This window comes from Lithobates pipiens, unplaced genomic scaffold (assembly GCF_037356315.1).
Source record: "Lithobates pipiens isolate NorthernLeopardFrog02 unplaced genomic scaffold, aLitPip1_a1.2 Scaffold_6, whole genome shotgun sequence".
In the NCBI taxonomy this organism is placed as follows: Eukaryota; Metazoa; Chordata; class Amphibia; order Anura; family Ranidae; genus Lithobates; species Lithobates pipiens.
In genome coordinates, this window is record NW_027507881.1 from 5,346 (window position 1) to 149,524 (window position 144,179).

The window sequence follows — 144,179 nt, forward strand, 5'->3', positions numbered from 1 at the left end:
CCTTTTCCTCTAAACTCTTTGAAAGCCTGGTTGACAACCAACTGAGTGACCACTTCATTAAAAATAACTTTCTTGATCCCCTTCCATCTGGATTGCGCCCTCAACACTCCACAGAAACTGCTGTTTTAAAACTCAGAAATGACCTACTAACTGCAAAAACCAACGGACACTATTCTGTACTCCTACTTCTGGACCTTTCAGCTGCCTTTGACATGGTTAACCACCCCTTCCCCCTCAAAAAACCTTACTCCCTTGGTCTCCGTGATTGTGCTCTTCAGTGGCTCTCATACTATCTATCCCAAGGAACCTTCAGTGTCACTTACAATTCTACTTCCTCCACTCCTCTTCCCTTCTCTGTTGGAGTCCCCCAAGGTTCTGTTCTTGTACCTCTTTTATTTTCAATCTACACCTCTTCCCTGGGTCAGCTGATAGCCTCTCACGGCTTTCAATATAATTTCTATGCTAATGACACACAAATCTATCTCTCCATCCCTCAACTCACTCCATCAGTCTCCTCACACATCACCAACTTACTAACAGACATATCTGTATGGATGTCACAACACTTCCTCCAACTCAACTTGTCCAAAACCGAACTTATAATATTTCCTCCCCCACGCGCCTCTTCCCCTGACTTCTCTGTCAAGAGCAATGGCACAACCATCCACCCATCCCCACATGTCAGGGTGCTAGGTGTTATCCTGGACTCTGAACTGTCCTTTCGGCCCCATATCCAATCACTTTCCAAAGCTTGCCGCCTCAACCTCCGAAACATCTCTAAACTACGTCCCTTTCTAACCAACGCAACCACAAAGCTCCTGATTCACTCCCTGGTCATATCTCACCTTAACTACTGCAACTCCCTCCTCATTGGCTCACCTTTAAATAGCCTATCCCCCCCTTCAGTCCATCATGAATGCTGCTGCCAGACTCATCCACCTTACAAACCGCTCACTGTCTGCTACCCCTCTCTGGCAATCCCTCCACTGGCTGCCACTTGCCCAACAAATTAAATTCAAAATACTAACAAGTTACAAAGCATCCACAACTCTGCCCCCAGCTAAATCACTAGCCTAGTCTCAAAATACCAACCTATTTGCCCTCTTTGTTCCTCCCAAGACCTCCTGCTCTCTAGCTCCCTCATCACCTCCTCCCATATCCACCTCCAGGACTTCTCCCGAGCCTCGCTTATCCTCTGGAATTCGCTTCCCCAATCTGTCAGGATGTCTCAATATTGATCCATTTTTAGGCAATCCCTGAAAACCTTCCTCTTCAGAGAAGCCGATCCTGCCTCCATCTCACAACTGCACTATTTTCTCCATTAGCTCATCCCCCACAGATATTACCCTTTTGTATAACTTGACCCTCCCTCCTAGATTGTAAGCTCTAACGAGCAGGGCTCTCTGATCCCCCCCTTTTACACTGACTGGCTGCACATTACACTAAACACCTGCCTAATCTCTATTCATTCACTATATATATGGCCGCCGTGTAAGCATCAGCCTTATATAGTGTGGGGTGTGGACTTGAGCCCCTGAGCCATGATTGGCCAAAGGCACCCTGCCTTTGGTAAATTATGGCTCTCACAGCACATCACGCTGTGATCGGCCAAAGCATACAGGTTGGGTGCATGCTTTGGCCAATCAGCAACGGTCAATGCACTGCGACTTCGCAGTGAATTATGGGGTGTTCCGTGGCGGCCAAACTTCCCGCGAGCGCCCTATAGGTTTTTTCTTTTGCTCTATGAACAAACACGCAGTGCTCAAGTCCAACTTACGTTACCTTACGTCTCGAACGTCGGGACCATCCCTACTTGCCACACAGCGCAGGAGAGTGAAAATTTTGATATACTCTGACACTGCTAATTGGCGACAGGTACACTGACTGGCGACAATAATACTGCTGATGGATGCAGGTACACTGATGTGTGACAGTAACAGTGCTGATGGGCGATGTGACAGGTGCTCTTTACTGTGGGTGTTTGTGCAGTACACAGTATACCGCTCAGAAAAGGCGGTAACAGCGAGTTACCGATCTTTGTTTACATTTGTGATCAGCTGTGATTGGACACAGCCGAACACGTGGTTCGGTTGAGTGGCTGTCATTGACTTTTTACCCCAATCGGTGATGCGCTGTGTCCTAGGGACACAACCCACCACGGATCGGCATGGGAAAATGTCACATGACATACTCTCAGAACAAAAATTGGTCCTGCCCAACCATCACTTTACAATGTGGCAGGCGGGAACTGGTTAATCACCGCTGGGTTGTTTATTTTTTGCTATATAAACAAAAACATGCAGGCAATTTTGAAATGAAAACATGTTTTTTTCTTTCTGTTATGCAAATGTGCAAATTACTAATCTTTTTTCGTAAACTTAGGTCAAAACGTGTTCCGCTACATTTCATTGGTAATAATAATAACCCAAATCGGTGTATGTTGTTTAGTCTATGTGAAAGTCCACAAACTCGGGGATATACAGTGTATACTCGAAAATCAATCAATTCTGATATACTGCCAGGACAGTACAAATACCCCCAAATGACCTTTTTTGGAAAGAAGACAGTCCAAGGTGTTTAGTAGGAGGCATGGTGAGTTTTTTGAAGTTGTAATTTTTTGTCCTTTTTTTTTTAAATTGAGAAATTAAATAACATTTTGTTTTCATTTTTTTTACATACTGTCACCAGAGCAGTACAATGACATCATAGGACTGGCATGGCAGTGATCAGGGATACTGACTAGTGACAGTTTGTTAAATAAATAAATATATGTTGTTGTTTTTTTATTACATTTTTCTTAAAATATCTTTTGTTAATTTTTTTTTTTTTTACATTCTTTCATCAGACAAAATAAAAAAAAAAGCAAATGCGCAATCGCCCTAGTGTAAGAATGTTTAATGACTGAATGATTAAAACCGATGCACTCCCATTTAGTTGGATGGTACAGGCACCTAAATGCTTTACTTTCCACCTCCGTGAAGTGGTCACATTTGGCAGTTTGAGGGAGGGGGGATGCCCAAACTAGATGGTAACAAATGGCTGCTAGAACACAGTCTCAGACCCACAAACTGCCAAAAAAGCATGCAAAGAGCGTGCGGGACCTATTGTGTATGTGCCCGCCCGAGACCTTGGCCGGCGTCTTACAGAGACACACAAACGAAACTGTCTGCAATGCAGGAATAGAATGTGTGTGTGGTTACTCTGATGATGCATTTTGGAGATGTGGCCTCGTTTTTCAAGTCCCAAGTGTCCCAGTGAGCATGCCTGTGCACATGTGCGAGGCAATGCATGTTTATGCTGCTGATCCTGCCCTTGCCACGAAATCAACAAAACTACTATGGGTTGTCTTAAAGTGGTTAATAGACTCAAAGTTTTTACTCACCATTAAATTCTTAAAACCTGTGAAATTTCCTCAAATGGATGGTTCTTTTCCCAAATTGATCTTTTCTTTTTTTAATAATAATTTTAGGAATGGAAGAACATAGTTCTTATCTAGCTAGGTCTGATGGTATTAATCATTATTATCTAACTATTACTCCAACATGTTTCCTTGGTTTTCTTTTCCACTTCTTTTTTTAGGGTTTTATACCCATGGGATGGGGTTATTATTTCCCATTCCTTGATAAATAATTAAACTAGTTAATCTTTGTTTTGATCAGTGCATCACGCGATCTGGTTTAGGAGGATTTGTTCCCATCCCTTCTGGGAGCAGCAACGCGGGGTCGGTGGAGACCTCTGCGCCACGCGTCAAGTCACTCCATCTTCACCGTCGCTGTTTGTCCACCTGGCAACTGATCGAAGGGATGATTTGGTATGAATATTGGATGGCTTGTCTGTCCGATTGTTGATGCCTCCCTCCCCTAGTGTATTCCTGAGTGACGTTGGTGGGCATGTGGCAGCTATGTCCTTATAGGCCCCATTCACGAGAGACTGACTCACCTTGGTGGCTCTATTTACTTTCTATGGTTCACTTTTGTATCACTTTTTGGATTGGAAGTTTTATTGTTTCAGGTCATTTGTAGAATTTTCTTTCACTTTCAATTGGTACTTTGGTATTAGGTCTTTATCTAACCTTTCTCATGATTCTATTTTCCAGTTCTCACTATTTTTGTAACCTATCTGCACCTGCTTGGACTTCACTGACACTTCCGATTATAATAATACTATTATCTGTCCTGCCCTTTACTGATTACAGGACACTTTGCACACTATATAAATTATATTACCCTCACCTTGTTTGGTTTCAGCACTCTTGGTTATCCATGATTATTTTTCACTTCTTGGAAATCTACTCCTCTTGTATGTTGTCCTTCCCTGGCATCGGGCCGCTCCGTGCCACCTCAGCTCGCGGTGGCAATGCCCTTAGGGGGGTCTCAGATCCGCAGTGCGACACTCTCGTTATATAGTTACGTCTGTAAGTACTTTAAACTGTGGGGGTTTTTATGGGTTTAATCTTTATTCTTACTTTCAATTACCAACCTCTTTTCTTGGCTGAGTCAGACCACACAGATGATATTTCTACTATCATATATTACACGTTCCAAGTCACGTGCATACTCCTGAAGATTGGATCTATCCATGAAACACGTATATATATATATTAGTAAATGCATTGATTCCATTATGGATCATGATTACTATTATGTAACAGATTATTGATATTATTATCACTATTAAATTATTTTTGTATAGCTATGTGCTTCATTTATAGTCCCACCATCCCTTTCCCCATTCTATATGCAGATGGCCTTTTATAGAAACATAGGTTCCACTTTTGCCGCCAAACAGCGCTGACCTGTCGAGGCATGGACTCCACTAGACCTCTGGAGGTATGTTGGGGTATCTGGCACCAAACCATCAGTAGCAGATTATTAATTAGGTCCTGTAAGCTGTAAGGTGGAGCCTCCATGGACAGACTTCCCATAATCCATACTGGTGCCATCTCTACCACAGGTAAGTGATGCACACGCAACCGGCCATCCACATGATGTAAAAGAAAATGTGATTCCTCAGACCGGGCCACCTTTTTCCATTGCTCCATGGCCCAGTTATGATGCTCACGTGCCCTTTGCAGGTGCTTTTGGCTGTGGACACGTTTGGCCTGGGCACCCTAACCGGTCTGTGGCTATGCAGCCCCACACACAGCAAAGTGTGATGTACTGTGAGCCTTGGTCGTCCATGACCCTATTGCTTGTTCACCGGTTTTCCTTCCATGGACTACTTTTGGTAGATCCTGACCACTGCAGACTGGGAAAATTTTACAAGAGCTGCAGTTTTGGAGTTGCACTGACCCGGTTGGCTAACCATTACTATTTGGCCCACGTTAAAGTCACTCAAAAGCTCCTTTCATTGCCTTCATTGCCTCTCTCTTCTTGTCCTACCAACTTTATATGTGGGGTATAAATATAGGCTTCCTAACTGGTTATTGTCTGAACCTAGCTGTCACGATCACTCGGACGTTTCGGCCATACACAGGAGACTTACCCGTAGAAACCTGTCGTGGAGAGCCCGTCGTTTCCCTTTGACGCGCGCTAAAGCTAACGAACGCACTCGCGTCAACACGAACGAGCGCGCACACGCTCGTGGGTCACGAACGGGAGCACCTCTACTCGCGGGGGCGCGCTGACCCGTCGTACGTCCGTTTGGCGCCCTAAGGTCTTCTTAAGTCACTGGCTCCCTTCCATCTGTGCTGTCCAGTCTACAGCGTGTCCGTGACCTTGCTTTCTGTACCAGTACCTGTTACCTTGATGCTTGATACCCGGCTTGTTCTTTGACCTTGATCCGTTGCTGCCTGCCTACGACCTCTGCTTGTCTGACCACGTCTCTGCCTCATCCTCTTGTACCTTGCTGATCGATTCCTGCTGACCCGGCCTGTACCCGACTCCGCTGTTCCTGTTTACCTGTTGGGGTTCCAGTATTTCCTGACGCCCACCTACCAGCCAGTCTCTGCACTTGTGCCTGCCTGCTACAGTCAAGTACCATCAGCCCTACCAACTTGCTGTCGGTGCCCAGCTGCCTACCCGGACCAGTCCTACCTGCCAGGCACTTGTGCCCCCTGAACTTTTGAATACCTGTCTCCATCTCCAGGGGTTCATTAGCCAGGGGATACAAGGGGCCGCTCCCTGCATTCCAGGCTCAACTACTAGGTACGTGACAGTACTGGACAGCCATGTCCGAGCCTGCGCAGGGAGCCTCCCCCATGGACGAGCTCTGCCACCACCTGGCCGGTCTTACCCAGGCAGTTAAGAGCCTACAGGAAGGCTACGGTAGACTGGAGGAACAAGTCCAGGCGCTATCCGCCTCTGCACCAGTCGCTCCTGGGGCCCATGCCCCGCCGTCAGTCGTGATGTTGCCACCCGAACCCAGGGTCCCAACTCCGGAACGATTCGCGGGAGACCGGAACAAGTTCAGGGCTTTCCGCAACTCCTGCGAACTCTATTTCGCCCTACAACCCAGGACCTTCTCCCTTGAGGCGACGAAAGTGGGATTCGTCATATCTCTGCTAACCAATGAACCCCAGTCCTGGGCACACCGTCTGTTGGAACGGAAGGACCCAACGTTAGACTCCATGGACACCTTCTTCCAGGCAATGTCCAGGCTCTATGAGGATCCCCAACTCGCCGCAACCGCAGAAGCAGCCCTACATGCCCTGCAACAAGGTCGCAGACCTGTGGAAGACTACGTCTCAGAGTTCCGACGATGGAGTGCAGACACAGACTAGAACAACGCGGCCCTGCGGTATCAGTTCCGCATGGGCCTCTCCGAGGCTCTGAAGGATGAGTTGGCACGTGTGGGTGTCCCTGAGACGCTGGAAGCCCTGATCGACACCTCTGTCCAGATTGACAGGCGTTTGAGGGAGCGCCGCCAAGAACGATCCTCCACAACTTCTCGTCCGATCTGGATGTTACCACGGGTGCCTAGTCACCCAACTCCTCCTGCTCCAGTCGCATCCACATTGGACACCCCGGAGCCCATGCAGCTGGGGCTACTCCACCCATCTCTGACTCCAGAAGAACGTCAGCGTCGCCGGGTCAACAACCTCTGTCTGTACTGCGGAGAACCAGGGCACTTTGTTCGCTCTTGCCCCGCTAAGATGCGTAAGTGCCTCCTTGTTCCACCTGTTCCCTCACCTGTGTTGTCTGATAACATCTCTCATCTAGCTGTTCCTGTTCTCTTACAGCTTCCAGGAAGGACTGTCTCAACCCACGCAGTTATTGACTCCGGGGCATGCAGTGGCTTTGTAGATTCGTCCTTCGCCCGAAAGAACAGGATTCCCCTTAGACCGAGAGAGAAGGGGCTCTCGGTATACCTGGCTGACGGATCTACCTTGGGTTCAGGACCAGTAACCCAGGAGACCAGTCCTCTACCCGCTGTCATTGCCGGGACTCACCAAGAACTCCTTTGCCTAGACGTCATCCAGTCACCTCTGTTCCCCATCATTCTGGGCATGCCTTGGTTGAAGGCACACAACCCACGCATTGATTGGGCCACCGGAATAATTGAATTTCCCTCGGACTACTGCCACCAGCATTGTTGCCCGACCCCCAACGGGGACTCCTCGGTCCTTCTCTGTCTGGATTCGGATGATGAAACCCGACAAGCTGTACCTAAGGAATACCATGCTTTTCTGGACGTCTTCAGTAAGAAGGGGGCAGAGACTCTCCCTCCTCATAGGCCATATGATTGCCCTATTGAACTGCTCCCGGGGGCAGAAATCCCCTTCGGAAGGATCTTCCCCCTATCCGAATCCGAACTAAGTACCCTGAAGTCCTATTTGGACGATAACCTTGAAAAAGGATTTATCCGACCCTCTACCTCCCCAGCCGGCGCTGGGATTTTCTTCGTGGAAAAGAAGGACCACTCCCTGCGCCCATGTGTGGATTATCGGGCTTTAAACAAGATCACCATTAAAAATCGCTACCCCCTGCCATTAGTACCTGAACTTTTCCAGAGACTGGGTTCCGCTAAGTTGTTCACAAAGCTGGATCTTCGGGGTGCCTACAACCTCGTCCGTATCAGAAAGGGCGATGAATGGAAAACAGCCTTTCGTACCCGCTTCGGACACTACGAATACTTAGTGATGCCATTCGGGTTGTGTAATGCCCCAGCCACGTTCCAGCATTTTGTTAATGACATTTTTAGAGATTATCTTGATTTGTTTGTGACTATTTACTTGGATGACATCCTAATTTTTTCCTCCACTCTAGCCACCCACAGAGAGCACGTTAAGAAGGTTCTGACCCGCCTCCGCCTTCACGGCTTGTACGCCAAGCCCGAGAAATGTGTTTTCGAAAAGGAGAGTATCCAGTTCCTCGGCCTGGTTATCTCGGTTAGAGGGGTAGAGATGGATCCCCAGAAGATCTCTGCAATCCAGGACTGGCCTGCCCCCTCCGATAGGAAGGGAGTTCAGCGATTTGTGGGCTTCGCTAACTTTTATCGTAAGTTCATAAAGGGATTCTCCTCTATTATCGCCCCCATTACCGGGCTGACCAAGCAGGGCCAAAGGTTCCGTTGGACCCCTGAAGCACAAGAGGCCTTCAAAACCCTGAAGGATTTGTTCGTCTCAGCCTCAATCCTGAAACACCCCGATCCCGCTCTACTGTATACCCTTGAAGTTGACGCTTCGGAAGTAGCAGTCGGAGCTATACTTTCCCAGAGGCAGGGACCCAAGTCCTTACTCCACCCGGTCGCTTTCTTCTCTCGCAAGTTATCAGAGGCCGAAAGAAATTACGACGTCGGTGATCGCGAGCTATTAGCAATCAAGTCTGCACTCGAGGAGTGGCGCTACCTGCTGGAGGGGGCTATCCATCCAATCCTGGTCTATACGGACCACAAAAACCTGGAATATTTAAAGTCAGCTAAGAGATTGAAGCCTCGTCAGGCCAGGTGGGCACTCTTTTTCTCAAGATTTGTATTCCACATTACTTATCGTCCCGGATCCAAGAATACGAAGCCAGACGCTTTATCCCGCATGTTTAGTCAGCCGGAAAACTCGCCACCTATCGACACCATCCTCTCTGCTGTAAACTTTCTTCTGCTCCAAGGAGATGTGGTGTCTCAAGTCAAGCAAGCCTCCATAGGCGCTTCACCTCCTCCCGGTGCCTCGTTGTCCTCCAATGATGACCTTATGTGGCATGGGAACAGGATCTTCGTCCCCCAGGCAGTTCGGACCCTGGTTCTGGCCTCCTGTCATGACCACCCTCTGGCTGGCCACTTTGGGGTATTCAAGACCCTGGAATTACTCAGGCGTACCTTCTGGTGGCCACGGATGAAGGACGACTGCAAGAAGTACGTACAGGCTTGCGCCATCTGTATTCGGAGTAAGGGCGACAAGTCAAGAGCCTGGGGCCTACTAAGACCGCTACCTGTTCCTGATAGACCATGGAGGATGATCTCCATGGATTTTATCGTCGAACTTCCCCCTTCGGAGAACCATACAACGATCTTTGTCGTAGTCGATAGACTCACTAAGATGGCTCACTTCTTGCCCATGAAGGGCACCCCCTCAGCCGCAGAGACAGCTAACGCCTTTGTGAAAGAAATAGTGAGACTTCACGGCATCCCCGCCAACATCACGTCTGATAGGGGGGTGCAGTTCACCTCAAGATTTTGGAGGGCGCTCTGTAGAACTCTGAAGATCGACCTTTGCATGTCCTCAGCCTACCACCCGCAGACCAACGGCCAGACCGAGAGGACGAATCAGACATTGGAGCAGTACCTTCGCTGTTTTTCGTCCTTCTCGCAAGACGACTGGGTCTCCCTGTTACCAATGGCCGAGTTCGCCTACAATAACACAATCCATTCAGCCACCAAGCAATCCCCCTTTTATGCGAACTTCGGGTTCCATCCGTTGTTTTTGTCTGGCAGCCTTCCCGAGTGTTCGGTACCAGAGGTTCAGAAGAGACTTAACTTCTTTGAAGAAAATAACAAGCTCTTACGAGAAACCCTGCCCAGGTCACAAGAGCATAACAAGGAAGTCTTCGACAGAAGGAGAAGAGGGGAGCTGGATCTTAAGGTCGGGGATCGGGTCTGGTTGTCCACCTTAAATCTTAGACTGTCCTGTCCCTCCAAGAAGTTGGGCCCGAAATTCCTGGGTCCCTTCCCGATCAAGAGGAAATTAAATGATGTGGCATTTGAACTAGAACTTCCTGAATCCTTCCGAATTCATCCAGTATTCCACGTATCGCTTCTAAAACCTGCAGTCGCGGACCCCTTCACTGACAGGACCTCCTGTCCCCCGGAACCTGTGTTGGTCAATGGGGAGATTGAGTTTGAAATCGAGGCCATTCTGGACTGTAGGAAGAGAAAGAACCAGGTCCAATTCTTAGTCAAGTGGAAAGGGTACGGACCCGAAGAGAACTCCTGGGAGCCAGAGGCTAACATTCATGCCAAGAGACTCATCCGTGCTTTCAAGAACTCCCACCCAAACAAGTTGGCTCAGTTGGGCATCCGGGGGCTGCCCCTTGGGGGGGGGCAATGTCACGATCACTCGGACGTTTCGGCCATACACAGGAGACTTACCCGTAGAAACCTGTCGTGGAGAGCCCGTCGTTTCCCTTTGACGCGCGCTAAAGCTAACGAACGCACTCGCGTCAACACGAACGAGCGCGCACACGCTCGTGGGTCACGAACGGGAGCACGTCTACTCGCGGGGGCGCGCTGACCCGTCGTACGTCCGTTTGGCGCCCTAAGGTCTTCTTAAGTCACTGGCTCCCTTCCATCCGTGCTGTCCAGTCTACAGCGTGTCCGTGACCTTGCTTTCTGTACCAGTACCTGTTACCTTGATCCTTGATACCCGGCTTGTTCTTTGACCTTGATCCGTTGCTGCCTGCCTACGACCTCTGCTTGTCTGACCACGTCTCTGCCTCATCCTCTTGTACCTTGCTGATCGATTCCTGCTGACCCGGCCTGTACCCGACTCCGCTGTTCCTGTTTACCTGTTGGGGTTCCAGTATTTCCTGACGCCCACCTACCAGCCAGTCTCCGCACTTGTGCCTGCCTGCTACAGTCAAGTACCATCAGCCCTACCAACTTGCTGTCGGTGCCCAGCTGCCTACCCGGACCAGTCCTACCTGCCAGGCACTTGTGCCCCCTGAACTTTTGAATACCTGTCTCCATCTCCAGGGGTTCATTAGCCAGGGGATACGAGGGGCCGCTCCCTGCATTCCAGGCTCAACTACTAGGTACGTGACACTAGCCCATTAATGCCTCTATTCAACCAATCCAGAAATACTTGGGGATTGTCAATTCTCTTTCACTGATGGAGCCTCACATTCTTCCTGACCTCAGGCAAGTCATTTTATTCATCCTCGTACAGGTTTCTCTATTCCAGCGTTCCCTGCTCCTTGCCAGCCAGACTTCTGTACACATCATCAACTGATCGTCTTCTGCCAAAAACGTTATTCTACTGCTTCTACTATTCATAGCTCTCTCTCTCTCTCTCTCGTTATCTCTCTCTCTCTCTCTCTCTCGTTATCTCTCTCTCTCTCTCTCTCTCGTTATCGCTCTCTCTCTTGCTGTCTCCCTCTCGTTATCGCTCTCTCTCTCTAGTTATCGCTCTCTCTCTCTCGTTATCGCTCTCTCTCTCTCGTTATCGCGCTCTCTCTCGTTATCGTGCTCTCTCTCTCTGGTTATCACTCTCTCTCTCTCTCGTTATCGTGCTCATTATCTCTTTCTCTCCCGTTATCTCTCTCTCTCGTTATCTCTCTCTCTCTCGTTATCGCTCGCTCTCTCGTTATCGCTCTCTCTCGTTATCACTCGCTCCCTCTCGTTATCGCGCTCTCTCTCTCGCTCTCGTTATCGCACTCTCTCTCCTTATCGCTCTCTCTCTCTCTCTCATTATCGCGCTCTCTCTCTCTCGTTATCTCTCTCTCTCTCTCGTTATCGCTCTCTCTCTCGCTCTCGCCCTCTCTCTCTCGTTATCGCTCTCTCTCTCGTTATCATGCTCTCTTTCTCATGTTATCGCGCTCTCTCTCTCTCTCGTTATCGCTCTCTCTCGCTCTCTCGTTATCACGCTCTCTCTCTCGTTATCGCTCTCTCTCTCGTTATCACTCTTAGAACAACCCATACAAAAGATGACAACTGATACCATAGGCAGACAAGAAGATAAGACAATTGATACCATCGCTCTGGAAAACATATGAGACATCCTCCCTAACAAGCTGGGTTCACTTGGTAAATGATATTATGAGAATGGAGGAGCATTTAGCTTCTGACAAAGATACCTGTGACCAATTTTTCACCCAATGGACGCGTAGATTCTTTACTCTTCTTCAGATGCTCTGAAAAGTAGGCTTTAAACGTACCTACGCATTTTGCCTGACCTTACAGTTGAGTATAGGTTTCCTTAGCCATATGACATCCCCATTAGTACTAGTTCTCACCATACTGTACCTATTGAGACCTAATTATGGAATTTCAAGACCAGGATGTCTATACTTTAGTGACTCTATTCTATTAGTTTTTTTTTTTTTCCAATTCTCTACTTCAGAGGCAACACTTGATTTCTCTAACAAACTAATCCCCAAGTTTTGTAATATCTTCTGTGTTTACTGCATTACTATGTCCTTGCCACTTATACTGCAATGGCCCTGGAATAGAAACCTTGTACTATGCCTCATAAACCTTGTATTATATATTATAAACTTTGTACTATGTCTCAAAAATTTAAAATTATGTCTTAATACCTGTCAATAAAAATATACTCAACACTAAATTTAAATCATTGTATTTTTGTGAAACATTTTTTTTTTAGTTTTGTGGGATGTGGTCAAACTGTAATCTCATAAGTAACCATTTTGTTTAATGTTAAACCTCTCAATATCCTGCAGATTGGACCTTGAAGAGTACAAAAGCATCTTGGTGATGATCTTAGTTGTCAATAAAATTAACAAAGAGACCAATCTTCTGCCCAATATTACCCTGGGCTATCATATATTTAATACTTGTAGTGATCCAAAGAATACTTTGGGATATGTCATAAAGATATTGTCTGGAGAAAAACAAGCTCCTAACTATTATTGTAAGGGACATGGAGAAGTGACTGGTTTTATTGGGGAGAGTTCTTACAATTCAAATCATGCGCTGGCCCAGTTACTTAGTCTGTATCGGTATACACAGGTAAGTGATCACTGCAATATATTATGTATGTAGTATGGTGTGTTCAATAGACACAGTACAGTCTAGGTTTAAATTTTGTATCCCTACTTTTCCAGAATGAATACAGATTAGAATTAACAGAACTATGAATAATTCAGGTGCACAAAACATTGATACTTGGGGAAATTATTCAGTGACCATGTGATAGCAAAAAGTAGCATAAATTATACAAATAAAGAGTCTGACAACACCAATAAGTTTAAATGATCATAACTGGCCACAGTGTTTAAGAGTAACCCAGGTTTAATAATTAATCAACCAAACTTAAATATCTGCGTATTTAAAATTTCATATGCCTCAAATTAACAAATGCATCAAAACGAATAACGCTGTCCATCCAGACTAGACTGGATGGCAACCCCACCAGCCTAGGCCAAGAGTGAAGCGACTGGCCGAGGCCCCCAAAAAAAACACAGTGGCTTGCTCAACCATGCTCTGTAATGGGGACGGCCGAACTGTTCGCCCGGCGGTCGGTTCGCGGCGAATTTTGCGTGTTCGCAACTCGCCAAACCGGCGGACTATTGCCACTGTTCGCCCGGCGGGCATGTGTTTACAGTGTGAAAGAACTTTGACCCATGATGACACATCCATCATGGGGTGCAGGACAGCCAATGAGACATTTCAGCACATAGATAATTGGACATACCCCCTATCTTATAAATAGACCTGATCTGGCGGCCATTTTTCATTCTGTCTTATGTCAGTGTAGGGACAGGATGCTGTGTGCAGCAGGGAGAGACTGTAGTGACACAAATCACTAGCTATTAGGTCCACACAAGTCCTTTTAAGGAAAGGTATAGGTGTAGTACAGTATATAGGGTTCAGTGCACTGCTGTGCTGGTGATTGCAGCTGTCTTTTGTCAGTGTAGGGACAGGATGCTGTGTGGAGCAGGAACAGTCAGTTCACTAGCTAGCTATTACTACTAGGTCCACAAAGGTCCTTTTAAGGACTGGTATAGGTGTACAGTATATAAGGTGCTGGTGCACTGCTGCTGACTGCTGCCCTATTCTGCAGCAGTCTTTTATCAGTGTAGGGACTGTCTGCAAATCACTAGCTACTAGGTCCACAAAGGTCCTTTTAAGGACTGGTATAGGTGTACTATTTGGTGTGCAGTATATAGGGGTGTAATACACATATAAAATACTTACACATATAGAAAGCATAGTATAGGTCATTTCCACTGTGCAGCATTGTGACTGCTGAGTGGTTCTGCAGCGATACTACAAAGAGTAACAAACGCAATAAAAAAAAAAGTATTATAACTGGTGTGATAGTCCAGTGGCCCCCAAAAACAACAGATTGAAGCGGGGTGTTATATACCTTCTTCCACATACATACTGCACTTCTCTAGAGACTTTTGTCACAGGGTCATTTAAAAAATGAAAGGCAGAGGAAGAGGCAGGCCCTTCCGCAGGGATGGTAGGGGTAGGGCAGGAGCAACAGGCTTGAGCCAAAGTGGCAAATTGCAGAAGATGCGTGCGATTACGTCAAAGGACGCACCAGACTTGGTTGAGTCGCTCACTCAGCCTTACTCTTCTGCACCCTCCTCATCCTCTCGATCTGCGCCGTCTTCTTCACTCTCTGCTATGTGCACCCCAAAGACACTACCACCAACACCACCACCACCATATACCTTCCCCTTGAGTCACAGGAATTATTTTCCGATCCATATCAAGACATTTCCGATGTGCAGCCACTTTTGGCATTGGATCAGGAAGAAGAGGTAGCAACAACTGCCACTCAGCAGTCTGACGAGAGTACCCAGATCAGCCCAAGGAGGAGGTTGGTCCCCGCTGTTGCTGCCTACTCCGAGATCTCTAATTATAGCGGTGGGGAAGGTGACGATGTGGACACTCAGAGGAGTGATGAACCCCTGGACTACTGGGTGAGCAGGCTTGACCTCTGGCCAGAGCTTGCCCAATTTGCAATGGAACTGTTGGCTTGCCCCTCGTCCAGTGTCCTGTCCGAAAGGACGATCAGCACAGCAGGGAGATCGTGACCGATAAGCGAACTCGCCTAGCTCACGACAGTGTTGTCTACCTCACATTTATAAAAATCAATGAGGCATGGATCTCGGAGGAATTCAACACATGTGACCAGTAGACCATGTATATCTCTATAAACAATTTATTTAATTGCGTACACAGACCTTTTTTCTACATTTGGCTCACTTCCTTGTACAAAAAAAGCACACCGTACTATATACCCGTACCCTCCTGTTTGAAGAGGTTGATCGGTGTCATATTTTTGGGGCCCAGCAGCGAGTTGCTGGTATCAGTGCTGCTGTCAGTGCTCTCTATCTCGGTACTGGTGTCAGTATATAGTGGTGTAATACAAGTGTAAAATACTTGCACATATAGAAAGCATAGTATAGTGCGTTTCCACTGTGCAGCATTGTGACTGCTGAGCGGTTCTGCAAGGATACTACAAAGAGTGACAAACGCAATAAAAAAAAAAAAGTATTATAACTGGTGTAATAGACCAGTGGCCTCCAAAAACGACAGATTGAAGCGGGGTGTTATATACCTTCTTCCACATACATACTGCACTTCTCTAGAGACTTTTGTCACAGGGTAATTTAAAAAATGACAGGCAGAGGAAGAGGCAGGCCTTTCCGCAGGGGTGGTAGGGGTAAGGCAGGAGCAACAGGCTTGAGACAAAGTGGCAAATTGCAGAAGGTGCATGTGATTATGTGAAAGGACGCACCAGACTTGATTGAGTGGCTCACTCAGCCTTACTCTTCTGCACCCTCCTCATCCTTTCAATCTGCACCCTCTTCTTCACTCTCTGCTATGTGCACCCCCTGAGACACTACCACCAACACCACCACCAACATATACCTTCCGCTTGAGTCACAGGAATTATTTTCCGATCCATATCAAGACATTTCCGACGTGCAGCCACTCTTGGCATTGGATCAGGAAGAGGAGGTAGCAACAATTGCCAATCAGCAGTCTGACGACAGTACCCAGATCAGCCCAAGGAGAAGGTTGGTCCCCGCTGTTGCTGCCTACTCCAAGATTTCTAATTATAGCGGTGGGGAAGGTGACATCGATGATGATGTGTCTAGTGATGTCACGTGGATGTCCACAAGAGAGGAAGAGGAGGGGAGTTCAGAGGGAAATATGGACCAGCAGATAGGGAGGAGAAACAGGAAGAACTTACATTTCACAGGAGGGACAAAGCAGACTGCTAATGTATCAGGAGCGAGGCATCAACCATGTATGGTCACATCTGGTGCTCCCAGGACGCCGACACATGGCTCCGCAGTGTGGAATTTTTTTAACATGCTGACAATAGTGTTGCCATCTGCAATCTTTGCAGTCAACGCATAAGTCGCGGTAAGCCCAACACTCACATAGGAATGACTGCCTTAAGAAGGCACATGAGCTGCCATCACCAAGCCCAGTGGGAGCAACGTAACCCACAAAGCCACATTCCAGGCTCTCACCGTCCAGCCTCGTCTTATACTTCTCCTTCTCCTCTCTACTCACAATTGTCCTCCACTCCACCTTCCATCATGCCATCCTCATATTTTTCTGGAAAAAGGCAGGCTTCCGTTGGCCAAATGTTTGAGCATAAAAAAATTATGACGCCGGACAATCCTCTTTCCCAACGGTTCACAGCTGGCTTGTCAGAACTGATAGCCCGCCAACTACTGCCATATAAACTGGTGGATTTGGAGGCCTTTCGAAAATTTGTGGCCATTGGAACACCACAATGGAAGGTCCAAGGAAAGAAGTATTTCTCACAGAAGGGCATCCCAGAGCAATATGGCCATGTTCAGCGGCAAGTTAATGTATCTCTGGCACATAGTGTCGGTGCCAAGATACATCTGACCACAGACACGTGATCTAGCAAACACGGGCAGGGAAGGTATATCACTTTTGCTGCCCACTGGGTGAACCTTCTGACGGCCGTCAAGCATGTAACCCGTGGCACCCGTGTAGATTTGGTTTTACCACCACGGATTGCATGCAGACCTGGCTCTTCTTCTCCTCCTCCTACTCCATCCTCCTCCCTCTCCTCCTCGGCTGACTCCTCCTTTTCCACTGCTAGCGTCTCTTCTGCTGCTTCGTCCAAGCTCCCCAGAACCTATTCGACATGCCAGGTGAGATGTTGCCATGCCGTGCTGCGTCTGTTGTGCCTGGAAACCAAGAGCCACACTGGCCCTGCACTCCTTTCAGCTTTGCGTTCATAGGCAGATCAATGGCTAACACCGCTCAATTTGACAGTTGGTAAAGTGGTGTGTGACAATGGTGCCAATCTGCTTAGCGTATTGAAACAGGGCAAAATTATGCACGCGCCATGCATGGCACACGTCTTAAATTTGGTCGTGCAGCGATTCTTTGTCAAATACCCTGGGGTCCAGGACATCTTGCTGCAGGCAAGGAAAATCTCGGCCCATTTCAGAAGATCTTACACGGCCATGGCTCGCCTTGCTGACATTCAGCGGCGACACAATCTGCCGGTCAGACGTCTTATTTGCGATTTCCCGACGTGATGGAACTCAACCTTCTATATGCTTGATAGGCTGCTCCAGCAGAAACGTGCAGTTAACGACTACCTGTACGAACTCTGCGGCAGAACAGGTTCTGGGGAGTTTTTTTTCACCGCGCCAGTGACTGCTCATGCGCGACTCATGCAAACTTCTGTGGCCATTTGATGAGATCACCAAACTGGTCAGTCGCAGCCATGGTGCCATCAGTGACATGGTACCTTATGCCTTCTTTATGGAGCGTGCATTGCATCGTGTCATTGATCAAGCCGTGCAGGAGCAGGAAGATGTGGAAGTCACAATGCTGGATGAATTCCCAGGGGGGGCTACTCTATCTGAGACAAGTCAACAACAGGAATCTGAAGGAGGATGGTGCCGGGGCGGATGAGGAGGACCAAGAAGAGCATGCTTTAAACCTTTCTGGGATCCCTGTTGTTGTGCGTGGATGGGGAGAGGAGAACGAGGACGACATTGTGACGGAACCGATCCCACACTCCGATTGAGTGCTTCCATTAGTATACTGCTTCCTAAGTCTGAATATATATATCAGATATTCCAACCGCTCACAAGCACAAAACAAGACGAGACTTGCTTAGTGCTAACATGGACTGATTTATTAGAACCAAAATGCCACGTATTTATAATACAGTAGAAGACTAAAACCTAACCTAATTAGCATGAGCTAATTATCTAAATCAACTCAGACTAGACTGAGGGATAAGACTTTTCGGCTCCTAGCTCACTAACAATTCAATTGCAGGTTAATTAGCACAAACAACAAAACAACAATAGGTGTTTTACCCTTTAGAATCTGTGTCAAGCCAGACTAGACTCATTTGCATTACAGACAGGTGTCTGGAGTTGATGACATTAGCATCTAACAGTTTGTGTCCCAACAGTGTGATTAAGTATTGCTAATATGGCAAATACATATCCAGAGTCTGTGTGTTTTGGGAGGGACATGGATCTGAATCCAAGTAACACCACCTCAGGGGTCCCCAGGCATACAGCTCAAAAATAGCACCGTTCCCCCAAATGTGAGGGCCCATAATCACAAGGCAAGAGGCTCGCATTCAGTCCCCTCCAAGAGCCTCGGTTCCAGCTAGGTCTGTCACAGACATTATCCTGGATGATGAGCAGGAGCCACTGCTTCCAGTTTAGTGCAAATGGAGGCCTTCATGTTCCAGTGTATTAACAGGGACCCCCATATAAAAAGCATAAGGGTCAAGGACCAGTACTGGGTGGCAACGTACTTAGACCCCCGGTACAAACACAAAATGGCAGAAATGTTACCACCGTCACAGAGGGCTGTCTGAATGGAGCACTTCCAGGGCTTGCTTCGAGAAATGCTGCATTCTGCTTTTGCGTGCGCTGGCAGAGGAGGAATTCCCACTCCCAGAGAAAGAGTTGCGGGTACCAATCCAACAGCGCCTGCAAGAAGAGGCCAGTTTGAAGATGTGTTGGTGACTTCTGATACAAGGTCATTCTTTCAGCCGACCCATCGACAGGTCTCATCCGGATCCAGCATCAGGGAACACCTAGACCAACAGGTGTCCGACTACATCGGGTTAACGGCCGATGTGGACGCTCTGAGGAGTGATGAACTCCTGGACTACTGGGTGGGCAGGCTTGACCTCTGGCCAGAGCTTGCCCAATTTACAATCAAACTGTTGGCTTGCCCCTCGTCCAGTGTCCTGTCCGAAAGGACGTTCAGTGCAGCAGGGGGGATCGTGACCGATAAGCACACTCGCCTAGCTCACGACAGTGACTACCTCACATTTATAAAAATGAATGAGGCATGGATCTCGGAGAAATTCAACACATGTGACCAGTAGACCATGTATATCTCTATAAATGATTTATTTAATCGAGCACACAGACCTTTTTTCCACATTTGGCTCACATCCTTGTACAAAAAAGCACACCGTACTATATGCCCATACCCTCCTGTATTAAGAGGTTGAGCGGTATCATATTTTTGGGGCCCAGCAGCGAGTTGCTGGTATCAGTGCTGCTGTCAGTGCTCGCTCTCTATCTCGGTGCTGGTGTGGTGTCAGTGCTCTCGATCTCGGTGCTGGTGTGGTCTCAGTGCTCTCTATCTCGGTGCTGGTGTCAGTGCTCTCTATCTCGGTGCTGGTGTCAGCGCTCTCTATCTCGGTGCTGGTTAGTTTTGGGCTTACCGTTACCTCCTGTTTTCCTTGCTGTACATCTAGGGGTTCCCGTGGTAGATGGCCCAGTAACTTAGAGACTGACAGCAAATCCACTTGAATGGATTTTATTTGCAAAAACGTAGACAATGAAACAGTCTCTTGAATTGGGATCAGAGGGTTTGAAAGGAAGTTCAGGTACTCTTAGTGTCAAAGTCAAATTGTCGAACTTGCTTACTTTGACTGCATCCAGAGAATAGCCATTCGCAACTGGATGATCACTCAGGTTGGACAGTCCCTCTCTCACAAGGCCTAGCAGCCAACAAGGTGCTCACTCAGGAACAAGTCTCTGCCACAGATGTTGTAGAATGTACAAGATAATGTCTCTGCCACAGACGTTGTTGTAGAACACATAGAGAAACTAAGCTTGAAACACTTGTAGGATACCTGAATCTTTCAGCCAGCTTGGCGATATCCACAAGACCGGATTCTCTCAGTTACCTCAGCCTTCCAGGCTCTCACTAAGAAACCAACCCGTACGTGGCCTTCTTTTGAAGAGTCCTCCCCTGGAATGCTTGAAGTTGCTGGGTCTCTCCCGAACTGGAGACCGCACCCAACCACCTCAGAATCCTTCTCTTAGTTTATTTGCCTTGGGCTAGCCAGCCCCGAGACATTAAAGTCGGGTGGATCCCTACCCCAGGCCATAACCTTCCTGGGGGCTGGTCAGGAGGACCAGGACCATGAAGTCAGTACATCATTCTGGACTGGAACCCCGAACCACCTGACGTCCGCATCTTAAATACTCTCTCTCAGAAAGCACAGTGAGAGCGTCACTCCCACTGGGAGGGCTCCGAGAGAGAGTAACTTAAGCACCTAACCAGACCATAGTTCCATGCCTGCCAGAAGAGACAGTGCCCCCTGTGGTCAGGCTGAACATCTCACAGTCCAGTCAAATTGATGCTGAAGTCTAATTTAGACAATTGTACCCAAACCAAACTGCAGTTCAGGCAAAACTTGAACTATGTAAAAATGCATAGCGCATGCTTTTCTGGAGCTGCCGCTACACATGTTCAGTAAATAAGATTGTAAAAAGAAAGAAACAAATAACAAAGGCTGTATATGAATTGATAACAGTAACCTTCAGGTTATACATCGAACAAAAGATACACCACTTTGACGAAGCTTGGAGATTTTCTTCCCATGTTTTGGATGCAACAGAATTCTTCCAATTAGCAGTAACTAGTCTCAAATCAAGCCCCAGAGGTAAGCTAGGGATAGGGATCCAATCAGGTCTGCTTCTGGTGCCAGCTCCCGGAATCTGGAAAACTGCAAACGAGACAATGAGAAATATATGTTTTCCTTTCAACCATATATTGAACCTCATGCAATGTAAAACTAAGAAACGGAGCAATTTAAGAACAAACTCTGATTTTGAAGTTAAACAATTTATGGCAAACTATACGCCTTTATTGTCAGTATGGATAATTACTCTGCAAGTCATAAAAATCTTACTCCAGAACACAATTGATACCACCACTGGGAATAATTACAAAAGAGCCAAGTTGCATGTGACGGCAGTAGTTTTCCAAGATGGATGCCATTCAGATGCACCCCAATGGCCAGCTAAATATGCACCAAAACCTATTGCACCTGAGGCATCTGTGAATAGCGCAAGATCATAATCATTAACAAAGTCTTTTTGCCACACTGTAGAACTGTATCCTATTAAAAATCCATTCCACGGCTTACAGATCCTTCCACAGCCTCAGTAGCCTCAAAGAGGAATAACAGGAATATGACTCCTGGCCAACTGTTTGTTAGCTACCGGGCAAATACCTATGACCATTTGAAAATTTTAGGTGGGCATATGTACCATAGGACTGCATTATGTTTTAAATCAAGCTGCCATAAATACCATGTATGACCTATGTATGTATGTATATGGTTTTTTTTTTTTGACCCTGGTTTTGTATGTATATTGTTTTTGTAATTGTCTTTTTTTTTTTCAGTTTTTTCTTGTTGTTGTGTTTCTGAAGAATCAATAAAAACGTATATCTAAAAATAAAAAAAAAATAAAAAATCCTTCCCACACCTTCAGGTCCTCCTTGATAGTTGCGGAGATAGAGATATGAGCGTAAAGCCGTGTACACACGAGCGGAATGCCCTACAGAAAAAGTCAGACGGGAGCTTCTCACTGTATATTCCGATTGTGTGTATGCCCCATTTAACTTTTTACGTTGAAAATTCTGACGGACCTAGAAATAGAACATGTTCTAAATATTTCCTGACGGACCTAGAAATAGAACATGTTCTAAATATTTCCTACGGAACCAATTCCTATCCGGAAAACCGCTCGTCTGTATGCTGTTACGACGGACCAAAAACGACGCATGCTCTGAAGCAATTACGAGATGGAAGTGTGGTAAAACTAGCGTTTGTAATGGAGCTAGCACATTCTTCACGCTGCTAATGCTGTGATCTTTTAATGCAGCGCATTCTCTTCTTCTTTATAATGCTAGAAGAATGAATTTGTTTTGCTGCTCATATTCACACAGAGTTTTCACAAATGTATTTCTTGATTAATTCTGCTGATCTCATGAATAATCCTTTAATTTTTAAATTGTATTTTTTTTATTGAAAGTATAAAGATAACAATATTACAGTATCATACACTTAAGTGTGCATAGAAACAATAATAATAGCATATATAACAAATCAAAAACGGGGGGGAGGGGAGGAATTTGAGGAAAGGGGAAGAAAAGGGGAAGAAAAAGGGAAGGGTGGGAGGGATAAGGGAGGGATACTCCAGCATAACTAGTATGCCATCAAAATAACAGTCATTTACGGTACAGATCACAGATCACAATAACCATATGTTTATATACCAGGAGGCAGGGGGTATGGAAATTTCTCTCCTGTAGGAGGTCATGGAACTGATAGGTCAGTTAATTTAAGCATTGAACTCTTCTTAAGGGGGTAGGAACCAGTATTAAGCATCAGTATTAAGTTTAGAGCAACTCCACAGGTCCCAAATCTTAGCCCTTGTACACACGGTCGGATATTCCGTCGGAATGTTTCCTATCGGACCGTGTTGTCGGATATTCCGACTGTGCGTGGTCTGCATCGGACTGTTTCCGTCGGAATATCCGACGGACCAACTTTTCCAACTTGCCGGTAAAATTTTCCGACAAAATGCTCCTATCGGACATACTCTGATCATGTGTAGCCTACTCCGACGGACAAAGTGCCACACATGCTCAGATCAAATTCCTAGACCAAAGCTATTGGCTACTAGCCTGAACATAGTCCCTTCATAACGAAATAACGTCATCACGTTACGTACAATCGGATTTTCCGACAACTTAGTCCGACCGTGTGTATGCAACATCACTTCCGGACCTCTTCCGGAATTAATCCGTCGGAATTACTCTGACGGATTTGTGTGTACAAGGGCTTAGAGAACTGAGGCATAGTGTCATGGACTATTGCCGTAGGCCGCTCCATACGGCCAATGTATTCTAGGTTTTGCAAAACTTGGGAGAGAGCGGGTGGAGTTCGTGAGAGCCACCATATAGGGATGGCTCTTTTAGCTGCTATTATAAAGCTATAAAGGTGGCGAGTTTCTGAGCATGTTTAGAGAGCGCAGGAATCAGTAGCCCTAATAAAACATACAGAAGATCTAATGGAAGGGAAATCTCAAACAAGTCCTGGATAAAGGACTGTATTGTAAGCCAGAATGGGCGAATCAATGGGCAGTCCCAGAAAATGTGGAAATGGGACCCTGTGTCTCCCTGGCATCTCCAACACACCTTAGGGGTCTTGGGGTCATAATTTTGGGCATTTTATACCAAAAGGCCGTTTCTTTCTGTTCCACGCAGCGTGACGACTTAGAGACAGCTGTCCATATTTTCTTCCACTGCGGGAGTAGTATGGGGTGTTTTAGCACTTGAGTCCACTTCTGCATGTAGTAATGGGAAGAGTCAGTAATGGGCACTGAGTCGTGGAGTATTCTATATATGTCAGAGATTAAATGGGCCTGGTATGGGCCTTGAGCACATAAAAGTTCAAATGGGGTTGGCTTGTCAAGACTTAGGGTGGGGGATTTAGAGGCAAAATAATGTCTGATTTGCAAATAGGAGTGGAAGAGCTTTTTGGGAATCTGGTGCTGTTTCTGTAACTCTGAGAACGATAGAATTTTGCTGGTAAGGTGGTTTACTATGTTGTGGAGTTGAAATATACCAGCCTGGGACCAAGGAAGCATTCTATCGTATGCCAGGCTGTCCGGGATATCTGGGTTAAACAGTATGTTTATCAAAGGAGGGCATTGGGAGGCAAGAGAGAATAACCTCAAGCACTTCCTCCAGATATCCAAGGAGAACAGCATCGGGGCTAGACATATGCTGTGAAGTGGACCCATGGAGGTTTTAAGGTCTGACCAAAGCATGGCACAAATGTGTTCAGGTCTAGTGATGCTCATCTCAATTTCTGCCCATACAGTAGGGGCTTTCCTGGGCGACCAGGTGATAATTGGTTTGAGGTGTGTAGCGTAATAATATTTAATCAGATCTGGAGCTCCCAGACCTCCACGCCATCTCGGAGCCAACATCACCGGACCTGCAACCCTATGGGCTCGATAGTGCCATATAAAATTAAGAAAAGTCCTCTGAACAGCCTTTGGTTGGGACATAGGGATGGGGATCGGGAGAGTGTCAAAAAGGAAAAGGAGTCTAGGTATTACCGACATCTTCAGGACATTGATACGGCCCAGAAGCGAGAGGAGAAGCTAATCCTATTGCTTCAAAAGTCTATCGATGTCGCGAAAGAGTGGGGGATAATTAGCCATCTTTTAATTTTTAAAAGCCAAATTTCCATAATAATGTTTAGAATTTTTTTATAGTCTTTTATTTTATTTATTTTATTTCATCAAGATCTCCTCCTTTTTTTGGGGGGATTATTGAGAAAAAAAATTCTAGTGATCTCCCATATATTTTTATTTTTTGTGTGTCAAGTTACCACAATAACATTATTATCTTGTATTTTTTATTAACCTCAAGGAGGTTGGTGTCCCTTGTTAATTTGACATTGTCTTTTAGAAATGTACCTGCCTACTCACAAACTGTCCTTTTTTGTAAAAAAACACATATAGGCAAGTATTTTCAGAAAATAAAATCTCCATTTTTATTCTGGCTGATAACAAAATAAGAAGGAAGGCAACGCTGGAGAAACTTTTGGAATTTGCAAACCCTTTTGGCCCCCAGGGCACACATCAAGTCTGTGGAAAATTAAAATTGGTAGCTTGAGGAGTCCATATAATTTGGAGCACAAAGAAGAAAGAAAAATACCGGCGCACAAATGTATTTTGCGTATAGGTGTGCTGCAGTCAAAAAAAAAAACCCTTAGTTTGGGTTAAGATTATACAATAAAATATGGACTGCGCTAACTACCAAGTTTATTTCAATAATTATGGTGGGTATACTTCCTTGCCACTGTGTTCCAACACAATATATATATATATATATATATATATATATATATATATATATATATATATATATATATACACAAAAATATAAAATATAAAATATAATAATAATACCACCAGTGCTAGATCATAACTTACCAAAAAATATTTGCCAAAAAAAAGAAAAAATATATGAAAAATCAATTGATTACTTCTAGTGTCCTTATACTCTAAGTGAAAATTCACAAGCTAACAAACCCAATATTGGTGACAATTCATGAATAAAAAAGTGAATATAAAAAAAAAAAAATATATATATATATATATATATATATATATATATATATAATAACAAAATTGTGTGAAATTATAAAATTAAAAAATTAAATAGAGTTCCTTCATTACAGTCCAAAATAAATGAAGATTTTTTTTTCCTGTGAGCAATCAACAACTCCTGTTTGCTCCTATGTGATTCCTGCATCAACAGCAAAATCCACCCTTTGTGACACCACCACCTTGCTAAATGGCCACTCACCAGATACGGGTAAATGCTTGCCTTTGGTTCATTGAACGGATAACCACTCCTTACAATCGATCACTCTCCACGTAATAAACCACTGGATATTCAAGCTCAAAGAAAACATGTAGAACCATCATGATATAGTATTTCTCAACTAATTTATTAAAAAATAAAATAAAAACAGATTGCACTCACATATTGTGGTGTCAATGAGCCGACACAAAGCTTATCCAGCCATGTATGCAGGGTTCACTTAGACCAACATGTGTTTCCTTATGGATTTTCTCTGTATTACATGTGCTCCAAGCCTCAGTCCCTCACTACCGGCATCCACGCTGTGCAAAGTCCCAGCAGCCTCTACGCATTTTGCGATTTCACTTGCGTCATCAGGAAGCTGCTGAGTCCCTGCCCCCCATTATATTTATACCCCTGCCATACCTAGTATGTGTACAGTGCGTCCTTTCTTCAATTTCGTGCCACCGGAAGTAACGGAACCTCCATCTTGCTTCCGTAAGTCGCAGATCCACAATTTTTACTCCTGGCATAGTGTGAGCGAGGATGGGCGAGCTCATATATGTGGCTGTTCTCATAAGCTCCCCCCTCAACCCCTTCTGAAGGGCCTCACCAATACGGTAATTTCCTCACAGAGGAGGCGTTGGCCCTCCTCCAATTTCAGCAATCTTGTGGCTAGATAGCAGCCATAGGCCTCTTCAGCATGGGGGGGGGGGGGGGGCTTCTGAGGACATCACTTGCTTTCCTAATGAGGCCCAGTGCTGCCTCCTCCATCATTGCCCCCTTCCTGGCTGAGCTCATCCTGTGTATAAAAAAGGGACATAGTTTTAGTTTTTCTTCATCAATCGCACACAATTTTCAGCTTATGACTTGCAAATTGAATGTTAATAAATAGAAAAGACTATCATTCTGACCCCAGCATTTTTCATTCTTGTCACAAACATTTTTGGCCACTACTGTCTATTGATATGTAAATCTCTTTGTCTTAAATCATTAATTTTTTATCAATTATAACATCTAGTTAACATCATTAATATTAGGACAATAAATATGTCTAAAAATAATCTACCTTGGCTCCAGCTGGGCACATCCACTTCTTCTTCTAGGATGAAAGGCCCAGGTTGTTCCTCATCAGCCTCTGCTGGGGTTGAGGGAAGGCTACAGGGAAGGGTGGAATGTGATTCCTTGGCTTCAGTCTAGTCATCCAGAAACCACAGTTTGTTGAAGTACCCCAGCCTGAGGACATACACTTGCGCTGCTGATGCTCCTGATCGGAGTGATGTCTAGATCTTATTATGCTCCGTCTTATACATGTTCCTCAAGATCCCAATTTTATTTTCCAAAATGTCATGCTTGCATCAGGGACCCGAGTCTTCACAAGTTCCAGAAGTTTCTCCAGCGTTGACCTCCTAGCTTGTTTATTATAATATATAATATAATATAACACTTCACTTCTGGCCTCTCTGGACTCACTGGCCCCCCTCTCTACACACAGAATCAAGCCCCGACCCCTTCAACCTTGGCAAACAGATGCCACTAGAAGTCTGAAAAAACTTAGTCGTGCTCATGAGCGCCTGTGGCGCAAGACCAAGTCTCAGAGAGATTTCAACCAATATAAATCTGCCCTCCAAAATTACAATTCTAGCCTCCTCTCTGCCAAGCAGAACTATTTTATCACTCTCATCAGCAACCTATCATCCCGTCCCCGTCAACTCTTCTCTACTTTCAACTCTCTACTTCGTCCTCCACCGCCTCCACCCGCCAACTCACTCACTGCCCAGGAGATTGCTAACCACTTCAAACAGAAGATTGATACAATTCGGGTGGAGATTTCTACTGTTCTGATACCCTCCACGCTTTACACATCATGCCCACAGGCACAATCATTACTTCCCTCTTTCAACCCCACCACTATAGACGAAGTTGCTAAACTACTTGGTAATGTCCACCTTACCACCTGCCCTCTGGATCCTGTTCCCTCACAAATGCTGCGTTCACCCTCTGACTCTATGCTACACTCTCTAACTCACATCTTCAATCTCTCCCTCTCTTCTGGCATCTTCCCCTACTCTCTAAAACATGCACTTGTCAAACCCATACTTAAAAAACCCTCACTGGACCCATCCAATCCAAACAACCTACGCCCCATCTCCTTGCTCCCCTTTTTATCCAAACTACTCGAACGTCTGGTTTACAACCGACTGAGTGACCACCTTGCTGATAATAGCCTTCTTGATCCCCTTCAGTCTGGATTTCGTCCTCAACACTCCACAGAAACTGCTCTCCTAAAACTAACAAACGATCTACTAACGGCCAAAACCAAACGACATTATTCTGTACTCCTCCTCCTGGACCTCTCTGCTGCCTTTGATACGGTTGACCACCCCCTCCTTCTCAAAAAACTCCACACCTTTGGTCTCCGTGACCGTACTCTACGATGGTTCTCTTCCTACTTATCCAACCGCACCTTTAGCGTTTCTTACAACTCTACTTCCTCCTCCCCTCTTCCTTTCTCTGTTGGGGTCCCCCAAGGTTCTGTACTTGGACCACTCCTATTTTCAATCTATACCTCCTCCCTGGGTCAACTGATAGCCTCCCACGGCTTCCAATACCACCTATGCTGACGACACCCAAATCTATTTCTCTACCCCTCAGCTCACTCCCTCTGTCTCCTCACGTATCACTAATTTACTATCAGATATATCAGTCTGGATGTCACACCACTTCCTCAAAATCAATCTATCCAAAACCGAACTTATAATTTTTCCTCCCCCATATGCCCCTTCCCCTAATCTCACTGTCAAAATTGATGCCACAACCATAAGCCCATCCCCTCATGCCAAGGTTCTAGGTGTAGTCCTGGACTCTGAACTCTCCTTCAAGCAACACATCCAATCACTGTCCAAATCCTGCCGCCTCAACCTCCGCAACATCGCCAAAATACGCCCCTTTCTAACCAATGAGACAACAAAGCTCTTAATTCACTCGCTTGTCATCTCTCGCCTTGACTACTGCAACTCCCTTCTCATTGGCTTACCTCTACATAGTCTATCACCTCTTCAATCCATTATGAATGCCGCTGCCAGACTCATCCACCTTACCAATCGCTCGGTGTCTGCTACTCCTCTCTGTCAATCCCTCCACTGGCTTCCGCTCAACCAAAGAATTAAATTCAAAATACTAACAATTACATACAAAGCCATCCACAACTCTGCCCCCAGCTACATCACTAGCTTAGTCTCTAAATACCAACCTTCTCGTCCTCTTCGTTCCTCTCAAGACCTCCTGCTCTCTAGCTCCCTCATCACCTCCTCCCATACTCGCCTCCAGGACTTTTCCAAAGCCTCCCCAATCCTATGGAAGGCCTTACCCCAATCTGTCCGCTTATCTCCTACTTTATTAGCTTTTAGACGATCCCTGAAAACACTTCTCTTCAGAGAAGCCTACCCCACCCACACCTAATTGTATTTTCATTTTCTCCATCAGCTCATCCCCCACAGTTATTACCTTTTTGTTTCAACTTGACCCTCCCTTCTAGATTGTAAGCTCTAACGAGCAGGGCCCTCTGATCCCTCCTGTATTGATTTGTATTGTAAGTGTACTGTTTGCCCTCATATTGTAAAGCGCTGCGCAAACTGTTGGCGCTATATAAATCCTGAATAATAATAATAATAATAATTATAATATAAGCTGTGTTTCACCTCCCACAACATGATGACGTTATTTCATTACGACGGGACTACATTCAGGCTAGTAGCCAATAGATTTGGTCTAGGAATTTGATCTGAGCATGCGTGGCACTTTGTCCGATCGTAATTCTCTACACACAATCGGACAAAGCCCAATCGGATTATGTTGTCGGAAAGTTTTATAGCCCAGCTCTAAAACTTTGTCCGTCGGATATTCCGATGGAAACAGTCCGATGGAGCCCACGCACAATCGGATTATCCGACAACACGTCCGATCGGACATTTTCCGCTGGAATGTCCGGCCGTGTGTACAAGGGCTAAGACAATACACAAGACCAAAACTTCAGCCTAAACTCTCATAATCTTATCCTAATATAGGCCTCAATCTTGAATCAGTATAGTCCAATGATGTCCCAAATTAAAATGTTACCTTCATTAGAACGTTCGCCCTCCTTCCTCCTCACACAGAGCGTACGTACAACACACTCGCGTTAACTCTATATATACTGTGCATGCATGAAACTCCACCCGCATCCCCCTGCCCCTGATGTTCTTTCTAGAATATTCCCCATCCCTTCTCTTTGGTGCGCAGTAGGAGTGGCATGGCGGAGACATAGCAGGTGTGTGGTGTCAGAACGAGGAGGAGGAAAGCCCGGAGGCGGAAATGTCCCGATACCCGGAGGCAAAGATTTAAGGCTTCAAATAATGGCCTTTCTTGAGATGGTAGACATCTTGAGGAGGAATGACTATGATGACAAGAATGGACCATACACCAACCTGAATGTTAGAAATTTTGGGGTACGACGATCAAAGGAGCAAATAAGGAAATGCTGATCAGACCTGAAACTGAGGGAGCAGGGTCAGCATAGAAGGATCAAGAAAGTGGTTCTAAAAAGTAAGTAGTTGTCATGTGTTCTGATCATTATTATTACTTGCATGCTGCACCATGTTATTTTTCGTTACTGTTGTACAGTTTAAAATGTCGACTTTCATGTTCATGGGCACATTAATCGGTCGTAGGGCGGCACAGTGGTGTAGTGGTTAGCACTCTTACCTAGCAGTAAAAAGGGTCACTGGTTTGAATCCCAACCACGATATTACCTGCCTGGAGTTTGCATGTTCTCCCTGTGCCTGCGTGGGTTTCCTCCGGGTACTCCGGTTTCCTCCCACACTCCAAAGACATGCAGATAGGTTAATTGTGTAGGTTAATTTGGAATGCCCGCTCCATCTGTAACAAGCTAACATCTGTACATGACCTCTTCATCTCTCATGGCTTCAACATACTCGCCATAACTGAAACCTGGCTTCAAAATTTGGACTCAGCTTCTCCTGCTGCCCTCTCCCATGGTGGTCTCCATTGGACTCACTCCCCCAGACCCAATGGACAGAAAGGAGGTGGAGTTGGATTGCTCCTATCCCCACAATACACCTTCCAAGTCCTTCCCATCCCGCCCTCTCTTTCCCTCTCTTCTTTCGAGATGCACTGTATTCGCCTGTTTTCTCCTATTTCTCTGAGAATTGCAGCAATTTATCGGCCTCCTGGACCGGTGTCACGCTTTCTTGATGACTTTGCTGCCTGGCTACCCTTCTTTCTCTCCTCTGAAATACCCACCATCATTCTTGGTGACTTTAACATTCCTATCAACGTTAACAACCCAACTACAGCTAAACTTCTTGACTTAACCTCATCTTTTGACCTAACCCAATGGACACATACTTCCACTCACTCTAATGGTAATACACTTGACCTTGTATTCTCTCATCTCTGCAACCCCAGCAATCTCACAAACACCCCATTTCTTCTCTCTGATCACAACCTCATTAGTTTCACTGTATCTTTGTCTCCAACCACCCATCCTTCCAAACAGCAAACTATCACTTGTAGAAACCTTCGCCACCTTAAGCCTTCTCTTCTCTATTCTGCTACTGACCACCTATATGATATAATCTCTCCCCTGTCCTGTCCTGACCTTGCCATCTCTGTCTACAACAGTTCACTCTCTTCATCACTAGATGCACTTGCTCCTCTAACCACACGCAGAATCAGGCCCCGACCACTACAACCCTGGCAAACTGACAACACTAGAAATCTCAAGAGACGTTACCGTGCTCTTGAACGGCTGTGGCGTAAAACCAAATGCCTCCAAGACTTCGCCATATATAAATCTGCCCTTCTAAAATACAATTCCTGCCTCCATGCTGCCAAACAAGCCTACTTTGTATCTCTTATTAATACTTTGTCATCCAATCCTCGTCGGCTCTTCTCAACTTTTAACTCTCTGCTTCGTCCCCCACCCCCTCTACCCACCAGCTCACTCACTGCCCAAGAGATTGCCAATCACTTCAAAGACAAGATTGATGCAATTCGCGAGGACACCTCCGCTGTGCGTACATCTTCCCCACCCAACATACCTGGCCTAATAGCACATTCAACACTCTCCTCTTTTGAATTGGCTACTACTGAAGAGGTTGCAAAACTTTTCTCAGATGCTCACCTAACCAATTGTCCCTTGGACCCTGTTCCCTCACAACTATTAAGGTCACCCTCTAATTCTATCCTATGCTCCCTCACTCACATCTACAATCTCTCCCTCTCAAGTGGCACCTTCCCCTCCCCTCTAAAACATGCACAGATCACCCCCATACTTAAAAAACCCTCTCTGGACCCCACCAACCTGAACAACTTAAGACCGATCTCATTGCTCCCATTCACCTCTAAGCTTCTAGAACGCTTAGTCTACAACCGTCTTAGCTCCTACCTCAGTGAAAATAACCTTCTTGACCCATTACAGTCTGGCTTTCGCTCTCAGCACTCCACTGAAACTGCCTTACTAAAACTCACTAACGATCTACTAACTGCTAAAACCAACAGCCAGTACTCCATACTCCTACTACTTGACCTCTCTGCTGCCTTTGATACTGTTGACCACCCACTCCTCCTCAATGAACTACATTCCCTTGGCCTACGAGATTCTGCGCTTTCCTGGTTCTCTGCCTATCTATCACAGCGCTCCTTCAGTGTCACCTACAACTCTGTATCCTCCTCTCCATTGCCCCTTTCTGTGGGGGTCCCCCAAGGCTCTGTTCTTGGACCCCTTCTCTTCTCTATCTATACCTCCTCCCTTGGTCACCTGATAACCGCCCACGGCTTCCAATACCACTTATACGCCGATGACACCCAAATCTATCTGTCTACTCCTCACCTCACTCCTTCAGTCTCCTCTCGCATTACTAACCTGCTAACTGACATATCAGCATGGATGTCACACCATTTCCTTAAAGTAAACCTCTCTAAAACTGAGCTATTAATAATCCCCCCTGCACATGCCCCCCTCCATGACTTTTCCATCAAAATCAACAATGCAACCATCAGGCCCTCCCCTCACACCAGGGTACTAGGTGTAATCCTAGACTCTGACTTGTCATTTCAGCCCCAAGTCCAATCGTTGTCAAAATTTTGTAGATTTCACCTCCGTAACATCTCTAAAATTCGTCCCTTTTTAACAATTAAAACTACCAAGATCCTCATTCACTCCCTTGTTATATCTCGCCTTGACTATTGCAACTCCCTTCTCATTGGCCTGCCTCTCCATAGGCTATCTCCTCTTCAGTCTATCATGAATGCTGCTGCCAGACTTATCCACCTTACCAACCGCTCAGTGTCTGCCACCCCTCTCCTCCAATCCCTACACTGGCTCCCAAACACCCAGCGAATTAAATTCAAAATACCACCACATACAAAGCCATTCACAACTCTGCCCCGAGCTACATCACCAATCTTGTCTCCAAATATCACCCAAACCGTCCTCTCCGTTCTTCTCAAGACCTCCTACTCTCAAGCTCTCTCGTCTCCTCCTCCCACACTCGTCTCCAGGATTTCTCCAGAGCCTCTCCAATCCTCTGGAACTCGCTACCTCCACCGGTCCGGCTATCCCCTACTCTTGCTACCTTCAGACAATCCCTGAAAACTCATCTATTCAGGGAAGCCTATCACGTCTCAAACTAATCTCCTACCACTTCCATAAACTCATTCCCAACAGTTATAACCTTCTGTACCACCTGCCCCACCCTTTTAGATTGTAAGCTCTTCTGAGCAGGGTCCTCTTAATCCTTTTGTATTTAATTGTGTTGTAACTGTATTGTCTCCCTTTTATATTGTAAAGCGCTGCGTAAATTGCTGGCGCTATATAAATCCTGAATAATAATAATAATAATAATAATAATTGGCTTCTGTCCAAAATTGGCCTTAGTATACGAATGGGGACCTTGGATTGTGGGCTCCTTGAGGGTAGGGACCGATGTGAGTGTGCAATGTACAGGGATAGGGACAATTGTAGACACTCACTCAGGTTGAACTGGATGGACTGGTGTCTTTATTCAATCTTACTAACTATGTAACTATGAAACATTGTTTATTAAATACGATGTTTTGGGCAGATACAATACATTTGGTCTTGTCTATTTGTCTAAAAATAAGTTTGGAACATTGATGTCTAGATGTGTTTGTAACTAGAATGAAATGCAAGCTTGATTCAGTGTAATGTAAGGAGAGGACACTCAGGACTCAGGAGCAAGAGTGCGGGACACCAGAACAAAACTTTTTAAGGTGTCCTACACAGGTGCTCCAGTGGATACTTGGGGCATCTCCATTTGTGAAAATTGACAGAAAAAGTTAAGTATTCCAGCTTGGGTAAGGTAAAAAATCAGGTCTTCAGCTTGGAACTCTGTCCAAAACAGACAATTGTACCCCATTTCCCAGCAATGTTTCATATTCCTATTTCTGGACTCATATCTGTGTGCTAAGTATACCTTTTGTTTCATTCTCATAGGGAAGAAAAGACTCGGAGGACACCACTCAGAGGACACCAGGAACCCCCCCACATGAGAAAGAAGGGGACCTCTGAAAAAAACACACCCCGAGGATCTGGATGAAGGAGAGGTGGAGGAAGTGGGTGAGATTGTCACTATAACAGGTGAGTGCCTGACACTCCAGCTTCAGGTACTACTATATGTATACCTGCATATTTCTAAATACATGTTTTTACTCAAATTTTTAGGTGATGTGCTGGTTGTTGAAGAGTAAGCTGAACATTCCACAAGTGCAAGTGCACAAAGGCTAATCAATGACCTCATGGTGTGGAATGGGGAAATTGACAGCATAAGGAAGAAACTCAATGTTATGGAACAACAAATGAAGAACATGATTGATGTGAATCTGAATTTCTTCCAAATGCCACCATTTTCACTTTTTGTGGACTTTCCTAAAACTTTTTTTTGACATTTTAAAAGCCAAATTTTGAAGATACACACGGTGTGTCAACATGTGCTATCTGCCATCAGGGGATATATATGTACGCGTTTTGTGGGAGCAACCACTTCCTAGTAACTCTAGTGAGAGGAATTGGTTGCACCCCCAAAACACATCCATTGATCCCCCCCCCCCCATGATGGGAGATAGCACATGTTGACATTAGTCATGGGATCAGGAGGGAAAGACCCATTTTGACTCCCAAATTGTGTGCATCTTCAAAATTCGGCTTTTACAGGGGCGACATCACCCCATCTGATGAAGAAAATATCTTGATATTGCCGACACTATAATGTGTGATATTGCCTTCAGTTTTTCTACGTTGAACTTTGTAAGTTCCAGAGTTTGGTATGTTATGTTTCTAAACAGGCATGTTTATACCAAAAAAAAAAAAAAAAAATTGTAAAAAAAAAATGTAACTCAAAATTTTATAATGCACATGTGAATGTGCACAGAGTAAAAACTTTGCTAATCAACAATCTGTGGCTTCTTCTTTCAATGCTTAATACCAGTTATTTTGTGTTTACAGTGACAAGGGGGCTTATTTACTAAAGGAAAATCTACTTGGCACTACAAGTGTACTAGGAAAACCTAGGAGATAGTCAAAAACAAACACAAGCAATAAAGAAATTTCAAGATTTTATCAGATTCATTTATTTTTTATTTAAAAAAATATTCACACATTGTGTGGCATAGCAATGGCCCCCCTTACCTGTGAAATTTACGGATGATATGGGGTGCCAATCCAGGATGGCCAGTATCCAGGCCCATCAGGGGATTCTCAGGAAGTCCTGCCTCAGGCCCAACTGAGGCAATATAATTTTGGGCATTTTTCCTTAAAAATTGTACAATATGCAGCAGGATAAGATGATGTGGTTGATTTTGTACTCCGCCATATAGATTGCTGTCAGAAACTGGCAAAACCGGCTGGCCATTATCCTGAAGGTATTCTCAATGACTCTTCTCGCTCTGGAAAGGCAGTAGTTAAAAACGTTCCTCTCCGGGGTGAGGGTCCTTTGGGGGAATGGCCTCATCAGGTGCTCACCCAGACCGAACGCTTCAGCAATAAAGATGATAGTGTCAGGAAAAATAGTTTTCTCCTGAGCTCAAGGAATCCTGAATGATTTACAGATATCAAAGAAACAGGATAGTGTTTTTAAAGAAATAGATGAATTAGCTGGACCCACAGATTAAAAATTATCTAAATAATGAATAGAACCACCATAAGGATATAATACAGATAAAACCTATTGAAGAAAAGATGAAAAGGCTTCAAAGTAAAAGCAAGATAAAGAAAAACCCATTGACATACACATATCATAATAAAACTGAAATTTGAAATGGAAACCCAAAGAACTAAAACCTTGAGGATGAAATGGTAGTAGGCAAAAAGCTGATTTGACATCTATTTTGGCTAGTAATGAATATTGACCATATTGTCTGAGTAGAATTAGTGCCTCGTCAAAAGAGGCGTTGGAAACTGAAGCTTCAAAATCAGAGACTTCATCATTCAGAGATTTGCCTGGGGGTAAGAAAGGTAATGAATTAGTCGAAAAGAGCCAGGCTCCTTCATAGGGACTACACAGAAGGTGAGACTCTAAAATTAGTAAACATTTCTGACAATCTCACTGGCGTCTGGCCTTTTAACATCACTTGATTGCTGCTGATTGGAATCACTTGATTGCTGCTGATTGGCAGATGCTTTGCGAAAACATTGACGAGCAGAGTTGGACACTGTGCAGTATGAACATTTACGTCTATATCTACAGTTGGAAAAGAATTTACATTGCTCTTCATTAAGAGCAGAAGGCTTATTCTGAAATAATGGCTTCTGAGGAAGCATTAGGTTCAGCCACAAACCTACATCCTTAATTCACTAGCGTAATGAGGGGTGGACTGACTTTTTTTTTTTTTTTGGTTCGGAGCTCCCGTGGGGAAATCCCCATGCCGTTTTTATCAATGAACTTTTATGTGTATTGCGGACCGACAATTCATTGTAGCCGCGAGTAGTTTTAAATTACTTTTTTTCCTTTAGAAATGTCATTTTGCTTTCAGACTGCTCTAAACACGGGAAACATGCACCACTTTACAGGCATACTATAGACACCCCCCCCCCCTCAGGTATGACATTTAAAGGAATATTACACTTTTAATGTTTCACTTTAAGCATTATTAAAATCACTGCTCCCGAAAAAATCTGCAATTTTTAAAACTTTTTTTTGCATTGATACATGTCCCCTGGGGCAGGGTCCGGGTCCCCACACACTTTTTATGACAATACCATGCATATAAGCCTTTAAAATTAGCACTTTTGATTATTCATGTTCGCGTCCCATAGACTTTAACGGTGCTCACGTGTTTGAACAAATGTTTTGCCTGTTCGCATGTTCTGGTGCGAACCGAACGGAGGGGGGGGGGGGGGGGTCGGCTCATCCCTAGCGCTTAGGAAAAAACTAGATCCTTTCCTTGAGGCTTAGCCCATGGACTTTTTTTCATACATATATTCCATCTTTTCTAATTCCATCCTACCTGACCGACTGGCATTGAGTGCATTCTTGAGTTCTCTATAGAAGCAATAACAAACCACACTATATACAGTACTTTGGGTAAGTAACTATGTACATTTCCAACCCCATTGATACATCACTCTTACCATTTCACACTTCTTTTTACTTCCTCCTTTCCTCCCTTTTTTTCCCCCACCCTCCTTCACCTCCCCCTCCTTTTTCTTCCCCCTTTCCCTTCCCCTCCATCCCCCTCCTCCCCGTTTTTTCCTCCCCTTCTCTCATTCCACTCCTACCTTCTTCCTTCCCCTCCCCCTCCCTTCCCCCTCCCCCCTTTATCTCCCTTCCCCTCTTTTTTAATCCTCTCCTTTCTTCTTTTCACCTTCTGCAGAATCCCCCCTTTCCCTTCTCCTACCTTCTCTCTTTCCCTTCACTCCTTCCCCTTCTCTTTCCTTTTCCCTTCCATTTCCTCTTCTCCCCCCGCCCCCCATCTCCACTTCCCTCCTCTTTCCCTTCCTCTGTTTCTTCCCTCCTTTACCATTTTCATCACTTCCCTTCCTTTCTCCTTCTCTACATTTAGTTTATAAGGTTCATTAGACTCCTTCATCTGCCTATAGGGGTTCCCCCTCCGTCATTTTTCCTCTGTTGTGGTGAGGTGGAGCCTCTCCACGGGCACAAAGGCCCAACCTAAGTCCCTCTGAGGCGGCGTCTTCCGTTTACAGTCTCTGGGAGAGTTGAAATGCATGTATTTGGAATACAACTGTACATATCGATACACATAGAAAATCAAACTCTCATTTGTAGACATTTTCAAAGCACACTCTCTTAAATTTGTATTAATTTGAGTATTTTGACTTGCACACTTCATGCATGCGTAAATACCGCTGTTCATAAATAACTATGTAATGTACTGTATGTAGATATTATTGACGTTCCACAATATAATATATAGATTGTATTAACAAGTGTTTTACGTGATATGACATTTATATATACCTATGTAAAACAAATGTATTACTATATCTTTTTTCTACTTAATTGTATTTTTATTTATGGAAATCATGTCACTCATGTATTTTTTATCAATATTTTACTCATAGAATTCATGTGAGATCCCATTGTGCTATTAGCAAGACCCTGACGAAGCGGAAACTGTCCGCAAAATGCGTAGGCCACATCTTTTCTAATTGTATGGGATTTGCACACTCTAATTTCACAAAGAATGTAACTTATCTTAACCTTTTTATTCTTAGAAGGTACTGCCTTATGGCAGATTAATAACGTTTATATATTTACAATAATATTTGTATTCTATTTTTTTTTATACTTCCCTGAGGCACAAATAAGTCCCACCCCGTTTTACCTTTTTTTGAAACATAGTTGCACCAATATGCTGCCCACCTTGTGGTGTACCAACAACTTGTGCGCCTTGTAATGCACCAATATGCTGAACACCATGAGGCGTACCAACAACTTGTGCACCCTGTAATGCATCAATAAGCTGTGCACCTTGTAAAGCACCAACAGAATGAGCACCATGAAAAGCACCAAGAGACTTTGCACCTTGAAGGGCACCCAGAGATTGTGCCTAGTAGTGCACCAATAAGTTGTGCATTCTGCATTATATCCAAGTAGTGTGAACCCATTGCTATGCCAGCAGGCTGCATTAAATCAGACAGGTGAGGAAAGTACCCAGCCCCAGCAGATTGGGAAGTATTAGCATATTTTTTTTTTAAAGACAGACACTTTGGGACAAGTCCTTTATTAAAAAATAAAAAAATAAAAATGTCCAGGGATGTCCATTCATCTTCTATTCCACCGCGACAAGCAAAAAAAACAAAAACGCAACAGCTCCTGCTGACTGACGCTTCTCTTGCTTTGACAGCTGTTATATAAATGAGGGCGGGGCCACCTGGTAATGTAAACAGGGCACCCTGCCCCCTCTGATGTCACCGGGTGGCCCCGCCCTCAGCAATATAACAGCTGTCACCGGCGGGAGAAGCAGCACTCAGCAGAGCCTCCCATAGAGGCGGAACTGTTTTGGCTTTTTTTTTTTTTTTTCGGGCGGCATGAGATGGATTTACATCGCTGGAAGGAAAATGATAAATGGTTTTCAACATTTTTACAAATAAATATGTGCAAAAGTGTGGCACGCATTTGTATTCAGTCAATACTTTGTAGAACTTCCTTTTACTGCAATTACAGCTGCAAGTCTTTTGGGGGAAGTCTCTACTAGAGATGGATTAACTTCCGATGGGACGTTTCATAAACGTGAACCGCGAACGCGGCCAAAAGTTTGCGAACCGCAAAGTTTGCGGCGGGCCCCATTGACTTCAATGGCAGGCGAATCTTAAAAACCTACAGGTCATATTTTCAGCCACAAAATACTTACTAGCTATGCACACATAGTCCCACCACATGGCCACTGACATAACACATGTATGAAGTGAATCTGGGATCGACAACTACAAGCATTCTTTTTTTATCTGTGAAATATTGACAATTCAGGACTCAGGAGCGCATGACGGCAATGGAGGAGAGGAAAGGTCAGGGTAGGCTATGAAGAGGGTGCAGGAGATGATTACCAGCACCGTGATATAGAGCACTGACACCAGCACCGTGATAGAGAGCACTGACACCAGCACCGTGATAGAGAGCACTGACACCAGCACCGTGATAGAGAGAGAGAGTACTGACACCAGCACTGTGATAGAGTGCACTGACACCAGCATTGAGAAAGAGAGCACTGACACCAGCACCGTGATATAGAGCACTGACACCAGCACCGAGATATAGAGCACTGACACCAGCAACTCGCTGCTGGGCCCCAAAAATATGACACCGCTCAACCTCTTCAAACAGGAGGGTACGGGCATATAGTACGGTGTGCTTTTTTTGTACAAGGAAGTGAGCCAAATGTAGAAAAAAAGGTCTGTGTACTCGATTAAATAAATCGTTTAAAGAGATATACATGGTCTACTGGTCACATGTGTTGAATTCCTCTGAGATCCATGCCTCATTCATTTTTATAAATGTGAGGTAGTCAACACTGTCGTGAGCTAGGTAAGTGCGCTTATCGGTCACGATCCCCCTTGCTGCGCTGAACGTCCTTTCAGACAGGACACTGGATGAGGGGCAAGCCAACAGTTCCATTGCAAATTGGGCAAGCTCTGGCCAGAGGTCAAGCCTGCCCACCCAGTAGTCCAGTGGTTCATCACTCCTCAGAGTGTCCACATCCTCACCTTCCCCACCGCTATAATTAGAGATCTCAGAGTAGGCAGCAACAGCGGGGACCAACCTCCTCCTTGGGCTGATCTGAGTACTGTCGTCAGACTGCTGAGTGGCGGTTGTTGCTACCTCCTCTTCCTGATCCAATGCCAAGAGTGGCTGTGCATTGGAAATGTCTTGATATGGATTGGAAAATAATTCCTGTGACTCAAGCGGAAGGTATATGTTGGTGGTGGTGTTGGTGCTAGTGTCTGTGGGGGTGCATATAGCAGAGAGTGAAGAAGAGGGTGCAGATCAAGAGGATGAGGAGGGTGCAGGAGAGTAAGGCTGAGTGAGCCACTCAACCAAGTCTGGTGCATCCTTTGACGTAATCGCACGCATCTCTGCAATTTGCCACTTTGGCTCAAGCCTGTTGCTCCTGCCCGACCCCTACCACCCCTGCGGAAGGGCCTGCCTCTTCCTCTGCCTGTCATTTTTTAAATGACCCTGTGACAAAAGCCTCTAGAGAAGTGCAGTATGTATGTGGAAGAAGGTATATAACACCCCGCTTCAATCTGTCGTTTTTGGGGGCCACTGGTCTATCACACCAGTTATAATACTTTTTTTTATTGCGTTTGTCACTCTTTGTAGTATCGCTGCAGAACCGCTCAGCAGTCACAATGCTGCACAGTGGAAATGCACTATACTATGCTTTCTATATGTGCAAGTATTTTATACGTGTATTACACCACTATATACTGCACACCAAATAGTACACCTATACCAGTCCTTAAAAGGACCTTTGTGGACCTAGTAGCTAGTGATTTGCAGACTGTCCCTCAGTCCCTACACTGATAAAAGACAGCTGCAGAATTGGGTAGCAGTCAGCAGCAGTGCACCAGCAGCCTATATACTGTACACCTATACCAGTCCTTAAAAAGACCTTTGTGGACCTAGTAGTAATAGCTAGCTAGTGATTAAACTGATTGTCCCTGCTCCACACAGTTACCTGTCTCTACACTGACAAAAGACAGCTGCAACCACCAGCACAGCAGTGCACTGAACCCTATATACTGTACTACACCTATACCAGTCCTTAAAAGGACTTTTGTGGACCTAATAGCTAGTGATTTGTGTCACTCCCTGCTGCACACAGCGTCCTGTCCCTACAATGACATAAGACAGAATGTAAAATGGCCACCATCAGATCAGATCTATTTATAAGTTAGGGGGAATGTCCAATTGTCCATGTGCTGAAATGTCTCAATTGGCTGTCCTGTACCCCATGATGGATGTGTCATCATGGGTCAAAGTTCTTTCACACTGTAAACACATATGTCCGCTGGGCGAATAGCGGCAATAGTCCGCCGATCGGGCGAATCGCGAACACGCAAAATTTGCCGCGAACCGACCGCCGGGCAAACAGTTCGGCCATCCCTAGTCTCTACCAGCTTTGCACATCTAAAGAGTGACATTTTTTACCATTTTTCTTTGCAAAATATCTCAAGCTCTGTCAGATTGGATGGGGGATTCTCAATTAGATTTAGATCTGGACCTTGACTGGGCCATTCTAACACAAGTTTGCTTTAATCTAAACCATTCCATTGTAGCTCTGGCTGTATGGTTTAGGGTCGTTGTCCTGCTGGTAAGTGAACCTCCGCCCCAATCTCAAGTCTATTGTAAACTCTAAGCCTTTGTACACACGGTCTGACATTCCGATGGAAAATGTCTGATCGGACCGTGTTGTCGGATAATGCGACCGTGTGTGGGCTTCATCTGACTTTTTCCGTCGGCATGTCCCACCAACAAAGTTTCAGAGCTGCATATAAAAATTTTCCCACAACATGATCCGATCTGACTTTGTCCTTTCGTTTGTAGAGAATTCCGATCGGACAAAGTGCCACGCATGCTCAGATCAAATTCCTAGACCAAAGCTATTGGCTACTAGCCTGAACGTAGTCCCGTCGTAACTAAATAACATCATCACGTTACTAACAATCGGATTTTTTGAAAACTTTGTTCGACCGTGTGTGTGCAACACCAGTTTCGGACAAAATCCGTCTGAAAAAATCTGACAGATTTTGTTGTCGGAATGTCCGACTGTGTATACAAGGGCTAACAGGTTTTCTTCTAAGATTGCCTTGTATTTGGCTCCATCCATCTTCCCATCAACTCTGATCAGCTTCCCTGTCCCTGCTGAAGAAAAGCATCCCCACAACATAATGCTGACACCACCATGTTTCACAGTGGGGATGGGGTGTTCAGGGTGATGTGCAGTGTTAGTTTTCTGGAACACAAAACCTTTTGCTTTTAGGTAAAAAATGTAATTTTGGTCTCATCTGACCAGAGCAACTTCTTCAAATGTTTGCTGTGTCCCCCACATGGCTTCTCTCAAACTGAAAACGGGACTTCTTATGGCTTTCTTTCAAAACTGGCTTTCTTCTTGCCACTCTTCCATAAAGATTTGTGAAGTGTACCGACGGAATTCCACTCAAGCTTGGTTTGCATACACACGGTCACACAAGTTCTCTGAACTTTCAACCGTCAAGAACGCGGTGACGTACAACACTATGACGGGCCAAGAAAATGAAGTTCAATGCTTCCGAGCATGCGTCAAATTGTTTCCGAGCATGCTTTGGAATTTTATGCGCCGGAATTTGTACAGACGATCGGAATTTCCAACCGAAAAATAGAGAACCTGCTCTCAATCTTTTGCTGGCTGTAATTTGGCCAGCAAAAGTCCGATGGAGCATACCCAGGGTCGGAATTTCTGACCAAAAGCTCACATCTGACTTTTTCTGGCAGAATTTTTGATCATGTATATGGGGCTTAATTGTTGTCCTGTGGACAGATTCTCACACCTGAGCTGTGGATCTCTGCAGCGCCTCCAGAGTTACCATGGACCTTTTTGCTGCTTCTCTGGTTAATGCTCTCTTTACCCAGCTTGCCAGTTTTGGTGGACGGCCATGTCTTGGTAGGTTTGCAGTTGTGCCATACTCTTTCCATTTTCGGATGATGGATTGAACAGAGTTCCGTGAGATGTTCAGTGCTTGGGAGATTTTTTTATAACCTAACCCTGCTTTACACTTCTTCACAACTTTATCTCTGACCTGTCTGATGTGTTTCTTGGCCTTCATGATGCCCTTTGTTCAATAAGGTTGTCTAAGCCCTTGTACACACGTTCGGACATTCCGACAGAAAATTTCCGATCGGACCGTGTTGTCGGATAATCCGACCGTGTGTGGGCTTCATCTGACTTTTTCCATCGGAATGTCCGACCAACAAAGTTTGAGAGCTGAATATAAAAAATTTCCAACAACATGATCCGATCGTTTGTAGAGAATTCGGATCGGACAAAGTGCCACGCATGCTCAGATCAAATTCCTACACCAAAGCTATTGGCTACTAGCCTGAACGTAGTCCCATTGTAACTAAATAACGTCATCATGTTACGAACAATCCGACTTTCCGACAACTTTGTTCGACCGTGTGTATGCAACACCAGTTTCGGACAAAATCCGTCAGACAAAATCCGACGGATTTTGTTGTCGGAATGTCTGACCGTATGTACAAGGGCTAATAAACCTATGAGGGCTTCACAGAACAGCTGTATTTATAATGAGATTAAATGAGATTAATGAGATTAATGAGATTAAATTACACACATTACTATTTACTAATTAGGTGACTTTTGAAGGCAGTTGATTACACTAGATTTTAGTTAGGGGTATCAGAGTACAGGGGGTTCCCGAGTTCCGAACCTCCGATTTGCGAACAACTCCTACTTACGAACGGCAGGTGGCGCCGGTGGGCACATCGGAAAACATCGCAAAACGACAGCGTAAAACATCGGAAAACACCACTCTGAGCAGGTGTGTCCGAATTATGAACAAAGCCGACTTAGGAACAAACAGCCAGTCCCTAACCCGATCGCAACTTGGGGACCCCTGTAAAGGGGGCTGAATACAAAAGCACACCACACTTTTCAGATATTTATTTGTAAAAAAAAATTCTGAAAACCATTTATCATTTTACTTCCACTTCACAATGATGTGCCACTTTGTGTTGGTCTATCACATAAAATCTCAATAACTTACATTTACGTTTTTTGGTTGTAACATGACAAAAAGTTGAAAATTTCAAGGGGTATGAATATTTTTGAAGGCACTGTATATTCCATTTCTCATATTTTCATTGTTTGAATAATAATATTTCCCAACATATTATCCAGATCAGTTATCAAGTCACTAACCCTCACCTGAGTGATGGAAAAGCATATCCAACTTTATTCCGCGTGACGCCAGCTGATCGGGTCCGTTTTGCGGCTCTTATTACGTTTTTGCAGCATTTTGGATGGAACTGGATTGGAATAATAACATCGTGGGATGGCAGCGGTGATGAGGAGGCCCAAGAACTGAGTAACATGATGAGCCAACATGGGATCTGCACAGAATATATCATCCAACTCAGTTCAAATATATTAAGTGATGCTCAGACATTGAGAATTATTTCGAAATCAACATCTAAGGTTATCGTAGTATGTGGAAATTCCATGATGTACTTTAATTTTCTTAATTATCCTTTATCCCCTGGTATAAAAGGTATCACATTTATTTTCCCACCATCGTGGATTAGGACAAATAATGTAAATTATGTGAACGAGAATTTTGTTAACTGTAGCTTCATATTTCTGTGGCCACGAGAAAATAACCCAAACATGGACGTTTATACCAAGGCTATCAACTTCTCCAGCTGCTTAAATGACCCCATAATGGAAGATCTTTGGATTTTTACATTTAACTGCCTTTCCCCAAACCCGGAAAAAAATCTCTATTTTAAATTATTTGATATCACTCTAAATCCTTGTACAGTTACAAAAGATCTTTCCTCGTTGTATACTTATATAACTCCAGCTTCCTATGTATACAGGGCTGTGTATGTTCTGGCCCATGCTCTACACGAAATGTACATGAAGAAAAATAAATCCGAACAACATGGATTCCAGCACAGAGTAAGTTGGGTAATAAGTTTTTATATTACTGTGATCCTATCAGGGGAGGGCTGGCAGCCTTCGGCCTGGGAGTCAAGTCCAGTCCACCGAACCACCGAATCAGCTCACCATCCATGCCCACCTGGTTTTATAACTCATACCCAAAGAGTGCTGTAATAAAAATCAAAAGGTGCTTCGAAAAAGTATTACACGCGACCGTTTTTTTACCGTCAGAATAAACTATTTCTGACGGAGTTCCGCTGAAGCGGACTTGCCTACACACGATCACACCAAAGTCCGATCGTTTATAACGCGGTGACGTACAACTGGACTAGAAAAGGAAGGTCAATAGCCAGTAGCCAATAGCTGCCCTTGCGTCATTTTTGGTCCGTCGGAACAGCATAAAGGCGAACTGTTTTCCCGATAGGAATTGATTCCGTTGGAAAGACTTAAAACGTTCTATTTCTAGGTCCGTCTGAATTTTCCAAAAGAAAAGTCCGATGAGGCCCACACACGATCGGAATATCCGATGAAATGATTCCGTCTGACTTTTTCTGCCGGAAAGTCTGACGGTGTGTACACGGCATTATGTGAATGTACAATGTATATGTAAAGCGCTGCGTAACTTGATGGCGCAATATAACTGAAATAAATTTAAATAAATTAGTGTAAGGGCGTGCACACTTATGCATTCATATTATTTATTTATTTTTTATTTTTTTGCTTCCCTCCACAAAAAAGATTTCTGTTTTTTGTTCAACTGAATGGTACAGTTTATAGGTCACATTAAGGTGGAAAAAGTTCTGAAATTACTTATCTTTGTCTCATTTGTTTATATTGCAGAGACCTGACATTTTAACAGGGGGTGTGTAGACTTTTTATATCCACTGTATATAGTTTTAGCCTCTAAATGACATAATTCCCATCAATACAAACACAGAACAATAATGAAGTACCGTATGGGCCGGTTCACACTGCTGTGCAAATCACATGCGACGTTTGTGTGATTCGGACCAAACTCATACAGAACCTTTTTTGATCCACACCAGAATCGTATAGCATAGGTGTTCATACCCATGTGATACAATTCCTGTCTGAATTGATACTTCGGACTGCGATATGCAAACCGATCTGGGGGTGTCATTAACTTTGTATTGACACTCCCAGCGGTTGGCAAAGGGCGGTGTGAACTGCCTGCGAGCCGGAACTCGCAATGGATTTGCAGGGTTCCCGCATCTCACCAATGTGAACTAAGCCTATGAGTGGAAAATATTCTATAACAACATACCTACCTTCCAGAAACATCACTGGTATACAAGTCTAGCTTCAAAACATACAAGAGCATGCCCAGCTTTCACAACACATAGATCAGTGCCCATTAATGCAGTTTCACCATTGCCCATCAGTGCAGTATCACCAGTGCCCATGATTGCAGCATCGCTGGTGCCCATCAGTGAAGCCTCACCAGTGCAGTGCCCATCAGTGCAGCCTGATCAGTGCCCATCAATCTAGCCTGATCAGTGCAGCATCACCAGTGCAGTGCCCATCAATGCAGCCTGATCAGTGCCCACCAGTGCAGCCTCACCAGTGCAGTGCCCATCAGTGCATCATGATCAGTGCCCATCAACGGAGCCTTATCAGTGCCCATCAATTCATCCTCACCAGTGCCCATCCCATCAGCTCAGCCTTACCTGTGCCCATCCATGCAGCCTTATCAGGCAGCAGTTCTCATCAGCTTAGCTTCACCAGTGGCAATCAGCGCAGCTTTGTCAGTGCCCATCAATGCAGCTTGATCAGTATCCATCAATACAGCCTTACCTGTGCCCATAAATGCAACCTCACCATTGTAGTGCCATCAGTGCTGTCTGATCAGTGCCCATCAACGCAGCCTTGCCAGTGCATGGGGTGAGAGGAGAGCTGCTGATTTACACAGAGCTGGGATCTCCTGCAGGGTACTCCTGCTTACTGGTGCAGCTGTTGTCCCGCCTCTTGGACCAGCTCCTATGATGGACATCACACATCCTGGCATTAGACCAGTGTGACGTCCATTTATAGGAGCCGGTGCAGGAGGTGAGATTTCGAATGTTAGTCAGCCACAGCAGGTAACAATGGTAATATGGAGGCCTGGGGATTTTTGGGGGCCCACTAGGGGTTATAGCCCCAGTCAGCCCCCCTCCTGACACCACTGCTCACAGGCCATAGCTCGCAGGAGCCACAGGCAATGGCCAGCACAGGACCTGAAAGAGAGTGTGAAAGAGTGTTGAGGGCTATTTCCTATTTTGAGGTTACTGGGTGGTGGGCAGGACACTGGGGCAGGGTAAATGGGGTGTATGGGGGGAGGGGGACAGGGATGTAGGGGTGAGCTGGGGGTGTCAGGGTCTGGGTCTCGCTCTCACCTCAGCAGGTCCTTGAACCGTGCACGGCCTCTTTGGGTGGTGATGACAACTTCCAAGCTGGCTCTCTCCTCTGCTTGTCTCCTGTCCAAAGTCTCTAGGAGTGTAGTGGACGGGTAAGCTCAGCTGCCTGCTCGTCTAGTAGGCTGCAGTGCTGCTCTCTCAGTCACATATTCTCTCTCCTCTCAAAACGAGTTTCAACTTGGCTTGCAACCACTCCTCAAGCCAGCGCCAAGCCCACGGCCAGAGCAAATCAATCAACAATCACATCGAGATTCAATTTCTATACCTTTTACAATAGGTAGCACCAATTATTTTGGATGAGATTGGTAGACCATATATATATATATATATATATATATATATATATATATATATATATATACAAGGTTTGCCGATTGGTAAATATATGAATTGTCTCATTGACAATGGATCTGAGTATTAGCCTTACCAGATAAAACATATTTGTGAAACCAAATTACTTAATGTGTAATATAGTGGGTTTTAATAATACAAGTAATTTCACTGCTAGACAGGTATCTAATGTAACATTTGAAGTACTGTAAAATATGAAATATGAAATATTATGAAATAATGATATTTCAAAGTCTTATGTTGAAATCAATCAATTCTTGTGAGACGAATTTCCTTAATTAGATCTGAGTCAGCGTAATTCAAAAATGTGTATTTATTTGTACACATTTAAATACAAAAGGATGCTTACAAAAATAGTACAATGATTATGCTGGCAGCCTGTGTGCAAGACATGTGTCCTTCTGTCTGTAAAATTCAAGAGACCCCCTCCTCCCAGCACTCATTATTTTAACCAAGCTCTAATCTCCCGCCCGAAAGATACCTCCTCCTCCACAAAGGTGGGGGCTAAGGGTGGTTGTTATAACAGAGCTGACATGTGTTAACACTTAAATCACAACTCCACAATCTAATGACAGGATGTGAGGAAGAAGGAATATTTTAGACTTAAAGTCTGGAAAAACATTGTCTCGACTTACATATGCCTTCTCGCTTACACATAAAATGACTTTCTAAAAACATATATAATGAACTAGATAAGTTTACATAAACAATATCACTTTACATAGCCCTTGAAAATATATATAAAATATACAATATTCATCAAAATCCTGACAGGTTTTAAATATTTACTTTTCCAGCTATGCAAGCCATAACACAGAATTAATTGATTCAAGGTTTTTCATTCACACAGTAAGAAAGTATGGGAATATTATTATCCTGAATAAGTATAATAAAGCCAATTAAAATTTAGATATTAAGAATATAACATTCCCCTCTGAAATATGAATACCAATCATATTTTTCAGATTAAAAATTCATCCATCATCATTCATGTCACATTCAAACAAACTTTGATTCAATAACTCCAAATGTTTTGTCCTGCACAATTGGATTCATACCTTCAAAACCTAATTTTCCTCTTTAATTTACTTTGTAACAAATCATCTCCTTTCTTAATATCACTTCTAATTCGATTATATAATTTTTTCATTCTAAACATTAAACATAACTGGAATATAAGGAATAACATGATAATAATAAAAATAATTACAATAGGATGTGATAAAATATTTCCTGCTGCTGAAGTTATCGAAGTTTTTCCCCACATGGATACACTATTACTAAATCTTTTCCACCAATTACTTCCTGAAAATTCTGACCATTGATGTGATATTTCTTGCAAATTACCTTGTTCATGTTTAAACAATACTTCTGCATTCTGCAATTCCTTAGCCAAAGCTATTAATAAACCTTGATCCTTTTGAATTATATTTGCCCATTTTTCCCATGGAAATTCATCTATTTGGGAAATATTATACTGTGTAGGTAGAGTGCTAATATTTTTCATAAACATATTTGTTAAATTTGTTCTCAACCCATTAATACTTATTGCAACAATATCTCCTTCTATACAATACAACCCTTGATTTAGGTTTTCTGTATTTGTACAAGAAGAGAAAAAAGTTTTAACCCTTTCTGTATCTGACATAATTTGAAAACAAACCTTCTTTTTATCTACACGAGTAACTAATTCAGAATTAATTTTATTTTCAATTCTTGCTGAACATAATGTATGATTATGATAACAAGAATGAAATATGCTTTTATCTTGATTAGGTAAACATATAATTTTAGACTGGAATTGTAAACATGATGACAAATCTAATTGTTCTAATTCAGAATTTTCATTGTTAAATACAAAATCTGTATACTGTAATTTATAGTATAATAATTGTGTATTACTGACAGGTAATCCCAAAACAGTGATTGGAACCAAAATTTGTTCTTTTCCGGCTATTGGAATCATAGAAGAACTATAACATATGTCCTGCTTGCATCCTATCCATTTATTTACCCATAAATCTGTATGATTTATCGCATATAAATATTCTTTGGGCAAATACTGTAAAATGCCAAGAGGAGTTATTCCACTCTGAAATGCTTGCGCAATTATTTTAAAATTAGTGGAATATTCCGTTTGAATCTCTAAACATGCTCTGGCTATATGAGAATGTTGTTCACTTCTCATCAGATCAAGAGTAATATTTTGAAGATGTAAAATAGATGGACCCATTATATTAGCAGTTTTAATTACCATATTTTCTAAAATCTGATTTAAATGTCTTTGTATTTTAATACCATTACTTCCCACTAAACCAGCGGTTTCTAGATCAGACTTTAAAGTACTAATATCCATACTATTTGCTATACTCCCGATTGTGCCAATCCCTCCTAAAATACCTTCAACAATACCACGCTTATTTCTGTTATAATTTCTATTATTAATTCCAAACCATCTCTCAATACCCAATTCCATATTAACCAGATGTCCTTGACATTGTGGAAACCTTGTAGAAATTTTCCATTCTGAAACATTAAAGTTCCACAAAACAATGACAAACTTTCCCTCTCTCAAAAGAGTTCTGGATTGGAAATGATTAATCTGAAAAGGACTTGCAGAGAAACTTTTCTTATTGACACATGGAGTTTTCCTTGGAGACATAACAATAACACTTGCCTTTGCACATTTCACCGGATAATTTTCTATTGATATGCAACATTCATATATACCAGTATCATTCAAAGATACTCTCATTTGTTGATAAACAAATGTATCATTGATCCAATTCACACTACCAAAAATTCCTTTATGAATTATGATAGTAGAACTATAAAGAAAACTACCCAAAAACTCATCATTCCTTTTCCAAGTCAACAATGAATTTTGAGGTAAAGATATCTTTGTATCACATATCAAATGTAAATTATCTTTATCTTCCATAATTTTCAAAGATTGTGGGAAAATATTAATTTCTGGAACAATCTTATCAACTATAAAGATATCAATTTTGACCCTTATTTCAGTAAATTTTCTTATAACTTTAAAATCCCATGTTCTTACAACGTCTCCTTTTTCATCTCCAATGATGTTTAAATATTTTGGATTTAATATCTTTACAAAACTTTGAAAAAGATAATAAAATTGATCAAAGGAATAAAGTATTTTCCCAGATCTTGTCATAATATTAGTAACATCTCCAGACCAAATTGTTGACTCATTACCCTTTAAAAATATAGACCAGAAACTCCTCAACAATATGTTACACTCAAAAGTTCCGGTTTTGTTATTTAGTCTATAAGATCCCTGCATTTTAACAAACTTTGTTTTGGATTCTATTTTAACTTTGATGTCAATATCATTGCTGTGAATGAAATACAATTGTAAACAACAAAGATATCCATCTCCAATACACAAAAATCCATACAAATCTTCTGCTGTATTAATATCAACATCTCTAAAATTATGATTTTTATCATATGCACTAATATCAATAACTCTATCATTTTTGTCCTTTGTAATGATATCAATGTTCTTATTTTTCAGTTCATCTGCATTGATATCAATGTCTACATCTCTCTTATTTCTGAATAACATATGATCTTTGTTGTGTAATTCTTCATTCCTGTTAGTCTTTATATAACTTGAGCAATTCTTGATATATCTTATCACAAATAAAATTGTCACTAGGGAAAAGATGCATCCTGTAGTGATGATACACTTCCTCTCTTTAAAACTTTTCATTTGTTGTGCTGACATCTTTTTCTTTTGGAATACGCACTTTCTTCAAGTTCGATTTTTATTTTTAATTCCTGAAAAAATAAAGGCAGCATCATTATCTTGGAATATAAAATTTGTTATACCCACATTTTTCTTTCTGCATACTTGTTTCACTGAACTAAGAAAGTATTTGTACCCCTTGAACATCGCAAAATGTCCATAGACTTTCCCAATTACTTTTCCATGTTTCAACTCCTGAAACTCTGTGAGTGTCACCATCTCTGGGTGTGGCCTCACATGTAACACTTCTTTAATCATCTTTTATCTTTTCTGTGTTAGACTTGTGTCAACAATATCTAATTTTATCTTAAATAAACCTTTCTGTTCCTGGTCTACTTAATAGACCACTTATCTTATACAAAAGATAATTTTGGTTTAACAACAAAATAACACAATGTTACAAAAAACAATATCAATTGTAAAATATCAAAAAATAGATTATTCTGAAGATTAAATCCGATATGTGCATGGATTTAATAACAATCCTTCATGATATATATGTGTCTCCCTGGAATGTATGCCCTCCAGTAATTGACTGTCTCCTCTCTTGTTACAAAATTCTACTCCTAAACACCAACTCCCACCTTTTTTCTTTTTAAGACTAGCTTAAAAGTTCAGCTGGGCTATATTGTTCCACAGAATGAGTATTTTCCCTCCCACCTTTCTAAAACAATGGGTGTCTCATTCTAAATTCCTAAGGGTTGCTATGAATAACCCTTTGTATAAAACCATTTTAAACATACACAAACCTTTTTACCTTATCAATATATATACAAATTATTTCTTAATCTCTTAATCAAGAAACATTGTAATATAAAAACTTATATTTTTAACTAACAAAGACACTTTTTATCATGAATTAACTTTCTTTTTCAAACTTAGAAATATGAGGAGGAACCATTTTGTATACCTTCTTACTCCACGAGGCAACACAAACGCCATTTTACTTTTTCTTTTAAACTCAAAAGGAGAATACTTTGTAGCATCAGAAATTGTGCTTCTTACATCCATTAAAAATAACTGGAACAACATCAACCCAAACATTTCCTTTGTCCAACAACATTTATCAATCCTAGATTTAATTATCCGATACATCCTCACAATAATACCTACAAACTGTGAATGTTATCATACATGAAATCTCTGTTTTTATGCCCTGATATTACACATCCTCTGTCACAACTGAAGTTTGCTGATATATCCCAAACTAGAAAAACATGATTATTCAACCTCTAAACAATAGTTAAAGCATCATCATTAGTGAATCCCACCTGAAGGTGTTGTGATTTATATAAAAACACGAAAATCCTTTTTTGTCATGACACAAACTTATGGTCTAATGACCCAAATAATAACTCTGTGGCACCCTATGAGGATAAAAAAGATTGTGACCTTTTTTCCCTCTGAAATTAAAGGAATCTGTGTGTCCATTTTTTCACAACATTAATAGATACCATTCCAGGTTGAATTACTAACTCTCCATGCAAAAGCTGCTTCCTTTGCCAATGAATTCTGCTGTTCTGTTACCTACAGATAACTCACTATCTTTTTATGTGATGGAATTTTTACAATAACATATGCAAAAGAATTACTCTCTGCAAGGTCAAAAACTACTTCTAATGTCTCTTTCTGCACAAGAGTCTTATTGGATGAATCCACAAAACCTCTACATAGATAACATACAACATATGAATTATCACTCTAAATCAGTAGTGAACCTTACTTCTCTTCCTTGTCAATACTCAATGCGGTTTAACTCAACAAATACAAGCTCATCACTTTTCTCTGTCTCTCCTTGTTGTCTATTCATTCAATTGCTAATTGAGTACCATGCTGAAAGGTCTTCAGTTACTGAATACACAACTATTCTTAAAACCATTTTTTTCAAGTCCTTTCAATGTTCAGCCAGAACAAAACAAAAATAAAAACTTAATACTCATGACAATGAAACATTGATAAAAAATAATAATCCAATAGATTATCCTTGAAAAATATTAAAATTATATCAAAATCCTCAATAATATTCCAAACGTCAAAACCAAATCTTTTTAAACTCATATCAATCCTTATTCATAGCCATTAAACGTCAACCAGAAAATTCTTACCATATCTGCAGTTAATTTAAGGACTGCTGACTGTTTTCCGAGTGTTATATGCTACATAATTAAACCTTTCCTGTCTTAATGGACTATTTTCAGTTTGCAATCTTTGTGTCTTAGAAGAAAAATGAATTTGCTTATTATGACCTCTATACCTCAGATTACTGTGCCAACGTACAGAATAAACTTCTTGACGCCTGGGCAAAATTTTCGGATAATACAACCTCTTTTGTGTATTATTATTATTCAACTTTTTATAGACTTTCCTCTGAGCATATGGCGATGAAAATCTACATTTCTGCTTACTATCAGTATTATTTAAGTCAACTGACTTCCCACTCTCATTTTCTGAGGAAATATTAACATTTGACTCATTACAGGATATGACGTTGACGGCTGCCTTCATCATATGTTCATCATCCTCCATCCTTGAGCACTGAACATGTGCAGGAATCTCAGCTTGTAATAACTGGGTCTTAAACAAATTTAAAATATTTCCATGCACACAGCTTTCCAAAAAACCTATTTGATTTTCATTTTCTTTCAGAGATTGCAATAATGCATCAATTCTATGTTCCAATTCAATTTTTTCAGTCAATAATTGTTCAGTATATTTCTTCTCCTGCTTTGCTGCAATTTCTATTTCATTCTCTAAATTTTCAATATATGTACAAAAAGTCTCACAATTTGAACAACTAGATTCAAAAAGTACATTTTCAGTTACACTTTGACTTTGTTTTCCTGGCATATCAAACACCATATCATTATAACTTTTAACAAGTTTCATTATATTACGTACTTTTTTCTTTGTTTTAACTAATGAGAATCTATCCTTCTCAATGTCAGCATTTGCCTGAAAGCATTGATCATACATTAATTTCCATAAAACAGCATCAGAGACCTGTTTCGATAAACCTTTAAATTCTAATGTACTTTCATCAGCTAAAACAGCTACAAATTCCATAATTACGTTTCTACTCACCAAATAAAAAACCCGTCAGTTTTTTCCTGGAAATTCTCCGGTCTTTCACAATCAATCGATCGATTTTTCTTCTAGGTTCTTTTTCAATCTTTGCGAAGTTTAATCTCTGTTCATCAATTCATTCCCCTCTGATCAAAGGATGAAGTTTGGAAAAAAAAACTTCCGACTTATGATTGAACTGGCTGGAATTCGCCAATTGTAAAATATGAAATATGAAATATTATGAAATAATGATATTTCAAAGTCTTATGTTGAAATCAATCAATTCTTGTGAGACGAATTTCCTTAATTAGATCTGAGTCAGCGTAATTCAAAAATGTGTATTTATTTGTACACATTTAAATACAAAAGGATGCTTACAAAAATAGTACAATGATTATGCTGGCAGCCTGTGTGCAAGACATGTGTCCTTCTGTCTGTAAAATTCAAGAGACCCCCTCCTCCCAGCACTCATTATTTTAACCAAGCTCTAATCTCCCGCCCGAAAGATACCTCCTCCTCCACAAAGGTGGGGGCTAAGGGTGGTTGTTATAACAGAGCTGACATGTGTTAACACTTAAATCACAACTCCACAATCTAATGACAGGATGTGAGGAAGAAGGAATATTTTAGACTTAAAGTCTGGAAAAACATTGTCTCGACTTACATATGCCTTCTCGCTTACACATAAAATGACTTTCTAAAAACATATATAATGAACTAGATAAGTTTACATAAACAATATCACTTTACATAGCCCTTGAAAATATATATAAAATATACAATATTCATCAAAATCCTGACAGGTTTTAAATATTTACTTTTCCAGCTATGCAAGCCATAACACAGAATTAATTGATTCAAGGTTTTTCATTCACACAGTAAGAAAGTATGGGAATATTATTATCCTGAATAAGTATAATAAAGCCAATTAAAATTTAGATATTAAGAATATAACAAGTACCTGGATTAGTGAAAATTATTATGGGCATTTGGGTCTGTCATGATGCAGAGAATATACTTGGTATTGATGTAATCAATAAACAAGATCCATCTGGGCCCAAAACAGTGCTTATTGATCCCTCTGTGTACAGTAATGTTGGTTTCATTACCAATATGTCTACAGAACAAAAGTGGCCTGATATTGATGGTAATCGTGCTTTAAAGGAAATGGCACAACGTTCTCCAAGTTTGTGGTCAAAGCTCAAAAATTACATTGGAACTTTGAAAAATACTGAATTTGAATAGTGAGGGAAAAGATCCAGAACCCCTTAATCAGTATAAGTTATCATTAGAATCAATTGATCCACTTTCTGCGATTAATCAAAAGCTTTTACAACTATATTATAAAGAAAGCAAAATTAGTGGTAAATAATTGTATTTGGCCTATCAAAAAAAATGATAATTCATATTCTTTATCAGTTGACTTAAGGACATTGAATAAAGATATCACAAATAACCCAGTTCTTCCTGATAAATGTAACATAAAGTTAAATTTGAATGCTGAGGACAAAGTGTTCTCTGTACTAGAAATCTCTAATGCCGCGTACACACGATCAGACCGGCGGACAATTCCCCAGACTAACGGACTTGCCCACACACTGACTAAAGTCCGTTCATTTGAACGTGACTTCAGGTACGACGGGACTAGCGAAGGAAGTCAATGTCGCCGCCACCTTGCGAGATCTGTCACCTGGTATGGGTTTTAAGGGTAACCCCAACGCCAAAAAACGGCGTGGGGGTCCCCCAAAAGTCCATACCAGACCCTTATCCGAGCGTGCAGCCCGGCCAGTCAGGAAATGGGGTGGGTACAAGCGAGCGCCCCCCTCCTAAACTGTACCAGGCTGCGTGCCCTCAACATGGGGGGGTGCTTTGGGGAAGGGAGGCCCTGCAGCCCCCCCCACCCAAAGCACCTTGTCCCCATGTTGATGAGGACAATGGCCTCTTCCCGACAACCCTGGCCATTGGTTGTTGCAGTCTGTGGGCGGGGGGCTTATCAGAATTTGGGACCTCCCTTTAATAAGGGGGTCCCCAGATCCCAGCCCCCCACCTTATGTGAATGAGTATGGGGTACATCGTACCCCCTACCCATTCACCTGGGGGAAAAAGTGGTAAAAAAACACACAACACAGGTTTTTTTTTTTTGTTTATTAGGCAGCTCCGGGGGTTCTTCCAACTTGGGGGGTCTTCTTGCCGGGCTCCTCCGCTATCTTCTGCTCTTTTGCTAGCGGAGGAGCCCGGCTTTCACCTTCGTCATCCGGGGATCTTCTTCCGGGCTCCTCCGCTATTCCCCCTTCCCCAAAGCACCCCCCCATGTTGAGGGCACGTGGCCTGGTACGGTTCAGGAGGGGGGCACTCGCTCGTTCCCACCCCCTTTCCTGACCGGCCCGGCTGTGTGCCTGGGTAAGGGTCTGGTATGGACTTTGGAGGGACCCCCACACACCGTTTTACAGCATAGGGGTTACCCTTAAAGCCCATGCCAGGCGACGGGGCTCGCAAAGTGTCAATCTCGCCGATGGAGGCGGCGGCATTGACTTCCTTTTGCTAGTCCTGCCATACCTGAAGTCACATTCAAAATGAAGGACTTGTGTGGGCAAGTCCATTCATTTGGAAAGTCTGAGTCAAGTCTTCTTTCAAAGTCCGCCAGACTTTTGGGAAGAAAAAGTCTGCCGGAGGCAACACACAGTTGAATTGTCCATGCGGACTCTGGTCCGCCGGTTAGTCCGATCGTGTGTATGTGGCATAATAGTCATTTGTCCATCCCTTTACGTAAAAGTTGTCACTACAAACACGTGTTCACATTCAGAAAAGAGACTTATACATTCACTTGATTATTACCTGGCCTAGGTTGCATAGTTGCATAGTTAGTAAGGTTGAATAAAGACACCAGTCCATCCTGAGAGAGTGTCTACAATTGTCCCTATCCCTGTACATTGCACACTCACATCAGTCCCTACCCTTGAGGAGCCCACAATCCAAGGTCCCAGTTCACATACTAGGGCCAATTTTGGACAGAAGCCAATTAACCTACCTGCAAGTCTTTGGAGTGTGGGAGGAAACTGGAGTACCTGGGGGAAACCCACTCAAGCACAGGGAGAACATGCAAACTCCAGGCAGGTAGTGTTGTGGTTGGGATTTGAACCAGTGACCCTTTTTACAGATAGGTGAGAGTGCTAACCACTACACCACTGTGACTCCCAAATAGGTATTGGTGATGGTATAGTTCATAAAACTAAAGCAAAAAAACTTTCAAAATTTTCTAGGCCAGACTGTATTTGTCAGCATGTGGATACGATTCTGCTGGGTACTCAGATTATCGATGAACATATGGCTCTTTTCTCTGAGTTGTTTATGATGTTACAAACTGAAGGTCTAAAATTAAACACGGCCAAAGTTCAGCTGATGAAAAGTCAGGTGAAATACCTTCTCATGCAAACGTCAAGGAAAAAGACAATTGTTTGCAAGAAACAGTAATGCCCTGTACACACGGTCGGACTTTCCGACGGAAAATGTGCGATCAGATCATGTTGTCAGAAAATCCGATCGTGTGTGGGCTCCATCTGACTTTTTCCATTGGAATTTCCGACACACAAAGTTTGAGAGCTGGATCTAAAATTAACCGACAACCAGTTCCGACGGACAAAGTGCCACACATGCTCAGAATAAATTACGAGACGAAAGCTATTGGCTACTGGCCTCTTTATAGTTCTGACGTAAGTGTTGTACGTCACCTCGTTCTGAACGATCGGATTTTCCGACAACTTTGTGCAACCATGTGTATGCAAGACAAGTTTGGACCAAAATCCGTCAGAAAAAATCCAATGGATTTTGTCGTCGGAATGACCGACCGTGTGTACAGGGAATTTGAGATATCGTTGCAATTCCAGCTCCAACAACTCATAAGGCATTGCATCAATTTTTGCATAAAATAAATCATCGCAAAGCGTTTTTACACTGTCTCGCAGAAAAAAATATCCACTATATAATCTTTGAGGAATGAAGTAAAATAGTTGACCAATGGTTTTGTTGAACAAATGTTGAAAAAGGCTTTGCAGACTGCTCCAGCATTAAGAGGTTTGTTCTGAAGCATCTTTTGTTTTGAAAACTTGTGTATCTGAGAATGCCATCTCAGTAAGGTTGCCTCAATTACAAGAAGGTAGAGAGAAAATAACTGCCTATTTCTCCAGAGTTTTATCATTTTTGGGAAAAAAAAAACTTTTGAGTCAAGTCTAAAGCAGCTGCTCGATGCACATCTATGCATGTTGCTTTTGAGCGTTTCTACAGTGCTTTTTGCGGTGCTTGCCTCGTTTTTGGATATGCGGTGTTACCGCGATTTTACCACGATTTTGCAGCATTTTGCTTTTTTTTTAACACTGTATATAGCTGGTTTATAAGGAGGGGGCCGGGAAGTCCTTAACAACCGATGAGTCATCAGTTGTCAGTGGGCTTCCCGCTGAATGTAAAAAAAAAAAAAAAAGAATTGCCGTAAAAAAAAAAATTGAGAGAAAAAAACAGCGTGGGGTCCCCCCCAGGTCCATTTAAGGTCCTTGGGTCTAGTATGGATTTGGAGGGGACCCCCACACCAAAATGTAAAAAAAAAATGGCGTAGGGGTCCCCCCAAAATCCATACCAGACCCTTATCGGAGCATGCAGCCCGGCAGGTCAGGAAATGGAAGGGACGAGCGAGCGCCCCCCTCCTGAACCATACCAGGCCGCATGCACTCAACATGGGGGTTGGCAGCTGTGAGAATATGGAAGGATTAATTGCAGAGCCACAGGCTCATTATGTGAAATAAATGACAACACAATCTCCTATAGGTAATGATGTATTTGATGTGCAGTTACCAGATATTGCTGTTTCTCTTGGATCGATGGGATTCTTTCTGATTCAATCATTCCAATTCTCATTTATAGAAAGACCGCCCAGTAATTGGAATCTAACTCCATCACATTTTGTATATTTTTTAAGCAAACTATAATTCCAGAACTCTTATATCTGTATATAGTAATTTGTGTTCTTCTGTCTTCCATAAAAAGCTGAACAAATATGTGAGAAATCTTTATTACACCGACCCAGATGATGGCGAGATCTACTTTAATGAGAGAAAAGAAGTTCCAACTGATCTTATTTTAAAAAGCTGTTCTTTTATTAACAGTACACATTCTTCATATAGAACAATTTCCACGATTCAGAGCCCAGATTATGCGCCGGAACCATTTATCGATATGAGTGACCCATCCTTCTGGAAAACAGGCAAAGTAAGAAATTACTTTATTTTCTGTTTATATTGTTTGCTGAGGAGATTCAAAATTCAGATTCATAGAGTTTTTATGGTCTTAAAGCGGGAGTTCCGCCATTTTTTGTTTTTTTCTTAAAGTCAGCATCTACAAATACTGCAGCTGCTGACTTTTAAAATATGGACACTTACCCCTCCAGTGCGCCCGCGATGTCGGCACCTGAAGCCGATCTGTCGATCGGCTCTTGGGTGCTGTCGCCGCCATCTTCGGTGTGGGAATCAGGAAGTGAAGCCTTGCGGCTTCACTTCCCCGGTTCCCTTTTGCGCATGCGTGAGTCCCGCTATGCATAAGGACTGTCCCTGCTGTCTCTGGGATCAGTGTGTTTCCCAGCAGATAGCAGGGGCCCCGCAGGAAGTGGCGTAAACAGCCGTAGATTCTGCAGCTATCTGTGCCCGGAAGTGGATGCAGATACCTGCATTATACAGGTATCTGTACCCCCCTCCCCCCTGAAAAGTGGCAATTGTGGCACCGGAGGGGGGGAGGGTTCCGATGAGTGGAAGTTCCACTTTAGCGTGGAACTCCGCTTTAATTTAGGATATTCTAGCCAATGTGCCTCTCCATGAATGAGGTCATTTTTGGAGCCATTGAAGGTCATGTACATAAAGAAATTTCTTATAAGATATGTATTTTCTATTTGTGAGTAGTGCCGTGCTAGGTCAGGTTCTAGAAGGGAGGCAAGTTTTGTTTTTGGCTCTACTGTTAGAAGTGGAGACTAATGCAGTGTACACATGACCGGACTTTCCGGCAAACTAACTCCAACGGTCTTCCTGACAAATTTTCGGCGGAGTTCCGACTGACTTTCTGAACGAACGGACTTGGCCACACACAATTACACCAAAGTCCGATGGATTTGAACGTGATGACATACGACCAGACCAGAATAAGGAAGTTCATAGCCAGTAGCCAATAGCTGTCCTAGCATCGGTTTTCGCCCGTCGGACTAGCATAAAGACAAATGGATTTTTAGACCGGACTCAAGTCCGTCGGAAAGATTTGAAACACGTTTTAAATCTAAAGTCCGTCTGATTTTTAGAAAGCAAAGGTCCGATGAAGCCCACAGACGATCCAATTCTCTGGTGGATTTGTTCCGTCGCACCTAGTCCGTCAAAGTCTGGTTGTGTGTCTGCGGCATTAAAGTGATTTTAAACCCTTGAACACCACTTTTGACCTACAGGTAAGCCTTTTTATAGTACAGTGAATATCCCATGTGCACCATTTAGGAGATATCCCCTATATCCCCTACATCAGTCATCTGCACTGAAGAAACGGCTCGCTCGTGCCATTTCTTCAGTTGCTGTGCCTGTCATCGCAGCTCCAGTCAATCACAGAACTGGAGCCCGCGATACCTGGAAATAACTCCGGGAGACATGTCTCTTGCCACAGCGATGTGTCCCGGGACCACGGCAACACTTTCGATGCAAGGTAAGTATTTCATAATGAGCTAGTATGCTATTCTAGTAGCTCATTATACCTTTGTCTTGCAGGATTTTTTTTTTTCTGTGGGTTTACAACCACTAATTGTGTCTTGCTTACTCTGAGTTCTACAACTGCTGGCTTGTCTGTCTCCTCCTGTCTCTCCAGGGTTGTTGCCTTATGCCCCGTACACACGAGCAGAATTCTCATTTGAAAAAAATTTGGGATGGTTTTTGCGACGGAATTCCGCTCAAGCTTGGCTTGCATACACACGGTCACACAAAAGTTCTCTGGACTTTCCAATGTCAAGAACGCAGTGACGTACAACACTATGACAAGCCAAGAAAATTAAGTTCAATGCTTCTGAGCATGCGTCAAATTGTTTCCGAGCATGCGTAGGAATTTTGCACGTCAGAATTGGTAGAGACGATCGGACTTTCCGATCTGAACTTTTTCTGACCGAAAACAGAGAACCTGCTCCCAAACTTTTGCTGGCGGGAATTCCGCCAGCAAAAGTCCGATGGAGCGTACACACGGTCGGAATTTCCTACCAAAAGCTCACATAGGACTTTTGCTGAGGGAATTTCCCATCATGTATACGGGGCATTAGAGAAGAGAAGCCCCCTGTGCTAGAACTGTGTGTTACCTTTTTTGTGGAAGAAAACTGTTTTATTTGCTTAGCTGCTTCAAGATAGTGTCTTCATTTGAGTTGTTTAGTCATGGGCATCCCAAAGCTTTCCCAATCCCTATCTCCGTTCTACAAAACAATAAAAACAACAAAAATACGCCATCTGCCTATTTACTGTCTGAGGAGAGTGAGAGTCTGGATGCTTCTGGCTGAATATACTCTACCTGCTTCATTAAGGCTGCTTTCACACTGGGGCGGTATTCAGGCGTTACAGCGCTATAAATAGCGCCTGTGTAACGCCTGAAAAAAACCGGCCCCTTTAACTCCAGTGTGAAAGCCGGAGGGCTTTCACACTGGAGCGATGCGCTGGCAGGACGGTGAAAAAAGTCCTGCTAGCCGCATCTTTGCAGCGGTGAAGGAGCGGTGTATTCACCGCTCCTATACCGCTGCTACCCATTGAAATCAATGGGACACCGCGGCAATACCGCCGGCAAAGCGCCGCTGCAGCGGCGCTTTGCGGGCGGGTTTAACCCCTTTTCGGCCGCTAGCGGGGGTTAAAACCACCCCGCTAGCGCCCGCACACCGCCGCTAAAACGACGGTAAAGCGCCGCTAAAACGACGGTAAAGCGCCGCTAAAAATAGCGGCGCTTTACCGCCGACGCTGCTCTCGCCCCAGTGTGAAAGCAGCCTAAGGGATCAAATCACCGGACCAAGTCAAGGCTTCGCTACATGTGTATGTATGTGGTATGGAATAAAGTTGTCAGAGGTGGTAAAGAGGGCTGTAAATCTCTGGCACAAATGACATGGGATATAAATATTACAGAAAATAGCAGCACTGAAATCAGCAGATTAATAATAAAACATCCATTGGTGGAATTTAGAAGTTCAGGATGTCCTTATTATGTGTCCTCGGCACTCCATGAAAAGTATAAAAGATATATAGAAAGTAACAAGAGGAATCTATCTGGGCACCTCTTTTTGTTTCCAAGTTATTGGTGAAAAATAAATCCCATAAGAACATTCAGAGCTTCTAGAGGTGTCTCCTGAATGAATGGTGTCTGATCCAATGTGACCAAACAGGAACACCTCTGGCTGAGTTGAGTTGCATCTTGATATAGCACGGTCCTTTACCCCGAAGGGTCCCGACATGACTACAAACACATATGAGGGCCAATTTATAGACAGGATCTGATTAACCTACCAGAATGTCTTTGGAGTGTGGGAGGAAACCCATGCAGGCACAGAGAGAACATGCAAACTCCAGGCAGATGGTGTCGAGATTTGAACCAGCGATGTTATTGCTATTAAGTGAGAGTGCTAACCATTGCATCACTGTGCTGGTGACACAGGGATATGAGTAGGTGTGATCATTGTGGGATATTATTAGGGATTATAGTTGTGGGATATTAGGGGTGACAATTGTGGGCTACCCCAAAGCACCCTGCCCATGTTGAGGGCATGTAGCCTGGTACTTTTCAGGAGGGGTACGCTCTCTCATCCTCCCCTCTTTTCCTGCGGCCTGTCAGGCTGCGTGCTCAGATAAGGGTCTGGTATGGATTTTTGGGGGGACCCCCACAACATTTTTTTAATTTTTTGGCACGGGGTTTCCCTTAAATTCCATACCAAACTCAATTTCTTTTTTTTACATTTTGGCTCGGGGTTCCCATTAATATTCATACCAGATCCAAAGGGCCTGGCAATGGACTGTGGGGGAATCCCATGCTGTTTTTTTCAATGACTTTTATGTGTATTGCCAGGACCGACAATTCATTATAGCCGAAAGTACTTTTAAATGACTTTTTTCCCTTTAGAATTGTGCAGGGACTGTTGTAAAGACCAGAAACATGAGCCACTTTACAGGCATACTAAAGTCACCCCCCAGGTACAAAATTTAAAGGAATATTTCACTTTTCTTGTTTCACTTTAAGTATGATTAAAATCCCTGTTCTTGAAAAACGTCCGTTTTTAAAACTCTTTTTGCATTGATACATGTCCCCTGGGGCAGGACCCGGGTCCCCAAACACTTTTTATGACAATAACTTGCATATAAGCCTTTAAAATTAGCACTTTTGATTATTCATATTCGTTCCCATAGACTCGAATGGTGTTCATGTGTTCGAACAAATTTTTTGCACGTTCGCATGTTCTGTTGCGAACCATACCGGGGTGGTATTCAGCTCATCCCTAATCACAGGCTGGTTACAGACTGTCATAATGTCATTCTATTCCTCCACATCTGCCAGGGTGTTAATGGATAGTGTACTCTCTCTCCATGCCATTTGACATCATTAATGGCATCAGACAAGGATGTCCCTTATACCCCGTGATATTTTCACTCCTCACCAAACCCTTTACTGCCAGAATCCAAGCAGAATATCTAATTTCGGGCATTTTATTCCAAGAGACTGAGCATAAGATCAGTCTCTTTGCAGACAATATAATCCTGATGGTCACCAACCCCTCCCAAACCCTCCACTCAAATCATTCTATTCTTTTCTTTCAATATTTTTATTACATTTTTCTCACAAAAGATAAAGAAAGATTGGTGTATTTAGTTATACAATGGTCAATGGAACAGAAAGTTTGTAGTAAGGCAATATATTAAATACCATTTATCAATGTGATACACATAGACACCTTTTGGTTAATAGACACTGGATCTATTTCCAAATATGAGAAGTGGACGCATCACCCGCCTCCAGATCCCCCAAATGGGTACAAACTGTGTCATGGAGAAGGCAGCGGCACACCCATCCTACATATTAAAAGTTGCTTAAACTGGTGGGAAACGTGTCCTTCTATAGTTGACTGCCCACCGTACCAGGTAATACATAGAATAGATGGTATTGAGAGAAGAATAAGAGGTAGGAAGGAGAGGACAGAAAAGGAAGGAGATACAGGAATAGAAAAAAAGGGAAGAAAGAATAGAATGTCCTTCCGGAGTGTTCTACCACGTCATTTTTTTTCCAATACCTACAAGGGTGTTTGGGATATATGCATGTAATCTGCCCATGGTTTCCAAGTGGCCTCAAATTTTGTACCTGTGTCTTGAAGGACACTGATCATTTTTTCTTGGGTCATGTTCCATGATATTTTTTGTTTGGCCTGGTTACTGGACACTGTGGGCTGTTTCCATGGTTTGCTGTTGTTAATTTAGCTCCTAGGAGAATAAAGTGAACAAAGCTTCTTTTACTTTTAGAGGTCTTTACTAGCGGGAAATTCAGCAAAGCTATGTGGGGGGACTGAGGGATGGACAGACCAGTAGTCTTTCTGATGATTGCAAAGATCCTGTTCCAGAACCCTCTTAGTTTTGGGCATTCCCACCATACATGTAACATGGTGCCTATGTGTGTGCATCCTCTAAAGCATAGGGGGGGAGGGGAGTTGAAGGGTATACTTTTGTGAGTCTAGTGGGAACCATGTACCATCTGGATATGACTTTTAGGTCTGCTTCTATCAAAGATACTTTGAGTATACCTCAGTTTGACCATGTTATTACTCTGTGCCATTCGTTCAGCTCCTAATCCTGTTTGAGATATCCTTCCCAGGCCAACATGTAGCTTGTATTAGCATGCTCTACTGATAGTGACTCGTATATCACTGTGATCCCTCCCTTCTGCTCCGTAAGCTGTCTGCACCATTGTTAATATGGTGTAATGTTGGGTGGTAATGGTTTGGATTTCCAAATAGAGTGTAGGAAGTGGGAGATTTGCTGTTATCTATACTTTCCAGTTGAAGCCATTTCAAGGTTATTAATACAGTGATTGAGTGTAAGTGGTCCAGACGAATTAAAGTAATGACCGATTCTGTACATCCCCTGGTTAAGCCGCCACAGAAAGGCCCCAATGTTCATTCAAGTTGGGAATTGGGGATTGTGAAAGATATGGGCTAGTGGCCTGATTGGAGAAACCAACTCTGGATTAATTTGAAATTTGTCCCATATTGTCCTTGAATGAGATAATGTTGGAGCAAGAATTTTGAGTCGTTTACTCGGGTGACTACAAAGCAGAAAATCTAGCATGTATAGTGGTACAGCTTCCCTTTCCATATGCACCCAATCGGGTTTCGCAATAAGGGAATAAACAGTTGAAAAGTGGGCTAATTGGGCTGCTGGATAATATCTGAGCAGGTGGGGTAATCCCAGCCCTCCCTTGTTTCGGATTCTAAAGAGGACCCCCTTAGCCAGTCTGTATCCCTTTGCTCCCCAAAAAAAGCTATAATTTTAGTTTCGAAGCATTGCAAATGATCCATCTTAATAAGTATGGGTAGAGATCTAAAAAAGTAGAGAATGCATGGAAGCAATGTCATCTTTATAGGTTGACTCCAAAGCAGAAAATCTAGCATGTATTGTGGTACAGCTTCCCTTTCCATATGCACCCAATCGGGTTTCGCAATACGGGAATAGACGGTTGAAAAGTGGGCTAATTGGGCTGGGATAATATCTGAGCAGGTGGGGTAATCCCAGCCCTCCCTTGTTTTGGATTCGAAAGAGGACCCCCTTAGCCAGTCTGTATCTCTTTGCTCCCCAAAAAAGGCTATAATTTTAGTCTGGAAGTGTTGCAAATGATCCATCTTAATAGATATGGGTAGAGACCTAAAAAAGTAGAGAATGCGTGGAAGCAATGTCATCTTTATAGCGTAAACCCTCCCTAGCCATGACAGATTTAGTCCAGACCATTCAGGCAAATCCAATTCCAATCTTTTATATAATGGTGGGTTATTGGTTGCATATATCTTGTCTATCCTGAATGGTAGGTGTACTCCTAGGTAGGGAATATTAGACTAATATAATAATAATAATAATAATAATAATATGCCAGGTGAAGATGAAGTGGCTTTTTAGCTGGGAAACGAATGAGTCTGGTAGATTTATGTTGAGGGCCTGCGACTTTGACATGTTGACATGAAGTGCCGAAATGTTTCCGAAATCATCTAGTAAACATCAGACATTTGGTAGCGAGATTAGTGGTGATGTGAGGAAGAGTAGCAAATCATCTGCAAAGAGTACACATTTGTGTGATTGTGGCCCGTAGCGTACGCCATGCATATCCGGGTGGTTCCTGATGGATATGGCTATAGTTTCAATCTCTATCGCAAATATCAGAGGGGATAGGGGGCATCCCTGTGGTGTGCCTTTAGAGATTGTGAATGGCTCTGAGTAGTATCCCTGAAGACACACTCATGCTTTGGGATACAAGTATAATGCTTTTAGCCCTTGTACACACGGTCGGACATTCCGACAACAAAATCCATCGGATTTTGTCCAACGGATTTTGTCCAAAACTTGTGTTGCATACACACGGTCAGACAAAGTTGGAAAATCCGATCGTACGTAACATGATGGCGTTATTTAGTTAAGACGGGACTACGTTTAGGCTAGTAGCCAATAGCTTTGGTTTAGGAATTTGATCTGAGCATGCGTGGCACTTTGTCCGATTGGAATTCTCTACACACAATCGGACAAAGTCCGATCGGATCATGTTGTCGGAAAGTTTTATAGCCCAGCTCTAAAACTTTGTCCGTCGGATATTCCAACGGAAACAGTCCGATGGAGCCCACACACAGTTGGATTATCCGACAACACGGTCCAATCAGACATTTTCCGTCGGAATGTCCGACCGTGTGTACAAGGGCTTAGAATGTCAGTGAAGTGTTGACTGAACCCCCGATGTTGTAATATATTGAATAGGCAAGGCCAGGAGACAGAGTCAAAGGCTTTATGTAAATCTATTGATAAAAGAAGTCCTTCTTGAGGATGCCCTCCATCGCATCCCAATCTCAACAGTGAGATTATATCTATCGCCCGTCTAATCTGATCTGGGCCTTGTCTGCCGGATGAACCCTACCTGGTCTTTATGGATATAGAAACGTAAGAAGGAGGAAACCCTGTCTGCTAAGAGCTTGGTTAAAATCTTTAGGTCACTATTAATCAGTGATATGGGTCTATAATTGATAACCTCACCTGGGTCTTTCCCTGATTTTGGAATTACTATGATAAATACTGATTTAAGTGAGTATTCCAAGGTCACTCCCTTCCTCAAAGTGTTAAAGAATCTTACTAGATATGGTGATAGAATGGGTGCAAACGTTTTATAATAGGAGTTTTGTGAACCAGGTCCAGGAGCAGACCCTTGTTTCAAGTTTTTGATGACCAAGGCTACTTCCTCCGTCATTATTGCAGATTCCAATCTGTCTATATGCCGGTCTTCTAGCTTGGGAATAGGTAGAGTGTTTAAAAAGGTAGCAAGACTAGTGCGATCTCCCTGCGTCCTTCCGCTATATAGGACTTTATAGAAATCATGAAAGGCACCCATTATTCTCTGAGGATTGCGTCCCAGAGCCATTTGAGAGGCATATTTTGGGTAATGTTTTAGAGCGAAATTTGGGAGTTAGACCAGCTGCTAGCATCAACTCCATTTTATCTCTCATTTGGTGAAATCGTGCTCGACTCCAGCGTAAACTCTTTTCATCTAGTTTGGCTCCAGGAATAGATTTAGGGTCTCTCCTATTTTGTTTGCTTATAGTTAGGAATTCCTTTTCTAGTTTATCTACTTCTACTTTATGAGCTTGTCTGATTTGGGATGAGATCTGGATGAGTTTCCCTCTGATAGTAGCTTTATGGGCCACCTAAAGAGTTTTGGGATTTTCCCCTTCCGTTGGCCTTTTCAATTTCAATAGTTCTTACCAGTTCAATAAGTGGTGATTCATTAAGCCTCCAGTGACTTTTTCCTATAGGGCCCAGGGGTCTTTGTAGAAGAAGAAAAACTATAATGTGGGGGACCTAGTGAGGGACCTAGTTTCTGGAGCATGTACTCAAAGAATTTTGCTTGGCCTTGATTGGGTGCATAGTAAGAAACAAAGGAGTAAAGCTGACCATCCAGTATTCCTTTGATCAGGATGAATCTACCTTCCTGGTCCTTATGTTCCAGTTGAAGTGTCAATTTGGATTGTGCGAGAATAGAATTGTTACACCTTTTGTTTTATCTTCCGCATTAGCTTGGAAGAAGGTGGGAAATTAAGGACGGATGCATTCAGGGTTGTATGATCTTGGAAAGTGTGTTTCCTAAAGCAGGATCACATCAATTTTATGGTTGTGGTAGTATTGAAAAGTTTTTTTGTCTTTTGACCTGTGAGTTCAATTCTTGCGCATTATGGGACACTATTCTTAAGGAAGGAGTCTGTGTGTCAGTTTCAGCCATGGAGCAGATTGGGGAGGGGGAACACAATTGAAATACAGTCACTTACCTGTAGGACTCAGGAAAGGGAGTCTGAGTCTGACAAATAACCCAGATGTCTGAAATACAAGGAAGATGATTTGAGATATTCTGTAAGGACATCTAAAAGAAGTAACATAAAGAGAAAGGTGAAGCAAATACACCTTCTATCTAGCTATCTCTTGAGGGGAGATGGGACCTCGTCCCAACAATCCCTCCAACAGTTTTGACAAGTCTTCTTCTGTCAGAGAAGAAGTGTCCCTGTCCAGGGGAGAGTGGTAAACTATGTCTGCTGGTCAGGTAGAGGCATCAGTACTCTGTTCCAACAGCAGCATCCTGGTTTTATATCTAACATAAGGTGATGGAAATGAATACTAACACTTTATATTAATAACACAACACAACTAGTATAATTGCAATAATATAGCCCTTAAAGGGGCACAAATTTTTTGGGTCAATAGGAAGTCTTATGGAAGTAAGAGTGGGGAAGCTAAAATATGGGCGGGTTTAAGGGGATAGGCGGATAATAAAGTGGGATGGATTGGGAGGCTAGGGATATTCTCCTGACAGTAATTCAGATTGTCACCTCATTGGGAATATGCTGATTCCTAATTATACATTAGGTGTCCCAGTTGGGTCGAACCCGAATGGTTGGTTATCTTTTTTTTTGTTTTCAAAAAAGTTTATTAAAGCGATAAACAGAAAACAATGTCAGCAAAAAGGATCAGATGACACATATATCACAAAAAGTTGGATGACAAGATTATAAAAAACTGGTAAACAGACCATATGACTCTAGGGACCATACAGTGAAAACAAACATTGGTATAGTTCTTGCAACAAACCAAAGATTGTTAGAGAGTGAAAAAGAAAATAATCAATGATCTGACATTCATATATGTAATTTATAAGAAAAGAAAATGCTAAGAAAGAAAAGAGAAAAGACTAGAAAATAAAATCAAATAACAAAAAGAAAGAACATGAAGTGTGATAATTTTTGTAATCGGAATAGGAACCAAGGATTCCACTTTAGGTCGTATATATGGGTCGTGTCATGCAGTGTATGGAAAATCTTTTCAGATAGCATCACATGATCCGTGCATGAGAGAACCTGAGATAATGGGACCGACGGGGACTTCCAGTGTAGTGCTATGGTCCATAACATAGAGACACAGATAGAATGAACTAGCCTTACTAGGAATTTAGGGGTGTCAGACGGGATCTGGAAGAGAAGACAGTGTTGATAAGTTAGGGACAATGCACGGCCAGCGAGTTTGTCTATTATTTTCAACACCTCCAGCCAAACTGGATGAATCGACTCACATTCCCAAAAAATGTGGACAAAGGTGCCCAGGTGATTGCATCCTCTAAAACAGCTAGGGGATGTATGGACATAAATTTTGTGCAAACGTACCGGGGTGTAGTACCATCTGGTAATTACTTTAATGGCAGTTTCCCTAATTGTTAAGGATCTGGTGCATTTACACATATTATTCCATCCCTCCTCCCAATCTATGACATTGGTTCCCAGTTCCAGCTCCCGTTCCCATTGTGATCTATAATTCAGAGTCTGGACGTCTGTAAGTCCCTCAAGAGCTTTGTATATCAGGGAAATCAGCCCTTTTTGGCGTGGGAAGTTAAAGCATAAATCCTCAAAAATGGTAAGATGGACTGGGGACCGGAGTCTGTAGCGGGAGAGGAAGAAGTGACGGATTTGCAGGTATCTAAAATATTCTCCATCAGGGAGTTGGTGCTGGGTCTGTAACACTAAGAAAGGGGTGAAACCAGAACCCGTCACAAAGTCCTTCAACTGGGTAAGTTTACATTGAACCCATAATCGGAAAGTCTCAGGATGGAAATACGCTGGGGGGAGAACCTAGGTTCGCCCAGGAAAGAGGCACCCATAAAGCTCCCAGAAGCAAGGTTGTATTTGTTTTTGTAGCGGTGCCATAATAGTAAACTATCCGCAACTATATTATTAAGTGTACGTAATGGTGAGTGAGGTTGATGTGTTGACCACAAAAGGCCAGGGAGATAAAAGGGTGTTATCGAATCACTCTCAAATCGTACCCAAGGTACTCTTGAGTTAAGGATCAACCACTGTGCTTGTTGCGTGAATCTGCAAGCAAGATAATACAACCAAATTTAGGGAACCCCTAGGCCTCCACTTCTCATAGATCTGTATAAGACTCCCTTGGCAAACCTAGGCGACCTATCACTCCAAATAAATGTATTAAAATGGGACTGGAGGTTGAGGAGAAAGGATTTAGAAAGTATGACTGGTAGGGAGCGAAACAGATATAATAGCCTGGGGAGGATGACCATTTTGAAGGCTGTGATTCTCCCTATAAAGGGAATGTCTAAAGGAAGCCAGCTCTTAAACTTATTTTTTAGTTTCGTAATCAGTGGGGGATAATTGACACTAAAGAGGTCACGAAAGTCTCCGGGCAGTCCCACTCCCAAGTAGGGTATGTGTGAAGTGGCCCACGTAAAGGAGTAATTTTGTTTAATAAGGGCCAAGTCAGTGGGAGAAAAACCCACAGGAAGGGCAACAGATTTGGAGACATTGATAGAGTGACCAGAGACCTTCGCAAAACTCGACAGCGCCGTAAAAAGGTTGGGGAGCGAAACATGGGGATTGGTTATGAACATCAAAACGTCATCTGCATACATGCAAAATTTGTACATTTCATCACCCTTAGTGTAACCAGTAATATCAGGATTTCTCAAAAGGGCAATCGCAAGGGGTTCGAGGGCTAAAGCAAAAATTAAGGGGGAAAGGGGGCAACCTTGTCTAGTGCCTCTACCTATTGGGAAAAATTCAGAGCAACAACCAAGGAGCTTAATACGGGTCGTAGGGTTACAGTAAAGGGCCTGGAAACCCACAAGGAACTCCCCATGAAAGCCCATGCGTGGCAGAAGAGCGTTGATATAATCCCATGTGACGCTATCAAACGCCTTTTGTATGTCTAGGCTTAGCAAAAGAAGCTTGCGAGAAAATAGGTTAGCATCTTGGATGATATCAGTCGCTAAGCGAATATTGTCAGTAATTAAGCAATGTGGAATGAACCCTGATTGGAAGGGAGATATCAAGGAGGGGATAAACTTTGCCAGTCTGTCAGCTAAAACTCTGCTAAATATTTTAATATCATTATTCATAACCGAGATAGGCCTAAAATTTTGGGGCAGATTATGATTCTTATTTGGTTTTGGGATTAGTGACATATTGGCCAACAACATTTCCTCAGGGAAGCGATTGCCAAGTAGGACTGAGTTAAAGAGGTGAACCATTCTAGGGGCCAGGATCGTGGAGTATTTTTTGTAATATAGGGCCGAAAAGCCATCAGGGCCCGGGGCAGAGCCTGTTTTTAGTGATTTGATCACACCTAAGATTTAAGGTATTGTGATAGGGGCGTTAAGTTCGTCTAGTTGTGAGGTGGAAAGAGTCAGGACGGGGATGTCATGGAGCCATGTTAAGTCCTCCGGGGAAGGGGGAGTGTGGGGAGATGCTAAGAGTTTGGTGTAAAGTTGCTCGAAGATTTTGAGTACTTCTTTGGGGTGTGAGGACACTAATCCGTTCTTATTAGAGAGCCTATATAAATGAGGGGGGCGAATCGAGTTTGACAACCGTCTTGCAAAAATTGTCGATGCTGAGTTATTAAATAGTAAATATCGGGCCTTAGTCCAACGGAGAGCCTTTTCAACCTTAGATGATAAGAGGGAGTCCAGTTCTAAACGCTTTTGTTCAATAGAGTGCCTTGTGGAATCTAAGTGTAACAGAGATGTATTTTTATATAAATTATCGAGCTCCTTGGTTAACTCCACTATTCTAAGTCTGTTAGTTCTGTTACGGGCCGCAGAAATACTAATAATTTTCCCTCTGATGACGGCTTTATGCGCCGTCCAGAGAATTGAGGGCTGTATATCTGGTTGGGCATTAAGAGAAAAATATTCCTCCATAGATTGAGCTAATTGGGAATCTACCGCGGAGTCCGAGAGAATGGATTCATTCAATCTCCAGGAGTGGAGTGTAGGGGCAAGTCTAATGAACCCCGTGGTGAAGGAAGTAACCTGATGGTCAGACCACACACAGGGATGGATGGAGGCGTCTAAAGAATTGGCAAGTATGATTGGAGATGTGTATATGTAGTCCAATCTCGCATAACTGCTGTGAGGATGGGAGAAAAAGGTGAATTCCCTACAACCCACATTATGTGCCCTCCAGGTGTCAGTGAGTTGAAGATCCTGTAAGCCACCGGTGAGAGATTTTGGGAATGCTCTAGAGGCAACCGTAGTCGATGAGCGGTCCAAGGTGGCGTTAGCTACTGAGTTAAAATCTCCACCTATGATCAGATGGGGGGGAGTGGTATTGTGCTAGTTTCTCAAAAAATGACCTAAAGAAGGTGGCCGGACTGTCATTGGGTGCATAAACACTAGCAATAGTAAGTTCCCTATTGTGAACAATCCCTTTCACAATCATATAACGACTTTCAGGATCCCTGAACAATTGCTTAACCTCCATCGGGAGGGAGGAGTGGAGGAGTATGGCGGCACCCCTGGTCTTGGATGAGTGGAGAGAATAAAAGGCTTGAGGGAAATTTTTATGGAAAAATTTGGGATGGGAAGAGCGGGAGAAATGTGTTTCTTGGAGTAGGAGAATTTTAGCTCCAAGTTGTTTATAAAAGGCAAAGGCTTTACGCCGTTTGGAGGGGGAGTTAAATCCTTTAACGTTGTGCGAAATACATGTTATTGCCATGGCATGTGAGGTAACGTGTAAATAATTGGGGGTTCAGATCTGATGAAGGGGGGGGGAAGGGAGTAATAATCAAACACTCATACCTTAAATCCAAAATCATCAGGGGGGCCTCCACACCCCTCCCTAAGGTCCATAGGGATAGGGGACCGACCAGTAACACTGAGGGTAGAAATAGATCACAGAACCGGAACATGGAATAAACACATACTGTAGTAGAATCATAAGATTTGAAAAATGATCGACCAACGTGCAAAAGAACAAGAAAACATAGAAAAATAAAACTAACACTTGAAAAAACGAACCCAGCCTCTAACATAGACTTGGGGATCAACATTATTGACAGATGTGGTTACCTGTGGGAGAGAGTTCCCACACCAGAGAAAAAGTAATATACCGAGACAACCAGGTCTCGTATCCAGTAGGGTTGCGCAATGGTAGATATCACCCACCAGAGAAGCAACCAACTACTGGGAGGGGGAGCCATGACACAGCTCCTAGGGACATGCAGGAACCCAGAGGAGTGAGCAAAAAAAAAACGCTGAAAAAAAAAAAAATTAAGATGCATAAGAAAAAAGAAAAAAAAGAGTATCTCTTGAAAAAAACAGAGTGTGATTGTCCTCTGGGGAGTCTATGCTAACTGCATAAAAAACCTTGAGATGAGCCGGAGTAAGGAACAGTTAACGAGGCTATCTTCCACACGGTCTCCAACATCATACCGGATCCTCCGTCTATCCCTCCTGGTCGGGGGTGTTTGCCAGATAGGTGTAGCTCTGGGAGTGGAGGGCAGCCTGCGAATCGCAGCGGCATCCAAAAGGCCAATTTTTACCAGGATCTCTTGTCCTTACAAGACAGTGGTGGCGGAGTAAGTCGTGCCATTATGGGGGATCACTAGGTGAAACGGGAATCCCCACCGGTATCTGATACGGGCTGTTTGCAATACAGTGGTGATCTCCTTCAGGCCTCTTCTCCTCTCCAAGGTTGCCGGAGCAATATCTGGGAAAATCTGGATATAATGGTCATCAAGGGTTATCCTCTGCTTGTTGCGGGCGGCTCTCAATATTTCTTCCTTAACTAGAAAGTCCTTAATGCAAAGGATAACATCCCTAGGGGGCTTGTCCTCTGGAGGTTTGGGACGAAGAGCTCTGTGAATACGATCGCATTTGAACATGTTCGAATCATAGTCAGGGAGAAGGGATTTAAACAATCTAATCACCACAGGAATGAGCTCAGACTCAGGAATTCCACGGAGGCGCAGATTATTGCGCCTATTTCTGTTGTCAAGGTCTTCGATCTGTGTCTGAATCAACTTAAATGAAGAGGATAGTGCTTCATGCTCCCGGCTAAGATCACTATGAGCAATAGCTAACTCATCATGTTTAGTCTCTAACCTCTCCGTTCTGGCTCCCAGGACAGAGATTTCCTGTGACAGGTTTTATGCAGTTCCGATTGGAATTTAGATGCCAGCCTGTTGTACATGGTTTCCAAGCTGTCCTCTAGATCCGCTTTAGAGAGGGAACCAGGGTACTCACAGTTAGTTGTGGGAGTGAAAGAGGGTGGACGCGGCGGACGCAGAGAGGTGGCGGGACCCGGGGAGAGACTTCTCCTGTCGGTGCCATCTTGCGCCAGGCTGGACTGTTCCTATGAGCAGAGAAGGTACTGCGTGAGGGTTTTTTGAGCAATGCCCCGTGCTTTTTTTTTCTTCGCCGGCATGCACCAAGGTTCCACGGCTTGAGGGGTGATAAAGAAGATGCAATTTGCGGTGTTTATGGCCCTCGGGGTTAAGCCGAAGTCCCGGACGGAGCGGAGCTAAGAACTCAAGCGACCATCCTGCTCAGAGCCGCGCATGCGCCCCCATGGTTGGTTATCTTGAGGACCCTTGTGTCCCTCCTGCCTCCCCTTCTGAAAAATGACCTAGGGGAAAGTCAATTTCAGAGATGTCAAGGCTTTGCAGCATATATGTATGGATAGGCTATTCTGTGTTACTGGAGCGGATTCCATTGTGTGGTCTGTCCTGTTTAAAATGGTCAGAATTTGCCCTTGTCCTCAAGGTTGATTGGGGGATACATAAAAGCACCAGAACAATAAATCAACAGTGTAAATAGGATGTATTAAAGAGTCCAAGGCAGATGTGATGCCTCAATAGACCCTTGAGCAAAAAACAATTCCCCCTCCTTCCTCTGAATAGGGGGAAAAAACAGAGAAAAGAGGGGGAATCCAAGCCCTCTAAAGGGTCCAAACTGGGATCTTTCCAAAAACAAAGGACCCAGAGAAAAAATAGGCTCATCGAGCCGTAATAGTCACTCAATGTCCATCAAGTCAGGTACTTGCAGACTCCTTGATCTCTTGGTTTTGGGTTTCTGCCATACTGGGGTGAGAGGGCTCCTGGGCATCTGTCATTTAGAGGTTCCGGCGATGAGTCCAGCTAGAGTGGGCGATGGTGTCTGAGTGATGAGTCCCAGGTGGAGGAAGAGTTTTTCTCTATTTTGAAGTTTGATGAAAGTATACAATTTATGCTTGTAGAAAAATGTGAGATTAAATGGGAATAACCACCAATATTTAATGTCCTTTTGAGCAAGAACTGAGAGTAGCGGTTTTAGCAATCTTCTTTTTTGAATTGTAGATGGGGACAAGTCTGTGAAGATTTAGATAGGATGATCCTAGATCTTAAGATTTTTTGCAGAGCAAGCCAGCTGCAGGACTTCCCCCTTAAACTCATAGTAGTGAGATTTCACCACTATGTCTCTCAGGAGAACGTCTGAATGGGAGGGTCATAGAGCTCTACGAGCCCTGTCCAGTTCCAATCTGTAGGAGGGGATATTAGGAATGAGGCCCTGAATGAGTGAGCGCACTGCAGCATGCACATCCATAACAGTTTCTGGGAGTCCCCTGATCCTGAAATTATATCTGCGTGACCTATTCTCCAGGTCATCTATCTTGGAGATGGCCGTCTCAAGTTGGTCTTGAAGATCCTGTATTCGATCAGTGTTTTGATTTGTTCTGGCTATTGTGGTATCCAGGTGTATTTTAATTATTTCTATGTGGGATCCTAAGGTCTGGAGTTCCGCCTTAATGTCCCCTCTAATTTTAGTGGCAATTTGTGATAGTCCAATGTTCAACATGTCTGAAAACCTGGAGAACATATCAGCCATATTAGTGGGTAGTGCAGTCTGGGGTGTGTGATGGGCTTCCATCAGTATGGAGTTTTCTTCCATAGGGGATAACAGGATATCCTCCATTGTGTGTCTTATTAAGGATTCTGTAGATGCTGGTGAGGCAGTCCCTAGTTGGTGGGATCCCCATGGTGCTCCTGGGATAGGGCTGAATTGCAGGGAATCCAGGGCTGTGTGTAATTACCCTGTATATCCTGTGTCAGGTGCTGGGTCGTGGCCGCCATCTTGGATCCCTGAGGAGAATCCACAGCTCGGGATATCTGTGCCGTAATGGACCTACAAACTGGTCTTGCTGACATGGGGCAATGCCCGCATTGTTGTCCCTCCGGGGCTGCTATTTTCATGGGTGACACTGCCGGTTGTGTGCTCGTATGGGTGCTGATCTGTCAAAGTAGAGCGGAACTCCCAGTCTAAGCAGTCATAATAGGAGCCTACCAATTCATTCTATTCTATCCCAAGTTTCTCAAGTTTCTTATTACAAACTGAATGAATCAAAGTCCTTGACTCTAAACCTGCACACGCCCTTGGATTCACAAAATGCTCTGACTAAAATTTGCCCATTTAGTTGGGCTAAACAATCCAACCCATCCCAGGCATTAATCTCATTAATCTCACCCCTTCTACTACCCAACTATTCGCTTGTAATCAACCACAAACCACTATTACAGTCCTTATCCAAGGACCTTCTGTCTTTTCACTCCTTTGGCATGTAAAAAAATTGGCAAATCACAGTAGTCAAAATGCCAACACTCCCTAAGCTGCTATAATATCTGTTCAGGACTCTTCCTATCAAACTTCCCTCTAAATCCTTATACAGTGATCTAAGAAAAATAAATCAATATGTTTGGGAATTTAAAGATCCTAGTTGCTCCTCTCACCTCCTAAATTGACATCCGAAAAGAGGTAAACAGGTCTGCCTCATGTACATCTTTATTACAAAGCCACATTGCTCAACCAGGTGTATTTCTGGTGGCACCCAACCAAGGAAAAAAACGAGGTCGCTGATGGAACCTCCATCGTTTCATCCCACGTAACCTCCTCCTGAGCTCTATATATACGCTTAATACCATGCCAAGAACCATCCATGACTTAAAGCATCCCTTGAGGCTTGGATCTCACTACTGACATACACATTCCCAGAGCTCAGGTCACTAGCTCTACCTGTTGATATCCTTAAAGCTATAATACTTATGTAAAAATCCTTCACCACTGGTATTTAACACCCTTGAATCTTTCTAAAATTTACCCCAACACCTCGCCCCATTGCTGGTGCCAAAGCAGGGAACAGGGATCACTATTACATATCACGAGGTCCTGAAAATTCCTAATATGCTATTGGAATATTTTTAAACTGATAGCAAGGGGTGGTGGGTAAAGTGTCAAATCCAGACCCAAATCTGGCTTTACTCCACATAGGCATGAAAGACTTCCTTTTTAAATCCAGGACTATCACTATTCATATAATTCATGCAGCAAAATTAGCCATTACTAGGCTGTGGAAAACACCCAAAACATCTCCTATATCCGGGGCAGTCGCAGAACTCTAACTCCTAACTTTACAGTGTTATGCTGATGGCTCATCCAAAACCAGAGTGCATTATGTTTTTGTTTATATGATATTAGACTGGTACATTGCTTACCCATACCCTATATCTGCTGCATAATCGGCCCTCTGTCATGAGTTCACACTCTCGTTCTTAACCTGATACAAGACCATATCCCATATACTTTTTTTTTTATTGTTGCATGCCTAATACTTGTGTCTTGTGGCATTGTATGTACCACTCTCTAAGCTGTGAACTCATTCACTAACCATGCTTCGTGTTTCTATTCAAAATTCAATAAAAATGACTTAACCACTTTAATACCGGCCACATTTGCCCCTTCCTGCCCAGGACAATTTTCAGCTTTCAGTGCTGTCACACTTTGAATGACAATTATGCGGTCATACAACACTGTACCTAAACTAAATTTTTATTATTTCCTTCCTACAAATAGAGAATTCTTTTGTTGGTATTTGATCACCTCTGTGGTTTTTATTTTTTGATAAACAAACTAAAAAAGACCAAAATGTTTGAAAAAAACGTTTTTCTTAGTTTTTTGTCATAAAATTTTGTTTTCCCCTTCACTGACGGGCACTGATGAGGTGGCACTGATGGGCACTGATGAGTAGCCACTGATATGTAGAATTGATGGTCACTGATAGGCGGCACTGATATGTAGCACTGATGGGCACCAATAAGCGGCACTGATATGCAGCACTGATGGGCACTGATAGGCAGCATTGGGCACTGACAGGCAGCACTGATGGGCACTGACAGGTGGCTGTGAAGGGCATTGACAGGCAGCACCGATTGGCACTGATAGGTGATCTGATTGGCACTGATGGGCACTGAGGCAGCACTGTTGGACACTGATGAGGTGGCACTGATGGACACTGGTGAGGAGGCACTGATATGTAGAATTGATGGTCCCTGATAGGCGGCACTAATATGTAGCACTGATGGGCACCAATAAGTGGCACTGATATGCAGCACTTATGGGCACTGATATGCAGCACTTGGCATTGACAGGCGGCACTGATGGGCACTGACAGGTGGCTGTGATGGGCACTGACAGGCAGCACTGATTGGCACTGATAGGTGGCACTGATGGGCAGCACTGATGATGAGGTACTGATGTATTACTAACAGGTGATACTGCTGGGCACTGATTGGCACTGTGGTGGGCTATGATTGGCACAGTGGTGGGTTCTGATTGGCACTGGGATGGGCACTAATTGGCACTGGGGTGGGCACTTGAAGGGTTTTTTATTGGGGGAACGCTGGGCACTGATTGGTAGTGTTTTTTCACCAGCTGAGGGGGCTGTGCTGATTATAAGCACAGACCCCCCCCCCCCCCCCTGACAGGGAGAGCCGCCAACAGGCTCTGATCGACTCTCCCTGTCAGCGCGAACTGAGGAATGCCATTTACCGGCACTTCCTGGTTCACGCTGTGATCAGCTGTGATTGGTCACAGCTGATCACCTGGTAAGAAGCCTCTGACAGAGGCTTTTTATCACGATTGGAGATGCGGGGTGTCAGACTGACACGCCGCACAGGCAATCGCCGCGCTGCACACCCCCCTGCTGGACGTCATATGACGCCCAGTCAGGATAACAGAACCACTTGTTAATAAATGGGGGCAGGCAGAATAATTGGCAAGCCAAACGCTGGATATCAAAATGATAGCCGTGTAGTGCATCTACACGGCTGCCATTTTGATATCCAGCATTTGGCGATTTATCTCAGACCTTCAGTAAGTATGAGGTCTGTTTTTGACCTCTCTTGCCAATTATTCCGCCTGCCCCCATTTATTAACAACATACATTTACTGATATTATTTACATTGCAGATACAACATTCATGCATCCGCCCCTGAAGAAGGGAGCACGGTCTCGCGAAATGCATAGGGCTCTATTGATGCTTGTTTTATGCCAGTACATGCTGGGTATTATTGATGTCTGCATTATGTTTACATATTTTCTGTCCATATGTATGTACATTTTTATTGTGTATGTGTATTTACTGACCCAGCAACTTTTACGTTTTATTGTTGCTCATGGATGTATAATATTTGTAATAAATCTTTGTATATTTTTCACATGTGTTGTGCACATTGGCTATTATGCCGGGTAACTCACAATCATTGTTGTTGCCGCTCTGTTACACAACATTTTGAAACAAATACATTGATTTTGTCTCAGTGTTTGTTGTGGACATTGACTAAACCACCTCTTACCTCATTTAAAGTCCCAGGGCTATTTTTCTTGTTTTTTGTGCATTATTAGGGATGGAGGTGTCAGAGGGGTCACACCAGACCTTAATCTCCCTACTTTCCAAAAAGAGGTAATTTGTTGGATATTTGTATTGTCCTGGCATTTTAGAGCCTCAAGAAATGAGATGAGACCGTCAGTACATTAGGATTGATCGATTTTTAGATATACGGTATATACCATAGTTTGTAGACTCTATAAAAGGGATGGCGAACCTTGGCACCCCAGATGTTTTGGAACTACATTTCCCATGATGCTCATGCACTCTGCAGTATAGTGAAGCATCATGGGAAATGTAGTTCCAAAACATCTGGTGTGCCAAGGTTCACCATCACTGCTCTATAACTTTCCTACAGGCTAAATAATATACACTGATTTGGGTTATTTTTACAATGCAGTAGAATACATCTGGCCTAAATTTATAAAGAGAGGTTATTTTTTGCAAAGGTTTTGATGCCCCATAAACACAAGCGGATTTTCCATCGGAAAAATCTTGGATGTTTTTTTAGACGGAATTCCACTCAAGCTTGACTTGCATACACACCGTCACACAAAAGTTCTCTGAACTTTCGACCGTCAAGAACGCGGTGACGTACAACACTAAGACGAGCCGAGAAAATGAAGTTCAATGCTTCCGAGCATGCGGAAAATTATTTCTACAGACGATCGGAATTTCCAATCGGAACTTTTTTCCGACCGAAAAATAGAGAACCTGCTCTCCATCTTTTGCTGGTGGAAATTCCACCAGCAAAAGTCCGATGGAGCGTACACATGGTTGGAATTTCCGATCAAAAGCTCTCATCTGACTTTTGTTGGCAGGATTTACGATCGCGTGTACGGGGCTTAAGAAAACATTTTTTTTTTTTCAAGATTTTTATTTATTTTTTCCTTTATTTTTCAAAAATAAAAAACCCAGTGGTGATGAAATACCACCAAAAGAAAGCTCTATTAGTTTCAAAAAATGAACACCCCAAATGAATGAAAGCCCCAAATATTGACCCCGAATGGATCTCAAACCTGGAGATTTCACTGTGAACACATGGTAGAGGCAAACATGAGCCTCATTTGTATTTGTAGCACCTAGTGTCTATAGCTTCATGTGCTTTATGGAAAAAAAAATATTAATATTTGATTTCAGGTTCTGGTATCTCGATGCTCAGATCCCTGTTTACCTGGCAGCAGAAAAAAGTTTGGATCTTCAATGCATAAATGCTGCTATGAGTGTGTCCCGTGTTCAGAAGGAGAGATCTCCAACATTTCCGGTAGAGTTTGTATTTGTTAGTAAGTTATTGTTGGACTGGGCAGAAGTTACCGATGTAGTTAAAGTGTATGTGAAGGAACAGACATATGAAGTACACGCTGCAATGTGTGCACATTTCCCCATGTTTTATCCTTTTAAAGACCTGCAAACACTAAAAGATACCCATTGATTCTGCCTCCATTGATAATTCCTCTGGTGAGCTAACAGACAGGAGTTTTTGAACTGAAATCACAAGAAATGGTGTCAGCGCTTCTCATTTTTTTTTCTGATAACATCAAAAGGTATTTTTTGCACATTATTTTTAAAGTTGACCTCTCATAGCTCTACAAGTCTGCATGAATCAGTTCCTAAAATTTACAGCAATAGTATTGTTTTGTTTTATTCCCCCTAAAGTTCCACATTTATCATAAACAAGTCATCCTTGAGCTCCAGGCAATGACTTTGCTTTGATTGGGGTGTTTGTACTGTTGGTAATTGGTGAGGGGGTGCACTGGATACCTTCACTGCCATTGTGCTATTGCTGGGTGTCCAATGTGTCCCTATACATTTAACCACTTCCCGACCGGCGCACAACGATGTATGTCGGCAGAATGGCACGGGAAGGCAAACTGGCATACAGGTACGTCCAGTTGAATTTGCCGCCCTGCCATCAAGACCCCCCGTGAGTCCGGTCGTGGGTTCCGTGGACTCGATCGCTGTGGGGATACCCGCGATCGTCTCATGGGGGAAGGAGAACGGGGAGAAGCCATTGTAAACAGCATCTCCCCGTTCTGCCTAGCAACAAGTGACACTGATCTCTGCTTCCTGTGATTGGAGCAGAGATCAGTGTTCACTAACACACAGCCCAGCCCCCCACAATTAGTAACACGTCCCTAGGACACACCTAACCCCTACACGGCCACCCCCTGGATAACCCCTTCACTGCCAGTGTCATTTACACAGGAATCAGTGCATTTGTATAGCAATGACAATGGTCCCAAAATTTTGTCAAAAAATGTGTCCGCCATAATGTCGCAGTCACAATAAAAATCACCGATCGCCGCCATTACTAGTAAAAAAATAATTATTAATAAAAATTCCATAAAACTATCCCCAATTTTGTAAACTCTATAACTTTTGCGCAAACCAATCAATACTCGCTTATTGCGATTTTTTTACCAAAAATATGTCGAAGAATAAGTATCGGCCTAAACTGAGGAAAAAAAATATTTTTTTATATATTTTTGGGGGATTTTTATTATAGCAAACGTAGTAAGTAAAAAAAATAAAAATAATGCGTTTTTTTCAAAATTTACGCTCTTTTTTTGTCTATAGCGCAAAAAATAAAACCCGCAGGAGTGATCAAATACCACAGAAAGAAACCTCTATTTGTGGGAAAAAACGGACGTAAATTTTTGCTTGGGAGCCACGTCGCGCGACCACGCAATTGTCAGTTAAAGCGACGCAGTGCCGAAACGCAAAAAGTGGTCTGGTCATTGGCCTGCAAAATGGCCTGCAAAATGGTCCGGTCTGAAAGTGGTTAAGGAGGTGTGGACTCCCTCCAGGCATACATGTCCTAATCTATCCATTACTACATATCTGCTCCAACTTTGGAGACTCTCCAAATGTATATAGTTAGGACTGCAGTACATTAGGGTGTCGTGACGTGGCCTCTGTAGCTTTTCCATATATTTGCAAATGTGTGCAAACTTAACCCCTTTTCTTAACAGTAACTTTTAGACAGGACAATTTGGTTTGTTGCAGGTTGGATAGTAAGTGAGCTGGGAATTTTTGTTTGTTGTTTTTTGACATGGGTCATCCTTCCATGTGCTCCTTGCTGCAAGAGCCAGTTATAGGTTGGGGTGGTTGTCCTTTGTTTAGCCTGGGGGTCCTAGATGATGTCATTGACCAAATACAACCATGACCATGTTTGGTCAATAGCCGTTCCCGGGATCCTCAGTTGCATTTTTTGCATTCTGCCAGCAGGGGATGAGGGCAAACATGAGTTTAAATATGAGTTTGACCCCAAATCTCATCCCTAATTCTATACATCTCAATCATGGTTGACACGTTATGAACAAAAGCAAACTGTTTCTTCTAACTTTTTTTAATTAAGGTCTTATTTCACTTAAAAGGAAATTACAATCATTTTGGATTCATCCTTTTTAGGTTTCTATGTTTTATAAGCAGATGTGATTTATATCAACCATAACTTTATAGCAATTTATCTAATCTTGAGTGGGTCCCCCTTTTGCCACCCAAACAGACCCTTTAGCCACCAAAACAGCCCAGACTCATTGAGACATGGACTCCACTAGACCTCTGAAGGTATGTTGTGGTGGTATCCTGAACCAAGCCATAAACAGCAGATACTTTAAGTCCTGTAAGTTGTGAGGTGGGGTCTCCATTGCTTGGTCTTGTTTTTTTGACACATCACACAGATGCTTGATTGGATTGAGATGTGGGACATTTGGGGCCAAGTCAACACCTGAAACTCGTTGTGTTCCTCAGCCCATTTTTGAGCCATTTTTACAGTGTGACATGGCACATTATCCTGCTTAAAGAGGCCACTGCTATCAGAGAACCCCATTTACATGAAGGGATGCACCTGGTCAGCAACAACGTTTAAGTAGGTGATATGTGCCAAGTAACGTCAAGCAATGCACATGTACCTTACCATCAAAAAATAGCCTTAATTGGTCAAAAGGAATCAAAAAATACATGCCACAGCAGAACGGACAGAAGAGCTGACACGTTTCACACTAACAATCACAGCTATGATTAAGCACTGTTTGTTAGTGTGAAACATGTCAGTCTTCTGTCTGTTCTGCTGTGGCATGTTTTTTTTATTCTTTTTAACGAATAAATGCTATTTTTTGGAGAGTGGCTGTCCAGAACTTTTCTCAAATTTCATTGCTATATGCATTGCCAGCACCCGTGGCTTCCAAACTAGAGGAGAGGTTCATTCCAATCTGACCTTCCTGGAGCGGTGACATCCCTTTATCAAAATCAAGGGTGTTCTTGAAACCGTGCATCGATCTGATTTGCGTAGATATGTTACTTAGTTGCTAATTGCCTTACTCCCTGATGTGGCTCCATCTGAATTCATAATTGACAGAATACACCATCTACCGAAACCGTCCCGCTTACCAGATCACATGGCTAGGAATGTTATCCTACGTATTCATTTCTACAATTTAAAGGTGCCGCTTCTGCCTAAAACCCAGGAGCTGTCACCATTAATGGCGTCTTATGCAGACCTTAAGTTCTTCCCTGATCTGTCACAATACATTATGCAAAAGCAAAAAACTATCAACCAAACTCTAATGCCACGTACACGCCACCAGACTTTTTGACAGCAAAGGTCCAACGGAATGAGTCCATCGGACAATTCGATCGTGTGTGGGCTCCATCGGACCTTTGTTTGCCAAAAATCTGGCGGACTTTAGAAATAGAACATGTTTTAAATGTTTCCACCGGAACTCCGCCGGACCGAGAAATCCATTTGTGCGTATGCTAGTCCGACGGACAAAAACCAATGCTAGGGCAGCTATTGGCTACTGGCTATGAACTTAATTATTCTAGTGCGGTCATACGTCATTACGTTCGAATCCATCGGATTTTGGTGTGATTGTGTGTGGCCAAGTCCGTTCATTTGGAAAGTCCGTCAGAACTCCGTCGAAAGTCCGTCGGAAAGACCGTCCGACCTAGTCCCTCGAAAAGTCCAGTCGTGTGTACGCGGCATAAGGCACTAAGAAACCACCATATCAACTACAAGTGAGGGATGCCCTGCTAAAATTCTCATTTAATAAAGATGATTCCACTAATGTAATTGACTTTTTGTTCAAAGGACTCTGTTAAAAGATTGGAACATCGTACCTAATGTACCTTTCTCTTTCAATACAGCTAAACACCCGGATAAACTGGATCCTGGATGGCGCTCATAGATCTGCTCCAAGACGGTGATAAGCCCGCCAATTCTACAACTTACCATCAGTTTACACATCATTTCCTGGCTACACCAATGCCTTGATTAGCTAGACTTACCTTTTTTCTTCTAAGTGGCACAGGGCTGTGCACAAATCATAATGATCTACTCTCTTACATGTGTGTTGGCCTGTTGGTCCACTGTTATGCTATTTAAAAAAAAAAGCAGCATGGCGCTTTCTACCCAGGAACTAACTATGACCCTCCCTTGGATCTCCAAAGTCTTATGCCCCATACACACGGTCGGACATTCCGACCACAAAATCTGTCGGATTTTTTCCGACCGATTTTGGCCAAAACTTGTGTTGCATACACATGGTTGCACAAAGTTGTCAGAAAATCTGATCGTTCAGAACGAGGTGGCGTCAAACACGTACGTCGGGACTATAAACGGGCAAGTAGCCAATAGCTTTCGTCTCTAATGCCGCGTACACACGACCGGACTTTTCGAGGGACTAGGTCCGACAGACTTTCGACGGAGTTCTGACAGAGTTCTGACAGAGTTCTGACGGACTTTCTGAATGAACGGACTTGGTCACACACAATCACACCAAAGTCCGACGGATTCGAACGTGATGACGTACGACTGGACTAGAATAAGGAAGTTCATAGCCAGTAGCCAATAGCTGCCCTAGCGTCAGTTTTTGTCTGTCGGACTAGCATACACACGAGCGGATTTCTCGGTAGGAACTGGGTCCGGCGGAATTCCGGCGGAAAAATTTGAAACATGTTCCATTTCTAAAATCTGTCGGATTTTTGCAAATCAAAAGTCCGCTGCAGCCCACACACGATCGAATGGTCTGCCGGAATTGTTCTGTCGGACCTTTGATGTTGAAAAGTCCGGTCGTGTGTACGCAGCATTAGTTTATTCTGAGCATGTGTGTCACTTTGTCTGTCGGAATTGTCTACCCACAATCGGAATTTATGCGATCGGATTTTGTCATCAGAAAATTTTAGATCCTGCTCTCAAACTTTGTGCGTCGGAAAATCCGATGGAAAAAGTCAGATGGAGCCCACACAGATTTTCCGACAACATGATCCGATCGCACATTTTCCGTTGGAGCTTAAGAATGTGTAGTCTCTCCATTATTTTTCACATCAGCTGTCATAATGGCCATGCCTCATGAGTATCAACTTTCTGTACATAAATGGCAAAGGAATAAATCATCCTGCTAAAAGGGCGTCCTTATGGAGAGAGGCTGAAATTTATAAATGTAACATGCTGAGGTCCAACAAACCCACCTCCACCAGACATCATCTCGCATATGTTTTCATAAAGCCCTTCCACATATTTCTACTGCCAACATGATGGCGAAGAAAAGAGGTGTTCTGACCGCTATAAAAGTCTATGTCTCCTTTAATTGACATGAGCAAATCTCAGACCCTGCAGGACGGTATCTTATTCTTCTTATTCTACATTCACCACCCATCCAATCAGACTAAACTGTTTAACCTGAAAAAAATTTAGTCTGTATTTTGTCACCTTATATGACTTGTAGGACGATGGAACAATGCTCCATCAGTCTGAAACTGATATAGATAATTATTAGATCTTCCAAAATTGTCTGTGTCCCTACACCAGGCTCTAAGTGCCCCATTCTCTTTGGAAGAAATACATAAAACTGTTAATTCCCTGTCAACAAATCCCCCGGCCCAGATGTCCTCACCTTGAGAATATTGCAAGCAATTTAACCATGTACTGGCACCCCATCTCCAGAAGGTGTATGTCGCTGCTGCTGCTCCTTCCTTTCGGAAATGTTGGTAGTCTTAATAATCACATTACCAAAGCCAAGGCGAGAGCCTGACAAACCACAACATGTCCATCTTATATCTCTTCTCAACAATGGTTTGAAACTTTATTTTGAGCTTTTAGCTTCCACATTAGTCAATAACTTACCAGATTTGATACATCCTGACCAAACTGGGGTTGCCAGAGGGAGATAAAACTTCAACAACACTTATCAATATCACTCATCTTGTGGCCCACTCTAAAGCACCTTCTCTGCTCCTAGCCTTGGATTCAGAAAAAGAGTTTGACAAATGCACTGGACATATCTGGCAAAGGTCCTCACAAAATTTGGGATCACTGGGCTTTTCTTTTCAGCCATAATGGCGCTTTCTTCATCATCATCAGCCCAAACATTGTTTGTAGACAATGTAATTTTAATGCTAACTGATAGGGATGAGATTGATGTTCGGGTCAAACATCGGGTGTTTACGCCCCGTTCGTCGAAAAGCAAACTTTATGGGGTGTTTGTGGCAAATTCGAAAGCCATGGAACACCATTTAAAAGTCTATGGAGATTAACATGAAAAATCTAAAGTGCTCATTTTAAAGTGGTTGCAAACCCTTACAAACCACTTTGACCTACAGGTAAGCCTAGATTAAGGATTACCTGTAGGTCCAAGAAATATCTCCTAAACCTATATGGTTTAGGAGATATTTACCTGAAGACAGCCACCGCTGTCTACGGCACATGCACCGTAGACAGCGTCGTGCAGGCGCACTGGGCAAGCCGCAGATCGCGGTGATATGCCGCGAGTGTCGGCTCCCGTGCGCATGCGCGGGAGTGACATCATCGCTGCTCCGGCGAATCACAGCGCCGGAGCAGCGAGACCCACCAAGAAGATGGACGCTTGGAACTACAGGGGACAGCGGTGACTTCGCTGGCTCCTGTGTCAGGTAAGTGACACATAATGGACTACTATGCGATGCATAGTAGTCCATTATGCTTTACCTTTTCAGGGAGACAAAGAGGAAGTAAACCCTAACAATAACTTGCATATTTTTATTTTTTTATTTTTTAATAAAAGACTTGTCCCAAGCTGTTTCCTGTCTTTTTACCATTTTTGACACTACAATGTACCCCATTACCAATTCACATGGGGGGCAGGATCTGGGGGTCTCCTTGTTAAAGGGGGCTTCCAGATTCCGATAAGCCCCCCGCCCACAGACCCCCACAACCACCGGGCAAGGGTTGTGGGGATGAGGCCCTTGTCCCCATCAACATGGGAGCAAGGTGCTTTGAGATGCGGGGTGCAGAGCCCCCCTGCCCCAAAGCACCCACCCTCCCATGTTGTTGGCATGTGGCCTGGTACAGTTCAGGAGGGGGAAGCGCTCTTGTTTTCCTGTGGCCTGCCAGGTTACGTGCTCGGATAAGGGTCTGGTATGGATTTTTGAGGAGAACCCTACGCCATTTAAAAAAAACAATTGGCGCAGGGTTCCCCATAAAATTCATACCAGACCTGAAACCTTTCAGGTCTGGTATGGATTTTGGGGGGATCCCTATGCTGTTTTTTTTTTAATTTAGTGCAGGGTTCCCCTTAATATCCATACCAGACCTGAAGGGCCTGGTTAATGATTTTGGGGGGCCCCCACACATTGTTTTTTTTATTCGGGGTTCCCCTTAATGTTCATGTGATGTTCGCACCTCATAGACTTTAATGGTGTTCGTTCGTTCAAACTAATTTTTGACTGTCCGCAAGTTCTGGTGCTAACCGAACCGGGGGGGGGGGGGGGGGGGTGGTGGTTCAGCTCATCCTTACTAACCAATATCCAATCCTCCTTGACTTCAGTACATCAAACTGTTTAACAAGCTATCTTATTTTAAAGTTACTAATACCAAATCATTTATAATATATTGGGACTAGGACTATATCTCCTCCTTGGCTTTGGCACATCAAACTCTCCAACTGTTCAACAAGATATCTTATTATAAAGTTAATGATACTTAATTATTTATATTGGGATTAGGACTAGATCCAGAAACTAAACAGAATTTACAGTATAATTATACCTATGTGTACAAAGGCACAAGTATGTCCTACCTTATTATTGCTCTCATCCCGACACCTAATCTTCTATATCAGGAAAAAGACACCCCTTTTCTTCCTAAACTGAAAGCCTTGCTATCTCGTATTTCCAAACATGAACTATCCTGGTCTGGTCACTTGGCAGCCTTTAAGATGCAAAATTTAGCCCAACTGTTATATCTCTACCTTTCTCGACCTTTTAAGGTGAAGTACTCCTTCAGGTCTAAAACAAAAATTCCTAAGTACCCCTTCTGGAGGAAGTAATTTTTTTTTTTTTTTTTTTTTTTTAAATCATTTATTAAAACTTTAGAACATAACATCCATCCGATAATGACAAAAAAAACAGGAGCAGAGGGTGGAGTTGGTACAAAGCATATGTCTCCAGAAAAAAAAAAAAACGGAGGAGGAATACAAAAAACAAAAACAAAAGGGTCCCAGGTAAAAAAAGAGACTTCCGTGTAAGTGGCGGTCCACTGGTAGTAATCAACTAGCTCCTTTAACAGGTTTTGGATGGAGGAAATATACACTTAAACGTGAGAGTCCTCGTTTCCGGATCCCCCAGGATCAATCCCAGGCCAAGACCCCTCAACCCATAGGGATCTTGCTGTGAGGGGACTGACCCAGGAGTTCCCGAAAGACCCGCGAGGTAGGCCCAGGAGGGTCCGCTGTCCTGAATCCCAAACCTGTAAAATGCTAGAACCGCTATGAGAAGATGCATTTAACCTAGAGAAGTTGCCATAACATGGGCAGAAGGAGGACAGATCCTTCCAGCCCAAACTCGGGGTGGGGACCCAAAGCACAGACCTAAATAGAAAAAAGTGAAGCATATGTATAATAACAGGGAAAGAAAAAACAAGTAGACCTGAATGGAATGACCAACTGTCATACAGTTCGCTACAACTCAAAATGTGGGTCAAGGCGACCCTGCAACAAGGTAAAAGTAATAAAGGAAGTCAGAAGGGGAGAGTGAAAGGAGAAGAAGGAAAGAAGGAACAAGGGGGGTGAGGAGAAAGGGAAGGGTAGGAACCTTCACGGAGGAGCCTGGTTATAGAGGGATTGGGGGGTGAGGGACCTTGAGTAATTTCAGGGTAGTAGGGATATTCCAACGTATGCAGCCCAAGGTTCCCATATAAATCTAAATTTCTCAGCTGAGTCCAGTATCTTGCTGGCTGCTTTTTCTTGTGCCATTATCCAGGATATTTTTTGTTTGGCCTGGGAAAAGGAAACTGAGGGAGATTTCCACGAGTGTGCCAGCGTAATCTTGGCTCCCAGAAGGATAAAGTGGATTAGAGAGAGTGTCTGTTTAGGAACATTGGGGATGTGAGAGTTGAGAAGGGCAATAGTGTGATCCTGTCTGATTGCTTGACCTGTGGATTTGCGAATGAGTCTGAAGACTTTGTTCCAGTAACCCCTGATTTTGGGGCATTCCCAAAACGTATGAAGGAGAGAGCCCTGCAGGCCGCACCCTCTGAAACAGAGCGGGGAAGACTGAGGAAAACACTTGGTGAGCCGAGTGGGGACCAGGTACCATCGGGCCATAACCTTAAGATCTGCTTCCACAAGAGCGTTATTAAGAATGCTCCTGTGCCAGGTATCCAGATCCCATTCGAACTGAAGGTCTTGCTCCCACTTCACCATGTAGTTTGCTTTTCCCTGAGGATCAGCCAACACAGAATAGATAAGGGAAATTCCCCCCCTGACCCCCATGGCTGAGGAGCACCAGAGCTCATATGGAGTTACCGACAGAGATTTGTCATGGGTCCTCCAAATCCCCTGCAGATAATGTAAAAGTTGATAGTAGCGAAAAGATTCTGAGGGTGGCATGTCCAATTTGGATATGCAGTGTTTAAGAGATAAGGGGCCATTGCAATTGAAGAAATGTCCTATTCTGTAGAGACCCTTATCTAGCCACCACTGAAAAGCCTTGATATTGAGACCTGGGGGGAAGTGGGGGCTATGGAAGATGTGTGCGAGGGGGTGCAAGATCAGGGAGTGTTTTTTGTGAAGGGTGTCACACAGGGCAAGAGTGTGTGACAATGTTGGTGAAAGGATTGGGGGCCTTTCCTTTTGTGGTCTCCAGGCAAGAAAGTCAAGGGTATGATTCGGAATAGCTTGTCTTTCTAAGTCTACCCAGTCGGATTTCGGGCCTTTAGAGTATATGGCCGAGAATTGACAAAGTTGGGCAGCTTGAAAGTACTACCATAAGTTAGGTAGACCCAGGCCCCCTTTTTTCCTAGATCTATAAAGAACTGACTTAGAGAGGCGGTGGCCTTTCCCTCCCCAGATAAATCGAATAATTGTTGACTGGAATTTGTCGAGTATGCATTTTGAAATGGGTAAGGGAAGGGACCGGAAGAGATATAAGATCCTGGGGAGCAAGGTCATCTTAATTGCATTTACCCGTCCCAGCCATGACAATTTATAGAGAGACCATTGCTCAGGTCTTCTTATAACTTCTTAAATAAGGGAGGGTAGTTGTGGCGAAATAAAAGCTCGAACTTGGGGCTAAGGTGAATACCTAAGTAAGGGAGAGAGGAGGAGCTCCAAGAGAAAGGGCAGTGAGCTTTAATTCTATCTATCAGTTCTTGAGGGGTAGATATGTTAAGGGCGGTAGACTTGGACATGTTTACCTGAAGTCCTGTAATTACACCGAATTTTTGAATAAGATGGAGAATATTAGGTGTGGAGATGAGTGGGGAGGTAATGAATAGCAACAGCAACACGTCATCCGCAAAGAGTGCGTATTTATGGGTTTTTTGGCCACAATGTACTCCATGAATATCTGGGTGTTGTCTGATGGCTAAGGCTACGCTCGCTATGGCAAAAAGAATGGGGGAGAGGGGGCAAACTTGCCCTTGAGGATTGGGAATTGGTCGGAGAGGTGACCCTGCAGTTTAACTTGGGCTTTTGGGGAAGAGTAGAGGGATGAAAGAGTTGTGAGAAATTTCGGACCGAAGCCCCATTTTTGAGTGGTGAAAAGGTACGGCCAAGTGATCGTGTCAAATGCCTTTTGGAGATCTATGGAGAGAATAAATCCAGATTGAGGAGGGTTCCAGTCCCAGGAGGATTGCATGAGGGAAATGAGGTCAATAGCTCTCCTAATCTGGTCCGGCCCCTGTCTCCCCGGGATAAAACCTACCTGGTCTTTGTTTATATACTTTCCAATAAACGAGGCCATCCTGTTCGCTAAAACTTTTGTCATGATTTTTAGATCTTTATTAATCAAAGATATTGGCCTGTAGTTGCCTACTTCGCTGGGGTCTTTACCTGGCTTGGGGATGACCGAAATGAATGCAAGGTTGGCCGCTGGCTCTAAATGAGAGCCCTCCCGGAGGGAGTTGAAGAGCCGGACCAGATAAGGAGAGAGGACTTCAGAGAAGGTTTTATAGTAACGGGACGAAAATCCATCCGGGCCTGGGGCAGAGTCAGGCTTGAGGCTCTTGATGACGTCCTGGACTTCCTTGATCTGAAAGGGGGAGTCCATTATGTCACGGTGAGAGTTTGTAAGTTTGGGAGTTGCAACCTCATCTAAAAACGCGTTAATGGAATCAGGATCGGTCGGGGTGGATTTGGAATATAGATTCGAATAAAAGGAATGGAAGGCCTCTAGAATTTTATGGGGGTTCTGAGTAAGGTTGCCTGCTTGGGATTTTATCTTAGGTAAAGAGTAAACCCTTATTTTAGGGGAGAGTATTGCTGCCAGCTGTGGACCAATTTTACCAGCCTGTAGATAGAACCTGCCACTTAGACAGCTTAAGTATTTGTTTGCATTGGACGTGAGGGCTAATTTGAGGGTGATCCGGGCGGAATCCAGATTGGCTAGAGTTTCTGAGGTAGGGTTGCTTTTGTGTGTTTTACTACAAGACTTAAATTCGCTCTCAAGTTTTTCCACATCTATCTTCCTTTCCCGTTTTAGTTTAGACGCTAGTTGAATTATTTTCCCCCTCAGGACCGCCTTATGTGCTCCCCATAGATTGCTTGGGGATATGTCCCCAGTATCATTGAGGCTGAAGAATTCCAGAATGTCTCTTTCCAGCATGGTGCAATGGACTGGATTGGATAGAAGGGTTTTACTAAGGTGCCACTGAGGGGGACCGGGAGGGGAGAGGGAGCTAGTTATGCACAGGGTCACTAGAGAGTGGTCTGACCATGGGACTTTGTGAATATTCGATTGAGTCGCAGTGTGTATCTCCGAGTTGGGTATGAAAATATGATCGATCCTGGCATATGTTTTGTGTGGTGCAGAGTAGTGCGTGTAGTCTTTGGCCGTGGGGTTTAATTCTCTCCAAGAGTCAATCAGACCTCTATCATGGAGAAGTCGAGCGATTCGCAAACTCTGTTTAGGGGGTCTTTTCATTTTGGCTTTGTCTAGATTAGTTTTATCAAGCACTTGGTCGAATGAGATGTTGGAGTCACCTCCCATTATAATTCTGCCTTCCAAGTGTGGGGCAAGGGTTGAAAGCATGGAGGCAAAGAAGTGTGATTGGCCCTGGTTGGGGGCGTAATAAGAGATGATAGAGTACATAACTCCCGTAATATGACCTTTAACTAATAAGTATCTACCTTCGGCATCCTTGATCGTGTGGGAATGTAGGAATGGGATTTGTTTCGCCAGTAAGACTGCGACCCCTCTTTTTTTGGAGTCGGCATTAGCCAGGTAAAATGTTGGAAAGCCACTGTGAAGAAAGGAAGGGGTATAGCTAGCTGGGAAGTGGGTCTCCTGGAGGAGCACAATATCAAGGCTTCTGGCGTGGTAGCTCTGGAATGCCTTACGGCATTTGGAGGGCGAGTTAAGCCCTTGGGTGTTATGCGAGGCGATCTTGAGATAAAGATTATGGGGTGTAGAGTCAGCCATGGAAGTCAGGGGTGGGTGGCGAGCATGAGTGAATGGGGCTTACCTTTGTCCTTGGAGCAATGGATACGGGTTGTGGAGGACTATCTTCCCGGTGGTCTCCTGGGGGAGGAATGAGTGATGGTCTCCGCGAAGGTTCCTGGGGGTGGAGGGGAGGAGAGAGAAGGCGCCAGAGAGAAGGCAAGGGTAGAGGGAAAAAAGGAGAGAAAAAGGATGGAGCGAAAATTGAGAAAAAGAACATATTTAGTACATAAGAGAAGTAAAACATAACGATCAACAAATCTATTATGATAACAAGAAGGACTGGCGAACCAAGTCCGAGTCCGGGGCCTCCTGTTAGGGAGGGCATGGAAAAAGTACAACCGGCTAGGGTTGTTTACCTGGTGTCACCCGAGGGAGGTGTGTCCCTCCAAGTCACAACAGAAAGGGTGGCATGATGGGCCGCTCCGGCCGCAGTCCCCAAGTAGTAAAAAATATAGCAAGTGGACGAGTAAAGTAACACATGTCGCTAAGGTCAACCATGACACAATCTATAATCACTACCCAGAACAGTACAAAAACAAGAACCAAAAGAAAAGAACCCCCCATCAGGATACAAAAAACAAAAGAAACAAAAGAAGAAAAATTTGCCTAACAAAAATACACCTTTGTGTGAGAGGTGTGAGCTTCCTGGGTAAGTGGGTGGGGTAGGAAGCCTTAGGTAGGAGGTTGGGGTGAGGGGAGCCTCTAAGAGCTCAGCTAAAGGCAGGGAGATGCTGAGATGGCTATGAAAGGCACAGACGGGTAACCCAGGTAGCCATCGGGGGGCTAATGGGACCCGACCACAGGATGCAGAGGATTCTGCAAGGGTCCAAAATGAAAGTCAGAGTCCAGGGGGGGATGTCCACTACTCATTAAAGTGGGTCCCCTCTGTAGTCCCATGAAAGGAAAAAATTCCGGATCCGGGGCAGGATCCCAAGACGAGTACTCATCTAGGGGGGTGTGAGTCCCGTTGCCTCTTTGGAAGCTGTTTGTTCCACAGTGGGGTGAGGGGACTCCCTGGAGGTGGTCGTTTGGAAAAGCTTGTCTTGGCTGAAGTATAGGCTGAAGTATAGGAGCAAGTTCCTGGGTTATAAGTCCGAGTTGCAGTAGCAGGCGTTCGCCATCTTGGAAGGAGGAAAAGCCATACTGTTTATCTCTTAGTTGAAACTGGAGACGAAAGGGGAATGACCAGCGATATTTGATGGAATTCTGATTCAGGATTTCAAGCAAGGGTTTGAGGGCTCTGCGTTTCTGAATGGTAGTGGGGGAAATGTCCGCAAAGATTTGGATGTTGTGGCCCTGGAAAGAGAGGTCGTCCAGATTACGGGTTTTTCTCATCACTTCTTCCTTGACGCTGTAAAAATGAGGTTTAACGATAATGTCCCTCGGGAGGCCATCTTGGCGGGGGAGCTGCAATGCTCTGTGGGCTCTATCTAGCTCTAGCCTATGGCCTTGGATATCTGGGATGAGTTCCTTGATAAAGAGTTTGACAGTGCTGGGTACATCTGCAACAGACTCGGGTAACCCCCGTATGCGAAAATTGTATCGTCTGCTTCTGTTCTCAAGGTCATCGATTTTAGCCTGAGCCACTTCCAATTGATCTTGGAGCGTTTGAATGCAGGCCGAGTTCTGGACAGTCCGGGCCACTGTGTTGTCCACTACATGTTCTATGGCGTCCAAACGGGCTCCCAGGTTTTGTAAATCTGCCTTGATTGTGGATGTGATCTGCTTAGCATTTTGGGCAAGCCCTGCAGCCAGCATGTCAGAGAAGCTCTGCATAAGTAGATTTACATCATGGGACTGGGATGGCTGCATGGGGGATGAATGCAGGGTGCTTGAAATGCCTGCCAGGCCTGCCAGGCCTAAGGGAGTTTGCAGGGTGGGAGTCTGGAGAATGCCCCCTACAGTTCAATCAAGCAGGGATTCCGTGGAGGCTGGGGAGTAGCCTTGGGGAGAAGCTGTACTCACAGGGGTTGCCAGCAGTGAAGACCGGTGCTGGATAGGGGATGGAGGGTCCGCAATGGAGACTTGTTCCCCCGTGGTGTCTTGTGCCTGAGACGTGGCCGCCATCTTAGCTGCTCTGGGGGCCTTCTGTGTGAAGTCCAGCTGGCGGCTGACGTCCGTCTTTTTGGGGCTGGTCGGCATGCGAAAAGTTGCCTGAGTGGTCCAGGAGGCTTGGGGGTCCGTATGGAGAGTGTCCCGCTCAGCGTGGAGGACAGGGGAGCCGGATGGGGCCGGAGCGGTGCGGAGCTCTTGCTTAGAGCGTTTTCCCGGGAGTCCCGCGCATGCGCACCAGTGGAGGAAGTAATTTCTATTGTTTGGTTGTCATGGTTTCTCTGTGTAATGTCAGCTTGTCATGTCATGTGCTTGTGATAATTTCTGTGTGTGTTTGTGATGGCTTTTGTTCGTGTGCAAAATCATCATCAAATGCAGACTTACCAGTGCCCATAAATGCAGCCTGATCAGTAGGGCAGGGCAAATGGGGTGTATGGGGGGAAGATGGAGGGGTCAGCTGGGGGTGTCAGGGTCACTTACCTGGCAGCTCAGCCCACCAGGTCCTTGCACTCCACAGCCTCCTGAGGCAACTGCCCTGCCTCCAAGACTCCATTGTCAGGGATTTGTAGTTTCCTTTGCGCTTGAGTGTGGACTACAACTTCCAGAATGCAACAGTGGTCTGTGTAGCAGTATGATTGGTATCTCGTGAAAGTAGGTATCCCTTGCTGCAACTGCGCATTGCGCTGGTTTGAGGAAAAGCAAGCTAAGCCAGATCTGCTGCAGCCAAAGGCAATACAATTTTCTCAGAAGCTCTGACCCCAATGTTAATTGTGTTTGTATTGTTCTTCCTACAGACAGTGAAAACTGCATGAAATGTCCTGATGATGAATGGCCAAATGAGAAGAAGGATCTGTGTGTCCCAAAATTGATGGAATTTCTCTCCTACACTGATGATCCCATTGTTACCGTTATTTCAACTGTCTCCATCCTCTGTTGTCTTCTGACTGGTTTAATATTGGGGATATTTATACATTACCAGGACACCCCCATTGTTAAAGCCAATAACCGGAACCTGAGCTATCTTCTCCTGGTCTCCATCATGCTGAGCTTCCTCTGTGTATTCTTGTTCCTCGGCCATCCAGTAGATGTGACCTGCATGTTGCGTGTGACCTCTTTTGGTGTCATCTTCTCAGTTGCCGTCTCTTCTCTACTTTCCAAAAGTATCATGGTGTGTATTGCTTTTAAAGCCACCAAACCTGGGAGTCCCTGGAGGAAATGGATGGGAGCCAAACTGCCCAATTCTATCATTTGTATCTTCTCACTGGTCCAAGTCATAATCTGTGCCTCTTGGTTGTCTATTTCTCCCCCCTTCCAGGATCGGGACACTCACTCTTATCAGGGGAAGATCATCATTCAGTGTAATGAGGGTTCAGTTATCGGCTTCTACTCAGTCCTGGGATATATGGGACTTCTGGCCGCTGTGAGTTTCATTATCGCTTTTATAGCCAGGACATTACCGGACAGTTTTAATGAGGCCAAGTACATCACCTTCAGCATGCTGGTGTTCTGCAGTGTCTGGATTGCCATGATCCCGGCCTATCTGAGCACCAGAGGGAAATACATGGTGGGTGTGGAGGTTTTTGCTATAATGGCATCAAGTTCTGGACTTCTTGGCTGTATATTTTTCCCAAAATGTTATAGAATACTGTTCAGACCCGACCTGAATACAAAAGCAGCTTTCCACTAATATGTATGGAGAAACACCAGTTACCAGTAGTCATATCATTATCGCTATTATTGTCCATTTTAGTATTTTGTTAATGTATTGAGAATGACCATTGTTAAATAAAAATATTTAATGCTTACCTCTCCAGGGATTGTGAGTTGAATTTTTGCTCTGGACAATCCTGGTACCAGACACTTTGGGTTTGTTGAAATATTGTCCCCTGCTAGGTGTAGTGGTTCCCCCCACCAGCCATTTCATCAGTACTGAACAATGTAGTCACTTAGTGAGGAGGAGCCACAGTGACCAGAGGAGGACAAAGTATCCAAATCATCCTAAAGTGTCCGATACCAGAGACACCCATCACTCTTCATGAGAGGGAAAATTTCACTCACCACCTTCCAGGAGGATAAATATCAAACATGTTCTTTTATAAGCTGATTGGGGGGTATTTTTAGTGTTAGGGTCACTTTAATTACATTGTATATAGATGTATCCTGCTATATACATTTTACGTTTTGTTGGTGTATTCTTAAATCATTTAAAATATTAGTTAAAGTTGATGAGAACATGTTCTCAGTAAAGCCTCGTACACGCGATCGGTCTTAGCCCTTGTACACACGGTCTGAGATTCCGACGGAATGTGTCCGATCGGAGCGTTTTATCGGATAGTCCGACTGTGTGTGGTCTGCATCGGACTGTTTCCGTCGGAATATCCGTCGGACCAAATTTTCCAACTTGCCGGAAATATTTTCCGACAAAATGCTCTGATCGAACATACTCCAATCATGTGTAGAGAATTCCGATCGGACAAAGTGCCACACATGCTCAGATCAAATTCCTACATCAAAGCTATTGGCTACTAGCCTGAACGTAGTTCCATCATAACAAAATAACGTCATCATGTTCTGAACAATCGGATTTTCCGACAACTTCGTCCGACCGTGTGTATACAACAGTTTCGGACAAAATCCGTCGGTCAAAATCCAATGGATTTGGTTGTCGGAATCTCCGATCGTGTGTACAAGGGCTTACATCAGACAGAAGAGCGTTGGTCATGAACTTGTTCTGCATACAGACGGCAGAACTTGTTCATCCAACATTCGCAAAACAACTTAGTTTTTCTGCTCTTTAGTGCCACCCTTTGGGCAACCTCTGCTAATGTTGTCTGATGGTTAGCATTGGTTGGGAGCATGCGTGTTTGTACTTTGGATTTTAGTCCAACGGACTTGTGTACACACGATCGGATAATCTGAATTAACAGATTTATTGTCAGACAGTTGGTGAGCATGAACAGCCAACATTTGTTGTCGTTAATTCTGCACACTATTGTCTGATGGAGCATACACCTGGTCAAATTATCTGACACAACACGTCCATCAGACAATAATTGTCGTAAAAAATCAGATCGTGTGTACGGGCCTTAAAGAGGGATTCCACCAAAAAAAAAATATTAAAAGCCAGCAGCTATAAATACTACAACTGCTGACTTTTAATAAATGGACACTCACCTGTCCCGGGTTCCAGCGATGCCGGCAGCTGAGGCCGATCGATCGCTCGGCTCTTGACTGCTGCCGCCACCATTCTAGGTGAGGGAATCAGGAAGTGAAGCGAATCGGCTTCACTTCCCGGTTCCCTACTGCGCATGCGCGAGTCGCGTCGCGCAATAGGTAATCTCCGCGCTGTCACTGGGACCCGTGTGTGTCCCAGCAGACAGCGTGGCAGGGCAGGAAATGGCGTAGACTCCCACGGGAGTCTATGCCCGGAAGTGGGAACTCTCCACCCCCCTCCCCCCTGAAAGGTGTCAATTGTGACACCGGAGGGGGGGAGGGATCCGATCAGCGGAGGTTCCACTTTAGGGTGGAATCCCGCTTTAAGTTCACATTTTAAGCGATAAGATGAGTTCATTTTCAAGCAGATTTTCTTTATAGGACCCAATAAAAAATATTTTTCCTTGTATACTGTATATTTCTTTGAAAAACTGCTTCCATAAGGGAGTATTCATCTTCCCCATACAATGCTGCAGAGAAAATGCTCCAGACCTTGTCAGATCCTGTTATGAGAATTTCCAAAGCTAAAAACAGGTACCAGGTGTTCATTGATCAATCATAGATTTTATTCCGAAGAAGACATAAAACATTAGAATTATGTTAGCTTAACCACTTGACATCTGGAAGGTTTCACCCCCTTTCCTGACCAGAGCATTTTTTGTAGTTTGGCACTGTGCTACTTTAAGTTGTAATTGCGTGGTCATGCAACGCTGTACCCAAACAAAAGGTATGTCCCTTTTACCGCTTTATTTTGGTGGGGTTTGATCACCCCTGGGATTAAATTTTTTTTTTGCGATATAAATGTAAAAAAAAATATATATATATATATATATATATATATATATATATATATATATATATATATATATATATATCTATATATATATATATATATATATATATATATATATTTTTATATATATATATATATATATATATATATATATATTTATATATATATATATATATATATAGTTTCTAAAAAAAAAATTGAACAAATATCCAATAAACTAAAATGTTTTCATAAATTTAAGCCAAAATATATTCAGCTACATGTCTTTGGTAAAAAAAAAAAAAATCCCCAAAAAGCATATATTTATTGGTTTGCGCAAAAGTTATAACATCTACAAACTATGGTATATATACTGGAATTTACTCAGCTGTTACTTTCTGACAGCCTATCTAATTTCTTTAGGTGCTAAAATGCCATATATGGGTATATGTGGAACTACACTCCAAAATACATTCTGCTACTTCTCTTGAGTATGGGGATACCACATGCGTGGGACCTTTTGGGAGCCTAGCTGCGTACAGGACCACGAAAACCAATCGGCGCATTCAGGTTTTCAAAGGGCGTAAATTGCTTATCTCACTTCCTCACCACCTATCACAGTTTTGGAGGCCCCTATATGCCAAGATAGAACAACCCCTCAAATTACCCCTTTTTGGAAAGTAGACAACCCAAGCTATTTTCTGAGAGGCGTGTTAAGTCCATGGAATATTTTATTTTTTGCCACAAGTTTATGGAATATGACCAAAAAAATGAAAAAAAAAAAAAAAAAAAAAAAAAAATATATATATATATATATATATATATATGTATATATATATATAATTTTTTTACACAATGTTGTAATTTAAATAATATATTGCTTACACGTGCCATTAGTATATGTGGAATTACACCTCAAAATACATTCTGCTGCTTCTCCTGAGTAAGGGGGTTACCATAGGTGTGAGACATTTTGGTAGTCTAGCCGCATACAGGACCCCGAAAACCAATCACCGCCTTCAGGTTTTCTAAGGGCGTAAATTGCTTAACTCACTTCCTCACTACATATCACAGTTTCGGAGGCCCCTATATGCCAAGATAGCACAAAACGCTCCAAAATGACCCCTTTTCGTAAAGTAGACACCCCAAGGAGTTTGATAAGAAGCTAATTGTTTTTTTGTTTTTTTTTTACAATCAAAATTTATTGAAAGTTTATAACAGATGAAAATATGACATCATAGCAATGATCAAATACAGGTTGAGTATATATATATATATATATATATATATATATATATATATATGTATATGTGTGTGTGTGTGTGTGTGTGTGTGTGTGTGTGTGTCAATTTATATGGATTTAAAAGAGACAAATAAAAAGAAAAAAAAGGTATATCCTTAAAATAGTGAATTAAGGGGAGCATAATGTATCTGATTCTATATAAAGAGTACATAAGCAGAAGGTGGTGAAGGAGGTATTTTTTTTTTAATAAACAATAAAATAATAAAAGTAATATTAATAATCATAATGGATAAATTATAATATAAATGAAATAAACAATGGTAATAATAAAATGGTCTGGTATTGTAGACTAAGGATTTTAATGTACTAGGGACTTAAAATTACATCTTTAATGTAGGAATATGTATGAGAATTATGTATAAGCATCAATAAATTTGTCAGATTGTGTGAAGAGCCACCAATGTTTCCACATCTTGTGAAATTTTGTATTTGTTTATTTTTGCATTGCTAAGGTTTCTTACATTTTGCATATATTATTGACCTTTTCAAACCAGTCCTTGATTGTTGGGACATGAGTGGATTTCCAATGTAATAGGATAAGGGCCTTGGCTGCATTTAAGAGATGCCTAGTAAGAGATTTCTTATATTTTCCAATTGAGTAATGCCGCAAACACATTATTTCCCATCAGAATAAACCCTGAAACTTTTTCAGACGGAATTCCGCTGAAACTGTCTTGCATACAGACAATCGCACCAAAGTCCGATCATCAAGAATGCGGTGAAGTACAGCACGAACGACACGACTAGAAAGAGGAAGTTCAATAGCCAGTAACTAATAGCTTCCATCTCGTACCTACTTCAGAACATGTGTCCTTTTTGGTCCGTTAGAACAGCATACAGACAAGCGGAATTGGTTCCGTTGGAAATATTTAGAACATGTTCTATTTCTAGATCCCTCAGAATTTTCCAAAAAAAAAGTCAGATGAGGCATATACAGAATTGCTGCTAATAGATGTTTTTACAGAGGCTGGTCGTAGATTTAATAATATTGAGATGTGAATCCATTTGGGCCTGGGTTTCCTAGTCTCAGATCTTTGAGTGCTGTCAATAGTTAATTTATAGGAATGGGTTTTTCTAATGCCGCGTACGCACGACTGGACTTTTTGGCAGAAAAGTTCCAACGGTCTTCCCAATGGAGTTCAGACGTAGTTCCGACTTGCCCACACACGAACGGACCAAAGTCTGTTCATTTTGAATGTGAATGTGATGACGTACAACGGGACTAGAAAAGGAAGTTCAGTAGCCAATACCTTCCCTTGCGTCGTATTTGGCTCTTTACCACACATTCAGCCATGTCCAATCACGGCTGATCACGATGTAAACAGGAACAAGCCGTTGATCGGCTTTTCTTCACTTGCATCTGACAGACCCGAGTAGAGGAGAGCCGATCGCCGGCTCTCCTGACAGGGAGGGTCTTCGCTGATTGTTTATCAGTGCAGCCCCCCTCGGATGCCCACATTAGACCACCAGGAAAACCCCCAGGACCATCAGGAAGAGGGGCAACATGTGGATGGCCAGGTATATGCAAATGACAGCCAAATCTGTGCCAATTAGTACCCACAAATGGACACTGACTGGCACCATCATATAACAAATGAACTCAGTGATGCCCAGCAATGCCACCAATCAGTGTCATCAGTGCCACCCATCAGTGTTCAGCAGTGCCACCTATCAGTGCCCACCCATGCCCATCAGTGCCCACCTATCAGTGCCCATACATGCCACCTATCAGTGCCAACCATAAGTACCCATCAGTGCTGCCTATGAGTGCCCATCAGTGCTGCCTATGAGTGCCCATCAGTGCCGCCTATGAGTGCCCATCATCAGTGCCCCTCAGTGCCACCTCATCAGTACCACCTCATTGGTGCCACCTCACCCATGCCCATCAGTGTCACTTTATCAGTGCCTGCCAATGCAGCTATATCAGTGCCCATCATTGAAGAAGACAACTTACTTATTTACAATTTTTATAACAGACACAAAGAAACTTATTTTTTCAAAATTTTCGGTCTTTTATTATTTGTTGCACAAAAAAATTGGTCAAATACCACCAAAAGAAATCTCTGTTTGTGGTAACGAAATTATAAAAAAAATTGTTTGGGTACAGTGTAGCATGACTGAGTAATTGTCATTCAAATTGCTACAGAGCTGAAAGCTGAAAATTGGCTTGGGCAGGAAGGTGTCTAAGTGCCTGGCATTGAAGTGGTTAAGGACTCATGTAACTTGGCATGTAAAGCCCTGTATATATGAAAACATGGGAATACCTCTAATTCTAGACTTTTAAGGCAATTTGAGAAGAAAAAAAACAATATATTTAATTTAAAAAGTTTATTACATATTAATTCAACATGATTTAAAAAAATTCTGAAATTTGGAAGCAATACAAAAAAGCACATACAATATTGCACAAATGATCATCCTGAAGTGGTATTTCCCAACTAATTGCAAATACACCACCCGGGTATGTTACAGATGGCATTTATATTCTGTATTTTCAGAAGTGGTATTAATTCCTAAAGAAGTATACAGTTTATAAACATTTTGAAATGAGTTGGATGTCCACATTACCCATTACCATCGGTAACATGCACAAATTGGTGTATTCGCAAGTAGTTGGTAAATAGGGATGAGCTCGATGTTCGGGTCGAAACATAAGTTTGACTCAGACATCAGGTGTTCACCGAAGAACGAACACTATAGGGCGTTTGCGGAAAATATGAGCGCCGCAGATCGCCATGCATTGCTGTATGATGATTGGCCAAAGCATGCTTTGGCCAATCCCAGTGCCTTCAGCTAAGAGAGCCATAATTGGCCAAAGGCAGGGTGCCTTTGGCCAATCATGGCTCGGGGGGACCAAGTCCACGCCCCACACTATATAAGGCTGCCTACAAGGTGGCCCTGTGTAGTGTTGTTGGTGTGGCTTAGGGATGAGCCGAACACCCCCCGGTTCGGTTCGCACCAGAACTTTCGAACGGACCCAAATTTCGTACGAACTTTAGAACCCCATTGAAGTCTATGGGACTCGAACGTTCTAAATTAAAAATGCTAATTTTAATGGCTAATATGCAAGATACTGTCCTAAAAAGGGTTTGGGGACCTGGCTTCTGCCCCAGAGGACATGGGTCAATGGCTAAAATGTTTTTAAAAATGGCTGTTTTGGCGGGAGCACTGATTTTAATGACGATTAAAGTGAAAAAAAAAAAGTGAAATATTCCTTTAAATATCGTGCCTGGGGGGTGTCTATAGTATGCCTGTGAAGTGCCACGTGTTTCCCGTGTTTAGAACAGTCCCTGCACAAAATGACATTTAACGGAAATAACGTCATTTAAAACTGCTTGCGGTTTTAATGTTATATCTGGTTCCGGCAATATGGATGTAAATCATTGAGAAAAATGGCATGGGTAGTCCTCCCTGCCCATTACCAGCCCCTTTGGGTCTTGTACGGATATTAAGGGGAACCCCGTACCCATATTAAAAAAAGGAAATACGTGTGGCCCCCAGGCCCTATATACTTGTTGTGTTAAGTAGAATCTGTTTGTAATTTTCAACTGGTACATTTTTAAAGTGTAGCTCCAGTCAAAAAATCTATTTTTAAGCTTTTTGGAAAACATAGGGAAGGGTTATCACCCCTGTATAATTTGTTTTGCCGTCCGTCTTTTTTCATCTCACTTCCTGTTGTCTCCTTCAATTTGCAAGTAGGAGACATTTGTAAGTTGGATGTTTGAAAGTAGGGGCCTGCCCTATATGCTCTGCAGAAATGGCGGAACAAGGTTTTGGTGTTGCCACAACATTGTAAGCCCTCAAAGTGACTCTTGGTGGGCGCTGGAGTGCCCTGCTGTGAACGATTATATCAAGAATTGTAATTACATGCCATTGTTAAACAGTGGTAGAAAAATTGAACTTTGGTGGTTGTGGTGCAGGTGCCACAACACTATAAGTCCTCACAGTTACTCTGGGTGGGCACAGGGACGGGCCCTCCTGTGAACTATTAAATCAAGAATTGTAATTACATGCCCCTGTTAAACAGGGGCGTAAAAATTGGGCTGCTGGCACTGGTGCTGGTGCCACAACACTGCAACCTCTCCCATATACTTTAGTTGTGGTGCAGGAATGAGCCCTGCTGCAAAGCATTGCATCAAAAATTGTAATTAAACGCCCCTGTTAAACAGGGGCAGAAAAATTGGGCCTTAGGCACTGGTGCTGGTGCCACGACACTGCAACCTCTCCCATATACTCTAGTTGTGGTGCAGGAATGAGCCCTGCTGCAAGGCATTGCATCAAAAATTGTAATTAAACGCCCCTGTTAAACAGGGGCTGAAAAATTGGGCTGCTGGCACTGGTGCTGGTGCCACAACACTGCAACCTCTCCCATATACTGTAGTTGTGGTGCAGGAATGAGCCCTGCTGCAAAGCATTGCATCAAAAATTGTAATTAAACGCCTAGAACCAAAAATGTGGCATCACACAGAACCAAAAATGTTCTTCCAACATATCAGCGGAGGAGGAAGAGGATAGACAATCAACATAACAGGACAGTCACTCAGCATCAGCATAGGCAGTCTTGAAGGGGTGTGATATTTCAAAAAAAATTTATTTGCTTACATCAGCTTCAGGTGCTTGGTAGCTGTGGGTGATCCAAGACTGATTCATCTTGATGAAGGTCAGTCGATCAACTGAGTCGGTGGACAGGCGCACCCTGTGATCGGTAACAAAGCCACCAGCAGCACTGAAGGCGCGTTCCGAAAGAACGCTGGATGCAGGACAGGCCAGTAGCTCAATTGCATACTGTGCAAGCTCTGGCCAGCTCTGGCAAGCTCAAGACCCAGTAAGCCAGAGGATTTTCGGTGGGAAAGGTGTCCAAGTCTGACCTTGCCCCTAGGTATTCCTGCACCATGTAAATCAGACGCTGGCGATGGTTGCTGGAACCAATCATACCTTGGGGCTGCGGACTAAAACATTTTCTGAACGCATCGGAACGCATCTTCTCCACCGCTCCTTCTGACCAATGCCTCAGCAACACGTTGTCCAGGACCAGGAGTTTGTAACCTCCCAGTCTCTGGGAACGCGTTGCACAGACCTTTCTGGAAGGCCCCCCGGAGATGACTCATCCTCTGCTCCCTCTGCGACGGCAAGATAAGGTTAGCAACCTTACCCTTGTACCGTGGATCAAGGAGAGTGGCCAGCCAGTAATGGTCCCTCTCCTTGATCCGAAGAATACGAGGATCCTTCCGCAGGCTTTGCAGGATCAGGGAGGCCATGCAGTGTAGGTTAGCTGAGGCATTCGGTCCGGAGGCCTCTGGGTCACTAAGGACAACATGATCCGCAGCTACCTCCTCCCAGCCACGTACAAGTCCACGGGTTTCTTGGGACTGTAAATTATCCCTACAAGACTGCTGCTGCTGCTGATGCTGGGTGCCAGTCTCCACCTCCATGCTGACACAATCATCCTCCTCATCCTCCTCCTCCTCATCCTCTTCCTGTGTGATGGGTGGCACAGCAGGAACACTGTCTGGATAAAGGGGGCCTTGAGAGGCAAGGAAGTCCTCCTCTTCCTGCCTCTGTTCTGCCTCAAGTGCCCTGTCCATTATTCCACGCAGCGTATGCTCCAAGAGGTGGACAAGAGGTACAGTGTCACTGATGCATGCACTGTCACTGCTCACCATCCTTGTGGCCTCCTCAAACGGTGACAGGACAGTGCATGTATCCCTGATCATGCCCCACTGGCGTGGTGAGAAAAAACCAAGCTCCCCTGACCCTGTCCTGGTGCCGTAGTAGCACAGGTAATCATTGATGGCCCTCTGCTGCATGTGCAGCCGCTGCAGCATGGCCAACGTTGAGTTCCACCTGGTGGGCGTGTCACATATAAGGCGGTTCTTGGGCAGGTTCAACTCCTTTTGGAGCTCAGCCAGCCGAGCACAGGCAATAAATGATCGGCGGAAATGCACACAGACTTTCCTGGCCTGCTTCAGGACATCCTGTAAGCCCGGGTACCTGCCCAAGAACCGCTGCACCACCAGGATAAGGACGTGAGCCACACAGGGCACATGGGTCAGTTGTCCCTGTCGGAGGGCGGAGAGGAGGTTGGTGCCATTGTCGCAAACCACCATTCCTGGCTTAAGCTGGCGTGGCGTCAACCACCTCTCGGCCTGCCCCTGCAGAGCTGACAAAACATCTGCCTCAGTGTGGCTCCTGTCCCCCAAACAAACCAGCGCAAGCACGGCATGGCATCGTTTTGCCTGCGTACTTGTGTAGCCCCTGGAACGCCTACGGAGCACCGCTGGTTCTGAGGACAGAGCAATGGAAGAGGCCATGGAGGAAGAAGAAGAGGAGGGGGTGGAGGAGAGAGGTGTGTCACAACCAATAGTAGCATTTAGATGAGGCAGGCAGGATATCAGTGGCAGTGTATTTGATATTTTATATATATATATATATATATATATATATATATATATATATATATATGCATCCAGTGTAGCCTATATCTACAGTGCATTTGTGCATTTTGTAGTGTACAATTTCTAATATACTTCAGGCGGTGTCAGCATATATCTGCAGTGCATTCTGTGGTATACTGTTTCTACAAAATTTCTGGTGGTGTACACAATACAGTGCAGCCATAGTGCAGTTGCTACTACACTTCTAGTGGTGTACACAATACAGTGCAGCCATAGTGCAGTCGCTACTACTTTTCTAGTGGTGTACACAGTACACAATACAGAGCAGCCTTAGTGCAGTTGCTACTACTTTACTGGTGGTGTACACAGTACGCGATCCAATGCAGCCGTAGTGCAGTTGCTACTACTTTTCTTTTTTTAAATTTGGGTGCGGGGTTCCCCATAATATCTATACCAGACCCCTGTCCATGCCTGCTGGACCATGAGTCAGCGGTAATATGCACCTTACCGCTGACTGCCCTGTCCAGTGAGGCAAGGACATTGCCTTCCACATGCTGGTAGAGAGCCAAAATCGCCTTCCGTGAGAAAAAGTGGCGTTTGGGTACCTGCCACTGAGGAACCGCACATTGTACAAACTCACGGAAGGGGGCCGAGTCTACCAACTGAAAAGGCAGCAGTTGAAGTGCTAGCAATTTAGCCAAGCTAGCATTCAATCGCTGGGCATGTGGATGGCTGGGAGTGAACTTCTTTCGGCGGTCCAGCAGCTGGGGCAGGGACATTTGCCTGCTATAATCGGACGTGGGTGTACTACTAGCAGAGTGCCCGGAAGCACTTGGCTGTGACACACCTAATTCTACACCTTCATTCCTCTCAGAGCAGGTTTCAGAGAGGACTGAAGGTCTAGTGGGGTTGGAGATCCCAGCTGATGAGGAGCAAGGAGAGGTCCGCTTTGTTCTTTGGTATGGGTCTTTGAGGTACACTTGCCAATGAGCTGCATGGCAGGTCAACATATGTCTGGTCAAGCATGTGGTGCCCAAGCGGCTGATGTTTTGGCCACGTGAGATACGCTTGAGACATATGTTGCAAATAGCAGAGATGCACTCGCCTCAAAAAAGGCCCACACCAAAGAACTTTTAGAATAATGCGCAGAGGCAGCGCCCTGCACAGGCGAAGCTCTGCGGGGTGATTCAGTCGGTGTGCTGCACCTAAGCTGGCCCCCGGAGGGCATCCTGCCTCGTTGAACATGTGCCTCCTCCTCCTCTCTCCTACCAGGCACCCACGTGGAGTCAGTGCCCTCATCATCCCCTCCCTCTTCATCGCTGGAGCAAACCTGGCAGTATGCTGCAGCTTGTGGAACATGACTGCCAGATTGCTGTCCTTCTTGAGCATCCCCTCTCTCTACGCTCACGCTACTGCCTTCCTCTAGCTGAGTATCATCATCAGAGCCTACAAAACACTGGGCATCCTCCTGGAGCATGTGCCCAACACTGTGCTCAAAGAGTTCAGGAGACTCCTCAGGAGGACATGGTGGGTCTAGGGAAGGAGTCACTGATGATGACATTGAGAGGAGGGAAGACGATGCGTTGGCAGCTGCTTTGCTAGTACCCTGAGCCTGGGTGAGAGAGGATGAGGAGGATAAAGAGGGCTTGGTCATCCACTCTACCAAGTCTTCGGTATGTTGCGGCTCAACATGTCCAGCTGCCGAAAAGAAGGACAAACGTGTCCCATGGCCACGTGCTGATGATGACGATGCATCGCGTCCACGACCAGCACTGTTGTCTCTAGACACAGAGCCTGCTTGCCCTCTTTTATCGGCTCGCGCCTGTCTGCCTCTTCTTGCAGGCCTTCCAGACATGGTAATGGCCTGAAAGGAGATGGGAAAACCAGCAATTGGGTAGTGTATATTGTGCTGGAGGCACACACAACACCCACTAACTCTTGCAGATGGCAGATGGCTCAATTAGAGAAGAGCTATGTAGGTGGATATAATGGTGTATACTGCGGTCAGGGCATGCTGACAGCACGCACAATTTCCTACAACTGACTGCAAGCTCTTTTTAAAAAGAGCAATATAGCTAGCTATACAGTTGGATATAACGGTGTATACTGCGGTCAGGGCACGCAGACAGCACGCACAATCTCCTACAACTGACTGCAAGCTCTATTTAAAAAGAGCAAGATAGCTAGCTATATAGGTGGATATAACGGTGTATACTGTGGTCAGGGCACGCAGACAGCACGCACAATCTCCTACAACTGACTGCAAGCTCTATTTAAAAAGAGCAATATAACTAGCTATATAGGTGGATATATTGGTGTATACTGCGGTCAGGGCACGCAGACAACAACCACTACAGAAGAGCAAGAACGCAAAATTGGCCGATAACGAACGGTGTATACTGTGTTGAAGGTACACAGAACACCCACTAACTCCTACAGACGCCAACACACTACACAAGGCCGCCGCGCTGGCGGCCTTATTAGGTGTGGGGCGTGTACTACACAGCATGAGCTATGATTGGCCAATCATGGCTCTCCTCACTGCCGGCGCTGTGATTGGCCAAGCATGCGGGGTCACAGTGCATGCTTGGCCGATCGTGAGCCAGCAATGCACTGCGATGGCGCAGTGCATTGTGGGCCGCGAGCGCCACATGAATTTGGCGCAAACGGCCCATAACGTTCGGTATTCGCCGAACAGGTGAACAGCCGATGTTCGAGACGAACGTATGTTAGACTCGAACGCGAAGCTCATCCCTAGTGTGGATGGAGAGATAGCTTGATAGCTTGATTTAGATGAGGCCGGCAGGATATCAGTGGCAGTGTATTTTATATTTTATATATAAATATATATATATATATATATATATATATATATATATATATATATATATATGCATCCAGTGTAGCCTATATCTACAGTGCATTTGTGCATTTTGTAGTGTACAATTTCTAATATACTTCAGGCGGTGTCAGCATATATCTGCAGTGCATTCTGTGGTATACTGTTTCTACTAAATTTCTGGTGGTGTACACAATACAGTGCAGCCATAGTGCAGTTGCTACTACACTTCTAGTGGTGCACACAATACAGTGCAGCCATAGTGCAGTCGCTACTACTTTTCTAGTGGTGTACACAGTACACAATACAGAGCAGCCTTAGTGCAGTTGCTACTACTTTACTGGTGGTGTACACAGTATGCGATCCAATGCAGCCATAGTGCAGTTGCTACTACTTTTCTTTTTTTAAATTTAGGTGTGGAGTTCCCCATAATATCTATACCAGACCCAAAGGGCCTGATAATGGTCTGGGGGGGGAACCCATACCATTTTTCTCAATGATTTTCATCTATATTGCTGGGATCCGACAATACATTACAGCTGCAAGCAGTTTTAAGTGACTTTTTGTTAATTTTAGAAATTTAATTTTGCTGTGGTATTGTTCTAAACGCGGGAAACATGTGCCACTTTACAGGCCTACTATAGACACCCCTCAGGCATGATATTTAAAGGAATATGTGGGAGGGTATACAAAAGTAGCCGCAGTTAGAGGCATGTCCTCAGATTATAAGGAGCGACTATTGCCACTTTTCTAGAGCAGACCCCTTCGGGATGGAGCAATGATGCGTGATAGTTTCTGAATCTGCAGCTCTTCTAGACATCCTCGAGAAGTTGAGTGAGTGTAGGGGATCCCAGTGGTGCTTGTGGATGGTGCTGGGATGTGTTGATGTGCCGTTTTCCCCAGAGGATTGGAGGAGCTAAAGTATCATGCGGCCATCATGGTCAGCGGTCACCACGCCTCCCTTCTCCAAATTTGAAAGACTGGTCTACAACCGACTGAGCGATCATCTGACCATGAACAAGACCCTTCAGTCTGGATTTCCCCCTCAACACTTCAACCGCTCTCCTTAAACTCACAAATCATCTACTAACGGCTAAAACCACTATTCTCTACTACTTCTCCCAGACCTCTCTGCTTCCTTTGACACAGTGGATCACCCCCTTCTCCTCAAAAAACTCCACTCATTTGGTCTCTGTGATTGTACTATTCGCTGGTTCTCATCCTACCTATCCAACCACTCCTTCAGTGTCACTTACAACTGTACTTCCTCCTCTCCTTTTCCTCTCTCCATTAGTTTCCCCAAGGTTCTGTTCTTGGACTTTTTCTCAATCTACCCCACCTCCCTGGGTCAGTTGGTTGCCTCCCATGGCTTTCAATATCATCTTTATGCTCATGACACCCAAATATATTTCTCCACCCCCAGCTCTCTCCATCTGTCTCCTGAAGCATCACCAACTTTCTAACAGACATATAAGCCTGGATGTCACATTTCTTCTTCAAACTCAACCTATCCAAACCCGAGCTCATGATATTTCATCCCCCATGTGCCACTTGCCCAGGTTTCTCAGTCAATATCAAAGGCTCAGCAATCAACTTGTCCCCCCACGCCAAGGTTCTGGGTGTAATCCTGGACCCCAAACTAACCTTTTGGCCCCACATTCAATTGCTATTCAAAAATGTTTGCCTCTACCGCTACAACATCTCCAAGATACACCCCTTCCTAATGTCACCACAAAGCTTCTAATCCACTCCCTGGTCATCTCTCGCCTCGACTACTGCAACTCCCTCATGGGCTTTCCTCTTAATAGGCTATCTCCCCTTCAGTCCATCATGAACGCTGCTACCAGGCTCATCCACCTTACAAACCACTTAGAATCTGCTATACCCCTCTGCCAATCCATTCATTGGCTGCCACTCAACCAACAAATTACATTCAAGATAGCAATAATTTACCAAGCCATCCACAACTTGGCCCCCAGGTCATCACTAACCTAGTCACAAAATAGTATCCTAATCATTCTCTTCGGTCCCCCAAGGCCTCCTGCTCTCTAACTCCCTTGTCACATCCCATGCTCACCTCCAGGATTTCTCCATCCTTTTGAATGCTCTACCCTAATCGGTCTGACTTTCTCCTACTTTATCCACTTTCACACGATCCCTGAAAATTCTTTTCTTCAGAGAAGCCTATCTGGTCCCCACCTAACATTTATTTTCTCCATCAGCACATCCCCCACAGTTATTACACCTTGTATATCTTGACCTTCCCTCTTAGATTTTGAGCTCTAAGGAGCAGGGCCCTCTGATTCCTCCTGTATTAAAGTGTATTGTATTTGTATGGTCTACCCTCAAGTTGTAAAGCACTGCATAAACTGTTGGCGCCATATAAATCCTGTATAGAAATAATAAGAAGAGCTTGTTTTACTGATTTACCAATTTTTACTGTTGATTTTTGCAAGCAGAGTGAATTTAGGGTCCAAATGAATTATGAATGACTCATTCACCCCTATTGGACATTCACGTTCCATCCTGAGATGTAAAAAATGTAATTTTTTCCATAGAAAATATTTCTTTGGGAAGTATACTGTATCTTAAAAATGAATAATTATGTCTAACTACTGAAAGTTTACTGGATATAAAAATAAAAGAATAGGCCAACTAAATTAGATCAGTTACACTGCCTGATATGGATTAATATTTTCAGATTGATGTTACTATTCTTTGTTCTGTAGTGTAAATCAGTGTCAGTCGATGTGTATAAAGCTCAGATGGTTGTGTCTGCTCCTGAACAGAGCTTCCGGAGACTGAGAGGACCTGCTGTGTGCCATGAAATGTTCTCCTCTCCTCTGTGTCTGTTACCTGCTAATAATCGTCCATTTCATTGCATACTATGGAGTCATATTGACCCGGAGCTCAACACCTGGTTGTAGACTTGATATGACAAAGCCAGTGTTTGAGTATGAATATTACCAGGAAGGAGATGTCATTATCGGTGGATTAATCTCTGCTCACTGGAACAGCCAACATGGCATAAAGCCTGATTTTGGAAATAATCGTTTTACTAGTTCACCACTCCCTTACAAGTGTAATGAGTAAGTCTCTTTTTCCCATCTTTGCTCTCTCTGTATAAATTAACTAAGAGATAATATAACTATTAATTTTCACTGTAATATTTTATGAACGTGTACTTCTGTATCTACTGATGTTTTATATATGTTCTCAACTTGCCATTGTTTGATTACAGTCGGTATTGCACCGATATACAATGATTACATTTGGCTTCCATCATATTTTGTCTTCAGGCCATGTTGGGATTTCTGATCAATAACCATGTCATGTACGTAGTTATGGATCCTGTAGACTGAAAATCTAGATGGTTCCATCATTGCCCAGAGAGAGGGAGGGAGGTGTGCTGTCATGTAATAGCTTGTGTGTATGATCTTCTATGTATCGGGGCAGCTCACATTAAAGGCTATTCACAGCATAGCAATTAGCCAGCCTGGGGAAAACGTAGGGATATATGTATAAAGCAGACTTTGTCAAGCTTTTCAACCCGGAGGAACCCTTGATATAGTTCTCCGGTCTCGGGGAACCCTTGCTAACAAATAGAAATCTACAACTCATGATACATTAGTGTGATGGTCAGTGGGAAGAATGGTCCTTACATTTGTGGTCATTGGGAAGAATTACCGTATTTATCGGCGTATAACACGCGCCGGCATATAACACGCACCCCAAGTTTAGGAGGGAATTTTGTGGAAAAAACTTTTAGGAGGGAAATTTAAGGAAAAAAAAACTTACATTTAAATGCCCATCAATGCAGCCTTATCAGTGTCCATCTGAAGCCTCGTCAGCGTCATTTGCAGCCTTGTCATGCAGCCTGTCCTCATTGCAGCCTTGTCATGAAGCCTGTCCTCATTGCAGCCTCGTTATTGCAGCCTTGACATGCAGATTGTCTGCTTATGTTTTTAAAAATGGCGCCGCCGAGATGTCCCGTGTATCTCGGCGGCACCCGGAAGTTCTTGGCGGCTTTCGGCCGCCTCGGCCCTTCTCGGAGGCTTTCGGGCGCTCTCGGACCTCTACAGCTTTCGGCCGCTCTCGGAAGGTCCGAGAGCGGCCGAAAGCCGCCGAGAAGGTACGAGAGCGGCCGAAAGCCGCCCAGAGCCCAAAAAATTGTGTGGAAATCACGGAGTATCGGCGTATAACACGCACTCACGATTTCCCCCTGATTTTAAGGGGAAAAAATTGCGTGTTATACGCCGATAAATACGGTACCTCCTTACAGATAGCTAAAACGATCAATGGTGTCGGTGGGAACTTATCCGAGAGGCAGAAATGGCCCAAAGCTGAAGGAATCCCAAGCAACCTCTGGAGGAACCTTGGTTGAGAATCACTGGTATAAAGCAATGAATCTGACATTCAACAAATATTTACTGTATATAATTGATATTTTCATACATATTGTAAGCACAGAGGAACTTTTTTTTAGTTTCATTTTCATTTATAAAATACATAATTTTGTTATGTTATATTTGTTATGTTACGTTAATTTGTTTTTTGGATAATTTGTTATTTCTGTCGAGTATCGATATTCATTATAACAGATTGATTTGTTGTTGGATAATTTGATATTTATGTATGTATATATATTAGTGATAACAATTCATAGTTTGCAAAGTCGTTTGTTTATTGAATCCATTAACACGCACAATGACAATGTCTCTTCTCCTCGGCTCAAATACAATACAAGACCCTTCTCACTCAGTTCTCAGGAATGCACTTTGCCAGTAATCCAACCTCCGGCACAAAATTAATCAGCTGATTGGAATGTAAGATTTACTCCAAGTTGAACTTTTGTTTCATTAGACCTTTAACCGCATGCCGACCAGCCGCCGAAGTTGTACTGCGACAGAATGGCACGGCTGGGTAAAACAACGTTATGTAACGTCGCTTCGCCCTGTGGTCACTAGAGGGCGGAGGCGGCGTGTGCTCGCCCCCCCCCCCGCTCACCCCCGAGCCAATGCGACTGCCCGGCGGTCTCGATCACCGCCGGGCTCCTGCGATCACTTGGGGCACATGGAGAACCCGGAACTGTGTGTGTAAACAGAGTATGAACAGACGATCTGTTATCTTCCCTGCACAGTCCCCATCCCCCCTTCAGTTAGAACACAAACTAGGACACACTTAACCCCTTCACTGACCCCTAGTGTTAACCCCTTCACTGCCAGTGACATTTTTACAGTAATCAATGCATTTTTAATCGCACTGATCGCTGCATTAATGCCAATGGTCCAAAAATTGTGTCAAAAATGTCCGATGTGTCCGCCGTAATGTCGCAGGCATGATAAAAATCACTGACCACCACCATTACTAGTAAAAAAAAAAAATGTCATGAAACTATCCCCTATTTTGTAGACGTGAACCAATAAATATATACACCTTACTGTGATTTTTTATTTTTTTTTTACCAAAAATATGTAGAAGAATACGTGTCAGCCTAAACTGAGGACATTTTTTTTTATATATATATTTTTTGGGGATATTTATTTTAGCAAAAAGTTCAAAAATAATGTGTTTTTTTTTTCAAATTTGTCCCTCGCGCAAAAAATAAAAATGGCAGAGGTCATCAAATACCACCAAAAGAAAGCTCTATTTGTGAGAAAAAAAGGAAGTCAATTTTGTTTGGGTGCCACGTTAGTATTTATCTGCAGCCATGCCCAAGAGTGTCCGTCTGCAGCCATGCCCAATAGTGTTTCTCTGCAGCATTGCCCAATAGTGACCGCCTGCAGCCATGCCCAATAGTGTCCGTCTGCAGCCATGCCCAATAGTGTCCATCTGCAGCCATGCCCCATAGTGTCCATCTACAGCCATGCCCAATAGTGTCCATCTTTAGCCATGCCCAACAGTGTCCGTCTGCAGCCATGCCCAATAGTGAGCGTCTGCAGCCATGCCCAATAGTGACCGCCTGCAGCCATGCCCAATAGTGTCCATCTGCAGCCATGCCCAATAGTGTCCATCTGCAGCCATGCCCAATAGTGTCCATCTACAGCCATGCCCAATAGTGTCCATCTTCAGCCATGCCCAACAGTGTCCGTCTGCAGCCATGCCCAATAGTGACCGTCTGCAGCCATGCCCAATAGTGTCCGTCTGCAGCCATTCCCAATAGTGTCCATCTGTAGCCATGCCCAATAATGTCCGTCTGCAGCCATGCCCAATAATGTCCATCTGCAGCCATGCCCAATAATATCTGTCTGCAGCCATGCCCAATAGTGTCCGTCTGCAGCCATGCCCAATTGTGTCTGTCTGTAGCCATGCCCAATAGTGTCTGTCTGCAGCCATGCCCAATAGTGTCCATCTACCGCCATGCCCAATAGTGTTCATCTGCAGCCATGCCCAATAGTGTCCATCTGCATTTTGTGTTGTACAAAATTGCCGCATGATCGTTTTTTTTTTAAAATTGCGCTGTCAAGAGACAGAGCCGGATGTCTTGTGTCCTCGGCTCCTTTCGGCTCATCTCGCAGTCCCATCCAGTCCCACCCCTTGGTCCGGCTCCTATGATTGACACAACACCAGTCCAATGGCGGGATGTAAATGCTATGAGGGGGGACCGGGCGTGACTGCGAGTGGAGCCGAGCGGAGCCGAGTACATAGTACACTCGGCTCGGCTTGGTCTATGACGGCGACTCTCCTCTTCTCCTTAGACAGCGGGGGGAATCACCGTATAACACGCACCCACGATTTTCCCTTGATTTTAAGGGGGAAAAAGTGCGTGTTATACACTGATAAATATGGTAATTCATAAAATTAAAGTGCCACAAATGTGAATCATAAAGTGCTGTAGTGCATAACACAGTGCTATTCTAATTCAAGATGGGAAATCCATCCAATGTAGTTGATATAAAGTTCTTTTGATATATTTTTAGTGACTTCCAAAAAATGTAACAGCTTGCTGTGGTGTTCACATTTAGGTGCTCCCCACCCTCAGGTAATGGCTGCTCACCTCTGAGCGTGTGACCTCACAACTAAGTTTGGTCAAACACGCTTATGGACTCACTTTAGGGATTCTAGGCAGGCTGTCTGTTTCAAAGCTGCTTACTGGTGCTGTCTCCTCACATGGAACATGGTAAAAAGAAACTCCATGGCATAATATTGTTTAAAACGCTTTATTGTGCAGACAAATGCAGCGCTGATTTCTCACATGGGTTAGGTGCGTTAAGTATAATGCCTAAAAACGTTGGGTAATGGCTGGGATCGTATGTTCGTCCTCTATATGGTAGCTGTGCTGCCTTTCACACCGTCCTGTCCCCTCCACTACATGTGACTAGGGATGAGCCGAACACCCCCCTGTTCGGTTCGCACCAGAACCTGCGAACAGACCTAAACTTCGTGTGAACTTTAGAACCCTATTAAAGTCTATGGGACTCAAACGTTCACAATCTAAAGTGCTCATTTTAAAGGGTAATATACAGGTTACTGTCCTAAAAAGTGTTTGGGGACCCGGGTCCTGCCCCAGGGGACATGGATCAATGCAAAAAAAAAGTTTTAAAAACGGCCGTTTTTTCAGGAGCAGTGATTTTAATAATGATTAAAGTGAAACAATAAAAGTGTAATATTCCTTTAAATTTTGTAGCTGGGGGTGTCTATAGTATGCCTGTGAAGGGGCGCATGTTTCTGGTGCTTAGAACTGTCCCTGCACAAAGTGTCATTTGTGCAGGAAAAAAAGTCTTTTAAAATCACTTGCTGCTAAATTGTCGGCTAAATTGCGGCTAAAGTGTTCTCTGTATTAGCCGACAATTCATTCATTCATTGATAAAAAAAATTAAAAAAAGCGTGGGGGTTCCCTTAAATTCAATTACCAGGCCCTTCAGGTCTGACATGGATATTAAGGAGAACCCCGTGTCAAATTTTAAAAAAAAATTGACGTGGGGGTCCCCCTAAATATCCATACCAGACCCTTCAGGTCTGATATGGATATTAAGGGGAACTCCGCATCAAATAAAAAAAAAATCCATACCAGACCCTTTATCCGAGCACGCAACCTGGCAGGCCGCAGGAAAAGAGGGGGGACGAGAGAGCGCCCCCCCTCCCTCCTGAACCATACCAGGCCACATACCCTCAACATTGGGAGGATGCTTTGGGGGTCTGTGACCCCTCAAAGCACCTTGTCCCCATGTTGATGAGGACAAGGGCCTCATCCTCACAACCCTGGCCGGTGGTTGTGAGGGTCTGCGGGCGGGGGGCTTATCAGAATCTGGAAACCCCCTTTAACAAGGGGACCCCCAGATCCCCCCCCCCTGTTTGAAATGGTAAGGGGGTACAAAAGTACCCCTACCATTTCACAAAGAAAGTGTAAAAATGGTTAAATAAGACAAACACACTTTTGAAAAATTCCTTTATTAAAAATAAAAAAATAAAAAAAAAGATTCCAGCGGTGCTAATCCACTCTTGCTATCCAGCGACAGATCTCCGGAGAGGTGAGGGAAGCCAGGGGTTCCCCAGTGACGTGTGGGTGACCCCGCCCCCTCTGATGTAACGCAGGTTTCCGTTACATCAGAAGGGGCGGGGTCACCCATACATCACTGGGGAACCCCTGGCTCCCTTCACCAGCGTCAGAGGGGGCGGGGTCAGGTGACGGGTGGCCCTGCCCTCCTAATATAAGAAACGTCAGCGCTGGGATCTCTGCAGTGTCTCCGGAGTGGAGACAGAAGACGGATGTATGGACAGAGCTGGACTGAGAGATCCCTCGTCGCTGGATATGATCATCCATCGCTGGACCCCGGAGATCCGTCGCTGGATAGCAAGAGTGGATTAGCACCGCTGGAATCTTTTTTTTATTTTCTTTATTTTTAATAAAGGAATTTTTCAAAAGTGTGTTTGTCTTATTTAACCATTTTTACACTTTCTTTGTGAAATGGTAGGGGTACTTTTGTACCCCCTTACCATTTCAAACAGGGGGGGCGGGATCTGGGGGTCCCCTTGTTAAAGGGGGCTTCCAGATTCTGATAAGCCCCCCGCCCGCAGACCCCCACAACCACCGGCCAGGGTCTGGTATGGATATTTAGGGGGTCCCCCACGTCAATTTTTTTAAAAATTTGAGACGGGGTTCACTTTAATATCCATGTCAGACCTGAAGGGCCTGGTAATTGAATTTAGGGGAACCCCCACGCTTTTTTTTTATCAATGAATGAATGAATTGTCGGCTAATGCAGAGAACACTCATTGAGTGTTCTCTGTATTATGGGGAGCCGACAATTTAGCCGCAAGTGATTTTAAAAGACTTTTTTCCTGCACAAATGACACTTTGTGCAGGGACAGTTCTAACCACCAGAAACATGCGCCCCTTCACAGGCATACTATAGATACCCCCCAGCTACAAAATTTAAAGGAATATTACACTTTTATTGTTTCACTTTAATCATTATTAAAATTACTGCTCCGGAAAAAATGGCAGTTTTTAAAACTTTTTTTTGCATTGATCCATGTCCCCTGGGGCAGGACCCGGGTCCCCAAACACTTTTTAGGACAGTAACTTGCATATTACCCTTTAAAATGAGCACTTTAGATTTCTCCCATAGACTTGTATAGGGTGTTCCGGCTTTTCGAATTTGCTGCGAACAGCCCAAATTGTTCACTGTTCGCTGAACAGGCGAACAGGCAATGTTCGAGTAGAACATGAGTTCGACTCGAACTTGAAGCTCATCCCTACATGTGACGATACAAGGGATTTTGTATCTTCCTCAGGGGGATACTGATTGAATGGTCCCCTCCACTACATGTGATGATACAAGGGATTTCGTATCTTCCTCAAGGGAATACTGATTGGACAGTCCCCTCCACTACATGTGACAATTCAAGGGATTTCCTATCTTCTTCAGGGGGATACTGATTGGACAGTCCCCTCCACTACATGTGACGATACAAGGGATTTTGTATCTTCCTCAGGGTAATACTGATTGGACGGTCCCCTCCACTATATGTGATGATACAAGGGATTTTGTATCTTCCTCAGGGGGATACTGATTGGATGGTCCCCTCCACTACATGTGACGTTACAAGGGATTTCGTATCTTCCTTGAGGGAATACTGATTGGACAGTCCCCTCCACTACATGTGAGGATACAAGGGATTTCCTATCTTCCTCAGGGGGTTACTGATTGGACGGTGCCCTCCACTACATGTGATGATACAAGGGATTTTATATCTTCCTCAGAGGGATACTGATTGGACAGTGGAACTGTCAATTAAATATTCGGTCGTCTGCCATTTTCTTGTGGTTTAAGGACATACTATTGTATAATTTACAGATAAAATATATTTCATTAATTTCATTTTGGGAAGATTTTGGGTGAAATAGCGCAGCACATTAACAGTAAAGCAGATGTACAGTGCTTTTAGTCCAGATCACATTGCACAGCACAAGACATTTCCCCGTTTCTTGGTCCTTACTGCTCCTCTAGAAGTGAATAATACAACACACATGATCACCTAATACAAGAAGGAGCACAGCAAGTCACTACTCACTGAGGAGCAACCCCAAATTCACACATTGAAAATAAAACATAAAATGTACAGCACTGTCAGCTGCAGAGGAGCTCCTGAGTACAACACTTTCAGTGTGCACAGGGAGGAGGAGGGGATATCTGCAGATAGCAATTTACGATCTAAATAAAACAAGATATTATTATATTTACTCACAATCTGGATTAAACTACAGAGGAACAATTTAACATACCAATGGCTACAGAGGAGATTCTGGGATTTAGGATTCAGTGTGCACAGTAAAAGGTGGGCTCTCCAGCTAAACATTCCTCATCCAGATAAAACTGTCTCCGTGGAAGTTGGATGTACCACAGCAGATGCAGCAGCTGTAACTGAAACTTCCTTCAGTGCAGGGCTTGTGTCTATGACAGTCAGTGGGTGTGTCTATGACGGTCAGTGGGTGTGTCTATGACAGTCAGTGGGTCTGTCTATGATGGTCAGTGGGTCTGTCTATGACATTCAGTGGGTGTGTCTATGAGGGTCAGTGGGTGTGCCTATGACGGTCAGTGGGTGTGTCTATGACAGTCAGTGGGTCTGTCTATGACAGTCAGTGGGTCTGTCTATGACAGTCAGTGGGTGTGTCTATGACGGTCAGTGGATGTGTCTATGACAGTCAGTGGGTCTGTCTATGACAGTCAGTGGGTGTGTCTATGAAGGTCAGTGGGTGTGTCTATGACAGTCAGTGGGTCTGTCTATGACAGTCAGTGGGTGTGTCTATGACGGTCAGTGGGTCTCGATGGAAGCTGAATGTCACACAGACAGGAAGTATGCCTGCTGAACTACCCTTTAATAATAATTCAGAGCCACAATGTGGGGAGGGCAGGGTAGAAAATAAAAGTAGCATAGTTTTCCACAAATCACCAGAGGCAGAAGCAGATGGTAAAGAAGCAGGTGAAGCTGCAGTTCCACTTCAATAACCAATATCTGTCAGCATACCAGTGACTGAGTGCTAGTTCTTGATAGGTTGACCCTTTGGCTGTTTTTTTTTTTTTCTTTGAATTAATTTCTTTATATTTATTTGTTTTATTAATTTATCTTTAATTATTTTTTCGATTGTGATTGATTGGAGGACAGAAGAAACTTTCTTGGGGGCTGGTAGTTAAGAGGTTGCATATTTTTTAGGGGGGTCCTTGTTTTTATTTTGTGGGGATTTTCTTTATTTTTGAGTGATTACAGCACAGCAATCACATTTTACTGATCATCAATTTTTTTTTCAGCACCCTACTGCATCACTTTAACTGCTTCAACCCCTGGAAGATTTTACCCTCTTCCTGACCAGAGCACTTTTTGCAATTCGGCACTGCGTCGCTTTAACTGACAATAGCGCGGTCGTGCGACGCGTACCCAAACAAATGTCCCTTTTTTCCCCCCTACAAATAGAGCTTTCTTTTGGTGGTATTTGATCACCTCTTGCGGTTTTTTTTTTTTTTTTTGCTATAAACAAAAAAAGAGCAACAATTAAAAAAAAAAAAAAAAAACACAATATTTTTTACTTTTTTCTATAATAAATATCCCCCAAAAATATATCAAAAACTAAGTTTTTTTTCCTCAGTTTAGGCCGATCTGTATTCTTCTACATATTTTTGTTAAAAAAAATTGCAATAAGTGTATATTGATTGATTTGTGCAAAAGTTATAGCGTCTATAAAATAGGGGAATTTTTTTTGGTATTGTTGTTCTTTTTTTTTTACTATTAATGGTGGCGAGCTGCGTTTTTTTATCGGAACTGCGACATTATGGCAGACACATCAGACAATTTTGACACATTTTTGGGACCATTGGCATTAATACAGCGATCAATGCTATAAAAATGCAGTGATTACTAGACATGTGCACACTGAAATATTTTGTTTCGGAATTTCGTTTTTGTCCGAAAAATAAATTTATTTTGTTTTTGTCCGAAATTCGTTTTTATTTTTTATTTCGTTTTTATTTTGTTTTGTTAAAAAATGCATTCATCTGAAAATCTGAAATAATTAAGGTGGAATCTGTCATTGAAGGCTTATGGTGTCTGTCGAACGTTCTAAGCTCTTGTACACACGGTCGGACATTCCGACAACCAAATCCGTCGGATTTTGTCTGACGGATTTTGTCCGAAACTGTTGCATACACACGGTCGGACAAAGTTGTCGGAAACAAAACGTGATGACGTTATTTTGTTATGACGGGACTACGTTCTAGTAGCCAATAGCTTTGGTGTAGGAATTTGATCTGAGCATGCGTGGCACTTTGTCCGATCGGAATTCTCTACACATGATCGGAGTATGTCCGATCGGAGCATTTTGTCGGAAAATTTGACCAACAAGTTGGAAAACTTGGTCCGTCGGATACTCCCGACGGAAACAGTCCGATGGAGACCACACACAGTTGGAATATCCGACAAAACGGTCCGATCGGACACATTCCGTTGGAATCTTCGACCATGTGTACAAGGGCTAAGAATATTCGACAGGGCAGCTAAACTGTACAACGCCGCAATCATACATTTCCGGACGAATGTTCCGCCTACAAGCTATAGTAGAATTCGAATGTTGTATGACACTAGTAATAATTATATTTATTAATTATTATTACTAGTCAACCAACATTAGAATTCTACTATAGCCTATGGGCGGAGAATTTGACCATAAATGTCCGCTTGCGGCGACTGTTTCGTCGAATCTTCATGCTGAATCTTTTCTCTCTATGTAGAATAATCTTGGACTAATAGAGTTAGGTTAGGCACTTTCAACCTTTTTTGCTATTATCTCTATAATGTTGAATCTTTTCTCTCTATGTCAAATCTTTTCTCTGTATGTAGAATAATCTTGAACTAATAGAGCTAAGGTTAGGCACATTCGGCCACAGGTTCGATGGACACAGATCACTATATCGAACTGTTGCAACGAAAACAAAAATAAAGCATTTGTTTATGTCGGATCTTTCGGTTTTCGGATTCTGCATGTTCGTTATCGTTTTTTAAAACGATAACGAAAATACCCAAAATTCAGACGAAAATGCATTTGGGCGAAAACAAATGCGCACGTCTATTGATTACTGTAAAAATTTCACTGGCAGTGAAGGGGTTAACACAAGGGGGTGATCAAGGGGTTAATGTGTTCCCTAGTGTGTGTTTTAACTGAAGGGGGGAGGGGAATGTACAGGGGAGATGACAGATCACTGTTCATACTCTGTATGAACAGACTATCTGTCTGTTCTCCCCTCAGAGAACCGGAAACTGTGTGTTTACACACACAGATCCTGGTTCTCTGCGTGAAAGCGGCGATCGCGGAAGCCCAGAGGTGATCGTGACCGCCGGGCACTCTCATCAGCTCAGGGGGCAAATGCGTGGGGTGCGTGCACGTGCCTCCGGCGGCGTGCTCGCTCCCCATAGTGGCCGCTGGGCGTAGGGTCCTTACATAACATTGTTTTGCCCAGCTGTGTAATCCTGCTGCAGTATAACTGCAGCAGCTGGTCGGCATGTGGTTAAAAATAAGTGTAAAAACAGTGTGTACAAAAACACTTCATACCACCATCTCCCATTACACGTTTCCCCTATTGTCATAGTAACCAAACAAGTAACAGCTAGAGCTAGGCTCTAGTGAGGAAAAGGGTGATTTCTCAGACTGCACTTGGATGCTGAGAAATGGAGAACAGGAGTGTAGGGATGATCTGCTAGTTTGGTTATGAAATCCCTGTGATGTTATTGGCCATATATGGTCATGTACATGTTTGGTCAATTATATCACCCAGGAGACCCGCCACTTTGTTTACATTCCCTGGCAGGGAGTGGGAGCTGTCATTTGGACCAGAGTCAGTCGTCAGGAGAAGATAGTGCTAGTGGTCATCTGTTTTTTTTTTTTCCCTGAGTCATTTGGCATCCTTTTTTGTGATTGCTGCAGCTCTGCATCACTGACAGGGTTGCCAACTGTTTATACATTTGTGGACAGTTTGTAAATTTTGAGCGATGTACAGACTGTCCGTAAATGTCAGGTATTGACAGCTGCCACCCATAAAAAAATAGCCATGGACCAGCTTAATTCCAAAGCCACCCGGGCTCGGCTGTGCCCAGTGGGGCCTGGACGGGGTGGGGCCGAACCTGCATGTACGCGCAGTGGTGTCATTGCGCGGCTTGGCATCTTATACAAAATCCAAAGGAAAACTGTTACTGGAGGCAGAGGGTTACATAGGTAGATTTGTCCATAATGTCTGACAATCTCTAACCATCATGTCTGCAGCCTCTAACCATCTCATCTGCAGCCTCTAGCCATCTTCTGTATCATGTCCATAGTCTTTGACAATCTCTTGTATCATGCCCATGGGCTTTGACCATCTCTTGTATCATGTCCATAGTTTTTGACCATCTCTTCTGTCATGTCCACAGTCTTTGAGAATCTCTTATATCATGTCCATAGTCTTTCACTGTCTCTTGTATCATGTCCATAGTCTTTGACCATCTCTTGTATCATGTCCATAGTCTTTGACCATCTCTTGTATCATGTCCATAGTCTTTGACCATCTCTTGTATCATGTCCACAGTCTTTGACCGTCTCTTGTATCATGTCCACAGTCTTTGACCATCTCTTGTATCATGTCCATAGTCTTTGACCGTCTCTTGTATCATGTCCATAGTCTTTGACCATCTCTTGTATCATGTCCACAGTCTTTGACCGTTTCTTGTATCATGTCCACAGTCTTTGACCTTCTCTTGTATCGTGTCCATAGTCTTTGACCATATCTTGTATTATGTCTGCAGTATCTAACCATCTCTTGTATCATGTCCACAATCTCCAACCACCTGCTGTATCATGTCAACAGTCTCTGACCATCTCTTGTATCATGTCTTGTATCATGTTTGTAGTCTCTCACTATCTCTTATATCATGTCCTTAGTCTCTTGCTACCTCTTGTATCATGTCCACAGTCTCTGACTATCTCTTGTATCATGTCCATAATCTCTTGCTATCTCTTGTATCATGTTCCCAGTCTCTGACTATCTCTTATATGATGTCTACAGCCTTTATTTATGATTGCTGCAGATCTGCATCACTGACAGGGTTGCCAATTGTCTATACATTTATGGACAGTTTAAATTTTGATAAACTCCTCTCCATGGCCCACCTCACTTCCTGTCCCCTGGACCCTGTCCCCTCTCAATTACTGCGACCACCTTCCCACTCTATCCTCAAATCCCTAACCCACATCTTCAACCTCTCCTCCGGCACCTTTCCTTCCCCACTCAAACATGCACTGGTTACCCCCATGCTTAAAAAAACCTCACTAAACCCCACCTGTTTGAATAACTTAGGACCCAGCTCCCTGCTCCCATTTGCCTCCAAGCTCATCGAACGCCTTATCCATGACTGAATGAGTCACTACTTCCCGGACAACAAACTTCTCGACCCCCTACAGTTCGGCTTCCGCCCACAAGATTCTACTGAAACTGCCCTACTAAAACTTACCAATGACCTACTAACTGCTAAAACCAATGGCCATTACTCCATACTAATACTCTTATGCCCTGTACACACGAGCAAATTTTCAGTCGCAAAAAACTTGGATGGTTTTTTCAACGGAATTCTGCTCAAGCTTGGCTTGCATACACACGGTCACAGAAAAGTTCTCTGAACTTTTGACCATCAAGAATGCGGTGACGTACAACACTACAACGAGCCGAGAAAATTAAGTTAATCAGACGAGCATGCGTCAAATTGTTTTCGAGCATGCGTAGGAATGTTGCGTATTGGAATTTGTACAGACAATTGGAATTTCCTATCAGAACTTTTTCCGATCGAAAAATAGAGAACCTGCTCTCAATCTTTTGTTGGCTGGAATTCTGCCAGCAAAAGTCTGATGGAGCATACACAGGCTCGGAATTTCTGACCAAAAGCTCACATCCGACTTTTGCTGGCAGAATTTCTGATCGTGTGTATGGGGCTTTAGACTTCTCTGCTGCCTTTGACACAGTTGACCACCTGCTCCTCCTCAGCAAACTATACTCCCTTGGCCTCTGTGATTCTGCTTTATCCTGGCTCTCCTCCTACCTACCTATTTCAGCGCACTTTCAGTGTCACTTACAACTCCATCTCCTCCGCTCCTCTTCCTTTTTCTGTTGGGGTAATCCAAGGCTCTGTCCTTGGACCCATCCTATTCTCACTCTATACCTCTTCTCTGGGCCAATTGATAACCTCCCATGGCTTCCATTACCACCTCTATGCCGACGACAATACCACCTCTATGCCCAGATCTATCTCTCCACTCCTCAAATCACCCCCTCGATCTCCTCACAGATCTCAACATTACTGAATCACATATTGGTATGGATGTCACACCACTTTCTCAAACTCAATCTTTCTAAAACTGTGACTTCACTACTAATATCAACAACACAACCATTGGTCACTCCACACATAACAAGGTTCTGGGTGTAATCCTTGACTCTGACCTCTCCTTCAGCCCCCAAATCCAATCACTGGCTAAATCCTGATACCTTCACCTCCACAACATCTCCAGAATTTGATCCTTCCTGACTAATGACACCACAAATCAACTTATTCACTCCTTGATTATTTCCAGCCTTGACTACTGCAACTCTCTCCTTAATGGCCTATCATTACGCAGGCTATCCCCCCTTCAGTCTATTATAAATTCTGCTGCTAGACTAATACACCTCACTTACCGATCTGTGACTGCTGCTGTGATCACTACACTCCCAATCGCAACCTCCGATCAACCAACCAAAACCTCCTACTCATCCCCAAGTTCTGGTACAAATCAAGGGGAGAATGAAGATTTGCAGTCCAAGGACCATGGCTATGGAACGCTCTGCCCATGAACATCCGCTCAGAAAAGGAACCATCGTTCAAGAAAAAACTCAAGATAAACCTCTTTTAAGAAGGATTCAATGCAGGTCGGATCAAGCTCCTTGAGGCGATTCAGTTCGCATTTGCAGCGCTATAAGTCATTCATTTATTCATGTCTTCTCTCCTCTCTCTGGAATGAAAAGACTTCCACGAGGAGAGATGACATCACTTCCCCTACCTATGTTTACACTTACACAGGTAAGGGAAGCATTCCATTCGCTAGGACCGATCACCAGGTCTAGGCCATAAATCATTGGCCTGGGCCTGGAGGCTGATTGGTTCTTAAGCAAATCAGATCGTCGCGGCCGTCTAGGGGGCATGCCCGACATACAGCTACAACTCTTTGCCCAACCGAGGCAACCTGCCACAGTATAACTAAGGCTGCTGGTCTGGAACTGGTTAAGGGGGCAAATCCTTCTGGGTCTGAAGTGGTTAGTCTTTAAATATTTTTATTAAATTATCAAATGTATAACAAAAATAGTACAGTTACAGATCGATCCAATAGTGTCCCAAGATAACATATATTGGACTTCTTAATACACAAGAGGTACATTACAAGTACCAACTTTAACTTTAATCAAGCTGGGAACTGTTAAGATAATTAACCATTAATATAATCCCTGTTTACCCCAAAAGGGAATACACTGTAAACAAGAGAATGTTGCTAAACATTAGGGATGAGCCGAACACCCCCCGGTTCGGTTCGCACCAGAACTTTCGAACGGACCCCAAATTCGTACGAACTTTAGAACCCCATTGAAGTCAATGGGACTCGAACGTTTGAAATTAAAAGTGCTAATTTTAATGGCTAATATGCAAGATACTGTCCTAAAAAGGGTCTGGGGACCTGGCTCCTGCCCCAGGGGACATGGGTCAATGCAAAAAAACCTTTTAAAAATGTCCGTTTTGGCGGGAGCACTGATTTTAATGACGATTAAAGTGAAAAAAAAAGTGAAATATTCCTTTAAATATGGTGCCTGGGGGGTGTCTGTAGTATGCCTGTGAAGTGCCACGTGTTTCCCGTGTTTAGAACAGTCCCTGCACAAAATGACATTAAACGGAAATAACATCATTGAAAACTGCTTGTGGTTTTAATGTTATATCTGGTTCCTGCAATATGGTTGAAAATCATTGAGAAAAATGGCATGGGTAGCCCTCCCTGCCCATTACCAGTCCCTTTGGGTTTTGTACGCATATTAAGGGGAACCCCGTACCCATATTAAAAAAAGGAAATGTGTGTGGCCCCCAGGCCCTATATACTCAGAACAGCAGTATACAGGCGGTGCAAACAAGACAGGGACTGTGTAGGTTTGTTGTGTTAAGTTGAATCGGTTTGTAATTTTCAACTGGTACATTTTGAAAGTGTAGCTCCAGTCAAAAAAATTTTTTTTAAGCTTTTTGGAAAACATAGGGAAGGGTTATCACCCCTGTATAATTTGTTTTGTCGTCCATCTTTTTTCATCTCACTTGCTGTTGTCTCCTTCCGTTTGCAAGTAGGAGATGTTTGTAAGTTGGATGTTTGAAAGTAGGGGCCTGCCCTATATGCTCTGCAGAACTGGCGGAACAAGGTGTTGGTTTTGCCACAACATTGTAAGCCCTGAAAGTGACTCTTGGTGGGCGCTGGAGCGCCCTGCTGTGAACGATTATATCAAGAACTGTAATTACATGCCATTGTTGAACAGTGGTAGAAAAATTGACCTTTGGTGGTTGTGGTGCTGGTGCCACAACACTATAAGTCCTCACAGTTACTCTGGGTGGGCATAGGAACGGCCCTCCTGTGAAATATTATATCAAGAATTGTAATTACATGTCCCTGTTAAACAGGGGCAGAAAAATTGGGCCTTAGGCACTGGTGCTTGTGCCACGACACTGCAACCTCTCCCATATACTCTAGTTTTATTGCAGGAATTAGCCCTGCTGCAAAGCATTGCATCAAAAATTGTACTTAAACGCCCCTGTTAAACAGGGGCAGAAAAATTGGGCCTTAGGAACTGGTGCTGGTGCCACGACACTGCAACCTCTCCCATATACTCTAGTTTTATTGCAGGAATTAGCCCTGCTGCAAAGCATTGCATCAAAAATTGTACTTAAACGCCCCTGTTAAACAGGGGCAGAAAAATTGGGCCTTAGGCACTGGTGCTGGTGCCAACACACTGCAACCTCTCCCATATACTCTAGTTTTATTGCAGGAATTAGCCCTGCTGCAAAGCATTGCATCAAAAATTTTAATTAAATGCCCCTGTTAAACAGGGGCAGAAAAATTGGGCTGATGGCATCACCCAGAACCAGAAATGTTCTTCCAACATATCAGCAGAGGAGGAAGAGGATAGACAATCAACATAACAGGACAGTCACTCAGCATCAGCATAGGCAGTCTTGAAGGGATGTGATATTTCCCAAAACATTTTTCGGTTACATCAGCTTCAGGTGCTTGGTAGTAGGGATGAGCTGAAATCCCCCGGTTCGGTTCGCACCAGAACTTTCGAACGGACCCCAAATTCGTACGAACGTTAGAACCCCATTGAAGTCTATGGGACTTGAACGTTCGAAATTAAAAGTGCTAATTTTAACGGCTAATATGCAAGATACTGTCCTAAAAAGGGTTTGGGGACCTGGCTCCTGCCCCAGGGGACATGGGTCAATGCAAAAAAATGTTTTAAAAACAGCCGTTTTGGCGGGAGCACTGATTTTAATGACGATTAAAGTGGAAAAAAAAAGTGAAATATTCCTTTAAATATGGTGCCTGGGGGGTGTCTGTAGTATGCCTGTGAAGTGCCACGTGTTTCCCATGTTTAGAACAGTCCCTGCACAAAATGACATTTAACGGAAATAACGTCATTTAAAGCTGCTTGCGGTTTTAATGTTATATCTGGTTCCTGCAATATGGTTGAAAATCATTGAGAAAAATGGCATGGGTAGCCCTCCCTGCCCATTACCAGCCCCTTTGGGTCTTGTACGCATATTAAGGGGAACCCCGTACCCATATTAAAAAAGGGAAATGCGTGTGGCCCCCAGGCCCTATATACTCAGAACAGCAGTATACAGGCGGTGCAAACAAGACAGGGACTGTGTAGGTTTGTTGTGTTAAGTTGAATCTGTTTGTAATTTTAAACTGGTACATTTTTAAAGTGTAGCTCCAGTCAAAAAAAAAAAATGTTAAGCTTTTTGGAGAACATAGGGAAGGGTTATCACCCCTGTATAATTTTTTTTGTCGTCCATCTTTTTTCATCTCACTTGCTGTTGTCTCCTTCCGTTTGCAAGTAGGAAACATTTGTAAGTTGGATGTTTGAAAGTAGGGGCCTGCCCTATATGCTCTGCAGAAATGGCGGAACAAGGTGTTGGTTTTGCCACAACATTGTAAGCCCTGAAAGTGACTCTTGGTGGGCGCTGGAGTGCCCTGCTGTGAACGATTATATCAAGAATTGTAATTACATCCCATTGTTGAACAGTGGTAGAAAAATTGACCTTTGGTGGTTGTGATGCTGGTGCCACAACACTATAAGTCCTCACAGTTACTCTGGGTGGTCACAGGAACGGGCCCTCCTGTGAAATATTATATCAAGAATTGTAATTACATGTCCCTGTTAAACAGGGGCAGAAAAATTGGGCCTTAGGCACTGGTACTGGTGCCACGACACTGCAACCTCTCCCATATACTCTAGTTTTATTGCAGGAATTAGCCCTGCTGCAAAGCATTGCATCAAAAATTGTACTTAAGTGCCCCTGTTAAACAGGGGCGGAAAAATTGGGCCTTAGGCACTGTTGCTGGTGCCACCACACTGCAACCTCTCCCATATACTCTAGTTTTATTGCAGGAATTAGCCCTGCTGCAAAGCATTGCATGAAAAATTGTAATTAAACGCCCCTGTTAAACAGGGGCAGAAAAATTGGGCTTTAGGCACTGGTGCTGGTGCCACGACACTGCAACCTCTCCCATATACTCTAGTTTTATTGCAGGAATTAGCCCTGCTGCAAAGCATTGCATCAAAAATTGTAATTAAACGCCCCTGTTAAACAGGGGCAGAAAAATTGGGCCTTAGGCACTGGTGCTGGTGCCACCACACTGCAACCTGCAACGTACAACACTTACAACGTGACTAGAAAAAGGAAGTTCAATAGCCAGTAGCCAACAGCTTCTGTATCGTAGTTGAATCTGAGCAAGCGTGATTTTTGGCATGTCGGAATTGCATACACACGATCGGAATAACCGATAGAAAGTTATTACATTGGGAAAATTGAGAACCTGCTATCAATTTTTGGCTGGCGGAAATTCGGACAGCTAAATTTCGACGGAGCAATACACTAGCTATATAGGTGAGTTGAATATAGCGGTGTATACTGCGGTCAGGGCACGCAGACAACAACCACTACACAACAGCAAGATCAAAAATCGTCCGAAAATGGGGGCGTGGCCAACTTCCGAGCGGCATGGACGTCTTTCACTGAGGGCTGAGAGACACCCGGGATTAGCAACTCACCACAGCGCATTGAGACCTCGTTCTCACACGAAAACTTCACAGGGGAACTCTCTGGATATCCCTGCAGCGTGGCAGTATGTCCTCTAAAAGGAAGGGACACCGCCATCCACAAAAAATAACGGCCTATTTACACCAGCCGGCCGCCGGAAAAATCCAAGATGGCGCCACGGCTGCAGCGTCTGCAGGTCTCCCCTCACAGCTTTCAGCGTTACAGAGCCATCAGACCAGTGAGCTCGAGGAGAGTCTAATGGAGCTCACTAGCACTGCACAGAGCCTCCCTGCCTCTTATCCAGGCACTCCATTGACCGGTAGCCCTGCAAAGGCTAGAATGAGGCTGGACTCAGAGAACCCAGTAGCACCTGAGGTGAGCCTGAACACTATACAGTCTATTAACCCCTGCAATGCCATTGATCCTTTTGCTAGCTTCCCTACCAACAACCAGCCTATTCTTGATACCACACTTAAGGATATGTTATCCACCCTCAGAAATTCTATGCAAACGGATATGGTATCAATTATGCAACGCCTGCATGCTGATATAGCCTCCGTATCTACTAGAGTATCACATATTGAAAACGGATTGGGGGATTCGCATCGACCATGAATGATCTTGTTGACGCACATGAGGTTAACCTAGAAGATCACGCTTGGATTAAACGCAAATTGGCAGATCTCGAAGACAGATCTCGTCGCAACAATCTAAAAATTAGAGGAATAGCGGAAACGGTGCAACCCCAAGATCTATCAGCCTATGCTAAAGGGCTTTTCAAAACACTACTACCGAATTTGAAAAATATGGAAATGGTGATAGACGGTATCCACCGTTTGCCGAAACCGCCATCCCTACCTGACTCCATTCCACGTGACGTGATCTTACGTATTCATTTTTACCATGTCAAGGAGCAGATCGTGCAAATTGCTAGAAACGAGAAATCTTTACCCGATCCGTATTCGCACCTACAAATATTTGCTGACCTGTCACAATATACGCTTCAGCTGCGTAGAGAGCTGAATACGGTTACAAAAGCTCTGAGGAACCATAATCTTCCTTACAAATGGATAAATCCTGCTAAGCTCTTGATAACCTACAATGGGGCTAAAGTTACAGCCTCCAACCTGACGGAAGGACTAAACTATCTGCGCTCATGGGGCATAATCCCTGATACCGCAACCACACCGCTGGAAACTCACAGGCATTCTATCCCACACTCGGAGGCTCACCCAACTCAGCGCCCTCACCACCCATCCAGTCGCTGAACGAGGTCCAATCAATGCATCATTTATATCCCGGATTCTCACATGGCTCTATTCAGGCCACTTGAACTTTTTCCCCACGTTATTGCCAAGTAAGTGCAAGTCACTTTCCAACGAGGCCATCTGTTCGGCCACTTGGCACATAGTTCCGTTACGCTTATTCTGGCGTTGATTGACTCTTTTTTATCTTTTTTTTTTTCTTTTTTTTCTCTTGTTACCTAATTTTAGCATTGTTTTTAGTTTGTGTCATCACTGTCGCCTATACTTATTGGTTTGATCTAGTGTACAACTTCCGCTGGATTAGTTCTCTGCTCTACAGCTTCTATAGAGGTTTTTACTGATCTCTACCTCGTCCAATCAAGTAACTAGCTGTCTCTGGGGCCTTCGCAGCATAGACAATCAAAATGTCTATCAAATTTCTATCCATCAACGCGAACGGTCTTAATCACCCGGTAAAACGGTCTTCTCTTTGGAAATTGGCTAAAGAATCTCACTGTGACATCTTATGCGTACAGGAGACGCACTTCTCCACGGCTGCACCACCGAAATGCTCCAACAATCAATACCCGCATATCTTTACAGCAAGTACAAACTCGAAGAAAAGAGGGGTGCTAACGGCAATTAATTCGTCCTTAACCTTTGAACTGCACCATCAAGTACTAGATGACAACGGACGCTATATCATCTTAGTATGTTCTCTGAACAAGGCCTTGTTTACTATTGTGAACGTCTATGCACCCAACGTCCACCAAATCAAATTTCTGAGGAAGCTCAAAAGGAAAATAGACAACGTGCAAAAAGGCACTCTCCTCTGGTGTGGCGACTTTAACTTAATTCCAGACTCAGATTTGGACTCTTCTGTCCCCTCTAGACGCCGTAATCTTTCCCTGGGCCCTCTCTTACAAGAATTTCAATTACAAGACATCTGGAGATGCCAACATGCGTCAGAGCGAGATTTCACTTACTTCTCACCGTGTCATAATTCATACTCCAGAATAGACCTATTCCTAACCGACCAATGGACTCTTCAAAAAATCTCTGCCTCAGATATCCATCCGATCACGTGGTCAGACCATTCACCAGTGAGTATCACCCTGACAAACTCACCACATCTATCTCCGACCTTCCTCTGGAGGATGAACACAAATGTTCTTCAGAAAGACCCCTACGGTACAATTATAAAGGACCATCTAGAACTATTCTTTGCAACCAACAAGGACTCTGTTTCTCACCCAGCGATGCTTTGGGAAGCCCACAAAGCTTATATGCGGGGGATTTTTATCCAACAAAGTTCTAGGGCTAAGAGGGAGAGATTGCACCGCATTGATAACCTCTTAAAAGAAATCAAAGAGCTGGATACTTTAAATAAACAAAAAGCATCCGACTGCTTAAAAACTAAATTGGGCCAACTCCGTTTAGAACTTCGTTCCATGTTATTGGAACAATTTGAAATCTCCCACAAACGTTTTCAATCTACCCTTTATGCCACTGGCAATAAAGCTGGGAAACTCCTTGCTAAACAAATCAAAGGGGCGCGTTCTAAAACGTCCATCCCTTTCCTGTACCACCCGGTCACTAAAGAAAAATTAATAAACCCCCGTGAGATTGCTAATGCATTCAGTGAATACTACGGTTCTTTGTATAACCTAAAAAATGACCCACATACTAAGCATCCCTCGACCTCTGATATAACAACCTTCCTACAATCCATCAACCTCCCTACACTATCCTCTTCTCAACTTGAAACTTTAAACTCCCCATTCACCGCCCAAGAAATAGCTAGAGCTATTAAATTGCTTCCCAACAACAAGGCTCCGGGTCCTGACGGTTTTGTTGCCGAATACTTCAAACAATTCACAACCATTTTAACGGATCCTTTGACATCAGTGTTCAATGCGGCTGCACTCTCTTCTTCTTTCCCTGATGATATGTTGAAAGCCTTAATTATCACATTACCTAAACCAGGTAAAGAAGCCTCTTCACCCCAAAACTTCCGCCCCATATCTTTGCTAAACCATGATTTGAAACTTTATGGCAAAATAATAGCGAACAGAATTATTGATATACTTCCAACTTTAATTCACCCGGACCAATCAGGGTTCACAAAGGGGAGGCAAACAGCGGACGCCACCAGACGTTTAATTAATATCATTCACCACACTAACAAACATCGGGTGCCTTCTCTGCTTCTAGCGCTAGACGCAGAGAAGGCATTTGATAGAATTCATTGGTCATATCTCCATCTGACGTTACAAAAATGTGGTTTTCAAGGTCATATTCTCTCCGCTATAATGGCCCTCTACTCCAAACCCTCAGCCCAAGTCTATAGCTCTGCAATGCTCTCCTCCACTTTTCTTATAACTAATGGGACCCGGCAAGGCTGCCCCCTTTCCCCGTTAATATTCAACCTCCTTATGGAACCGTTAGCCCAGAAGATTCGATCCCAATCCAACATAGTAGGAATAAAAATTGGCACAGACGAACATAAAATTAACCTGTTTGCGGATGACGTGATTCTCATGTTATCAGATCCACAAGCTTCTTTAACGGCGGTAAGCGATACCCTACAAGAGTTTAGTTCTATCTCATATTACAAAATTAACGAGTCCAAGTCACACATCCTGGGTCTTCATATTCCCACAGCAACTCAAAAGGCCATCTCTGAACGTTTCCCTTTTCTATGGGCTGAGAAATCTATAAAATACCTTGGTATACAACTCACGGCTAACCCTAATTCCTTGTTTCAGGAAAATTTTGTTCCCTATCTCCAATCCCTTCCTCTAGAGCTATCTCGATTTGCCAAACTAACACTCTCCTGGATGGGTAGGTTGGCATCTTTCAAGATGCTGAAGCTACCACAGCTACTGTATCTTTTCCGCACTATTCCTATCCCAATACCCAATTATTATTTCCGAAAACTACAAAGGGTTGTAAACAACTTTGTTTGGCAGGGGAAGAAAGCACGATGCTCCCACGACAAACTGATCAAACATAAAACAGCTGGAGGACTTGGCCTCCCCGACTTAAGAGATTATTACACAGCCGCACTCCTCACACAGTTGAAAGCATGGTTTAAACCACATCCTCATAATATATGGAGTCGCTTAGAGAACCTACAAGTCCCCGGTGGGAATCTACATGGATGGATTCTCAGCACACTTCACCAACGCCAGGTAGATCCCCACCTATCACCTACCATTTTGGCCTCTAGGAAGGCCTTCCATCATTTGATCTTTGGCTCCTTGGCCCCAATTCCCATCCCTATAACTGTGATTCCTCTAATGACCCCTGATATTAATATCTCAACATGGATAAAAAACGAGATAACCCTAATCTCTGATCTATATGCAGACGAAGCATTGAAACCTTTTCCTACGCTTCAAAAGGAGTTCAATCTCCCAAAAAAGGAGTACTACCAATACCTTAGAATATCACATTGCCTAATTCACTCTCCTAACATCTTTCAAGAGGTGCCTTCCCATCTCTCAAAATTTTGGTTCAGTGACACCCTCCATGTTCATGGTATATCAATCTTTTACCAAGCGCTTCAAAATAAGACAATTTTTAATAAGACCCGTCCCCAGATTAAGTGGGAAACGTAAATAGGGACTCAATTCTCAGAAGAGCAATGGGTAGAGGCCTTAAATGCAACTTACAAGGTTACTAAAGCAGCCAACTTGTGGGAATTGTCCTTCAAGATTGCCTTTAGATGGTACGTGACCCCACATGTCCTACATATAATTGACTCCACTAAGTCTCCTTTATGTTGGAGAGATTGTGGAACCCATGGCTCACTCCTACACATCCTTTGGTCGTGTAGATTGCTAAATCAATTTTGGTCGGCAGTTTTCAACCTCATCCAAGAAGTAACTCATGTTAAGATTAATCCCTCTCCGGAACTTGCGTTATTGAATATAGGTATTGATAAATTCCCCTATCCGCTCAGAGGCATACTCATACATATCCTTCTAGCGGCTAAACTAACTCTAACACGCAGTTGGCGCTCCAAACAGAGCCCTTCCTGTTCAGAAGTCATAGCTACTACCCAATTACATAGCATATATGAATGTATATATGCATCCAGCAAAGGCTGTCTTAGATCAAAACAAAAAGAGTGGTCTCTTTGGTCTATTTGGTATAATAAAGTCTTTAAAAAGTCTACCACATATTAATACAACTGTTTACATAATGCGCATGCAGTTATAACCACTTTTTTTTTTCTTTCTTTTAGTACATCCTCCACACTATTGATAGGCATGACTTGACTAGTTCGGAGCTCAAATTAATGTGAGAATAATACTGAAATAGATTCCCTTTACTTATTACTTATTTTTATACATCTCTGGCCCTTTACTCTTTGTCTAAAGGATTTCATTGGTTACCATAAAAAGTAGACCTCAGCTGGCACTACATCCTCTTATGTTGAATCGCATGACACAATCCTGTTCCTCCCCCCCCCCCGGCTACAGCTTGTTCCCAGATGGGGTGGCCGCGGGACAGAGGAATAGTTGACGTATATATCCAGGCTCTATTTTGTCCATCGATTCACCATTGGATAGTTTTCTAATTTACACGTATTGTTAACGATATGTTTGCTTCTATTACACAGTGTATGACACGGTAGTTTTGTCTGTATTGTTTTGTTTTATTCCATGTCTTGCTTTATGTATGATTTCTTGGAAATTTCAATAAAAATTTATTATACTTAAAAATCGTCCGAAAATGATCGGTGTGTACTGTGTTGAAGGTACACAGAACACCCACTAACTCCTGCAGATGCCTTTATTATAGAACACCAGAGATAAAGGGGCATATACAGATGTATACTGTGCTGTGCTGGAGGCACACACAACTTCCAATAACTCCTGCAGATGGCAAGTGGGCTCAAATAGAGAACAGCTATGTAGGTGGATATAGCGGTATGTACTGGGTACAGAGCACGCAGACAGCACGCACAAGCTCCTAACACTACTGACTGCAAGCTCTATTATAAATGATAGATCACTAGCTATATAGGTGAGGTGAATATAGCAGTGTATACTGCGGTCAGGGCACGCAGACAACAACCACTACACAACAGCAAGATCAAAAATCGGCCAAAAACAATCGGTGTGTACTGTGTTGAAGGTACACAGAACACCCACTGCTTCAGACGCCAACACACTACACAAGGCCGCCGCGCCGGCGGCCTTATATAGTGTGCTGGCGCTGTGATTGGCCAAGCATGCGGGGTCACAGTGCATGCTTGGCCAATCATGAGCCAGCAATGCACTGCGCCATCGCAGTGCATTGTGGGCCGTGAGCGCCACACGAATTTGGTGCGAACGGACCAAAATGTTCGGACTTCGCCGAACGGACGAACAGCCGATGTTCGAGTCGAACGTGTGTTCGACTCAAACACGAAGCTCATCCCTACTTGGTAGCTGTGGGTGATTCAAGACTGATTCATCTTGATGAAGGTCAGTCAATCAACTGATTCGGTGGACAGGCGCACTCTGTGATCGGTAACAAAGCCACCAGCAGCACTGAAGGTGCGTTCCGAAAGAACGCTGGATGCAGGACAGGCCAGTAGCTCAATTGCATACTGTGCAAGCTCTGGCCAGTGAGCCATCCTCAAGACCCAGTAAGCCAGAGATTTTCGGTGGGAAAGGTGTCCAAGTCTGACCTTGCCCCTAGGTATTCCTGCACCATGTAAATCAGACGCTGGCGATGGTTGCTGGAACCAATCATACCTTGGGGCTGTGGACTAAAAAATTGTCTGAAAGCATCAGTCAGACGGCCACCTTCTCCACCGCTCCTTCTGACCGATGCCTCAGTAACACGTTGTCCAGGACCAGGAGTTTGTAACCTTCCAGTCTCTGGGAACGCGTTGCACAGACCTTTCTGCAAGGCCTCCCGGAGATGTCTCATCCTCTGCTCCCTCTGCGATGGCAAGATAAGGTCGGCAACCTTACCCTTGTACCATGGATCAAGGAGAGTGGCCAGCCAGTAATGGTCCCTCTCCTTGATCCGAAGAATACGAGGATCCTTCCGCAGGCTTTGCAGGATCAGGGAGGCCATGCAGAGTAGGTTAGCTGAGGCATTCGGTCCGGAGTCCTCTGGGTCACTAAGGACAACATGATCCGCAGCTACCTCCTCTCAGCCACGTACAAGTCCACGTGTTTCTTGGGACTGTAAATCATCCCTACAAGACTGCTGCTGCTGCTGATGCTGAGTGCCAGCCTCCACCTCCATGCTGACACAATCATCCTCCTCCTCCTCTTCCTCCTCCTCATCCTCTTCCTGTGTGATGGGTGGCACAGCAGGAACACTGTCTGGATAAAGGGGGCCTTGAGAGGCAAGGAAGTCCTCCTCTTCCTGCCTCTGTTCTGCCTCAAGTGCCCTGTCCATTATTCCACGGGGCGTATGCTCCAAGAGGTGGACAAGAGGTACAGTGTCACTGATGCATGCACTGTCACTGCTCACCATCCTTGTGGCCTCCTCAAACGGAAACAGGACAGTGCATGCATCTCTGATCATGCCCCACTGGCGTGGTGAGAAAAAACCAAGCTCCCCTGACCCTGTCCTGGTGCCGTAGTCGCACAGATACTCATTGATGGCCCTCTGCTGCGTGTGCAGCCGCTGCAGCATGGCCAATGTTGAGTTCCACCTGGTGGGCATGTCACATATAAGGCCGTTCTTGGGCAGGTTCAACTCCTTTTGGAGCTCAGCAAGCCGAGCACAGGCATTAAATGATTGGCGGAAATGCACACAGACTTTCCTGGCCTGCTTCAGGACATCCTGTAAGCCGGGGTATCTGCCCAAGAACCGCTGCACCACCAGGTTAAGGAAGTGAGCTACACAGGGCACATGGGTCAGTTGTCCCTGTCGGAGGGCAGAGAGGAGGTTGGTGCCATTGTCACAAACCACCATTCCTGGCTTAAGCTGGCGTGGCGTCAACCACCTCTCGGCCTGCCCCTGCAGAGCTGACAAAACATCCGCCCCAGTGTGGCTCCTGTCCCCCAAACAAACCAGCGCAAGCACGGCATGGCATCGTTTTGCGTACTTGTGTAGCCCCTGGAACGCCTACGGAGCACCGCTGGTTCTGAGGACAGAGCACTGGAAGAGGCAATGGAAGAAGAAGAAGAGAAGGGAGTGGAGGAGAGAGGTGTGTCACAACCAATAGTAGCATTTTGGAGGCGTGGTGGCGGAACAACCTCCAACACTACTGCACCTTGTTCTGCATCCTTCCCAGCTTCCAGAAGAGTGACCCAATGGGCCGTGAAAGACAGGTAACGTCCCTGTCCATGCCTGCTGGACCATGAGTCAGCGGTAATATGCACCTTACCGCTGACCGCCCTGTCCAGCGAGGCAAGGACATTGCCTTCCACATGCCGGTAGAGACCCGGAATCGCCTTCCGTGAGAAAAAGTGGCGTTTGGGGACCTGCCACTGAGGAACCGCACATTGTGCAAACTCACGGAAGGGGGCCGAGTCTACCAACTGAAAAGGCAGCAGTTGAAGTGCTAGCAATTTAGCCAAGCTAGCATTCAACCGCTGGGCATGTGGATGGCTGGGAGTGAACTTCTTTCGCCGCTCCAGCAGCTGGGGCAGGGACATTTGCCTGCTATAATCGGACGTGGGTGTACTGCTAGCAGAGTGCCCGGAAGCACTTGGCTGTGACACACCTAATTCTACACCTTCATTCCTCTCAGAGCAGGTTTCAGAGAAGACTGAAGGTCTAGTGGGGTTGGAGATGCCAGCTGATAAGGAGCAAGGAGAGGTCCGCTTTGTTCTTTGGTGTGGGTCTTTGAGGTACGTTTGCCAACGAGTTGCATGGCAGGTCAACATATGTCTGGTCAAGCATGTGGTGCCCAAGCGGCTGATGTTTTGGCCACGCGAGATACGCTTGAGACATATGTTGCAAATAGCAGCGGTGCGATCTGATGCACTCGTCTCAAAAAAGGCCCACACCAAAATTTTTTTAGAATAACGCGCAGAGGCAGCGCCCTGCACAGGCGGAGCTCTGCGGTGTGATTCAGTCGGTGTGCTGCCCCTAAGCTGGCCCCCGGAGGGCATCCTGCCTCGTTGGACATGTGCCTCCTCCTCCTCCTCTCTCCTACCAGGCACCCACGTGGAGTCAGTGCCATCATCATCCCCCCCCTCTTCATCGCTGGAGCAAACCTGGCAGTATGCTGCAGCTTGTGGAACATGACTGCCAGATTGCTGTCCTTCTTGAGCATCCCCTCTCTCTGCATTCACGCTACTGCCTTCCTCTAGCTGAGTGTCATCATCAGAGCCTACAAAACACTGGGCATCCTCCTGGAGCATGTACCCAACACTGTGCTCAAAGAGTTCAGGAGACTCCTCAGGAGGACGTGGTGGGTCTAGGGAAGGAGTCACTGATGATAACATTGAGAGGAGGGAAGACGATGCGTTGGCAGCTGCTTTGCTAGTACCCTGAGACTGGGTGAGAGAGGATGAGGAGGATGAAGAGGGCTTGGTCATCCACTCTATCAAGTCGTTGGCATGTTGCGGTTCAACATGTCCAGCTGCCGAAAAGAAGGACAAGCGTGTCCCATGGCCACGTGCTGATGACAATGCACCGCGTCCACGACCAGCACTGTTGTCTCTAGACACAGAGCCTGTTTGCCCTCTTTTATCGGCTCGCGCCTGTCTGCCTCTCTTTGCTGGCCTTCCAGACATGGTAATGGCCTGAAGGGAGTTGGGTAAAACAGCAGTTGGGTAGTGTATATTGTGCTGGAGGCACACAACACCCACTAACTCCTGCAGATGCCTTTATTATAGAACACCAGAGATAAAGGGGTATACTGTAATGGAGTCACACAACACCCACTAAGCCCTGCAGATGGCTCTATTAGAGAACAGCAATAAAGGGTAGATACAGGTGTATATTGTGCTGGAGGCACAAAAAACCCACTAACTCCTGCAGATGCCTTTATTATAGAACACCAGAGATAAAGGGGTATATACCGATGTATACTGTGCTGTGCTGGAGGCACACACAACTTCCAATAACTCCTGCAGATGGCAAGTGGGCTCAAATAGAGAAGAGCTATGGAGGTGGATATAGCGGTGTGTACTGGGCACAGAGCACGCAGACAGCACGCACAAGCTCCTAACACTACTGACTGCAAGCTCTATTATAAAAGATAGATCACTAGCTATATAGGTGAGGTGAATATAGCG

General features: G+C 43.9%; 1 protein-coding gene and 1 long non-coding RNA gene across 2 annotated transcripts; one reads left to right on the forward strand and one right to left on the reverse strand.

Annotated features, from left to right (window-relative positions):
* Nucleotides 1–12,830: 12,830 nt before the first annotated feature.
* On the forward strand, nt 12,831–99,048 carry LOC143958237 (vomeronasal type-2 receptor 116-like; the record flags this gene model as incomplete). Its single annotated transcript, XM_077467754.1, has 6 exons — nt 12,831–13,021; nt 34,544–34,565; nt 44,670–45,516; nt 60,139–60,360; nt 82,533–82,656; nt 98,156–99,048. Coding segments are annotated over 6 exons (2,299 nt in total), but the record flags the coding sequence as incomplete, so codon positions are not given.
* On the reverse strand, nt 48,559–56,054 carry LOC143958191 (uncharacterized). The gene is made up of 2 exons (XR_013270101.1): nt 55,123–56,054; nt 48,559–52,073 (listed from the first exon to the last, which is right to left on the reverse strand). It is a non-coding gene; the product is annotated as an uncharacterized LOC143958191 (long non-coding RNA).
* Nucleotides 99,049–144,179: the final 45,131 nt, after the last annotated feature.